Source organism: Pan troglodytes, chromosome 19 (genome assembly GCF_028858775.2).
Source record: "Pan troglodytes isolate AG18354 chromosome 19, NHGRI_mPanTro3-v2.0_pri, whole genome shotgun sequence".
NCBI classification, from domain to species: Eukaryota; Metazoa; Chordata; class Mammalia; order Primates; family Hominidae; genus Pan; species Pan troglodytes.
In genome coordinates, this window is record NC_072417.2 from 50,214,098 (window position 1) to 50,354,270 (window position 140,173).

At 53.1% G+C, this 140,173-nt stretch overlaps 3 protein-coding genes and 1 non-coding gene across 6 annotated transcripts; 2 read left to right on the top strand and 2 right to left on the bottom strand.

The window, feature by feature from the left end:
- The first annotated feature begins 4,786 nt into the window (after window positions 1-4,786).
- Window positions 4,787-90,846, top strand: PEMT (phosphatidylethanolamine N-methyltransferase). Of its 2 annotated transcripts, none has more exons than XM_001159854.7 (7): window positions 4,787-4,982; window positions 19,377-19,484; window positions 74,010-74,125; window positions 83,779-83,924; window positions 86,859-86,970; window positions 90,109-90,183; window positions 90,561-90,846. In XM_001159854.7, exons 1-7 carry the CDS (start codon window positions 4,887-4,889, stop codon window positions 90,616-90,618), a joined length of 711 nt encoding a protein of 236 aa, XP_001159854.1. In that variant the 5' UTR covers window positions 4,787-4,886; the 3' UTR covers window positions 90,619-90,846. The 2 variants fall into 2 exon arrangements, with proteins under 2 accessions (XP_001159854.1, XP_001159710.1); XM_001159710.7 differs by lacking the exon at window positions 4,787-4,982 and adding an exon at window positions 13,947-14,133.
- On the bottom strand, window positions 17,658-17,766 carry LOC112206221 (U6 spliceosomal RNA). The gene has a single exon (XR_002940405.1). It is a non-coding gene; the product is annotated as a U6 spliceosomal RNA (small nuclear RNA).
- Window positions 90,847-100,006: 9,160 nt separating the features above from the next.
- RASD1 (ras related dexamethasone induced 1) lies at window positions 100,007-101,976 on the top strand. 2 transcript variants are annotated; one of them, XM_003315591.7, is made up of 2 exons: window positions 100,007-100,521; window positions 100,807-101,976. In XM_003315591.7, the coding sequence occupies exons 1-2, from the start codon at window positions 100,236-100,238 to the stop codon at window positions 100,887-100,889; spliced, it is 369 nt and encodes a 122-aa protein (XP_003315639.1). In that variant the 5' UTR covers window positions 100,007-100,235; the 3' UTR covers window positions 100,890-101,976. The 2 variants fall into 2 exon arrangements, with proteins under 2 accessions (XP_003315639.1, XP_523573.2); XM_523573.8 differs by having other exon boundaries at window positions 100,008-100,521; window positions 100,733-101,976.
- A 1,258-nt stretch (window positions 101,977-103,234) lies between these two features.
- MED9 (mediator complex subunit 9) lies at window positions 103,235-119,448 on the bottom strand. Its single transcript, XM_001159948.7, has 2 exons — window positions 119,118-119,448; window positions 103,235-105,178 (listed from the first exon to the last, which is right to left on the bottom strand). The coding sequence occupies exons 1-2, from the start codon at window positions 119,342-119,344 to the stop codon at window positions 104,962-104,964; spliced, it is 444 nt and encodes a 147-aa protein (XP_001159948.1). The 5' UTR covers window positions 119,345-119,448; the 3' UTR covers window positions 103,235-104,961.
- Window positions 119,449-140,173: the final 20,725 nt, after the last annotated feature.

The following is a 140,173-nucleotide window of genomic DNA, read 5'->3' on the forward strand; positions in this document are numbered from 1 at the left end:
GATCACCTGAGGTCAGGAGTTCGAGACCAGCCTGGCCAATATAGTGAAACCCTGTCTCTACTAAAAAATAGAAAAATTAGCTGGGTGTGGTGGTGCGCACCTGTAGTCCCAGCTACTCCAGAGGCTGAGGCAGGATAATTGCTGGAACCCGGGAGGCAGAGGTTGCAGTGAGCCGAGATCACGTCACTGCACTCTAGCCTGGGCGACAGAGCAAGACTCCATCTCAAAAAACAAACAAACAAAAAATCTCTGCCCTGGTGAAGTTCCCCTTATAGGGGATAGGGGATGGACAGGGAATGACACTATACAAAATAAATAAGTGCACTAAATACATTTGTTAAATGATATGGCCAATGGAGAGAAATAAAGTTGGGAGAGGCCCATGGCGAGTATGGGGAAGTCAGCATGTTCAACAGGGTGGAGAGGTGGAAATTGAGCAGAACCCAGAGGAGGTGAGGAGGGTACTGGGAGGAAATGCAGGGAAGAGCAACCCAGGCGGAGGACATAGCACATGAAAATGCCCTGTGGTGGGTGTATACCTGGGGTGTTTAGGACCTCTGGAGGCCAGCAGGAAGGCAGGGGTTTGTGCTCTGTGGACACTGTGGACACTGAGGGGCAGTGAGGCCCTGCCAGCACCAACATCCTTGCTGGTGTTTCCCAGGCTGGCCTAGGCTGTAGACAACTGGGTTCAGGTAACTTCACTCCCGTGCCCTCTTCCCAGCAAGTAGTAGGTCCTTGGGGAAGGGGCTTCTTCCAAAGCTCAGGGCAGATGGGAGTGGGGAGGGAACTCGTGATCAGGGCACACATCTCCAGATGACCTCTCCCCTGCCCCAGTTCCCACCCTGGCTACCCTCTTGTTCCTGGAGCCACCAGGGGTAGAATGAGGGCAATCAGGCCTGAGTCTATGAAGTGGGTGCTGGGCATTGCGGCCACAGCCCCTCACCACCTTCCTGGTTTTAAAGCACTCCCAGTGACAATATGGTTTCTGATAACCTGCAGTACCTGCTGTCTGGGGAGCAGCTCTGGCCACCCATCCTGGCCCCTGCCCACCCATCTCCTCCCAGGAACTCTGGCAGGTCCCTGAGCTGTCAGCCAGCTCTCCTGGCCCCCAGTGGTGTCCTAAATCCCAGCAGCATGTCCATGAGTGTGACCTTAACCACCAGATCTCAACTATATAGAAATGAGAGAAACATTTTTTTCTTTCTTTTTTTTTTGGAGACAGGGTCTCACTCTCGTCACTTAGGCTGGAGTACAGTGGCACAATCACAGCTCCCTGAAGTCTCTCTCTTCTGGGCTCAAGTGATCCTGCCGCCTTAGTTTCCCGAGTAGCTGGGAGTACAGGCACGTGCACCACACCCGGCTAATTTTTTTTGGTATTTTTTTTTGTAGAGACGGGGTTTTGCCATGTTGCCCAGGCTTGTCTCGAATTCCTGGGCTCAAGCAATCTGCCTGCCTTGGCCTCCCAGAGTGCTGAGATTACAGGCATGAACCACTGCGCCTGGCCTGGACATTTTCTTAGAACCCACTGTATGCCAGGCAGTTTTGTACGAGTTATTACCTCTAATCCTCACAACAGCCTCACTCAAGAGATATTATACTCAAGAGATATTCTATGATATAAATATTATTATGTTTTATGAACAGAAAATAGATTCAGAGTAGGGAAAGGTTTAGGTTTTACCCAAAGGCACCCAATAAACACATGTTAATTTTAGCACTAAAACCCCATTTTAATGATTGCTGGGAGTTTCTGCAGCCTGATTCAGAATTCAGGAGCCAGGGAGGTGGGGTTAGAGAAAAGAGAGGCCATCAGGAGGTTTGCCCTGGGAGCTGTTCCATGATAAATGGTTTCCTATATCTGAAGAGCTCAATCAAGGGGCAAAGAGAGATAACCCTGAAGGTAGAAAGGAACTTTTGTTTGTTAAAGCTTCAGGAAGGGTGACTTTGGGTTAATGGGTATCATGACTTTGGGTTAATGGACCCCTGTCCATCAGTGGAGCGGGCGACCTCAAGAGGTGGGGAACCTCTCATCACTGGGGGCACGGAAGCAGAACCAACTTTTCCATTTGCCCAAGATGCCACAGAAGGAATGTTTCAGTGAGGGAGGTTGACCTGGATAATTTCTCTACAAGCTCTCAGACTTGGGAACTTTTGAAAGGCTCAGGCAAGTACTTGTGCCCCAAAATATCTTTGGCAGGGTTTTTTATTTTTATTTTTTTAGATGGAATCTCACTCTGTCGCCCAGGCTGGAGTGCAGTGGTGCAATCTCGGCTCACTGCAACCTCCACCTCCCAGGTTCAAGTGATTCTCCTGCCTCAGCCTCCTTAGTAGCTAGGATCACAGGTGTGCACCATCATGCCTGGCTAATTTTTGTATTTTTAGTAGAGACGGGGTTTCACCATGCTGGCCAGGCTGGTCTCGAACTCCTGACCTCGTGATCTTCCCGCCTTGGCCTCCCAAAGTGCTGGGATTCCAGGCGTGAGCCACCATGCCCAGCCTGGCCCAGGCTGGAGTGCAGTGGCGCGATCTCGGCTCACTGCAGCCTCCACCTCCTGGGTTCAAGCAATTCTCCTGACTCAGCCTCCTGAGTAGCTGGGATTACAAGTGCGCACCATCATGCCTGGCTAATTTTTGTATTTTTAGTGGAGACAGGGTTTCACTGTATTGGTCAGGCTGGTCTTGAACTCCTGACCTCATGATCCGCCTGCCTCGGCCTCCCAAAGTGCTGGGATTCCAGGTGTGAGCCAGGCAGGAGGTTTTTATCTGACTTGTTTCAAGCTGCAAGTCTGTCTCCTGGGTGGGGTGTTTACTTTTCACAGAGGAAGGGTGGCCCAGGTTGGGTAGGCTGGAGTAGAGGATCGGACTGCATCAGTTCTGGTGTGACCTCTTACGGTTGCCTTACTTTGTTCTCAGATAAAGCAAACGCACAAAAATTTGTTTTCTGGGCTTAACAAAACAGGAGTGACCAGTTAGGTCAGAAGACTGGAACATCAGTGAAGTGGATGTGTGGTAGGCCGGGGGGAAAGACTTGCTAGAAGCCCTCCCGCTGCGGGGGGCTCCTTCAGAAATGGCTCTGCCTCTAGCAGCTCTGCCTGGACACTGAGCAGGAAAAGCGTCCCGACACTCATTAGTAACAGTGGTAAGTCAGAGAACCAGCCCTGAGCCTGTGTCCCCAGCCCTGCCGGGGGCCAGTGCCTACTGAGCACTTCCCACAGGCCAGTTCCTGGGTGATGAGTTTTACCAACATGTATTTCCCTTTTACTTTTGAGGAAAATGAAGGTGGGCTCAGTCACAGAGCTAGTGCATGCTCCAAAGCCAGTGTCTTTCCTGTCTCCTCAGTTGGCCTGCCCCATCCTAGCGATGTTGTGAAGATTGGGACTACCTCTAAAGCAGCACATAGTGGCTGCTCAGTAAATGCTCAATACTGGTAGGTGCTGTGGGCCAAGGTGGAGAGAAACGGGCCATCTGGAGCAGGAAGCAGCTGACTGCAGAGGTCCTGTCTGGGCCCCCAGCAGTCTGGGTGACTGAGCAAATCTTGGAACCTCTCAGTCTATTTCCCCATATTACATAACACCTGGCTACAAAAGGGCTTTTTTCTTTTTTGAGAGGGAGTCTCGCTCTGTCGCCCAGGCTGGCATGCAATGGCACCATCTCCGCTCACTGCAACCTCCACCTCCTGGGTTCAAGCGATTCTCCTGCCTCAGCCTCCTGAGTAGCTGGGATTACAGGTGCGCGCACCACACCCGGCTATTTTTTGTATTTTTAATAGAGACGGGGTTTCACCGTGTTAGTCACGCTGGTCTCGAACTGCCGACCTCTGGTGATCCGCCCACCTCGGCCTCCCAAAATGCTGGGATTACAGGCATGAGCCACCACACCCGGCCTACAAAAGGGGTTCTTTTGGGACCCGATCATCTAAACTCTTCTCCATTTGACCCCCTCCATCACTACTCCACAGCTCACCGGTCTTTTCTCTGTTCCTTAGGTGCCCGTCCTGTCTCCAGGCCTTTGTACATACCATTCGTCTTGCCTTGTTTGCCCTGCCCTCACACTTGGCACATCTGGCACCTCGCCTGCACATTCTAAGACAGCATCCTTCCGTACCATTTGACCCACCCCGTTTTTTCCACCACAGTACTCATCCATATTATAACCCTTTATTCACATTTTGTCTTTTATCTCAGTCAGGAGGAAGCGAGGGCGGGGGACTCTGTGTTGTTCCCTACCGTACCCTCAGCGCACAGTCTGGTTCAGAAAATACTCGAGAGTGAATGAGAGAATGAATGAAGGAAAAAATGAGTGGAGGAGGGGTCTTTGGCCGCGCTAAAGAGCCTGGGCGCCGCGGGGGCGGGAAGCTCTAGGCAGTGCTCGTCGCGCACCGCCCCCAGAGTAAAGCGAATTTCAGAAGAGGGCGTGGGGCCCTGGGCGTGTGTGACCCGGGCCAAGTCCAAGTCCGCAGGAGGCTGCGCGGGAAGCTGCTTATAGCTACGACCCGCGGCCCCCGGCCTCTAGCCCCACCGCCGCCAGGCAAGGGCAGGGACGCCAGGTCAGTTACAGGCTCGGGTGCGGCAGCCGGCGACCAAAGGCACTGGGCCGGAGGCCGGATCCAAGGGGATACTGCCACGTAGCTGCAGCGGAACCGGCAGGCTCTGCCGCGAAACACACTGGGACTTGTAGTTCTCGGCTCCTCTAGACGCTGCCGCGAGCCCCCAGATAAAGAGGCACTTCGCGGTGACGGGGAACTACATTTCCCAGAAGGCCGGAATATGTTGGGGGTCACCGGGAAAGCGCCCCGACTGGCGGCACTTACCCGGCGCTATAGGTCCGGTTCCGGGGGCGCGTGGCTGCAGCGGGGCCCGCGTGGTCCCTCCTGAGGCGGCCCCCGGATGAAGAGATCTGGGAACCCGGGAGCCGAGGCAACGAACAGCTCGGTGGCAGGGCCTGACTGCTGCGGAGGCCTCGGCAATATTGATTTTAGACAGGTACTGACCGCACCGGACCGCCGCGGAAACTGGGAGAGGGATCTGCAAGGCCCGAGGGGCGTGAAGGCTTGCGGCGCCTCAAACGCTGCGGGGCGGGGCCGCCACTTCCCAGGCAATGGGGGCGTGGCGTGGCGTGGCGGGGGTGGGGGAGCCGCGTGCGGGAGCGCCGGCTGGTGTCTGTGTGTGTGCGTGTGCGCGCGCGTGTAAACCTCAGATTGCGTGTGTCAGAGACGGGGGCGTTCCTGAGCTCGTCTGATTGTGTGCCTGTGTGTGGCCCTGAGATTGTGTGAGTCTCAGAGGTTGTGCGTGTTAGTCTTTGGGATTGTGTCTCACTGAAATTATGTGATGCTCTGAGAGTGTGCCGGAGAGTGAGTGTGAGTGTGTATGACCGAGGCTGTGTGTGACTGAGCGTGGGCGAGGGTGAAGGAGGCCGATTATATGTTTGGGAGTGTGTTGTGTGGCCCCTGCTCCCGTCCATCCCCCAAGGTCAGGAGGCCAGCTTTTGCCCAGAGGCAGGAGAGTGGTGGGGACCCTGCCTGTCTCCCAGCCGGCCCTGAGCAGGCTGCAGACCACCACCCAGCCGTTTCGGGGCCATAATGGGTGCGACCGGCCCCAGAAGCTGGGGGCCTGGCTTGCCTGCTGAGGCTGCCCTCTGCAGAGTCCTAGGCCAGAGAGTGCCTGTCCTGGCATCTCCCCAGGCTCCCAATTCCAATGGATTCCAATTTCCAACCTCTCTTGCATTCTCCCTTCTATCAAAGCTTCCTCTTAGATGCTCCATTTACCTTTTTCATCACCCACTCTTCATGAAGCCTGTAAGGCACATCTCTGCCCCAAACAGCTTCTAATCCAGTTCCTTCGCTCCCTTCATTCCCTACTCACATGTGCATTTATTCACTCACTGATCCAGCCAGTATTGATTCAGGGCCGGCCGAGGGCCTCGTGTCACTCAGAAGTTTAAGGGCACTTCTGTCACTGAGCTTTCATTCTAGGGAGGGAGATTGTAGGCCTGGAAAGCCAGAGAGTTCTCTGAAGGAGCTAACACCAGTTAGTGTTTTGAAGAGTAGCTGATGGGAAGGTGGGATTGAAATCCCAAGAGGGCCTGTTGCCCTATCTGCGAGGGAGGGACCTGGGATCTGAGAGCCGAAAGGTCAGTCAGTGGGGCAAGATTCCCCAGGGGAGGGAGGCAGTTGCGAAGCCCTCCAGGAGGCACAGGAGGAGATGGGCCGCTGGCCCTGAGGGAGCGCAGGACCGTTGGCCAGATGGGTGCTCAGCAGAGGACAGGAAGAAGACTATTACTTTAGTAAACTGTTCATTGAATTACAACATGCAGTCAGATGAGTGATGGGTCCTACCCCTACAGCTCCTGCATTTTCACCAGGTGAACCTGTATCTGTTAATCCTCAGATCAAGATGGGGGGTCATGATCACCTCCAGGGGCTGCCCTCAGAAGCCACCGTGTAGAAGGGTGGGTGGGGGAGCCGTGTAGAAGGGGGGGCAGAATGCAAGGGGGCAGTGTCCCTTTGCAGACCCAGCTAGGGGCCTGCCTCAGGGCCTGCGAGTGGGCAGGGGAGACTAACTGGGTGTGTGAGGGGTGGGCTTCTCTGCTCTTTCTCCTTTCTCCCCAGGGCTGTGCAGCTGGAGAGAGCTGGGGCTGGGGTTCGGGTCAGGGTGACCCTCGTTGACTAACATTCTGCTTTTCTTCTGCTGTCCTTGTTGGTGCAGTTAAGCTTCCTGTTGCCAAGGGATTTTTCTTAAAGAAAGAAAGAAAGAAACATACAACATTACATATTTACTTATGTGGTAGCTCTACTCCCTCCTCAATCAAAATCTCCGGTTTTAAAATATGTCAGTCCCTGGCCTGGGAGAGTTGCAAGGTTTTTGTTCACCCCATGGGCGTCTGAGCTGCAGGATCTCCGGTGCTAGCCCTGTGCTGCTGTGCTGTCCAGTAGAAACATCGTGTGCCACATGCATAATTTAAACCTTTCTAGTAGCCATGTTAAATTAGTGAGAAGAAATGGAAAATAGCAAAGAAATAGAAAAATAATTTTGACAATATATTTTATTGTTATCAAAATATATATCAGACATATTTTGTCCTGTGGCATTCCAAGCTTGTGGCACTGCCTGTGACCAGTGGCTGCCATGTCATACCAAACAGTGCTGCTCTGGGTACCATGCCCTCCACCAGCTCTTTTCTGGGCCTGCTTCAGCAGGTACAGAATCTTGCTTTTGTTTTTTAAAAAAAAAAAATCAGCTGTTGGGGCTGGGCACGGTGGCTCACGCCTGTAATCCCAGCACTTTGGGAGGCCAAAGCGGGTGGATCACCTGAGGTCGGGAGTTTGAGACCAGCCTGACCAACATGGAGAAATCCCGTCTCTACTAAAAATATAAAAAGTTAGCCAGGTGTGGCGGCACATGCCTGTAATCCCAGCTACTCGGGAGGCTGAGGCAGGAGAATCACTTGAATCCGGTAGGTGGAGGTTGCAGTGAGCCGATATCACGCCATTGCACTCCAGCCTGGGCTAGAAGAGTGAAACTCTGTCTCAAAACAAAAACAAACAACCCAAAAAATCAGCCATTGGGCTGAGGAGTTAGGGTGAGGAGTGTGCCCACTGCAGCCTCATTGACTGAGGCCCTTTTGCTCCTTGTTGCCCTCCCTGTTAGGATTCTGGAGCCTTGCTCCTCAGCTGGGCAGCTGCCTGAAGGCAGTGGGGTGGCAGATGAATGAGAGCAGGGTCTGCATCTTGCTGTCCACAGGCAGGGGCACCTCCAGGATTCAGAAGATGACTCCAGTAGGGCCTAGGGGTGTGGGCACCCAGGCTGGCCACAGCACACTGAGGTCCTCAGAGCAAGGGCACATGCCCAGGTCTCAGGTCCCTTTTCCATAGCGAATCACCTGCTCACCAGAGCGGGTGAGTGATGATGTCTCCAGCTTGGTGTTGGTGTCAAGAAGAATGGGGACAGTGAGGGGGTTATGGTGAAGACCAGAATGAGATGAGGGGTGTAGAGAAGCTTTATGAAGTGTCGAGTGCAGCCCACCTGAGGGTGGTCTTCAAGAAGGCAAAGCCCTTGTATTCAGAAGGCTGAGAGACCTGGGGCAGGGGACACAGGTCCCTGTGTGTAATATGGGCACCCGAGTAAGACCCTGGAGGCAAAGCTCCGATGGCCGATGCGGGGTATCTTGACTGCCTTTCAGGGAAAAATGTTTGCCTTTATCCAAAATCGTTTCCAAAAATCTTTTGATTGTATTACTTTAGTTGAAATAAACATTAGGCCGTTATAGTAGATGAGTTACTCTGTGGTGTTTTCAAGGCCATACATTTTGTCTTCAGTAATTTTGGCATCAGCCAAGACAGAGCAGGGTTGAGGCTTTCCGTGGCTGCTCATCAAAACAATGACAGAAACTCTTGGAGCTTGTTTCCCCTGCCTCTGTTGAGATGACACTGTTTTTCCTCATTAAGCTGTAAATATGAATTCCATTGATGTTTTGAATGTTGAACTAGCTCTGGATTCCTGGGGTGATCTCTGGCTGGTCCTAACATATTATCCTTTGTATATATTGCTGGATTTGATTTGCTCTAATTTTTGGGGGGATCTTCTTTCTTTATCTGGTTTCATTTGATTTAATTAATTAATTTATTTTAAGACAGAGTCTCGCTCTGTCGCTCAGGCATGTACTCAGGAATGCAGTGGCGTGATATCAGCTCATTGCAACCTCCGCCTCCCGAGTTCAAGCAATTCCCCCACCTCAGCCTCCCGAGTAGCTGGGATTACAGGTGCACCTACCACCACACCCGGTTTTTGTTTTGTTTTGTTTTGTTTTTTGTATTTTTAGTAGCGACAGGGTTGTTGGCCAGGCTGGTCTCAAACTCCTGACCTTAAGTGATCCACCCACCTTGGCCTCCCAAAATGCTGGGATTACAGGCGGTGAGCCACTGCACCCGGCCTGGTTTTAGTGTTAGGGTAATACAGTGAATTGGGACGTATTGCCTCCCTCTTCCATATTCTGGAAGAGATTGTGTGGAATTGGAATTATTTTTTCCTTAAATGTTAGGCAGAATTCATCCAGGAAACCATCTGGGCTCAAGGCTTTCTTTTTTTAGGTTTTTAAGCCATAAATTCAAATCCTTTAAAAGATAAAGGATTTTGACAGTTGTGTCTTGCAAGGATCGGTTCATTTCATCTAAGTTACTTAATTTGTGTTATTCATAGTATTCCCTTATTATTACTTTAATGTTTGTGAGGTCAGTAGAGAAGTCCCCCCTTTTATTTCCGATATTGATATTTTGTGTCTTTTCTCTTTTTTTCTTGGTCAGGCTGGCTGGAGGTTTCTCAATTTTATTGGGAAAATAAATTTTTCCCAAAGAACCAGCTTTGGGTGTAATTTTTTTTCTCTATTGTTTTCCTGTTTTCAATTTGATTGATTTTTGCTTATCTTTAATTTTTTGTCCTGCCTCCTTTGGGTTTAACTCATTCCTCTTTCTCTAATTTCTTTCTTTCTTTTTTTGAGACGGAGTCTTCCTCTGTTGCCCAGGCTGGAATGCAGTGGTGCAATCTCGGCTCACTGCAACCTCCGTCTCCCGGGTTCAAGCAATTCTCCTGCCTCAGCCTCCCAAGTAGCTAGGATTACAGGCGCCCTCCACCACGCCTGGTTAATTTTTGTATATTTAGTAGAGATGGGGTTTCACCATATTGGCCGGGCTGGTCTTGAACTCCTGACCTCAAGTAATCTGCCTGCTTCAGCCTCCCAAAGTACTGGGATTATAGGCATGAGCTACTGCGCCCAGCCACTCTTTCTCTAATTTCTTAAGGGCAAAGCTTATATTCCTGACCTGGGACTTTTCTTCCTTACTAATAGAAGCCCTGCCTTAGCCGCATCCCACAGGGTTTCATGTGTTCTATTCTCATTTTCATTCAGTTCAAAATGTTTCTAGATTTCCCAAGACTTCCGATTTGGCCCTCGCATGCATTCTTTCCATGATCGCTTTCTGTGACTGATTTCGAGTTTAATTCTGTGGTGGTTTGGGAGCATACTGTGTATGCTTTCTATTCGTTTAAATTTAAGGTTTGTTTGGTGGCCCCAAGTGTGATCTGTTTTGGTGACACCAAAGAGACTGCAGGCTGTTCCCAAGGCTGCCGTGTGCTGTGGTCAGGTCCAGCCACTGGATGGCGCTGCTCAGGTCAGCTGCGTCCTCCCGATTTTCCACCTGCGTTTTTCTTTTCTTTTCTTTTCTTTTCTTTTTTCTTTTCTTTCTTTCTTTCTTCCTTTCTTTCTTTCTTTCTTTCTCATTAGATTTTTTTTTAATGGGTCTCAAAAATCTGTGACAATTTTTTTTTTTTTTTTGAGACGGAGTCTCGCTCTGTCGCCCAGGCTGAAGTGCAGTGGCGCCATCTCTGGTCACTGCAAGCTCCACCTCCCGGGTTCACGCCATTCTCCTGCTTCAGCCTCCCGAGTAGCTGGGACTACAGGCGCCTGCCACCACACGCAGCTAATTTTTTAAATTTTTTAGTAGAGACGGGGTTTCACCGTGTTAGCCAGGATGATCTCGATCTCCTGACTTCGTGATATGCCCGCCTCAGCCTCTCAAAGTGCTGGGATTACAGGCATGACCCACCGCGCCCGGCCCGACAAATTTTTGGTCAAGTTGTTTCCATTCAAAAGTACTGATTTTAAAAACTAATAACTTAAAACTGCCACAGGCAAAAAAGAAAACCAAAGTGGTCCACAAAACATTTTCCTTTCCTTCTAAAGATTTTACGATGCATTGTTATCATTAACCAGTCTTTTACTACTAAATTTAAATGGTCAATTGAAACAAACAGTTCTGAGACGTTCTTCACCACTGACTAAGAGCGGGGTGGCAGGTATTAGGGATAATATTCATTTAGCCTTCTGAGCTTTCTGGGCAGACTTGGTGACCTTGCCAGCTCCAGCAGCCTTCTTGTCCACTGCTTTCTCTCAGTCACTGAGAGGACCATGGAAGGCCCTAACAAGAACTGTGGATTTGTCTTTTCCACCCTTTAGTTCTGTCAGCTTTTGCTTCATACCTCACCTCACTTCTTTTTGTTGTTGTTGTTTGTTTTTGAGATGGATTCTCGCTCTGTCGCCCAGGCTGGAGTGCAGTGGCATGACCTCAGCTCACTGCAACCTCCGCCTCCCAGGTTCATGCGATTCTCCTGCCTCAGCCTCCAGAGTAGCTGGGATTACAGGCGCCTGCCACCATGCCCGGCTAATTTTTGTATGTTTAGTGGAGACGGGGTTTCACCATATCGGCTAGGCTAGTCTTGAACTCCTGACCTCAGGTGATCCACCTGTCTTGGCCTCCCAAAGTGCTGGGATTACAGGCGTGAGCCACCGCGCCTGGCCACTCACCTCAGTTCTTAATCTGAAGAGTGGGCATGCCTCGCAGGGTTGTCACCAGGACTCGATGACACAGTTGTCACAGCCAGCGTCTGTCTAGCCATGCCCCCTGCCAGGCACTGCGCTGAGTGCTTTCCTTGCACTTTCTCATTTAATCCTCCTGGCATCCCATGGCACCTCTACCGTTCCCACCTCACAGGCTAGGAAGCGGTGCTCAGCGAGGGGAGATGGCTGCCCGCCGTGGCACGGGCGTCCTTGTCTCATCAGCACTCTGTTCTGCCTCCTGCAAGTCCCTTGCCAGAGCTTGGCAGCTGGTTCACTTCCGAGTGAAGGTTGGCTGGCTTATTGTTACTATTGTCTTCAAAATACAATGTGTATTTACACAGAGACACAGTAGCACCTAGCAGGTTCTGTCCTGGGCCCTGGAAGGTAAAGGTAAAGAAAAGGAAGATGGCTGGGCTTGGTGGCTCACAGTTGTAGTTTCAGTACTTTGGGAGGAGGCCGAGGTGGGAGAATCACTTGAGCCCAGGAGTTCCAGACCAAACTGGGCAATGTGGTGAGACTCCATGTCTACAAAATAAAAAAAAATTAGCCAGGTTTGGGCCGGGTGCGGTGGCTCATGCATGTAATCCCTCGGCACTTTGGGAGGCTGAGGCAGGCGGATCATGAGGTCAGGAGATCGAGACCATCCTGGCTAACACGGTGAAACCCTGTCTCTACTAAAAATACAAAAAAATAGCTGGGCATGGTGGCGGGCGCCTGTAGTCCCAGCTACTTAGGAGGCTGAGGCAGGAGAATGGCGTGAACCCGGGAGGTGGAGCTTGCAGTGAGCAGAGATTGCGCCACTGTACTCCAGCCTGGGTGACAGAGTGAGACTCCATCTCAAAAAAAAAAAGGAAAGAAAAAAGAAAATGGGGTGAGGCTCACAACCAGCAGAGGAGTGAGAAGAGGCAGCCCAGCGTGGAGGCGAGCAGGGCCTTGAGAAGCACGGTCTTACCCGTGGGCCCCACACCCACCCCTGCTGGAGCACGTGAGCTGTCAGTGCCTTTTGAGTTTGGTGCAGGTCACACTTGTTAATTGAAGAATGAATGACATTTCACCCTCCTGAAAGGAGTTATGGATCTAGGGAACTGGAGCAGCTGCCGGCCATTTCGTTTTACTGTGGAATCTAGAGACCACAGTCGCATTGTGACATTCTAACTTCCACCCCTCCTGCCATGAGATGGTTTTTGCTGCCCAGGGCTTGCCTGACCTCAGATTCCAGCATCGGGGTCTTCCCAGGAGGGTCACTCCAGAGAGTGAATGGTGAGAGAGGGACCTGTATTAGTTGACATTAAGCAGACAGAGTAGAGGGGCCGCCAGCCTCGGCCCTGAGTGGGCCCTGTACCTTTACATCTGTTCTCGCTTCTGTGCAGAAGGTAACCTCAGGTGGCCTGTCTCATCACCCCCATTCCACTCAAGGGAAACCTGGGCTTAGATTGGTCATGGGAGGCTTGCCATGGTCCCTCACGGTGGGTGGTGAAGCTCCCAGCTCAGACAGTGGCTGCCAAAGGCCAGAGTCCTCTGAGCCAGGTGGCCTCTTATGTGGAAAAACAGGGTTAGGGGGCTGGCTTGATATGAAATGGCTTCTCCTCTTCTACCAGAGAATAAACTTTAAAAAAAAATTTTTATTTTATTTTATTTTTTGAGATGAATTTTCACTCTTGTTGCCCAGGCTGGAGTGCAGTGGCGTGATCTCGGCTCACTGCAATCTCCGCTTCCTGGGTTGAAGCGATTCTCCTGCTTCAGCCTCTCCAGTAGCTGGGATTACAGGTGCCTGCCACCACGTCCGGCTATTTTTGTATTTTTAGTAGAGACGGAGTGTCACCATGTTGTCCAGGCTGGTCTCGAACTCCTGACCATCAGGTGATCTGCCTGCTTTGGCCTCCCAAAATGCTGGGATTACAGGCGTGAGCCACTGGGCACGGCCAGAGAATAAACTTCTTCTTTTTTTTTTTTTTTTGAGATGGAGTCTCGCTCTGTCATCCAGGCTGGAGTGCAGTGGCATGATCTCGGCTCACTGCAACCTCTGCCTCCCAGGTTCAAGTGATTCTTCTGCCTCAGCCTCCCCAGTTGCTGGGACTACAGTCGTGCACCACCATGTCCAGCTAATTTTTGTATTTTTAGTAGAAACGGGGTTTCACCATATTGGCCAGGCTGGTCTCTGACTCCTGGCCTTGTGATCCGCCTGCCTAGGCCTCCCAAAGTGCTGGGATTACGGGGGTGAGCCATCGCGCCCGGCCCAGAGAATAAACTTAGAGGAAAAAGACTCTGGCACACTCATCCTTATGTCTTTGTGCCAGGCACAGGGCTCTAACCCAAAGTTGCCCTAAACAAACGTTACCTGAGTCAGCTTATGGTGCCAGGGCATGAGGGTAGCTCTGGGGGCAGTAGGGGCTGCAGCGCTGCAGGCAGATTCTGCAGGGGTGATGGATCCCAGGAGGACCCGTCCCCTCTCCAGCAGCCCCCACCCATTCCCCTGCCCTTTGTTGTGTGTGGCCTGGAATCGATGTGACTTTGCCTGTCCAGGCCTGCTGTTTGTCCATGTGTCACAATGTGACATGTTGACCCACTGCAGATCATTCCCTGACCACAGAGCACTGCTCCCGAGAACGCTGCACCCCTCAATGGAGTAAATTACCATAAAGCCTCTTCCTTACCCATGCTTTGGGGTGTTAACAGCTGAGGCTATTCGTCGGTGACCTGTGGGACTCGAGCTATTCCTGCAGCTCAGCAGACCTCCTGGCCGTGGTGGGTAGCTCCTTTCCTTTAGTCAGATTCCAAGGCCTCTGCAACCTGGAGCCTTGGAGGGGGGGTTCCATTAGAATTACTGGGTAGCAGAAAGCCGGGACCTCTGTTGTATGAAGGAGGTTGGGGCTGGGAGTGGATGGGAGACCGCCCTTTGGTCACAGGTGTGAAGGGGAGGCCATCAAGGGAGACTGACACCCGGAGGCAGAGCCTGGATGTGGGACCCAGGACTCTCCTACTCTGCTCACGTCTGACCTGGATTTTTGGTTCTTTTTTGCCAATCCAGTTTCAGGAGGGAGGTCCACCCTCCTGAGGGGAGTTTTGGAAATGACAGCTATCAGAAAGGGACTATCATGTCTCTGAGTGGGGATCGGGGAGCTGGGAGGGGCTTCCCTCTGCTGCCTAGAATTCCACTCTGAACCATTAGTCATTCTTTCCAGCGAAGCAGGTGCTTCTCCGGGCAACATAAATCCTCCTCAAGGTGACTGAAGTGACCGGATGGACACCACCACCCTCCTGAGACAGGCTGACCTGAGGCCATTGGGACCTGGGCACAGGAGGGAGGGGGGGAGGGGGTGGATACGTTCCAGCTTTGACCAGTTCAGCCCTAATTGGGAGACTCAGGTGGATGTCAGCTGCTGCTGGGTTCCCCCAGTGTTAGTTGCTTAATCTTTCAGTGCCTCAGTTTCCGTCCTTCATCTTGGCTCCCACAGAAGGTGAAAAAAGCATATTTCTTGCTCACTTTCCCAGTTTCCTTGGGTTTCAAGACCCAGAAGCACTCACTTTTATCCTTGTCCTATTTTTATGGGGCTTTCTGTCTGGTAGGGCTGGCCTTGCTCAGGCTGGCTCTGCTCCTCACTGCCTGGGGTCTGGAGGCTTTGCTCTTTTATCTGCAAAGTAGGCTAACAACAAGGCTTTACTTTTAGGGTGGTTGAGAGTATGGCCAGAGATAGGTCTGCGCTCACTGACAGGTCCTGTGTTTTCTTAGATCCCCTAGAGTGAGGGCCTCCTTAGTGGAGCTCAGCTAAGGTGACTAACATTGAGTTGAATTCCTTATGAGAGGCAGCATTTCCCCCAGGGCCCAGTGGGGATGTAGTAGAGAGATCATTTACACTCAGGAAGATGCACCTCTCTTAGCTGTAGAGTTGAAGAGGCGCCAGTGATATGGGAAGTGTTTTTCCTGGCCCTGGAAAATGCCCTCTGTCCCTTCCTGGCCCCAGGCTCAGTGTCCCTAGGCCTTTCCTGCTTTCCCCTTTCCCCTAGCTGAGCGGGGCTCTGCTCTGTGACTCACACTCTGCCCTTTCTCCTCTTTGGCCTGGCTAACAGCATGCTGGTCCATAGGTAAGGGTCCATGGGGAGGGCTCTGGGGGAAGTCCAAAGGCAGGAGGCCACTGAGGTCCTTTGCTGTGCCCTGGGGAGCAACCGGCAAAGCCAGGGTTGGAGGAGGGAGTGGATTAGGTGGTTGTGTAAGAGGCGGAATAACAGATGGGCCACGGGAGGATTGGTAATGGGAATGAGGCAAGGGAGGGGTAGGGTGAGGCCAGGTTTTGGCTGGGGGCTGAATGGGGAATGGGGAGTGGGAGGGATGGGTGAAAACTTGCCGCTGGCCCACTCATAGGGTCTGCTGTGCACATGCAGGGAGATAACTCACTCTTGGTGCACTTTGTAAGTGCCAGGCATGACCAAAGCCACGACTCTTCCCTGAGCCAGCTTTCCACCCTCCCCCCCACCAGGCTGTCAAGGGACAGGGCCTTGGAATTGGATGCGTGGTTTTTGTTTTTGTTTTTTTTTGAGACGGAGTCTTGTTCTGTCACCCAGGCTGGAGTGCAGTGGGACAATCTTGGCTCACTGCAACCTCCGCCTCCCAGGTTCAAGCCATTCTTCTGCCTCAGCCTCCCGAGTAGCTGGGCCTATAGGCGTGCGCCACCATGCCTGGCTAATTTTTGTATTTTTAGTGGAGATGGGGTTTCACCACGTTGGCCAGGCTGGTCTCAAACTCCTGACCCTGTGATCTGCCTGCCTAGCCTCCCAAAGTGCTGGGATTACAGGCCACCATGCCTAGACTGGAGGTGCTTAATAGATGTTATCATCAAGCTGAAGATAAGGCCAGGCCTCAGGTTAAGCCCCAGGTTCTAGAAGCTTTGGGGCTGCATCACAGGCCTTCCCTCCCCTCCCTTCCCCTCCCTTCAGGGCAGGACAGCCTGCTCTGAGCCTGGCCCAGTTGTCCTTCATGAGCGGCCAGTGCCTGCTGGGGAGTGTGGGCCTAGGCTCACAGCCCCAGGCGTTGGGAGGCACCTGCTGGAGCGCCAGGCCTTGTTGGCTGCAGGCGCTGGGCAGGCACTGCGCGGTTCCCAGAGGCTGTGGCCGCAGCTAGGCAAGTGGTGCTTCCCTGGGTTCCTTCTTCCCGCCATTTGCGGAGTGGCTTTTCTTAGTCATTTGTTTACTGATGCCCACACCTGCTGCCGTGGCCACTCTTTCACTCAGCTGTTCTGTCTACAGATTCCAGTAGCAGTGCACCTTTGGTCCTATGTCAGCTCATTCATCCCTCAGGAGGGGCCTGCATTGGAGCATTTTGTTTGTTTGTTTGTTTTGAGATAAAGTGTTGCTCTGTCACCCAGTGGAGTGCAGTGGCGCATCTTGGCTCACTGCAACTCCCACCTCCCGGGTTCAAGTAATTCTCCTGCCTCAGCCTCCTGAGTAGCTGGGATTATAGGCATGCACCACCACGCCCAGCTAATTTTTGTGTTTTTAGTAGAGACGGGGTTTCACTATGTTGGCCAGGCTGGTCTCAAACTCCTGACCTCAGGTGATCCGCCCACCTCGGCCTCTCAAAGTGCTGGGATTATAGGCATGAGCCACCACGCCCGGCCTAGAGCATTTAACATCTGCTTAGCTCTGCCCTTGGCCCTACAGTGAGATGATTGTTTGCACCTCAGGGATGCAGGCTGATCAGGTGGGGAGGCCACACGTGGGAAGGATGGCAGGCCATAGCAGAAGATGGCTTTATACTGATAGACGTCTGAGGGACATCCCATGGTCACACCCTGCAAGTGGCCTGGTAGCAGGCAGAGTTATGTCAGGAGACTGTCGTTTGGGGAAGCAAGGATTGGAGTGGAGGCTGCGCTTGCCCCCCAGGGCTGGCTGACCCTGGGCAGAAGCACCATCTCCTCCCCACCGCTTCCCCAAAATGTGGGAGATCAAAGCGCTCTTTGAAGGAATTTACTGTATTTCCAAATGCAATAGAACAAAACACACCATTATGGGAAAGATCACAGCTCTGATGGACTTTACACTTATTTTTTTTATTTTTTGTTTTTAATTTTTAAAAAAATTTTTTATTATTATACTTTAAGTTCTGGGGTACGTGTGCAGAACGTGGAGGTTTGTTACATAGGTATACATTTGCCATGGTGGTTTGCTGCATCCATCAACCCATCATCTACCTTAGGTATTCCTCCTAATGCTATCCTTCCCCTAGCCCCCCGCCCCCTGACAGGCCTCAGTGTGATGTTCCCCTCCTTGTGTCCAAAAATGTGGAACGCTTCATGAATTTGTGTGTGTCACCCTTGTGCAGGGGCCATACTAATCTTCTCTGTATTGTTCCAATTTTAGTATATGTGCTGCCGAAGCGAGCACAACTTTACACTTATTTTATAATTTAGTATTTTTAAAAAATTTTGAGTTGCATGTGGAGAGACACCATAATATTTTTCAGTGCATTTTAGAAACAGTTTTTTATTTTAATTTATTTTTAAATTAATTAATTGTTTATTTTTTGAGACAGGGTTGCCCAGGCTGGAGTGCAAGTGGCACGATCTCAGCTCACTGCAGCCTCGAACACCTGGGCTCAAGCGATCCTCTTGCCTTGGCCTCCCAAGTAACTGGAACTACGCCCAGCTAGTTTTTACATTTTTGTAGAGACAGGGTCTCACTATGTTGCCCAGACTGGTCTCAAACTCCTGGCCTCAAGTGATTCTCCCACCTTGGCCTCCCAAAGTGAGCCCAGGAGTTCAAGGTTGCAGTGAGCTATGAACACGCCACTGCATTCCAGCCTGGGTGGCAGAGGGAGACTCTGTCTCAAAAAAAAAAAAAAAAAGTAAAATCTGAATATTTGATACTATATTTTATGTTGTTTTCTAGAAATTTCTGTCTAGGTGCTGAATCATGCAGCCTGTTCTTCTACTCAGCCGTGTGTTTCAGAACGTTTCACAGTGCTATGTGTAGACCTAGTGCTTTTTTTTTTTTTTTTTTGAGACAGAGTCTTGCTCTGTTGCCCAGGCTGGAGTGCAGTGGCGCGATCTCTGCTCACTGCAAGCTCTGCCTCCCGGGTTCATGCCATTCTCCTGCCTCAGTCTCCTGAGTAGCTGGGACTACAGGCGCCCGCCACCACGCCCGGCTAATTTTTTGTATTTTTAGTAGAGATGGGGTTTCACCGTGTTAGCCAGGATGGTCTTGATCTCCTGACCTCGTGATCCTCCCGCCTCGGCCTCCCAAAGTGCTGGGATTACAGGCATGAGCCACCGCGCCCGGCCGACCTAGTACTTTTAACTGCTGTAGTTTAGCTGCTGTAGGAATGGGCTATGGGTTTTTTTTTTTTTTTTTTTTCTTCATTTCTTTGGTTGCTGGACACCTAAGTTGTTTGTCATTGTTCCTGACGTTTTCATGCAAGATGATGGCGGGGCGGGGGCAGTGTCCACGTGCCCCCCGTATGCGGGTGGCGTGGCCGGGATGTGGGCACACACTTTTTCAGTTTACCCTGCCCCACTCACACCCTCGTGTGCACTCAAGATTGTCCCCTGTCGAGTGTGGGCGAGGAGAGGCACACCACTATTGTTTTAATTTGCTTTTACCTGATTCCTGGTAGGTTGAGCATCTCTTCACATTTATCTCAGCTGCTTGCGTTTCCTCTGGGGCCTCTGAGAACCCTCATCCAGGAGGGTCTCGGTCACACCAGGGTTGGTGTCACCTCCCTTCAGGGTGCCAGGCACCCCTCTTCAGAGGTGCTGATTTCCTCATCTGGCATCCAGGCACATTTCTGAGGCCGCCCTCCCAGGACATGACACAGCTCATTAGGTTTCAGCTTTTTATCTTCCCTTTTATGAGACTACACTGTAGTAACCTTTGCTGGACTTGGATGTTCCCAGGCCTCCCAGCGTGTTCCCAGAGGGTAACTTTTTCTCCGACTCCTGGGGGCTCACAGGCCCTGCTGTGTCTGGGTGGTGCTGATGATAGCTCTGTCCCTGCAGGCAGACTTCTGCGTTATGACCCGGCTGCTGGGCTACGTGGACCCCCTGGATCCCAGCTTTGTGGCTGCCGTTGTCACCATCACCTTCAATCCGCTCTACTGGAATGTGGTAAGTGATGTGCCTGACACTGTCCAGACGGGAGTATCCCACTGCTCGGTGAGCCCCACATGCAGGGGATTGCGGTGGTTGCTGCTGGCTGGCCAGACAGACAGACAGCTCTGCTCTTCCCTCCCGTGTCTGTCGCTGGCTGGTGTGGAGTACTAGGTGCTTCCTGCCGTCTTGCCTTGGGGATCCAGCAGCCATTGGGCTGCCCAGGCTGGCGTCAGGATGGTCCAGGACTGTAGGGGTGGCCCTCTTACCCTCACAAGAACCTGCAGGAGAACGCTGCCATGGTGGGGCTGCCATTGGTCACATGTGCCTGGCAGTCTGGTGGCCTTCTCATGCATGAAGTGGGTTGCCCAGGAAGTAGGGGCTCTCTTCCCTCTCTGCCATGTCACACAGTAAAGCCACTTGCTTGTGAATCTCCCACCCCTCGTGTGTACCACAAACATGGTTATTTTTCCCACGTGAGGCTTCCTGCAAAACGGCCTGCGCATTCCGGACCTAGGCGAGCTGGGTGGCAGGAGCAAGCTGGCATGAGTTGAAAGGAAGCCACCAGCGTGGCACCAGCTCGTGATGGGTGCCAGGGGATGTTTGGGGTGCCCGGGCACCAGCACCGAGGGGTGGGTGGACTGCGTGGGAAGTGGGCTCTGGGCCCTTTGAGGAAAGTGTGGGAGGGGAGGGCCGTCGGTTCCTTCTGCAGCCTTTCTGAGATGCCCCCCACACCTCCCAGACTGTGGGGTGAAGCTCTTGGGGTTCCTGGCCCGCTCTCCCAAGGCTGTCTCTGGGGGGTGCTTCTGGGCTGCTTCCCGGGGATCCTGCTGGGGGAGTGGGTGGTCCTGGGGCTCAGTGGGGGTTGGGCTTACTGATGCAGAGCCCTGAGCATCCTGTGATCACCCCCGAGGCTAATCTGCAGAGTAAGGCCAAGATCAGCGTCAGCAGCACATTGTTCCAGACAGTTTTCATTTAAGGTGAACCCTTGATCCCAGGGCAGAACAGGACATGGTTTTCATTTAGTTTATGACTTGAGATTTTTCTCCATCTGGTGAGAGAAGTGGGTGGGGGCCAGCCTGCTCATGTCAAAGACAGTGCATTCCAAAGAATGCTCTGTTCCTGCTGTCCTGAACATGCTGGACACACTCCGAGGATGGATGCTCTGGCGGCCCACAAGGGAGGGGCTTCGAGGGGAGGTCCAGAGGTGGGAGTGAGACTGGCGAGCTTGGTGTAGCCAAACACAGGCCTCCCGGACACCCCTTTCTCCTGAGAAGCCTTGGCTGGGCTGGGGAGCACCTGTACTCTCAGCCACACCGTCCCCAGCTGGCCCCAACCTCCTGACATGGGCCTCTGGAGCCAGGGCTGCAGCCACAGTGCCTGGCCATCCTGGCGTTTCCTCCCACTGCCTGGCCTGCATGCTTCCCCTCTCCTTTCACCTTTGCACACACCCAGCATGCCAGAGATATGAGGTGGTGAAGGGTGAGGAGGGTGTTTGGAGGCTGAAAAATGGTCCTGCAAAGACGTCCACATCCTGTGAAGGTCTCTTATATGGCACACACACAAGGATCTTTGCAGACGTGATGAAGTCAAGGAGCTTGAGCTGGGGAGATGGCCCTGAGTTACCCAGGTGGGCCCTAAGTGCCATTGTGTGTGTCCTTTTAACAATGGAGTGGCACAGGGACATTGAAACACAGGAGTGTCTCTTGTCACCATGGAGGCAGAGGCTGGAGTGACCAAGCCACTAGCCAAGGAAGGCCAGGCCCACCAGAAGCTGGAAGAAGCAAAAAATGGAGTCTCCCCCAGAGCCTCTGGTGGAAGCACAGCCCAGTCGGCACCTTGATTTTGGCCCAGTGGTAACTGATTGGGGATTGCTGTTGTTTTCAGCCCCTAAGTTGGTGGTCATTTGTTACAGCAGCCACAGGAAGCGAGGCCAGGGTATTTAAAAAGCCAAAGACCCCTGCTGGAAGACGTTGTGGGCCTAACCCTTGGAGTGTTGGGTGTGCCACGCTCTTTGCTGTCCACAGTCCTTCTCTGAGGGAGATGTTGGGCTCTTACAGCCGGAGGAGGTCCCTGCCCTCTGGCTTCCTGCAGGCCTGACGTTGACCAGCAGTCATTGAGGTACATATGGGTCTCCCAGCACTGGGAGCTTGGCTGGCTGAATGCATAGCGGGTCCTGAGGACGCTTTTATTTATGCACAAGCCCCCTCAGGTCACTTCCCACTAGCCTAGCCAACAGTGTGTTTTTAAAGTGCAGTTCATTGTGAAGGTTCTCAGTGGCTCATGAATGGCAGAGTGGTTAAGATGCAGTAAGATTTGGCCGGGCGCGGTGGCCCACGCCTGTAATCCCAGCACTTTGGGAGGCTGAGCTGGGTGGATCACCTGAGGTCAGGAGTTCGAGACCAGCCTGGCCAACATAGTGAAACCTCATCTCTACTAAAAATACAAATATTTAGCCGGATGTGATGGTGTACGCCTGTAGTCCCAGCTACTCGGGAGGCTGGGGCAGGAGAATCTCTTGAACCCAGGAGGTGGAGGTTGCAGTGAGCCGAGATGGCACCACTGTACTCCAGCCTGGGTAACAGAGTGAGACTCTGTCTTAAAAAAAAAAAAAAAAAAAAAAAGATGCAGTAAGATTTGGAAGACAGCATATGTCTGTGTGTTTGGCATACGGTTTTTTTTTTTTTTTTTTTTTTTTTTTGGTCATAAGCTTTTGATTAGTCTCATTTTGAGAAAGTTTTTCACTGGAACAGTTTGTGGTCATTAGTGGGAGAGGGAGTGAGCTCTTCAAAGTGGTTTCAAAAGGAGAAAAGTTAAGAAACATGTTGCAGTTCCGTGGGCTGCTGCCGGGGAGAGTATCCGGACGGCATCTGGAGTGGGATGACGAGGCCCAGCTCTGTGATGCCAGAAGCCCAGTGGATGGATCAGTTGAGCCAAGGAGTTGGAAACCATCCTGGGGAACATGGCAAAACCCTGCCACTAAAAAAATACAAAAATTAGTCGTGTGTGGTGGTGTGCACCTGTAGTCCCAGCTACTGGGTTGGCTGAGGTAGGAGAATCACTTGAACCCGGGAGGTCAAGGCTGCAGTGAGCTGTGATCACACTACTGCACTCCAGCCTGGGCGACAGAGCAAGACCCTGTCTTAAAAAACAAAAACAAAGACAGGCCAACAGGCGACAACCAGGGAAGCACTTAAATAACTTAATAGTTATCGATGCAGTTGTCCCTGGGTATCCATAGGAGATTGGTTCCAGTTCCCCGTGGATACCAAAATCGGCAGATGCTCAGGTCCCTGATGGGAAACAATGTTGTATTCGAGTATAACGTATGCCCACCCTCCCATATACTTTACATCATCTCTAGATTACTTATCATACCCAAGACAGTGTACATGCTGGGTAGTTACACTGTATTATTTTTTGTGTTATTACTTTTTGTTTTTATTTTTTTCCTGAATTTTCTTTTTTTTGAGACAGCACCTCACTCTGTTTCCCAGGCTGGAGTGCAGTGGCATGATCTTGGCTTACTGCAACCTCTGCCTCTCAGGTTCAAGCGATTCCCCTGCCTCAGCCTCCCAAGTAGCTGGGATTACGGGGGCCTGCCACCAAGCCCAGCTAATTTTTTTGTAGTTTTAGTAGAGATGGGGTTTCACCATCTTGGCCAGGCCTTGTGATCCACCTGACTCGGCCTCCCAAAGTGCTGGGATTATAGGCGTGAGCCACCGCGCCAGGCCTTTTTTTTTTCTTTTTGAGACAGAGTCTTGCTGTGTTGCCCAGGCTGGAGTGCAGTGGCACGATCTCGACTCACTGCAACCTCCACCTCCCAGGTTCAAGTGGTTCTCCTGCCTCAGCCTCCTGAGTAGCTGGGATTACAGGCATGCACCACTGTGCCTGACTAATTTTTGTATTTTTAGTAGAGACAGGGTTTCACCATGTTGGCAAGGCTGGTGTCGAACTCCTGACCTCAGGTGATCTGCCCGCGTTGGCCTCCCAAAGTGCTGGGATTACAGGCATGAGCCACCGCGCCTGGCTCTTGAATATTTTTATCTGCAGTTGCTGCGGAGGGCTGGCTGGTGGTGGCGGGACTCATGCTCAGGTGTTGTGCCCAGTGCATGTCATGCAGTATTTCAATGAATCTTCACAGCAAATGCTGTTAATATCCCCTTTGGAGACTGAAGCTTGAAGAGGTTCATTCATACATTCTTCAAATGTTTATTGAGCATCTACTGTGTGCTGGGCACCATCCCGGCCCCTGGCCCTCACGCAGCAGCTTCAGTGGTGAATGAATGTATAGCACTGCCGGTGACACAGCAGGCAAGGGGAGGGACAGACGGGGGTGGTGGTCAGGGAAGGCCTCTCTGATGGGTGTCCTTTCACCAGAAACCTGATTCTCATGCAGGAGGGCCCTCAGGTGTCTGGGGAAGAGGATTCTGTCAGGAAAACACAAGCGCAAAAGTCCTGGGGCACTCTGAGTGTCCTTTGAGGTTTTAAGGGACAGCTGCCGCTGGAGCCAGGCAGAGGGAGAATGGAGGAGCAGGACGGAGAGGTGGCTGGGGACGGTGGTGCAGGCCTTGCGGGCCATGGGGAGAGACATTCCATGGACTCTGAGCTGGGAGCCATTGCAGAGGTGGCATGATCTGAGTCAGAGTTTCAAGGTCACTGCACCAAGGACAGAGGAGAAGAGGCAAAGGTGGAGCTGAGAGGCCAGCAGGCCCCAGATGGCAGCTTGACCACAGTGGGACTGGCGGAGGTGGGAGCAGTGGTCAGGGAGAGCTGAGAGAGGCGGCTTGGCCAGCCCATGGTTGGGCCTGAGTGACCCATGGGAGGCAAGGCCGTTGGCTGCCCTGGGGCAACCGTGGGAGGAGGGGCTTGTGGAGGAAGAGCTCGGTTTTGTCTGTGTCAGACACGGATGTCCTTGGGCTCCAGACAGTGTGAGAAGGCCAGGCATGGTGGCTCACGCCTGTAATCCCAAGCACTTTGGGAGGCCAAGGCAGGCGGATCGCTTGAGCCCAGGAGTTCGAAACCAGCCCGGGCAACGTGGTGAAATGTCATCTCTGTAAAAATACAAAATTTAGCCAGGTGTGGTGGTGAGCACCGGCTACTGGGAAGGCTGAGGTGGGTGGGTCACTTGAGCTCTGGGGGTCGAGGCTGCCATGAGTTGTGCTCAAGCCACTGAACTCCAGTTTGGGTGGCAGAGTGAGACCCTGTATCAGGAAAAAAAAAAAAAAACCAAAACAAAACAGACTGTGTGTGAGTCTGGACTCCTGGGGAGCTGGGGGCACTGGAGAGGGGCCTTGGCCCCAGGCCCACTGTGTGCCTTTCTGGGCTGTGGCTCTAGGGAGTGTTTTCCCAGAATTGGGCTGGGGTGCTGCCCGCTTCTGCTCATCAGCACCCACTCCGTCCCTTCCCTCTTCCCTCCCAGGCTTCCTAGGTGAGCCACCTGCTCCCACCCCTCCCTCCACCTGGCCAGCAGGCATCTCCTCCACTCTGTTGGAACATTTCTTCCCAAGGCCTCCTCCTGCTCTTCCTTGTTCAGACCATGGGAGGCTTTCCCGGCCTTCTCTTTCTGGGTCTTTGGGGGAGTTCACACTGCGGACCCTCACTCTTCCTGGAGACCGGCCTTCCTGTGCGCCACGATGCTTTTCTGGCTCTCTTCCTGCTGTACTTGTGAATTCTGCTTCCTCCACCTGATGTTCATTTGCTCAGTGAATAGTCACCGAGAACCTGCCATGCACCAGGCACTGTGTGTGTCCTCAGAGAGTGAATGACCTCTGTCCTTCCAGAGCACAGATATGTTTGTAATGAACACTGTGATAAGGGCTCAGGAAACAAAGATCGAGGTGTCACAGAGGGACTGACAGGCTTTTCCCTCTGTCATCTGAGTCTCAGTCTGTGGCCTGGACTCCTCAGGGCTTCAGGACCTTGGGTCCAGGCACTGTGGCCCTACGTGGGAGTCTCCAGTCTCCAAAGGGAGCCCCTGCCAAGACCTCCCCAATGTTCTGTTCTTTCCTTATCGCTCCAGATGCCAGGGCAGTGGTCCAAGGACCAGCATGGACTCCCTCTTCTCACCTGCCCCCGGATCTGTACCCTCGCGGACTCCACCTGGCTTCATGCCATCACCCCCGCCAGATCACCAGCAGCAGCTGCTTGCAGCCAGTCTCCCCACTGCTCTCTAGCCACCCTTGAGGGCCATGCTCAGAGGTCCCCAGGTCTTCCAGGAAGTGGAACTTTTCCCCTGTCCCGGGACACCCTTCTGGCGGGCGTCCTCCCACCTGTAACCTCAGTCATCCCAGGTCTTGGGCCTTCCTGGGTGATCTGGCTTCTCTTGTGCAAGGCTGCCCACAAACCTTTGTTACCGCAGCTTGGAGTGGTCCTTGTCAGGTGTCCCCTCCCTCATGCCTCCCCACCCTGCCCTCTCTGACTCAGGGTTGCTGACTTTTGGGGCCATCCCTGGCACTACAGGTGTCCAGCAATGTCCCCGGCCTCTGCCCACTAGATGTCAGTAGTACCCCAAGCCCAGGCCATCTGAGTGGTTTCCAGACATTGCCTGATGTCCCTTGAGGGGCATGGCTGCCTGGGCGTTCTGAGTACCTACCCCTCAGCACAGCCTGCCATACCTGCTGTCACTGTTTGTCTCTCACTGTCCTCTTCCCAGGAGCATCCTAAGAGAGTTGAAGCGGAGCCTGCTCTGCTTCTGTGTCCCCAATCCTGGCATGTGCAGTGCTCCGGGTGGCAGCTGCTGCCTGACCTTCTGTGTCAAGGAGGGTAGGGCACCTGTTGTAGCTCAGTGCCTATGCCCAGCACCATGCCTGGCAGAAATGGATGTCCAGGCAGTGTTTATTGGCTTTGTGAGCGTGGATTGCCCATTGACTGGTTTTCTGCAGTGGCACCTGGTGGACAAGGTGAGGCTCCATTGTGCCAGGTTCTATGCACACCCCGACTTTGTGAAATAAAGCACTGCATGGAGGTAAAGAGCAGCAGTCATTTGTAGCAGGCTCAGCGATTCCTGGCATCCCAGTGAAGATAAGATAGGCAGCCTGTGCCACTCCAGCTCCCGGAGCCCCCCTGCTTGCCCTGCCCTGCCATGCCCTGTGTTGTCCCGAGGGAGCCAGCATGGGAGGCACAGCAGCTGCCTTGAGCAGTTATTTACAAGAGCAAAGTGTGCACATGCTTTGGTATTTTAACTTTATTGAAGACCAGTTGCATGTAACCAACATCAAAGCTGCTGGAGACATAGCAAGTTGGAACCCTACTTCCAACCTAGAAGGATTTCTCGGCAGAGTTGCCTGTGTCTGACTTCCCTTCCTCACTGGGACCCCGTAAAACTGAAGGGGAGCTGTAAGGAATCCTGCCAAGACGGCAGATGCACACGGGGTCACGCCGGTTTCCTCCAGCCTTGGGAGGGTGCTTCCTGGTGCCTTTGTTTGTCCCCTTCCAAGCCCTGGGTGGCCACCCTGCTTTCTGCTCTCCCTGGGTGCCTGGCTCTCATGTGCAGGTCTTTGCTTGGGGACACCCAAGTCCATCCTCAAGGTCAGTGTGCAGCTCCTCCCCTCTGAGGCCCCTCTCTCCCACAGTGCACCCTGCCCAAGACCTCTCGCTCCATTGGGCCGGGGGCGGCTCCTGCACATGTGCTCCAGGGAGGAAAGGCATTTGACAGGTCAGCTGCAGACAGGCGTTCTGACACTCACTGTCAACCAGACCAAAGCCTCAGCCCTTGGCCCTGCAGAGGATACCTATAGAGGGGCAGCAGGCCTTATGTCTGTATCAGGACGCTGACCTGTCCCTCTGGCCGGGGACTTTCCTGCTTTTAGCCTGAGAGTCTCTTTCCCTGGAACCCAAGTCAGTCCTGGGCAGAACAGGACAGTTGGCCACTGTAGTCTGGAGAGTTGTTTGGGAAGAGGCAGCTTTTCCTTTCTGGGAAGTGAGAGTCCACTTGCTGCGCTGGGCCGCTGGCTGGGCCTGGGATTTCCTGGGCCTGGATGTTTGACCTGCTGGCTGGTACTGGCAGCAGCTGCACCCCAGCGTGGCCAGACGGTAGGTGGCGCTGTGGGCAAGGTGAGGTGTGCTTCTCCTGGCTCCTGGGAGGAGGAAGAGGAGGAGGAGGAGAAGGAAGAAAAGGTGTGGGTGCTCCTGCCTCACCTCAGTCACCTCCTCACCTGCAGCTCCCTCACCTGCCTACCACCCTTAGTGTGAGTTTGCTGCTGCTGCTGCTGCCTCAGTTTCCATTTTCAGATCCCCAGCCAGTGGTCTATGGCTCGTTTCTGAGTGCCCCAAGGGATCCCTCCAGGTGCCGGGAAAGCCGACCTTGTAGGTGCTATGGGATCAGCCCAGGCCCTGTACCCTTGTCATTCACATCCCCTTCCTGGGCATCGGTTTCTCCATTTGTAAAGTGAGGACGCTCAGCTGGGGCCCCATCTAGCTCTGAAATGCTGCAATCCCCGCGCTTTACCAAGTCCTGGCTCTGGGGCAGCTCTGTGCCGGGACGGGACCCTGCCCTCCTGGGCTGGCACTGGATTAACAAGGTCAGATTGGACATTAGATGTTACATAGAAAAATCAGCATTTGGTTAATAAGAAAGCTCACAACTTATTAACCAAGGAGTTACGGAGAGAGCATAACCAGGTAATGCGTGGGGAGACAGGGTCGTGGGGGCTGGAGGAGGTGATGGTGGGCCATAGGCAGGGCAGCACTTGGCCCACGTGGGCTTTTTGGAGGAGTCGTAGGGGCAGGGTGGGCAGGAGTTGAGGCCAAGGAAAGGGATATGAGTGTAGACAGAAGGTGGACTACAGGTGGGCCTGGGGCTTGTGAGGGAGGACCCCAAGTGCATACCTGTAATCTGGACTGTCTGCTCAAGGATGGTGGCATGTGTGTGTGTGTGTATGTGTGTGAGTGTGTGCATGTGTGTGAGTGTGTGTGTGTGTCAGAAGTTAGGATGGGGGCATGAGCCAAACTGTCTGAGACCCTTGCTTCCATCTGGCTCAGAAATCTGGCTCCCAGGGCATGGCCGCATATCCAATGGGCTCCAAGCCAGTGTTTCTGGACCAGAAAGCGTCGTCCTCTGCCAGGGCCTCTTGCACTTGCGGGAAAGCTGAGCTGAGCTGGGCTTACTGGCGGAGCCTGTGGCACAAGAAGGGTTTTTCTTTGAGCAGAGCCAACTGGCTCATCAGGCCTGACTGAGACCTTGGCTCTAGGAGCACAGGGCTCTTGTCTCTTCAGACCAGTGTCACCTAAGATACTGTGGCCCTCCTAGCTCTCCCCCGCTCCTGTCTGGGCTGTGCTCACAGCTGGACTCCTGCAGAACGAATGGCAGGTCTAGCTTCAGCTCCATGGCTGGGGACAGTCAGTGCCTTGTCCCCAGTGCCCACGCTCACTCCCCTGGCCCCTTGATGTTGGGTCTCAAGTGCAAGCCGTTCCACGGCACATGAGTGTGGGATCTTTCAGAGCCAGGCAGTGGACGTGGGCTTTTAGCTGGCAACAGCCCTGCTGCCCCTGGGGCACTGCCTGCCTCTGAATGGCAGCTGAGCTGGGCAGCAGCATTGCTCTGTGTGCTGCTGGCACTGGCCTGGTGGGGAGCCTCTGCTCTCAGGCTAGGGCTAACTTTAGAATTGTGGTGCCCGAGCAACGTGGTGACAAAGTGTACAACAAGGTGTCTCGAACTGGGTCAGCTCACAGCCTGTGCCAGGATGGCTGGGAGTGACATGGACAGGAACAAAAGGGAGGGGAGAGGGAGCGCACTCCCACCTGGAGCCTGGCAGGCAGGATCCCCACTGAGCCGATCTCTTCCGCTGAGCCGGCCCATCCCTCCCTGTAGGTTCCTCATACTCCAGAGATGGCTGGGTGGGACCCAAGCGTGTCTTCCCTGGATGATTTATTTTTGGTTCTGGCATTTACAGCATGATGAAGGCTATTGGACACCGCTAGTGTGAGCAGAATCACCCTAACCGAAAGGCAGCGTGCGGCCCTGGGCAGTAGGGTTTGGTGTAGACATCTCTCGGGATCCCTCCCACACTGAGGAAAGGAGGCTGGGGGACCCAGGCTGCCTTAGTTACTTTCCCTTTTCTTAGGCATTCCCAGTAGGTTGGGCCTCCTACTTCCACATTTCTGTGGACCCGGCCGGTGGCCTTCAGGCTAAGCATGGCTGGTGAGGTTCGTTCGCGACCTGCCCCCTGCGCCCAGTTGGGTGCATCTCCTGAAACTTATCTCCCAGAGCTTGGGCCACCTGAGCCACCACTGTTCTGCAGACACGTTCTTCTCCGTACTTCAGTGCCTTTGCACTTTCTGCTTCCTCCCCCTCGCCAGCTTTCCTGCCTTCACCTGGCTGCCTTGGCTCTTCCAGCCTGGCTTCCCTGAGCCCTGGCTCTGTGCAGACATGGCTGGGCCCTCCTCCCTGTGCCTTCCTGAACCCTGCGGCAGTGCTGAGCCCTAGCCCCGGGAACTGAGGTTGAAAGTGTGTGTTTTGCCTCCTGCCTAGACTGAGAGCTCTTGGAAACTAGGGGTGGGGTCTGAGGCACCTGTGGATGTCCCGGGCCTGGCCTGGTGCTGTGAGGCATGGATGGTGAAGAGTGCCCTCTTTCCTGGAGGAGGAACCCTGAGGCGTCCCCAGGAAGCCATGCAACCAGGCACACTCACCCCCAACTCTACTGGGATCACGCACAACCCGCTTGGCTGTTCCCCACTTTCTCATGCCTTCTTTCTCTCCCTGTAAAACTCCCTGCCAGGCCCCAGGCCTGCACTGTCAGGAACTGAGATGCAGCCCAGCGGGGCTGTGTTATTTGCTTTACCCCATTCCTGGGTCTTCTTTGGAGGCTGAATGAAATTCCATGGACAATTTCCAAGGCATGAGTTTTTGTGTCATTTCACTGCTAACCTACTTGGTGACCCAAAACAAAACCCTTCCCTTGAGTCTGGAGGAGCAGCCTCTGCCCCACTTTGCTCAGAAGTGCAACAAGGCCTTCAGGAGGGAATGGGTGTAAAAGGGTTTGGGCTCCAAGGAGAAGCGGGAGCTGCCTGGCTGCTCCATCTCCAGAAGAGCTCTTGCATGAGTGGAAACACCCAGGCCTGCCTCTTTCAGCCACTGCTCCCAGCTTTAGGCCAAGCACTTTCACTTAGCCCCAGAAACTCTTGCCTAGAAAATTCTCATGGCCTCTAGGGATACATCTTGGAGAGTACTTCTGTAGCTGGCGGCCCCTTTCTCTCCAGAAGTGCGGAGTCAGCCTGGGAGGGACAGCTTGAGACTCAGGAGCTGATGGATGTGCTCATTTGTGGCCAATGCCACAGGGCCACACAGTGGCAGCTGGTGTTGGGCTCTCCAGTGTCACGGATGCTGCTGCCAGGGTTCATCAGTTGCCCTAGAGGCAGCCCTGTTCCTGCCACCTGTCCTGACTCCCCGCCCTCCCCATTCCCTGCCAGGCGTGGCACAGTGAGACTTAGGTGGGCTCAGATAGGAGACGGTAAGTGCTAGGCTGCCCACTGGGCCTCCCGGTTCAGAAGATGCTGGGCTGAGAACACTGAGCTTCTGTTCCAGGGGAGTTTCCCTTGTTTGTGTTACTGCTGGACCTTGAGATGATTCCATCATTTTATTCAAAAAAGGGGACACTGGCCTGATGCAGAGGTGTGGTCTCTCTCCTGCAGGTGTTGGTGGCTGGTGAGCCTGGGCTGGCTGTGGGGACCCTTCGCTTACAGGCAAGGTGTGCCCTGGGCAGTGGGCAGAGATCTCAAGAGAAGCTGAAATGGGGGCAGAGCAGCCTGACTCAAAGGTCCTGGGGGAAGGGGGATGGAGAATCTGGTTGCCTGATGGGAAGTAGCCAATTAGGAGGGTCCTGAGGATGGACGCAGAGGGTGGGAGGTGGAGCCTGCAAAGATTCCCCAGCCACAGTTTTCAAAACCAGCTGTTGTCTCGCAAGGCACTGGCAGGCAGGCGCAGGGCTCTGCAGGTGTGCAAGAGGTTCCAGGCAGCTGCTGGGCTCACCCTCCTGGGAAGACATTTGTCCCACCATCCCATGCTGAAAATGACCCAAGGCAGGGACCCCACCCGGTGTGTGCAGTGCAGGGGTGTGTGTTCCTGGAGGCCTTTCTCCCAAGGCCCTCCCTGGCCAGGGCACCCCTACCAGGCTGAGTCCCACCTGTCCAGCTGATGTCACAGCCTCTTGCTTGAATTGGCATGGGCAGTGGGTGTGAGCCCCTCTGGTGAGGACAGCGTTGGCAGCTGCTAGGCACTGTCCCCCTTGGGCAGCTGTGGGAGCAGAGGGAAGAGAGACTGGGGGTACCCGCCTTCCCAGATGGAGCGGGCTGCTCATGGGACTTAGCTGGAGTTTCCAAGGAGACTGAGGTTTGGGGGTTTCTGTGAGCTGGCCGGATGTTGCTGAAGTGCCTCTGCCCTCTCTGGCCTCTGTGCCCTTATCATGTGTAATTCTGTTCTGCACCGCCCTGCTGTGTAAACTTGGCAAGTTCTGGTCCCCTCTCCTGCTTGTAGTTTCCTGGGCTAAAATCAAAGGAGGTAAATTATCTCCCAAGGTCCTTTCCATTCTGAATCCTCTGTTAATCCAAGGGAGATGGGGAAGAGGGCTTGGAAACAGCTGGATTCGGGGATGAAGATTCCACTGGGGGCAGAGGGGAGGCAGCCCCCCACCCAAGCCCCATACTCCATCTCCATTCCTCACTCCCTGCCAGGAGTGGAATGTGGGCAGGTAAGAGTCCCGGAGGGGTAAGAGCCATTGGTGGGAAGCAACTGTGGGACCAGTGCCGCCACCACTGCCCAAGGACCTGGTGTTCGATGCCGCATCCTCCGGGTGGCGTCTGTGGCTCTTCTCCTTCCCCCTGACCCACCCATGCCTCCACCCTGGGGCTGGTGGGATTGCTCTCAAAACCACCTTAGCCAAGAGGGCTCCTTCCCGAGACTCAGGAGGAAGAACATAGGGGACAGCCAGGCCTAAAGGGGCTGGGCAGGGGCTCTAGAGAATTAAAGCTGCCGAGGCCACAGCCCCGCCCTGTGAGGGCCTCACAAGCCCTGTGCAGGCCGAGTGCTAGAGACTCCCCGCTTCCAGGAGCCAGTGCCCTCCTGGGGAGGCGGGCAGACTGTGCCCCACTCCTGGGTGAGGTGGGTGGGGCTGTGCTGGAGCTGGCTGCCCTAGTGGCCTCAGACCTGGCCATGTGCATTCTTAGAAAGGCATTTGGTCTTTCCTCTAAGATGAGCATAGCGTCCCTTCCTCAGGGTTGGCTGAGGAGCTTGGTGTGGGCAGCCGGGCTCCAGGCACACAGCGGCCCCAGTACACCTGTCGCTTTGCCTGCCACCCGCTTACGGTAGCAGCATGGTTGTAATAAAGCAATAAAGCCAGCGTGGATGGGCAATGTTGCTGTTGCTATTAATGATCTTTGCTCATGAAATTTTTAGTCACCTTTCTGGCCTTCCTCTATCTCAGGCCAAAACTGCCCCTTCTTCCTAAGGGGCACCCTGTGCTTCTTGCTGCAGAATCCTGGGGCTTCCCCCTTCGCATTTCCGTGGAACTCAGAGATGGCACCTCCCTGCGAGGTGGGGCTGAGAGGGGGCCCCTGCGGATGCGGTTATTGGAAGGGCTGAGGGGTCAGAGGCCAGGTTTGGCCCCACCAACGGCTGGCACCAATAACAACACCCATGTAGACCAGGTGTCTGCCCAGAAGCCCCATGTACCTGAGGTCAGGAAGCCTCCCTGGGAGGTGGAGGTGCTGTTAAGGAGCAGCTGGTGGGAACCCCCAACGTGCTTCTCTCCGAGGGCCTCAGGGGCTCTTAGTCTGCCGGCTCCTCAGGCTGGGGCTTCCTGCACCCCTAGCGCCCACCCTCCAACTCTCCCCTGCTGCTGAGACAGATCTTGGAGCCTCGGCCAGGCTGTCCTAGTTACAAGGTAAGTGTCCAAGGCAGGCGTCAGAGTCACCAGCAGCCACTTGAGGCCTCCTTCCCTTTGAATTGAGAGGCATGGAAAAGGGAGCGTCTGCGAGGAAAGGATGGCTGCATGCAGGTTCCTTGTCAGGTGGGTGGGGACGTGGGACATGCCTGACATCAGAGAAGCCACATGGGGCAGGGGGATGGGGAAACGGCCTCCTCTGGGCAGGGGTCTGGTGGGACCTGGGGGCATTTCTCTCTCTTTTTTTTCTTGAGACAGACTCTTGCTCTGTCACCCAGGCTGGAGTGCAGTGGTGCGATCTCCACTCACTGCAAGCTCTGCCTCCCAGGTTCAAGAAATTCTCCCACCTCAGCCTCCCAAGTAGCTGGGACTACCGGTGTGTGCCACCATGCCCGGCTAATTTTTGCAATTTTAGTAGAGACAAGGTTTCACCATGTTGGCCAGGCTGGTCTCAAACTCCTGATCTCAAGTGATCTGCCTGTCTCAGCCTCCCAAAGTGCTGGGATTACAGGTGAGCCACCGTGCCCGGCCAGGGGCAATTGTCTGCTCGAAGGCACATGTTCCCCAACAGCCTTTGAGCATGGGATCAAGGGATTGCAGCTGTCTTGAGGGGCGGGACAGCCCGTGGCGAGGGACAGTACCCTCCCCATCAGGAGCTCAGTGCTAACCGTGCCTCCACTGTGACTGTCACGGTGGTCAGCCTCATAGTCATCATCAACACTCCTGCCACTGTCGTGGCTGCCGCTGCAGTGAGCTCAGTGCCTGAGACACAACACATGGATCCAGCGGATCCGATCTGCCTTAAGGGGCAGCACTGGTGTTACAGAAGCAGCAGCTGAAGGCCCGAGAAGTCACTTGACTTGTCAGGGCCTCGGCCGTGTGTGCAGAGCTGGTCCCGCCCTGTGCTTCATGCCCCCTATGTCTCTCACTGCCTGGTACACGGATGCATCATGGCAGGAAAGTGGAAAAACAGCCCCAAGCTGCAGCACGGCCGACTCCAATGGGCCGGAACGCCAGCCTCGCTAGCAGGAAGAGGCCCTCCAAGCGCCTCTCGTGGATCCGGCCCAGATCCGGTCCTGAGGCCCCTCCCACCGGAGCCTGGGGTGCCCTCACATGCCCTGCGCCAACTTCGCAACAGCCCAGCTTCCCGGCTGCTGTGTGCCCTGCCTGTGTCAATATTATGACTGGACTTCCTGTGGGTCAGGCCGCACGTGGGGCGTCCGCGTGAGGTAGCCACGTGGAAGTCGTACCCCCATGTCCTTGAGCCCACTGGAGTCTGTCCCCCTTGCCATCCTCGGGAGCCCGGTGCGGTTGTGCCCCCCTCATCTCTCTGGGCCTCTCAGCACACAGGTCTGTCCTGCCTTTGATAGCAAGACGGACCTGGGCAAGGTTCCTGGCTTCTCCGAGCCTTGGTATTCTCATCTGTGACCCAGGCACAGCTGCCTGGCTGACTGTTGCAAGGGCCGGGATGGTGCCTGGAGTGGGTGGTGCCTGGAGCCAGCTCAGCGTCAGTGACCCTCGTCTGTTCCCTCTTCCCACCTCCAGCCTTACCGTCCGCTTCCCCCTCGGGCAGCCACCCCAGGGCATCTGTTGTGGAACTGCTCTGTGGGTTTTGTCCTTGATACCTTTCCAGGCTTCTTCAGGTTGGGCTCAGGCAGGGACTCAGGGGGACTTAGCTTCCAGCTTGCAGCCTCACCGCTTGGGTTCCGGCTGTGGCTGGCCATTCACTGTGCTAAGCTTCGTGCCTTGGCGTTCTTAACCGTGAAAGAGGGTTACCTGTAGGTTCCACCTCCTGGGTCGTGTGAGGATGTGACACACTCCGTGTGCAGCACAGGGAGCCAGGCAGAGTTGAAGCCTGATAAATGTGAGCTGGGAGTGGCTGTTGTCCTCTGGGCCCTGCCCCACGGTGCCCAGTAAATGTTTGATGACTGTGGTGTGCCCATCATGTGAGACTCCCTGGAACCTGAGGCAAATAGGATTTGAGTGTGGGGTCTGGAGGAAGGGAGGAGAGAGGGGAGAGGAAGGTGCGGCCGGGGTCCTTGCTATCTTCAGTCACACTACACACATTGCTGACTCCTAGACATGTGTCAGGCCAGGCCCAGGGTTCAGGGATCCCAGGGCCCAGGGGATGGTTGGTTAAAGGCAGTCTTGGGAGCGGGAAGGACAAGCGGAAGCTCAGGCAGCGTGTAGGTGAGGGTGGGGTGAGGTGGAGGTGGGGAGGAGTGTCGAGGGGAGGCTGGACACCCTGCCCCTGTGGCTAGGGCAGCAGGGAGCCTGTGTAGACATGCAGCTGGTGTGGACACGAAGGGTGGCTTGGTTGGGACCTGTCACCCGGTCACCATGCTGCTCCTTGGCTAGGCAGGGCTATTCCTCAAGGGCCAGTTTGGTTAAAAGGTGATGATGTCTGCACAGATGTGGCTCCAAATTCCACCATCCCCAGGGGCCCGCGCCCCCATTCCCAGTTCTCTAACCCCTCCCCGGGGCCAGTGTGGTGAAGACAGCACAGTTTCTGGGCCCCAGGCAGCCCCTGTTGCTCCTTAGCTATGTGGCTTTGGATAGGTTACCTGCCTACCCTTTTTTGGATAGGTACCTCTGTCTCCTTTTCCGATAACCTCTGCCACAGCCTCTGCTGTGGCATTTGGTGATGAAATGAGACCATGTGTGCCAAGAGCTGGTCCAGGACCTGGCCCCGGCTGGCGAGTGGTGAGGATGGGGCGGCCCCTTGGTGTCTGCTCCTGCCTCCCAGGCAGGCAGCTCGGCCTGGCCCAGGGCACATTTCTCCTGCACCCAGGCATGTTCTTGCCTCTGGTGTCCCCGAGGCTGGGGCCTACAGCCTTTCCGTCATACTTGGCACACTGGAGGCCTCCCTGTCTGCCTTCACCCGATGCCTGCCTTGACCATGTGATGGTCAAGGAGTGCACAGTGTACAGCACATGGGGTGCTGTGCAAAGGACATGCCCCAGCCAGGTCACCGGGGATCTTTCTGGCCAGGTCAGGCCGTGGCTTCGCTGTGACTGTCTTGGAGACTGGGTCTTGGCGGGCCTGGTGGAGGCCTTAGGTGGGGTAGAGTAGCCAGTAGGCCTCAGAGGCTTTGTCCACCTCTGACTTCCCAGCACTCAGGTGGGGCCCACTCAGGCCAGGAAGAGCACCGGGCCACTCGCAGCCATGCAGCGGGGCTCCAGCCCCAGTCACACCACTGATTGGCCTGGGGTTGCCGTTTCACTGCTCTGAACCATAGGTTCCCCACTCAGAAACTGGGAGGGGGTGGGGCTGCATGGTGGGCCTTTTCTGCCCCCACACTTCTGTTGCCATCCTGTTCTCGGTCTCCCCTCTGTGCCTAGGGTTTCCTGGGAATCCTGGCCCAGACTCACTGATAACCACAAATGCCCACCCAATCCAGAGGCCACAATTCCTCCACCCCTACTTGGACGTCCCTTACCAGCCAGAACTGGCCTTCATCTGGCCCCACCAGCCTTTGGCACCTCTGAGGATTCACAGGCCCGTTTCAAGGAGCTCAGTGCTGGACTGCCTCTGACCCCTGTCCCTCTCCACAGGTGCCCAGGCTCTGGCTGGCCCCCTTCACAGCGGGTTCCCTTCCCCGACAGGCCTCTGAGGGGCAGGCACCCACTTTAAACAGGCTGCCTGGCTTCCAGTCCTGTTCTGCCTGCCTCGAGCAGGTCAGTTAGCCTCTGTGAGCCTCAGTTTCCTCTTCTGTGAAATGGGTACAGTGGTGTTGATCTCATTGGCAAGGCTTGCATGGGAAGTCCTAACGTAGTGTTCCTTCAGACCCCACTGCCTCCAGCCCTCCCCAGGGTCCCCTTTTCTGAAGTCCTATGTCTTGGAGCCAGGCATGGAGAAGGGGCTGGGACCAGACTCGCCGGCATACTTGCTAGCTGTGCAGCCCCGGCGGGTCATACCGGGCCTCTGGGACTCAGTTTCCTTGTCTGTAAAAATGGGGAGCGTAAGAAGCTGCGACGGGGTGAAGTGAGCAGAGACGAGGTCTGATTTGGATTTTGTGAAGGTTTCTGCAACCATGGCAGGGATGCAGAGAGAACAGGGTTGGGATGGGATGCATTTTGGAAATGGTGAAGGACTTGCTGATGGAAACCTTTCCAATCAGACTTGCTAAGAATTCTTTCGTGCTTCTCTTAGGACCCTGGTTGGGTGGGCTGACCTTGGAGTGGTGCTTCCAGCTAGGTGGTGGGGGCAGGCTCTGGGAGGGGTGTCGGCTGGAAGGGACCTTGTTATAGTGTACATGGAGCACCTGAGGCCTAGAAGGGCTCAGAAATCACTACAAACCCGTTGTCAAGCCAGGCTCCGGTCCACTCTGCTGCCCTTTCTTTTTGTTGTTTTTTTTTTTTCGTGAGACTGGTTCTCACTCTGCCTGGGCAGGAGTGCAGTAGCGCCATCTCTGCTCACTGCAACCTCTGCCTCCTGGGCTCAGGCGATCCTCCCATTTCAGCCCAAGTAGCTGGGAATACAGCCACACGTCACCATGCCTGGCTAATTTTTTTTGTTTTTTGTTTTTTTTTTGAGATAGAGTTTCACTCTTGTTGCCCAGGTTGGAGTACAATGGCACGATCTCAGCTCACTGCAACCCCTGCCTCCCAGGTTCAAGCAATTCTCCTGCCTCAGCCTCCCAAGTAGCTGGGATTACAGGCGTGTGCCACCACACCCAGCTAATTTTTTGTATTTGTAGTAGAGACAGTGTTTCACCATGTTGGCCAGGCTGGTTTCGAACTCTTGACCTCAGGTGTTCCACCTGCCTCAGCCTCCCAAAGCCCTGGGATTGCAGGCATGAGCCACCACGCCCAGCCCTAATTTTTTAATTTGTGCGTGTGTGTGTGTGTTTGTATGTGTGTGGAGACGGGAGTCTCGCCATGTTGCCCAGGCTGGTCTCAAACTCCTGGGCTCCAGCGATTCTGCCGCCTCACCCTCCCAAAGTGCTGGGACTGTAAGCATGCGCTCCTGTGCTCAGCCTCCACTGCCCTTTCTTTCCGTGCCTCCAGCTGGCTCCTCTGACTGTCCTGCAGCAGGAAGCTACTGCAGGTGCCAAGCTCTTGGGGTTCTGGTGTTTAGCCCAGCCAGCCAAGCATGGTTCTGTCCCTAGCTAGTCCCTGGCCCTCCCTGGCCATTCGCTTAGAGATGCCATTTCCTCCTAGTAAACCCTGGGGAGGGTGAGGCTGGCTTGAAGCTCAGCTTGGCAGCCATGGGCTCCAGGAGCCAGTATTTTCCCTCGGGAACACCTGACAGTCCCGGACGCCTGGCTCTACATGGAACTGGGAGAGTGGCCTGTCATTGTCACCAGCCCCTGCAATGTCCCCCTCTACTCCTTGGTGCTGGCTTGGGCCCACCCCATTTCAGTCCTGCTGAGCTTTGCCTTGGTTCTTTATTCATTCAGCAAACATCTCCTGGGCATTTGCCCCAATGGAAAGTACTGTTCTGGGCGCTGTGGGCTTTTGGCCATGAGCAGGAAGTTGACTCCGGAGGCTGCAGGGACCTGCTTAGGCATCCTCATTACCGCCTGGGTCCCAGAGCGAGCCAGGAGCCTCTGAGGCAGCAGGGGCTTCTCAACCACATACCTGGCTCTCCTCCTCCAAGACTTTCTGCGTGCACCAGCATCTTCCATTTTGTGTTTCCTGTCTGTTTACCATGTGTAATTTTGTCAGCATGTCACGTCCCTTTCATAATGAAGCAAGGGACAAAGAAACAAGGGCCAGTGGAGCCCAGTACAGGGTGGCCAGAGGTGTCGGCTCTATGTAGGTCTGCTGCTCTGGTGTGTCCCTGAGTGAGGGTCAGGCTGGGGAGGTGGCGGCAAGAATCAGCGAGGCAGGAAAGACTAACAGGCTGCCCAGAGGCCGGGAGCCGGTGCATGGGTGGTAGTGGTTGGGGGCATTGCTGAGTGCAGAGGCTCCGGGGGAAAAGCCAGGGGTTAAGGGATGCCAGGCGGGCATCTGACCTGGGACTGAATCCTCTGGCAGGAACCTAGAAACAGCTCAGCAAGGTGAGGGAGATTTGAGGCATCAGAGGCAAGTTATGTCCTCTTAGAGCCCCTGCGGATCTGCCAAGACTGAGGGCTTCTCTGTCTCTTTTCTGCATCCTGTGCTTGGCTGAAGATGAGAACCTTGCTTTCCCACTGAGAGGCAGTGGGCCGCAGCACTGCGGGAGCCACGGCATCTGCAGATGCATTTGATTTCCCCATTAATAGCAAAGCTCCCACTCCAAGGATCTTCCAGCAGACAAAGGGCATTTTAACCTTCCTCTCAGTCCCAGTTGCTTGGAGTGGCTCATGTGGCCTCTCTGAAGGAGGGAGGAGGCTTCAGACAGCCCCATGCATGTTCAGAGGCAACAGAAATTTGCAGGAAGGGCCAGGCGCAGCGGCTCACACCTGTAATCCCAGCACTTTGGGAGGCTGAGGCAGGTGGATCATCTGAGGTCAGGAGTTTGAGACCAGCCTGGCCAACATGGTGAAACCCCCTCTCTACTAAAAATACAAAAAACAGCCAGGTGTGGTGGCACGTGCCTGTAATCCCAGCTACTCGGGAGGCTGAGGCAGGGGAACCTCTTGAACCCAGGAAGCGGGAGTTGCAGTGAGCCAAGATCATCCCATTTCATTCTGGCTTGGGCGACAGAGCGAGACTCCGTCTAAAAAAAAAAAAGTGAGAGAGAGAGAGCAAGAAGGAAGGCTCTCATGCAGAAGGCTCCGGCCTTGGCTGAGCATCCAGTTTGCTGGGTACCTGGGCCAGGCCCTTCTCTCTTGGGCAATGAGACTCCCAATGACGGCTGCCTCGCAGGGCTGCTCTGAGAGTCAGAAGACCTGTTCCTGAGTTTTAGGGATGCTCAGTTGAGCAGGACCTGGCCCTGTTCTCTGGAGCTCATGGTCTGGGGGATACCCCCTCACCTGCCTCTGGACTCTCTGGTGTCCATCCAGCCGCTTCAGTGCGACGTGTGACTGCTGCGTGTGCCCTTCCCCAGGAGTGGCTGTGTTCTGCTCATCATGGAGGCCTGGTGCCCAGCACAGTATGCAGCACTTCAAGGCCTCAGAGCATGTTTCCTTAAAGCCACATCATCTGTGAAAGGAGCGGAGCATTCAAGCCTGCTGGCTCTTCCCAGGCAGAAGGAGACCTGGAGGAGAAGCCCAGGGACCCACGCATCCCCCTCCTTCTGTGGGAGCCACTCTGCCTGCCCCACCCAGATGCCATATTCAGAGGATGGGAGGCAGAAAAACACAGGTGGCTTCCACCCCAGAGGGCGAGCATTTGCTTCTGTGTGATCGGAGGGCAGCACAGGGGCTGGCTGGGCCCTGGGATCATCGTGACAGGCTTTAGTGGTCTGGGTGGATGGGCCGTGGTCAGAGCCGATGTGACCAAATTGGCTTTCAGGGGAGCCCAGGCCACCTTCTGAGTGGAACCCAAGCACCAGCATAGGTCCTGGAGGGGCCAAAGGAAAGGGGAGGTTCAGACTCACTCAGGTGTGAATGCTGCCCCTGCCCAGGCAGGGACATGGCACCCCCACCCTCTTCTGTGATGCAGGCCTAGAGGTGGCAGTTCTGGAAAGTTCCTCCTCGCCTTGCAGGGGAAACTGTTGAGGTGGAGGGCACTTGTCCAGGGCAGCACACTGTGACAGGTGGGAGCCGAGGCTCGGGAGGTGGGCCGGGCTGAGCCGTGACAGGTGCTGGTGAGCATCTCCTCCGCTTCCCCGTGCTCTGGCTGTAGCAGAAAGTGTCCCACTGCTGTCTCCAGGCAGCTCTGGCTCTTCCCTAATTCGGCCCCATCCCTCCGTGTCGCCCTTCTTCTTGGGGGTGGGTACAGTGCTCTGCAGAGCTCCATGGCTTCCCAGCTGGGTGACATGGACAAGCCACGTCCTCACTCTGGGCTCCAGTTTCCTCCTCTGTTAAATGGGCATAGTGGGAGTACCTGCTTGTAGGATCATCATGAGAATCCAGTGAGTTGGTCCCTCTGCAGGGTTTAGAGCTGTGCCCATTAGTGCTCATGCATGTGTGTGTGGTCACTCTGGTGCCCATCCGCATCCCCAGTGGAGGCCGTGCATGGCCTTGAATGAGTAGCTATGTGCTCCCTTTCACTTCTGTGCTGTGGGACCTTTAAAAAAATCTGCTGGCCGGGCACGATGGCTCATGCCTGTAATCCTAGCACTTTGGGAGGCCGAGGTGGGTGGATCACCTGAAGTCAGGAGTTTGAGATCAGCCTGACCAACATGGTGAAACCCTGTCTCTACTAAAAATACAAAAATTAGCCAGGAGTGGTGGCGGGCACCTGTAATCCCAGCTACTCGGGAGGCTGAGGCAGGAGAACTGCTTGAAGCCGGGAGGCAGAGGTTGTAGTGAGCCAAGATCCTGTCACTACACTCCAGCCTGGGAGACAGAGCGAGACACTCTGTCTCAAAAAATTAAAAATAAAAATAATAAAAATTTTAAAAATCTGCTGAATTCACTCTGGCCGTCACTGATGAAACCTTGCAGGGAAGCGGCTCCGTTGCCTCAGCCTGTGCCGCTCGCAGCTCACGTTTGCTGGCTTAAAAGCAGCCAGAGTAGGGAGGCAAGCTGCCCACGCTGTTGGCCGCGCACTCTGCCTTCCGAACACGTTCCTGTACTGCTTGCCCTGCACGGAGGGCCACGTTCATGCCTTTGGGGCCACGACAGCTCTCTCTAGAGTAGGACATGGGAGGGGGGCTGTGAACATCTGGGGCAGCATCTTCTCTTCATGGATTGTCAGGAACTGCACCCTTGTTTACCGAGGGACAGAGGCCAGCCTCCCACAGCCTTGTGGCTGAGGGGAGGGGGCCGGGTCTCTAACGCTGTCTTCTTTGTACTGAAAACCAAACACCTTCTCTGCACAAGGTATGTCTGTGAGAGAAACAGACAAGAGGACAGAACGGAGCAGGTGCTGAAAGGGTTGCTGTTGGCTGCAGGATCCTGGCTACCAGGCCCCGAGCCTGGCCTCTGCTGGCCTTCACAGCCAGTTCCTGCTCACGGGCCAGGTCTCAGGTCCAGTGCCTCCTCCCGCAGAAGCCTCCAGACCCTCCTGCCCAGAGGAGCCCCCACCCCACCCCTGGCTGGGTGTGCTCTGGGTGGGAGGGCTGTGACTGCCGGGCAGCGGGGAGGGAGGGCGAGTGGTTCCCCCAAGTGCGGCTCCTCTCCTGTCATGGCAGGGACATGGCAGCTTTCAGGACAGGCAGAGGACATAGTAGGGAACTGAGGAGAGTTGTCCAGAGAAGTTTCTAGATTTGGCTCAGCTTTCCACGTAGGGTACAGAGCTGGAAGGGACCGTCTGGCCACATCTGACTGCCAAGTGCTGCCGGGGAGAACCTGCTGAAGGTGCTGGACGTGGCTCTCCTGTGAGGAGGCCACGCGTGGGAGCTGAACTGAGCAGGGGGTGCTGGGTCAGGTTAGTGCTGGCCATTGGGTGGACACGGGCCCATCGTGGGCTTGCGAGCCACTGTGGGCTTAAAAAGTGCAGAGTTGGGGGGATCCAGAGTGAGGGGCTGGAGCACAATTTCATGTGAGGGGTCATTCTGGGACAGTGGCACCACAAGCAGACCCGGGTGGCCACTGGTAAGGGCCTGTGTGTGTGGTTGCCTACGCTCTTTCCATCTCTTGTCGGCTTCTCACAGCCTCCACAGAAGACACGGATAGTTAGTTACAGGGAGGACACGGAAAGTCCGAAGTGTGCAGGCGCCCTGCATCCCCGCAGCCAAGTTCTGGGCGGACACTGCCCTGAGCCAGGACGGTGATGTGGGACACCTTCCCCACCCAGCTGCCAGATCACCCCTCCTGGAGGGTGGGGTGGGGCCCTGACACCTTGTTCTTTGTCCCTGCCCCAAACTTTGGGGCCTGAATAGAGGAAGGCAGTGACATTAACTTCTTCCTGGCCATGGATACAGGTCCCTGAGGACACCGTGTGTGGGGACAGCAAAGCCTTCCTAATCCCCCAGCCGGCCAGGCACCTTCACACCTAAATGGAAACCTGCATGCTGGTTTCCATGAAGAAAAGGTTGCGATTGGGGTTTCTGGGAGGCCAGTGAGGGGTTGGGACTCTACAGAGGAGAGTGGACTCACGGGGCGCTGGGCCGCCCTCCAGCCAAGGCTCCTGGCCTGGGGGAAAGGGGGCAAGGGATGAGGGATGCAGGGAGCAGTGTGTTCAGAAAAGGTTGTTCCCTGAGCACAGATTTGACACCTCTTCACTGTCAGCGCTGAGACACGCCCCTGCCCTGGGGAGCTCAGAAAGTCAGGTGCGGGATCCAGTGGCCTAATTTTAGATCTTGGGTCTCCATGTCAAAACGACAGCAGAGTGATTAAAAAAGAAAATGACAGCATGGCCTTGCCCCCTTGTTAATTATGGATCAAGCACATTTCCATGAGAGGGGCATCTCCACGCAGGGCCACCGTGGCCGCATTTCTGCAGCCTGCGGGTCTCCGTGGCACCCACACCCCCCAACCGGGAATGGGGGTGGACTCCCCACCGCCCTGATGGGGCTTGGGTGCGCCGCGGGTGAGGAGCAGCGTCTCACCCACAGAGGTGTCTCCTCACGGGGATCAGTACCGGGTCAGGGATGGGAGGGACGGTGGTGGCCGTTTCAGGCAAGGCCCTTATTAGACATGAGAATCCCAAATGGCAGATGAAATACCCATTTACCCAGGACCCTCGGGAGGAACCCATTTTGCATCAGAGAATTCTCCAGTATTCAGTGAAACTTTTTTTTTTTTTTGAGTCAGAGTCTCCCTCTGTCGCCCAGGCTGGAGTGCAGTGGTGAGATCTCGGCTCACTGCCACCTCCGCCTCCTGGGTTCAAGCAATTCTCCTGCCTCAGCCTCCCTAGTAGCTGGGATTACAGGTATGCGCTACCATGCCCGGCTAATTTTTGTATTTTTTGTAGAGACAACCTCCACCTCCCAGGTTCAAGTGATTCTCCTGCCTCAGCCTACCAAATAGCTGGGATTACAGGCACGCACCACCGTGCCTGACTAATTTTTGTATTTTTAGTAGAGACGGGGTTTTGCCATGTTGGACAGGCTGGTCTCGAACCCCTGACCTAGGTGATCTGCCCGCCTTGGCCTCCCAAAGTGCTAGGATTACAGGCATGAGCCACTGCGCCCAGCCTTTAGTGGAACTTTAAATGCCTGAAGTTTTTTTGTATCGTCTTTTTAAAAAATTAACCGTCCGTCTCAGTCTCAGGTAGGTTCCCTGCCCTCCTCCATCCAACCGTGTCATGGTGACGAGGGGTCGCTGGCCAGCAGCTCACCAGAGCTGGGACACACGGCCCTCATGCCCTGCACTGGTGGCTGAGGGTGCTACACTTTTTCAGGACTCTCCTTGTTCAGTGTTTCTGGCCCCTCTTTCCAGTGTCACATTGCTGCTTATGGTGCCTGGTGCCTGTCCCGTGCCCCTCCTGTTTTGCTGCTGCTTATCTGCTGTTTGGGGCGTCCTGTGACAGGCCAGTTGGAATCCTACGTAGAGTGAAAGCATCTCAGCCCCAGACAGGCCCGACCACTCCCACGCCAGCTTGTCTTCTCATCGGGGACTGGGCTGGGCTGCTGTGGAGGCCTGCAAGCCCGCGCCAGCTTCTCCACCCTGCTGGGCCTCAGAGGCGCCTGTCAGCTCCAGTTCACCACCGTGTGTGGCCCTCTGCCCCTTGCCTCTGGGACAGGTTTAGTCTGCAGTTATTATGTTCAAAATTTTAAAATTTTAAGCAGTTAACACTGATGCGTGATGAAAATTCCAACAGCACAAAAAGGCAGATAGTGACAATGTGCCCCTTGAATCCCTTTCCCCTGAACCCCTTTCCGGTGTCTTGGGTCCCTTCCTGAGATGTTCTCTGCAGCCTTCTGCATGGCGTTCAACATCATTTCCTTCATCAACAGTCGAGGATTACGGTCCCATAATAACAACAGTAATTAACGTTTATTAGCATTTCCCAGGTGCTGACCTTTGCACCCGTTCTCCCACTGATGGTCATTTGGTTTATTTCCAACTTTTCCTACTATGCACAGTGCTAAATTAAACCACCTGATACCACCAATCTGCACACGTGGGCAGGTACATGCAAGATCTGCAGCAGGGTCTGGAATAACGTCCTTTAGTTACAACGTTGATGATAAAAAGTTGATTCCCTTCTGCGGCCACTGTCTGCATGGAGTTTGTGTGCTCTCACGACTCCGTGGGCTTTCTCTGTACTCTGCTTTCTTTCACATCTCCGAGATGTGCACATTCAGTGAACTGGACATCTAAGTGGTCCCAGTCTGACCAGGTGTGGGTGCGAGTGTGTCCTGTGATGGAACGGCGTCCTGTCCAGGCTTTGTGCCCTGGGAGAGGCTCTAGCCACCTGCGACCTTGAACTAGAATAAGCGGGCTGGAAAATGAATGAATACAAGTAATTGTCAACTAAAAACTGTTGAAGTCTACAACAATCACACAAATGCACGACAATAAATGATGGGATCCGAATGCAGCCTGAGCCCGACACTTCTGTTCTTGTTTGGTTTTGAACTGTGTGGTGGTAGGAGGTGCTGTGGCATACCCTCGATAGCTGCGGGGAGTGGGGGGAAGGGGGGTCCTGAAGCAGACCGTTCAGGTGTGGCTTGTGCACACACCCCTTGACCCCCAAGTGCCACAGGGGACCCCAAATTCCATCCCAGCTGTGCATCTGCAAAGCTCAAATGGACTCTTGTTTCAAATTCGACCTGATCGGTGGCACAGAAAAGCTGTGAAGATCGTCCCCAGAGAAACCGAGCGGCAGCAGGCCCTGGAACAGGCAGAGATTGTGCTGTTCTGTCCTGTCCCTCCCTTTGGGTGACAGAGAACCACGAACATCTGTGTCCTCAGAGGGTCACGGGACACGTTCCAGAGGGGGGTGGTGGGGAGCACAGTGAGCACAGAACATGGTATTTTCAATCCAGGCTGTACCGGCGAGGAGAGAGAGTCCCTGTGCCCAGCCCTGCTGATCCCCCCCGCTGTCAGGGAGGAACTGTTTTCAGGGACAGTCTCACCACCCTGTGAAGAAGGATCCATTTCCGTCAGCACCCTGCCTTTCATGCTCCTCCCTGCTGTTGAGCAGCGTGTGCTCCCTCCCTGCGCCCACGCTGCCCACCCCCTGTTGGCATGGCCTCTGGAAGCTGCGGACTTGCAGGGACTGAGTGTGTGTGCAGGTACAGAGTGGCCCAGACGAGGACGTGCCTCCCGTCTGCTGGGCTGAAAAGCTGTGGCAGCCCCAGACCCGCCTGAAAAGCACTGCTTTTGCCCAAGAGGATGGACAGATTGTCACAGCTATGGTTATCATAAGTGGCCTGTGGCTTTGTGAGGTATTAGCCTCAGGGAGCTGAGTGGAGACACACAGGCCTGCCCTGTGCTGTTTTTGCAACTTTCCTGAAAATCTAAAAGTGTTCTAAAATAAAAGGTAAAAAATGCCACGGTTGGCTGGGCACAGTGGCCCATGCCTGTAATCCCAGCATTTTGTGAGGCTGAGTGAGGCAGGTGGATTGCTTGGGCGCAGGAGTTTGGAAGCAGCCTGGGCAACATAGCAAGACCCCATCTCTACAAAAAAATATAAAAGTCACACCTGTGATCCCAGCACTTTGGGAGGCTGAGGCGGGTGGATCACGAGGTCAGGAGTTTGAGACCAGTCTGGCCAATATGGTGAAACCCCATCTCTACTAAAAATACAAAAATTAGCCAGGTGTGGTGGCATGTGCCTGTAGTCCCAGCTACTCAGGAGGCTGAGGCAGAAGAATCACTTGAACCCGGGAGGCGGAGGTTGCAGTGAGCCAAGATTGTGCCACTGCACTCCAGCCTGGGCGACAGAGTGAGACTCCGTCTCAAAAATAAATAAATAAATAAATAAAAATTTTGTTAAAAAGGGCATGGTGGCACTTGCCTGTAGTCCCAGCTATTTGGGAGTCTGAGGTGGGAGGATCATCTGAGCCCAGGGAGGTCAAGGCTGCAGTGAGCTGTGATTGTGCCACTGTACTCCAATCTGGGTGACCTTGTCTCAAAAAAAAAAAAAAATTCCATGGCTGCTTGTCACTGCAGAGGGTTGGTCTCACAGCCTGGTCAGGGTCCTGCTGAGGAGATGTGGCCTGGTCACTGTGCCTTCTGGACACACACCACATAGTGTGGACACTTGCCACCCTCCACACACTGCCCAGACAGGCTCTACCTCCTGTCCTTCAAGACCTGTACTCGGCCGGACGCGGCGGCTAACGCCTGTAATCCCAGCACTTTGGGAGGCCGAGGCGGGCGGATCACCTGAGGTCAGGAGTTCAAGACCAGCCTCAACATGGAGAAACCCCATCTCTACTAAAAATACAAAATTAGCCAGGCGTGGTGGTGCATGCCTGTAATCCCAGCTACTCGGGAGGCTGAGGCAGGAGAATTGCTTGAACCTGGGAGGCAGAGGTTGCAGTGAGCCGAGATCGTGCCATTGCACTCCAGCCTGGGCAACAAGAGCGAAACTGTATCTCAAAAAAAAAAAAAAAAAAAAAAAAAAGACCTGTGCTCACCGTGAAGCCGTCACAGACTCTGGTATGAATTTAGCCACAGACTTGATGTTCTGACGCCTCGAGGAGCTTCTGGGTCCCTCAAGGGCCCAGGTGACATGATCTCCAGTGCAGCCTAGAGCTTTGGAATCCCTCTTCCTCCCCCAGACCCCTGGTCTCCAGAAGACCCCTAGGAGCCCAGGGACCATTCTACAATGGCATGTTGTATACACACTGTCCCTCCCCACTGGATGGTCAGCCCTCAGGGGCAGCACGGCTTGGCCCAGCCTACCCAGCCCAGGGCATTCAAGCTTTGGCCTCACCTAGAGCCAGGCTGGACGCCAGCAGGGCTGTGTGCAGCTTGGCCAGCTTTGGAGCTCCCATCTGTGGACTGCCGCCATGACAATAGCTACTCAAAGTGTTCTTGAGGACCAAAGGAAGTCATTCCTTCCCCTCGAGGGAGGCTGGAACCTAATGGGTATCCCGGGAAGTAGGGGGAGGTTCGGATAGAACATCCCGCTGCTGTGCGTGCAGGAGAGTGGCTGCCGTCAGATTTCTTTGGGGTGGCCTGCGCACTGGCTCTGATTTTATGACGTTCTCTGTGTTTTCCAATTTTCTTCTTGCTCTTTAGCTCCTTCCTTCTGGCTTCTCCATCTTCACATTTCCCACAGAATTCAGTTGTGATTTAGATTTTCCATGCCCCTCACTAGCGTGTTCTGGCTCCTGTCATGCAGACACCTTACACTTAAATACCAAGTCCGAGATAAACCTGCTTTCAGTTCACGGGCGCTTGGAGGTCCTGGGAGTTCTGTCCTTGAGCATGAGGAAGGAGATGCACAGGGTAGGGCCCTGTGGCTGTGCCCCAGACAGGAGGAGGAGGACAAGGAGGACGAGGAGGATGAGGAGGAGGAGGAGGAGGAGGAAGAGGAGGGAGGCTTTCCAGACACACAGGCAGGGCTGGGGGAGCCATGCAGGAGATAAGCCAGGCTGAACTTGGGACTTTTGCACACAATGCTTCTCTGCCTGGAAGGCCCTTCTTTCTGTGTTCTGTGTGGTGTCTGCTTTTCATCCTGCATGCCACAGTGTGAAGGTCACCTCCCTGACTGCCCTCGCTCCAGGTTATTCTCTCTCCCAGCACCCTGTTCTTTGGCGAGCGCATCTCTGGCATCATCACACAGAGTCCATGCGGCACAGACAGGAGGCCCCCTTGGGCAGAGGCCCTGAACGCCTCGCCTGCTTGCCCTAGTGCCCCAGGGCCTGGCACTTGGCAGCCCTCCATAGCTACCTGAAGAACAGATCTGTGTGTGGAGAGGGGTCGGGAGCTCTGCACTTTGGGAGGACTATGGCTGGCATTTGCTTGCAGTTGGGGCTGGTTTGCAAATATTTCTCTCTGCCTCAGCAGGTGAGAAATAGTACCTCGGAGCTCCTTGCCTGTTCAATTATTTCCAATTGAATTAATTATCCTGCAGTAACAGCGGAGCTGCTAATAGGGAACATTGGGTGCCCCCCAGGAGGAGCATGTGGCTTGAGAGCACGCCTAGAGCTGGAGACCAGTGGGCAGCCCAGCTCTTCGGGGGCGCAGGCCCCCTGGAGCTCTTCTGCAGATGGGCAGCTTCATCCTGCAGTCACCAGTGCATGCAGAGGTCCAGCCACGGCCACCTCTTTCTTTTCTGTCCTTTAAATGGAGAGGGTCAGCACGTAGCAAATGAACCAACTTTGCTTTGACTGCAGCTGTGAAGATAATGAGGCAGCCTTGGTTGTCATCTAAACTCAGCAATGGTCGAGAGCTAATTGGGATTTCCTGGCCTGCTTCCAAATTGCAAGCCCTGTTGGGCTACTAATGCCCCATCTTGTCCCAGCCTCTCTTTGGCCATAGGCTAGGCCAGCCCCAGGGTGGACAGGGAGGCTCCCCAGGGTCGGACGAAGGCAGGCACCTGTGAGCAGAGGCCTGGGGGCTGGATGGGTGGCAGGTGGCCAAGCCACTCTTCCTAGCCCAGCTGATGCCATCCCGTTATCTTGTAATTTTCTTCCCGGGGCCTTATCAGCCTTATTAGCAAATGTCAGAAACAATGAGAGTCACTTAAACCTGATCATGCCCACTGCACCCCCCACCAGCCTGGCACCAGTTTGAACCAAGCCTGCTTCTGAAAATGTGGTGGAGAAAGCCCTGCTGCTCCTGGGAGGGGCTCAGGCCATTTGATTCTGCCTGGTGGGTTCAGGGCTGCCTGGCTAGCCACCAAGACACGGGAGAGCAAAGCCCGGCCAAACCCAGGGGCAGTGGTGTCCAGCAGGCATCGGGACACGCCGTGGCCCACACATGCCCTTCTCCACAGGTGCCATCATCTCCTTTCTTCTCCCGTTAGTGATGGCTTCATTGGCCTCAGGTGACACCGCCTTCTAGCCCAGGCTACTGGATCCAGCCAGAGCGTCTGTGCATCGCCCCAGGGAGGTGTGGGGAGGCTCGGCCCCACCTGGCAAGTTTATAGGCTGCTTGAGGACATAAGATGGGTACAGAAGAGGCTTCAGGGCTCAGCAGATGCTGTGCTGGGAGTGAGCCCAGGCAAGGTGGCCCAGGGACAGAAGATGGAAGGAGATCAGTCGTGGCCTCCTTCCAGAAGGAAAGAGATTTTAGCAGGAAGAGACAGGCAAGGAAAGGAATTGGTTTTTCAGGCAGAGGGGTTCTTTTTTAAATTGACAAATTTTAAGCATACAGAAAAGTAGAGAGGACGAACCTCCAAACATCAGCACTTAGATTCCAGTACATCCTGCCTTGGTAGCTGACGTCACGAACGCCGTGACCTGTCCCTCTGCACTCCATCATAGCATCTCTAAAACGGAGGACATTTCCTACCTCAGCACAACTTCATTATCACAAAAGAGAACATTTTGAGCAAAAGTTTGGAAGCAGGCAAAAGTAGGGTTTGTTCTGGAATGGAATGAATGAATGAGTCATGGGCTGGACCCGGCCCCGCAGAAAGAGCAGAGGAGGCCGTCTCTGGTGTAAGAGTTGAAGCCAAGACTCAGCATGCAGGACAAGGAGCCCAGCCTGGTGGCATGGGCTGTGGCTTCTCCAGTGGGCCCATGGGAATGGCCCTGGGGCTGGGACTTGTGGGGACGGCGGCCACAAGAGGAGGATCTTCAGCATGGCCTGACAGCACCTGTAATGTAGGCAGGCAATGGGCTCCTCCAGGTGGCAGGAACAGTGTGAGGAGCATGCAACATGCTGGAGACCACGGGGCATGTGCCCTCCGGGCGCACCCTGGACAGACCTGGGTGAGAGGTGGGCTGGGACGCCAGTACAGTGAGGGGCTTCAAGGTGTGTTTGTCCTTTGTCCTATACAGGTGACCTGCATGGGCGGGTGAGGTCCATCAGAATGCTCTAGAACAGGACAACTGAGGTCCCGGCTGCCCCGTTCAACACGCCATGATTCCTAGACTGCCCTGAGAGGTCAGGTTTTAAATAGGGTGTGGCCCGGCAAGGACCCTGAGGGATGTGAGGCCAGACAGCTCCTTGGTGGCCGCCTGCACGGGAAGCTGAGTGGCCCTTTGGAACAGGAAGTGCCTTGTCCAAGTTAACCTGGGCCTGGGCCCACCTTGGACTCCCTCTGGAGAGAACGGCTGGCCTGTTCGCCTCCTTTCTCCTTCCTTCCAAAATAACATGTCCAGGTCCCTTGGTAAGAATGCTGCAGCTGGGGTCAGTCTCCAAACTGGAGTTTGGTGGCTAAAATGCCCGCCTTTCTGCCCCCAATTTCACACATGGATGATGGTCCTGGTTCAGCAGGGAAGATTCTCTTGGACCCGTGTCTGCTGGTTGGGAAGTGGAGAAAGCCGTCCTGTTCTGCCTCCATTTTGAAATGTCTTTTCTGTTCGGAGGACTAAAGGAAGCCAGAGCTGGTTCAGATGTTCATGAGCACCTGTGCCAGCCCCTGCCCGTCACACTTGAGGACACCAAGGCTGTGGTCTGTGCAGTGAATCGGGGCAGTGGGGGGACTTCATGGTTAGAAACACAAGCTGGAAGCTGGATGCGGTGGCTCACGCCTGTAATCCCTGCACTTTGGGATGCCTGAGGTCAGGAGTTCAAGACCAGCCTGGCCAACATGGTGAAACCCTGTCTCTACTACAAATACAAAAATTAGCTGGGCGTGGTGGTGGGCACCTGTAATCCCAGCTACTCGGGAGGCTGAGGCAGGAGAATCGCTTGAACCCGGGAGGTGGAGGTTGCAGTGAGCCGAGATCACACCATTGCACTACAGCCTGGGCGACAAGAGCAAAACTCCATCTAAAAAAAAAAAAAGAAAAGAAAAAGAAACACAAGCTGGGCTTCCTGCTTCCCAGCTGTGTGGCTTTGGGCCAGTTACTCACTGTCTGGGTGCCTCCATGTTCTTGTTTCCTTATATAAAATAAAGTTCTTTCCTCGTGGATTGTCAGGAGGATTCTGTAATAATCCACAGGACGTGTTCTGCATGCACTAGGTGCTCAACTTTCCTGACCCCCGTCCAGTGCCCCCCTCACCGACCACATCTGCCCTCTAAGCTGCCAGTCCTATAGGAGGCATTAAGACGTCTAGCAAGGCTGTGTTCTCAGATGCCTTGAAATGGGACCTCAGCCTTGGAGTTCTCTCCTCCCACATGGAGGCAAGTCACTGACAGTCATCTAGCAAATTGTATGCATGGTCAAGCTCAGAGGTTCTATTTTGGGTCAAAAAAGGCATGAGCTGGCTGGGCGCCGTGGCTCACGCTCGTAATCCCAACACTTTGGGAGGCTGAGGCAAGCAGGTCACCTGAGGTCAGCAGTTCAAGACCAGCCTGGCCAACATGGTGAAACCCTGTCCCTGCTGAAAATACAAAAATTAGCTGGATGTGATAGTGCATGCCTATAATCCCAGCTACTCAGGAGGCTGAGGCAGGAGAATCACTTGAACCTGGGAGGCGAAGTTTGCAGTGAGCCGAAATCGTGCCCCTGCCCTCCACCTGGGGTAACAAGAGCAAAACTCCATCTTAAAAAAAAAAAAGCACAAGCTGGATTTTGCCCTTTGTCGTGAGAGCATTTCATGCCTTCATGAAAGTCACTGCAGCTGTGCTTCAGGCAGAGGGCCCGGGATCCAGGTGGCGTGTGCTGCCTTCCGTGGCCCCTTCAAAGGGCAGCCACCTTCCCAGTGCCGCAGGAGCTCCTGGTCTGGGGCCACATGCTTGGAAGGGCCACTGAATGTGGTGAAGGGCTGGGTCCTGGTACTGAGACTGTTGAGACTTCTGCAGGATTCACTGCCGTATGCCTGAGGAAGGCGGACGAGGGAAAGGACAGTGTGGAGTGCTCAGCAGAGTCCCCATGGTCGCACTTGGGAAGAACGCCCTGGCAGTGGACGGTCAGTGATCACATGCACATGCGAGGCCCTCAGGACTCTGTAGGACACGACGTGGCTTCTCCACAGTCCTGGAGATCGGAAGCAGATGCAGAATGTGGCCAAGTGGCCCGGGCCAGGGCCTGAGTCTGCATTCTGACATGCTTCCCCGGTGGTGCTGCTGGTCTGGGAACCACACTGGGTTTAAGTAACTGATGCGAGGAGGCCATGCTCTGGGGGAAGGCAGCTGGAGAGGAGAAGAATGATGTCCCCATGCCCCTTCCAGCCTCAGAGTCCTCTAGACCCGGCAGTGTGCAGGAACGGCAGCTTCACTGCCCATCCCCTGGGGTACTCCCTGCAGCCTTGGGCCCTGCTCCTGCAACGGTGGCCGAACGGTGCAAAGGAGGGGGCGGCCCGGTCCCTGCAGGCTGCCCTTAGCCTGGGTTTGCTCATCTGTGAGATGGGATCACATGTATAATCCTGGCTGCTTCACAGAGCCCAGGCGAGGATTTCATGGACTTGTGCATGTGGAAAAGCCCTGAAACTGAAAGATTCTAGAAACACCAGGATTGTGGTCACTGTCATTACTGGAGGGCATAACCCATTCCCCTGTTTTTCCTCCATGAAAGACAATCCCACCAAAACACAAAGGCCCTGCCCTCAATCTGTTTGTGTCCTTGGCATGGTTCAGCCTGCTCTCCCCATGGCCTGAGAGGAAAGCGTTAGCCAGGAGGGTAGTTGGAGGTGGCGGGAGGTAATCCCGGGAGCCGGTGGTGAGCTGAGGATATGGAGAAGGCTCATCTGGGGTGACCTGAGCAAGCACCCTCTATCCCAAGCCAGTCCCCAGAGGCCACGTAAGCCCCTGTTTCTGGATTAACTGAGCGGGAGCTCAATCAGGCAAACCAGGTTGCTTGGCACGGTGTTTGCCTTAAAGAAGAACAAGGTGGGCCAGGCGTAGTGGCTCGCGCCTGTAATCCCAGCTCTTTGGGAGGCTGAGGCGGGTAGATCACCTGAGGTCAGGAGTTTGAGACCAGCCTGGCCAACATGGTGAAATCCCGTCTCTACTAAAAATACAAAAATTAGCTGGGTGTGGTGGCGAGCACCTGTAATCCCAGCTACTTGGGAGGCTGAGGCAGGAGAATTGCTTGAACCTGGTAGGTGGAGGTTTCAGTGAGCAGAGATCATGCTGCTGCACTCCAGCCTGAGCAACAGAGCAAGACTGCATCTCAAAAAAAGAAAAAGAAAAAAGAAAAAAGAGGAAGGTGGGCTGTGCCCTTCTGGCTCAGGCACTGATATTCAGGGGCCAGCACCAGGCAGATGAGCCCTGGGTGTTGGGCTCACATGTCTGTGGCCTGTCATTTTAGCCTTGGGGCCAGGGGTAGCAGCCGTTTCTCTCTGGGCAAGGGGCTCATGAGGAAACGTTTCTGCCTTGGCAGCCCAGGCCACAGCTGTGCTGGCTGCAGACACCCTGGGCAGGTCCCGGTCGCTGAGGAGCCTTCTTGGGCAGGTTGCTTCATCTCTGAAGCTCAGAATCCTTTCCTGGAGCACAGATATCAAAATATTTATCCCCAGAAGCCTCAACAAACCTGTGCTCACTGCTGCTTTAGGCCCTGCAGCAGTCCCAGGTCTGGGCAGATGTTTCAAGTTCAGTGTGTGGGCTCTGGCTCGCTGGAGCTGGGCCCAGGGAACTGGCGCCTTGGGATGAGGCCCGCCATGTCCGAGCCTGCCCACGCCCCACTGCTGCTGCGGCCGGTGGTCTTGGGGCTGCCTGCCAGCCTTCTCTCCTGGGAGCTAAGTGGAGACAGGTGCTGCGGGCCACGGTCCACGATGCTCCCTGCTTCCTGTTTGGTGGGCAGCCTGGGTTTTAGGAATGTGTAGAGCTGGAGGAGCTGAAAGAGCTGGGGCTCGGGATCAGGTGGTTCAGCTGACTCGGGAAACTTTGAGGCGCCACCACACCTGCCCGTGCGTGAGGGAGACATCTTCCTTGCAGGGCTCTGGGAGGATGGGGTGCTTCTGTAATGCCCAGTCTTGGGCCTGGCGCCTACGTCATATGGGTGCTCTATATAGCAGCAGGCGGAGCACAATTCTGCTAACGTCAGCAACAATCCTGTCGGTTGGAATAAACATGCAGATGCATCTGTGACCCCAGAATCCCAGTGGTGGCTCTGTCCCCATCTCAGCCGAGCACTCAGCGGCCAGGGTGCCTGGACTCAGCACGGGGCTGGCACTGAAACTGGCAGTCACTGCTGTCAGTGCCCACAGAAAGCAAGATGAGAATAGACAAATACCAGGCAGTGGAGACACTCCCTGCCCACTGCAGATTTATAATCAGCGAACATTTACTGAGTACCTGTTGTATGCCTTGAGGTGCTCACAGGGGAGCACTCGGGAGCCCATTCACTCGCCGGTGATGAGTGGGCACTGTGCCAGGTGCTGTCCAAGGTGGGGGAGCGAGGGGGTCACTGCAGGAGAGGGTGAGAAGGAGGCTGCATGCTGCACGACCCTCTGAACCCTGAGCCTGCCTGGAGAAGTGGGCTGTGCTGCGGGGACCCTGTTGGAGAGGGGCAGCATGGGGAGGGGCGGAGCCTGCCTGGGGCCTCTCATCCTGCAGCTGCCTGGAAGTTGGGCTCCTTCTGACAGTGTCATCAAGTAGACGCGGGTTCTGGGGGTCTGGCTGGTGGAGACCAGCTGGTGCTCCTGACTCACTGGCTCCTCTCCTTGCACAGTGGCTGCTGCCACCTGCCTAGGGAGTCTTCCTGGGGCTCAGTTCCCCTGACCCCCTGGGACATAATGCCAGAACTCATGCTGGCTGGCCACCCTCCCTCACGTGTGCTGTGCTCAGCCCGAAGTTGGTGCTTTCACCTGTGTGCTCTGGGCAAAGCAGGCGCAGAGGAGGCACTGGGATAGAGCGCAGAGTCCACCTGGGGCAGCCCCCTCCTCGTCCCGGCCATTGCCCCATGTTGGGGGTCTTCTGTCGGGGGAGGGAGGGTTGGAGCTGGGATTGGAAGGCTCCTCTGAGGCTCTTCTTCCTTCCTCCATGAGCCCTCCAGGCCCCACCCTCCATCCTGCGCCCCTGCCCCATCCCCACCCACGGCCAGGGCTGGCTGCTGCCCATTTTGGCCCCTTCCCTTGGGGCATTGCTTCCAGGTTCAACTCAGATTCTGTCTTTTCCAGAAGGTGTCTCTGTCCTTCCATGCCCCCAGCCTTTGTTCCTTGTCCTCCCCTGTCCCTGCACTCCTGGGGTGGGCCCTCCTGCTCCCGAGCCTCCTGCCTGGAGGCTGTGAGCTCCCTGCCACCTGCGTGGTCAGTCTTTCCTGCACCAGCCTCCCAGGACCCCTCCTGCCCACGCTCCTGAGAGATTCAGGCGCCAGTGCATGGGTGGGGCACAGGGGCTGCGGCAGACAGAGGGTGGTGATACAGGGGTGGAGTCCCACAGGCCGGATGCCTTGACATTTCTCAGCTGCAGGGCTGTGCCCAGGGCTCTGTGCCCCTGAATGAGGGCAATGGTTCCCCTGCACAGTGACCTTGTGAGCTGATTCAGGCCCCATGATCGTGATTAGCTGACAGCACATTGGCCCTCAGAGAAATGAAAATACACAGTTACACAGTAGCAAAATCCCACGAGCAGTCCCTCAGCTGGGGCAGGGACACACGGACTGTGGCATGTCCACACCAAAGAATCCTGCGTAGCCACAAAAAGGAGCAAGCTGGGGATACATGTGACACCCTGGGCGTGTCGCAGAGGCATCATACCAAGTGCAGGATGCCACAGCCTGCGCGATTCCATTTCTGTGACACTTGAGGAGGGAAACGGGATGGAACACAGGACAGGAGTGTCTGGGGTGGGACAGGGAAGGGCCCAGCTCTGGGTTGGAGCCTGGAGCTGGCTGGAAGTGCTGTGTCCTGATGTGGTGGTGGTATGCATTTGTCAAGACTCATAGACCTGGTTGGGGCACAGTGGCTTACAGCTGTAACCCCAACATTTTGGGAGGCCAAGGCAGGAGGATTGCTTAAGACCAACAGTTGGAGACCAGCCTGGGCAACATAGCGAGACCCCATCTTTACTAAAATCAAACAACAACAACAAAACTCATAGACCTGTGCATTAAAAAGGGTACATTTTACTTTATGTGTTACCTTCATAAATCTGACCTAAAAATGATTTTTAAAGTCCCCCCTTCTAAAATATACTAATCTTTAAGAAACAAAAACAAAACAAAAAGCTGGCTGACAGTGGGTGCTACTACTAGCACATGGGCGTTGATGATGGTGATAATGTCTCTCGCCCATAAAAGGCCAGCTTGGAAACCTGAGCCCCAGCTGCTTATCGGCCTGTGTAGCCAGACAACCATTCTGCCACTCGCCAAATATTTTCAAATTTCCTTTCCGAGGTAGGCTGAAGTCCAGGTAAATATTGACCCAAGAAGGCGGATCACGCTTTGTGCTATATTTGGTTAATAGTTGGAGTCACTCCTAAGCTACTTTTTCAGTTGCTTTGTACAGGTGGGTTTGTTTTATGTAAAAAGAAAAGACACTTTAAAAAGCTGCGCATAAATCAGACATCATAAATGCAGTAGAAAGCCTCCCTATTTAAATGACTCAGCGAATCTTCTGATGAAACAACTGCCTCTTCCCCTTTAATGTATTTGTTAATTTTTTTTTTCTTTTTTTGGAGACAGAGTCTTGTTCTGCCACCCAGGCTGGAATGCAATGGTGTAATCCAAGCTCACTGCAGCCTCAAATTCCTGGGCTCAAGTGATCCTCCTGCCTCAGCCTCTCAAGTAGCTGGGACTACAGGCATGTGCCACCATGCCCAGAGAATTTTTCAATTGTTTGTAGAGATAGGGTCTCAATTTGTTGCCCAGCCTGAGGCAAATTTTTAAATATATATTTTATTTAAGTGAGAGCTGTGACAGCAATGACACAATACTGCCTCTGTCCTGGCCTGAGGCTCTCTTTGCCACTGGTGGCCATCGTCTTTGGAGAAGCCGCTCAGCGTGTATTGATGGAGTGACCTCCCTGCCTCCCTGTCCAGCTGGGCTCAGGTACCCAGCTCTTTAGCACCCTCCCTCTACCATCGTGGGGCCTGCAGGTCACTGAGGGCTGGGAGGGCTGGGACCCAGGCCCCTGACTGGCCCCCTGTTGCAGCGTTGGAGAGACCACCTCAGACAGCAAGGACGGGCGTGCCATGGGTCCCGGCAGCAGCTGTCCCTTCCTGAGGAGGGCGTTTGCCAGCTGACCACTCCCTGGTGATTTCTGCCCTGATCTTCCGTGGAGGTGGCAGGTTGGACGTGAGGATGAGGTCCCACCCAAGTCACAACTGTGTGACTGTCTTCCAAGTCAACAAACATCCTCCTGGAAGGCTGAGTGGCGGGAAGGAAAGACACCTGCCTTCTACGCCATGCTGGGCCCTGCAGCAGGCACTGTCCATGTCTCAAATCTCCCTCCCCGGGATATCCAGGCACAGGTCATACTGCTGGAAGGCTTGTCTGTCTCTCCCAGTCTCAGGGCCAGAGCTTCCAGGAGCAAAGAGTGGTCCGGGCCTTTCCTTCTCTTTCTCCCACTCTATCTTATCTCTCCTCCTGCTTTCTCCCAGAAGACAAGTATCAGGGATGGAAGAGGTGGCCACGTGCAGAGCATGACTAATCGGCAGCTGAGTGGCACACACACAGGGGATCTCACCTGAGGCCTGGGCCAGCGTGGGGAAGGCCCCTGCAGGCTGCTGGGCACGGGGATGGCTCAGGGTCCTGGGCTGGGCTGGGCTAGGCTTGGGGGAGCCCGGTGTGTTGGGCTGGAGCTGGCCTCTGCTGTCGCTGGACCACAGTCACCCATGGAGGGCAGGGGTTGGGAACCTGCAGGGACAGCATCTGCCCTCTGGCCGGTGGGGGGTTCTTAGTAGCAGGGCAAGGGGAAGGCAAAGGGGGCCAGGCCCAGGAGCAGGTGGGGCCTCCTCACAGGAGCAGGGCAGGATTCGAGGAGCTCTGGGCTCCCACCTCCGAGCTGGACTCTGAGCATGCTGGCTCCCTCCTTCTTTCCAGGGCAGCAGCAGCCCCACATTCAGGACAGAGCCATCTGTGTAAGCAGGGCTCAGAGACCCTCAGACAGACAGGGAAAAGGAGCAAAATGTATTGTCATCGTCCAGCCTGAAATCTCCACTGGGACCCGTCAGTGGAGCACGTAGCAGACACCCTGTCCCTCCTGTGCCCCCTGGCCTGTAAGGGCAGCTGAGGCCGTCTTACCTGCTGAGGGAGACCCCGCACTCCCTGACTTCCCGGGCTGGGTGCTGGCACTGGTGAAGGGTTTCGGGCTGTGAGCCTCTTGCCTTCCACTCAGACTGGGCCAGACCCAACAGCACCATGAACCAGAGCTGCCCTGAGTAGGGGCTGACACTGCCAGGCAAGCCTCGTCCTGCTCCCGGCCATACCAGGTCCCACGGGGCCAATGGACCATTTCAGTGGATGCAGGGAGCACAGAGCATGAGTCGCACCTGGTGGACGGGCAGGTGTAGCAGGCCCTCATGAGAGGAACACCATTGACTTTCCCACTGGGTGAGGAAGGGACAGCTCTGTACCATTTCCCTCTGCTCAAACCCACAGGAGCCAGCCAGGGCATGGACACTCCCATGAGGTCACCTTTGCTGGTCTGTTCCTTGCGGGGCTGCTGAGTTCTTGATAGAGGTAACAAGCAACCCTGGGGCTCCCGTGTGCAGGAGGAAGGTTGGGGACTGCCTGGTTGTGCTTCGGACCCGGAGGCAGACAGAGGAGGCCTTTGAACTTGGCCTGAGCTTGTTGGGTGAAGCCAAGGACAGAGGCTGGGGTCTGAGTGAGGGGAGATGGTCCCGTGAAGTCAGATTGGCACAGATTCCCCCATCAGAGTTGGGAGGCCCCAGAATGTTCAGGAACAGCATGTGGCAGGGGTCATAACTGAAGCCAGACCTGAGTTACAATCCATTTACTCACTGTGTGTCCTTGGCAAGTCCTGCAAGGGAGGCACACTATCGGACATCCCCCGTGGGGCTGGCATGCAGATTGAATAGGATACATGGCTGCACTCACCCCAGCGCCTGGTGTGCAGCAAGCCCTGTGCCAGTGTCGGCTGACGTCACTGTGCTGTGGGTGTCATCAGAGCCTGCATGCCACAGTCAGTGCAGTGGCACAGGGCCTGCATGCCACAGTTAAGGAGATTGTAGGCCCTTGGGGAGACAGTGGCAGAATAAGGGAGTCGTTGCCAGACACTGGACCAAGGCCCTCACAGAACCCAAGGGAGGGCAGGGGCATCCCCTGCTCACCGATGGGGACTCTCACCCTTAGGGAAGTTGGGGACCTGCCTGAGCTCACACAGCTGGGAAACAGTGAAGCCTGGATTTGCCTTCTAACTTTTTATTTTCAAAAATATGCAACATACACTAAACTAGAACCGTTTAATGACCCCTGCACCACCGTACCCAATGCCCAGCTTCAAGAATTCTCTCATAATATGTCATTCTTGTTCCATCTGTCTTCTGCCCCCTCTCCGCCTCTTCCCCTTCACTCCTGTCTGCTTCCTTTCACTAGAGTGTTTTAAAGCAAATCCAGACATCAAATTTCATCAGTAAATATCTCACATACATATGAAATGCAGAATGTATCTCTAACAAGTAAGGACTTTTTTTTTTTTTCTTGAGACAGAATCTCAGTCTGTCGCCCAGGCTGGAGTGCAGTGGCGCGATCTCAGCTCACTGTAACCTCGTCTCCTGGGTTCAAGCCATTCTCCTGCCTCAGCCTCCTGAGTAGCTAGGATTACAGGCACATGCCACCATGCTTGGCCAATTTTTGTATTTTTAGTAGAGACGGGGTTTCGCCACGTTGGCCAGGATGGTCTTGATCTCCCAACCTCGTGATCCACCCGCCTCGGCCTCCCAAAGTGCTGGAATTACAGATGTGAGCCACTATGCCTGGCCATAAGTAAGGACTTTTAATAATATAATACATTAAACATTCAGCAAAATTAATAATTTCATTTTAAAATAGCCTTACAGGCCAGACGTGGTGGTTCAGCCTGTAATCCCAGCACTTTGAGAAGCCAAGGCTAGTGAATCACCTGAGGTCAGAAGTTTGAGACCAGCCTGGCCAACATGGTGAAACCCCTCTCTACTAAAAATACAAAAATTAGCCAGGCATAGGGGCGCACACCTGTAATCGCAGCTACTCTGGAGGCTGAGGCAGGAGAATTGCTTGAATCCGGGAGGCAGAGGTTGTAGTGAGCTGAGACTGTGCCATACACTCCAGCCTGGGTGACAGAGCGAGACTCCATCTCAAAAAATAAAATAAAATAAAATAAAATAGCCTTATAGAGGAATAACCAACTTACAACAAAGTGCACCTATATGAAGCATACAATTTGAGTTGTCTTTTTTAGAGATGGGGTCTTGCTCTGTCGCCCAGGCTGGAGTGCATTCGTGCTGCAGCGTTGAACTCCTGGGCTCAAGTGATCCTCCCACCTCAGCTTCCAGAGTAGCTGGGACTACAGGCATGTGCCACTGCACTGGCTAATGTTTTTATTTTTGTAGAGATGGGGGTCTCACCATCTGGCCCAATCTTGTCTCAAACTCCTGGGTTCAAGTAATCCTCCTGCCTTGGCCTCCCAAAGTCCCAGAGTGCTGGGATTACAGGCGAGAGCTGCTGTGCCCTGCCTACAATTTGAGTTTTGATGTGTTTCTACAGCCAGGAGGCACGTACTCAGGTTAAGACTGTGAACATATCCATTCCCACCTTTGAGATCCCCCCAGCCCCTCTTGCCCTTTCTAACCCAGGCTGCTGCTGATCTGCTTTCTGTCACTGGACATTAGTTTGCATTTTCAGGAATTTTATGAAAATGGAATCATACAGTATACCCTATGTTTGTCTGGCTTCTTTCACTCAGCATAGTTATTTTGTGGGTGATGGATGCTCTTGCATGGACTGGTAGTTCCTTTTTAGTGCTGAGTAGTATTCCATTGTATCCATTCACTGTAGTTTGTTTACTTATTCACTGGTTGATGGACATTTGGATTGTCTCCAGGTTTTGACTATTACAAGTAAAGCTACTGTAAACATCCATGTTCAAGTCTGCCTGGATAGCTGCTTTCATCTTTCTTAAGTAAATACTAGGAGTGGAATGGCTGGGTCATGTGGTGGTAGGTGTGTGCATAACACTTCAAGAGACTGCCAAACTGGGCTGGATGCAGTGGCTCATGTCTGTAATCCCTTGCGAGGCCGAGGTGAGTGGATCACCTGAGGTCAGGAGTTCAAGACCAGCCTAGCCAACATGTTGAAACCCCTATCTCTACTAAAAATACAAAAATTAGCCGGGTGTCGTGGCATGCACCTGTAATCCCAGCTACTTGGGAGGCTGAGGCAGGAGAATTGCTAGAACTTGGGAGACGGAGGTTGCAGTGAGCCGAGATCGCACCACTGCACTCCAGCCTGGGCAACAGAGCAAGACTCTGTCTCAAAAAAAAAAAAAGAGAGACACTGCCGAACTGCCTTCAGAAGTGATTGTGCCATTCTGCATTCTAGCAAGGAGTGAGCATTCTAATTGCTCTGCTTCTCTCCAACCCTCTTTACTTTTAGCCATTTTGTAAGAATTCTTTATGTATTCTAGATTCAATCCTTTATCAGATAAATAATTTACAAATATGTTCACCCATTCTGTGGGTTGTCTTTGTATTTTCATGATAGAATCATTTGAAGTATAAAAGTCTAAATATTTGATAAAGCCAGTTTATTTTTCTTTCATTGCTTGTGCTTTTGGTGTTGCATCTGAGAAACCATTGCTAAATCCAGGGTCATGAAGATTTATACCTATGTTTTCTTCTAAGAGTTTTATAGTTTTAGCTCTTACATTTAGGTCTTTGATCCCTTTCGAGTTAGTTTTTGTATATGATGTGAGGCTGAGAGTCCACCTTCATTCTTTTGCATGTGAATATCCTGTTGTCCTTGTGCTATTTGTTGAAAAGGCTATTCTTTCCACATTCATTTGTTTTGGCAGCCTTGTTGGAAATCACTTGCCATGTATGTGGAAGTTTATTTCTGGGCTCTGTATGCTATTCCATTGGTCTATGTCTATCCCTATGTCAGTGCCACACTGTCTTGATTACTGTTGCATTGTGGTAAGTTTGAAATCAGGAAGTGAGTCCTCCAACTTTGGTTTTTTGTTTTTTTGTGTTTTTTTGAGACAGAGCCTCACTCTGTCACCCAGGCTGGAGTGCGATAGCACGATCTCGGCTCACTGCAACCTCTGCCTCCCGAGTTCAAGCGATTCTCCTGCCTCAGCCTTACGAGTAGCTGGGATTACGTATGCCCACCACCACTCCCAGCTAATTTTCGTATTTTCAGTAGAGACAGGTTTTGCCATGTTGGCCAGGCTGGTCTTGAACTCCTGATCTCAGGTGATATGCCCGCCTTGGCCTCCCAAAGTGCTGGGATTATAGGCATGAGCCACTGAGCCTGGCCTTTTTGTTTTTTGTTTTTTGTCTTTTTTTTAAAAAAAGATTGTTTTGGATATTTTGTGACCCTTAAATATCCATATGGATGTTAGAATCAGCTTGTCAGTTTTACAAAGAAGCCAGCTGAGATTCTGATTGTGACTGCATTGAATCTCTAGATCAGTTTGGAGAGTATTGCCATCTTATCCAGTCTGTAATCCATGAACATGGGATGTCTGTCCATTTATTTAGATCTTTTGTTTCTTTGAACATGTTTCATTTTCAGAGAGTAAGTTTTGTACTTTTGTTATATTTATTCTTAAGTATTTTACTCCTTTAATTGCTATAGTAAATGGAATTGTTTTTTTGATTCCTGCTTTCAGACTTTTTATTGCAAATGTGTAGAGATACAATCGTATCTTGTGGCCTTGCTAAACTCATTTATTAGCTTGAATTTTTTTTAGTGGATTCCTTAGGATTTTTAATGTATGAGATTATGTCATCTGTGGATAGAGTTAGTTTTACATATTTCTTTTCAATCTGAATGCCTTTATTTCATTTTCTTGTCCAATTGCCCTGGCTAAAACCTCTAGTACAAAGTTGAATTGCAGTGGTAAGAGTGAACGTCCTTTCATTGTCTTGTTGCTGAGTTTAGGGGGAAGGCATCCAGTCTTTCACCATTAAGTATGATGTTAGCTTTGGGTTTTTCTGCCCATTGAAAAAAATTGAGTTTTTTGTTTTCTTATTATCAAGTTCTAAGAGTTCTGTATATATTTTTGATATAAGTCCCTCAAGAAGTATGTGCTTTGCCGATATTTTCTGCCAGTCTATGGCTGATCCTTTCATTCTATCAAGAATGTCTTTTGAAGAGAAGAAGCTTTAAAAGTTTGGTGAATTTCAAGTTATCACGTTTTCTTTTATGAATCATGCTTTTCATATTGTGCCTAAGAAATCATCATATAATCCAAGATCATAAAGATTCTCTCTAGTCTATTTTCTTCTAAAAGTTTTAGAAGGCTTTATATATTTAGATTGATATATTTATATATAGATTTAGGTTTATATTTCTATTTATAGTGCATCTTGAATTCATTTTTATATTTTTTCTGAGTTATGGATTGAAGTTCTTTTTTTTTTTTTTTTTTTTTGCATATGATAGCCAATTGTTCAGTGGCATCTGTGGAAAGGCTGTCCTTTCTCCACTGAATTGCCTTAGCACTTTGTCAGACATCTCAAAATCTGGTTGTGTTAGTTCCACTTTGTCCTTTTATTTCAGAGTTGTCTTGAGTATTCTAAGTTTTTTGTATTTTCATATCCATCTATTTGTGGTTTCCATCTGATTTTTGACATAGATGATTATTGTTGTCTGTGAATAAAGACAAATCCTACTGAGACAGACTGAGACCATGTCTCATTAAAAAGAAAAAAAAACCATTTCAGAATAATGCATTAGTGTCCTAGCAACCTCAGCATGTCCGCCTTTAGCCAGCTGGGGACCCTTCAAGTGTTTCTTAGTGTTCTTCTGGCGTTTCCACCTCGTCTTTCATAGCTTTCAGTCTCAGGTTCAACATCTTCTGTTCCCAGAGTGGACTGGAATCGGACTTTTAACCAAGGAGCTCTGGTTATTTTTAGTGGAAAATGATATTTGGAGACCACAGTTTGAATGCTAGGGTGCTCACTGTTCCAGGCCTCTCTAGGAAAAATGATTTTTTTTTTTTTTTTTTTTTTTTTTTTGAGACGGAGTCTCACTCTGTCGCCCAGGCTGGAATGCAGTGGCACCATCTCGGCTCACTGCAACCTCTGCCTCCTAGGTTCAAGCAATTCTCCTGCCTCAGCCTCCCGAGTAGCTGGGATTGCAGGCACCTGCCGTTACGCCCGGCCAATTTTTTGTAATGGAAAAATGAATTTTTTAGAAATAGAAATAAATCATGAATTCATACCAATATTTCTACTTCAGAAGTTTTTGTTCAACCTTTCAATTTCATTTTTGTACCACTTTTCTCTTATAGGAAGCTTGGATCCTAAATACAGTAACATAATTAATGTGTATATAGTCAAAATAATAATAATATCTGTATTATTAAATATTTTATCACCAACAATAGATTTACTCGATGCAGTCTAGAATCTTTCTGGTTCTTTTGTCCTCAGGCTGTGCGGCAGGAGGGAGGATTAGTCAAAATACTGTATTTCAAAATCACTTGAAACTTCTTATCTGTGTTTTTACCAGGTTTATTGATTGAGTTTTTGGATTTCTAGTAGTTCCTTTGTTCTCTCTTTTTTTTTTTTTTTTTTTTTTTTGGAGACGGAGTCTCTCTGTCACCCAGGCTGGAGTGCAATGGTGCCATCTCAGCTCACTGCAACCTCCACCTCTGGGGTTCAAGGGATTCTCCCACCTCAGCTTCCCAAGTAGCTGGGATTAAAGGCACCCGCCATCATGCCCGGCTAATTTTTGTATTTTCGTAGAGATGGGGTTTCACCATGTTGGTCAAGCTGGTCTTGAACTCCTGACCTCAGGTGATCCGCCCACCTCGGCCACCTAAAGTGCTGGGATTACAGGTGTGAGCCACTGTGCCTGCCCTGTTCTTACTCTTAATTATGCAAAACATTTACATGGTTCCATAGTCAACAAAGGACATTTGTAAATGTCTGGCATGTCTCCTCCCTCACCTGTAGGTAATAATTTTGATCAGTTTTGGGTTTGTCCTTCCCCTGTTTCTTTTTGAAAATGTAAGCAAGTCTGTGTGTGTATCTTCCCCCAGCCCCTCTTCATGTCCTTATACAACAGGATGGGTGCACCTTCTGCACTTGCTTTTTTACTTAATGAATATATCCTGGAGCTTACACCATAGCAATAGATAGAAATCTTCCTCCTTTCTACAAGGAGCCCTTCTCCAGGGTGGGGCTGTAGCGCAGTTCATTCAGCCCCTCCCCCTGCCAGTGGACACTGGGGTGGGTTCCATCTTTATACGATGCTATAGGTAGTGCTGGAGCTAGAATTTGAACTCAGAGCCCATGTTCCTATTGCTCTTTCTCCTGTGCTCTGCGGGCCGTCATAATGGAGGAGGCGGGGAGCAAAGCGGAGTGAAGAGGTTGAGCATGAGCACTGAGGCTGGGGGAGGCGAGTGTCCCCCGCTGTGCCATGGCCCCTCGGGTGTGAAGCTGGGTCATGTTGCTTTGCTGGGGCCTTGGATGCAGGTTGTCTGGAAGTGGGCAGCTGGTGCTGGGACCTGCTCTCTGGCACTAGTGTGCTCACTGCAGGGCGAGAGCTTGGGTGCACCTTGGACAGGGATTGATTCACTGGACTAGCTGGTGGAGTGGGCAGGTCTGTTGATCTGTTGGAGACAATGACTGTTGGAGCCCTCGAGCAGGCTGTGTCACGTGGAAGGGCAGTTGAGCCATGTGCTGTGGGACGCTTTGGATGCTGCCCTGAGCTGCCACTGGTCCTATGTCCTGGAGAGGCCCTGGCCCAGGTTCAGCAGCACTGGCCAGATTGGGGCAGATCTGAAAGGAGCCAGGGCTGTGCACACCTGGCAGGACAGGTGGAACTGGGTGTTGGGAAGGGCAGGTGTGATCCAGGTCACCGGGCCGGCTGGGCCTAGCGTGTGCAGAGCAGAGGGGGCTGACACGGTGCGACCTCGGAGAGCTGCCTGTTCATATATGCACTTGCTTGCTGGCCCAGGGCCTGCCTAGCTGGCAGTGACTGGGTCCTGTGCTGGGCTCTGCTGAGCTCCCACAAACACACCCCATCCACTATGAGCCCTGGTGAGAAGGGAGAGGGGTCCAGGCCCCGCTGGGATGCGCGGTGTGGACAGCACTTGGCGTGCACATGAGGCCTATGTGACGGTATCACAGTGACCTTGATCTGGGGCTGGGGAGGAAACGCCTCGATGGGCTGTCCTCATGCTGCTGGGCCTGGGCCATCGGGGCCGGCCTAGGGGATGCCCAGTAGCCTTGGCAGCCTCAGCCATCCTTGTCAACTCCAGTGGGACTGGGGGATCCTGAATCCCGCCTCCTGATGCCAGTGGAGCCCTGAGTTTCTGTTCAGAAGGCCAATGGAGGGCTGGGCTCCACCGCCTCTGAGGTCCCTGACCTCTCATAGGTTCTGGGGGGCCAGGGTGGGATGAGGGAGAGACAGGAGTCATGGGCAGACTCCCTGCTGCCCCAGGGACGTCTCACTCAGACATTTGTATGTCACCTACAGGTACCCTGGGGGTCTTAGGGCCCCTCCTCTCTTCATGGAGCCCAGCTAGTGGCCCCCTCCCTTCCTGGCTCCCTGCAAGGCGAGGGAAAGAGGAGAGGAGAGAAGGCCTCGGAGCGCTGATGTATCCATCATTCCACACAGACCCGTGCTTGTTGAGTGCCTCCTCGGGTGGTAGCCCCACGTGGGATTCAGCATAGTGCAGGCAGAGGTGGACACAGTGTGAACTGTTAGGCCACAGCCACATCTTGCCGGAGCCGCAAGGCAGGAGTTCAGGAGTGAGAAGGCACTGGCTGCGGCTCCTGGGGCTGGAAAGGGGGCCAGTCAGGCAGGCAGAGGGGTGGGTCCAGCTGTAGAAGCGAGATGGGGGCGGTTCGGGAGGCAAAAGCAGGAAGGCAGAGGAAGCTTGGAGCTCATGAGCCCCTCTGTGCTGGCGCACGGCCCACGTCCTCTAAACAAAAGGGATGGGCTCCTTCAGTGGTTCCGTGGGCCCTTGGCAAAGCTCGTGGAAACACCAGCTCCTCCCCAGCATTCATTACCAATGCGAAGCACTAGCCCTTTGCTTGGGGCATTCTAGACCCCCAGGTGCCTAGGCTGGGAGCCCTGGGCCAGGTGGTGGGGGGGTCCTGGCTGTGGAATCCAGATGGGACCTACCACTGCAGCTGGGTATTAGGCAGATTTAGCCAGGGAAGGACAAGGTGAGAGAGGAGGAGCTTCTGAGAGTCCATCAAGGGCTGGCCGCAGAGGGGAGAGGCCTGGCAGCCGGCGAGCCCAGTGTGGCACAGGTCTGTCTGCCTGTCCCCCCCCAGGGGACACTGCTTCACAACAGACTTTCTTCATCAGCTTTGCCGGGGCCTGTCAGGCCAATAGCTTGGACTTAGCCTCTTGACTCTCACCCTTTTGCCCATTCCAAAACAAAACAAACAGCAGCACCGCCATGCGCCCATGTGCCTGGTGTAGACATCGCTCCAGGCATTTCATGGGCAGGAATTCGCTTAATCCGCACAGCAGCTCTGTGACGCAGTCGAGAGTATTATTAGCTCCATTTTACAGATCAGGAAACAAGCAGAGAGAAAGGAAATAACCTGCCCAAGCTCCAAGCTGCAAGTAGAGGAGCCAGTGTTTGAGCCCAGAACCTGGCGCTGGGAGCCACGAGCTGCCCTGCTGGGCACTGGGGTGGACACTTGCCCATCAGTCCTTCAGTGAGTGTGAAGGAGCCGTGTCTCACTTCAAAGAGGGATTTAAAAACTCTACCCTCGCCGGGCACAGTGGCTCACTCCTGTAATCCCAGCACTTTGAGAGGCCGAGGCGGGCGGATCACCTGAGGTCGGGAGTTTGAGACCAGCCTAACCAACATGGAGAAATCCCGTCTCTACTAAAAATACAAATTAGCCGGGCATGGTGGCGCATGCGTGTAATCCCAGCTACTCGGGAGGCTGAGGCAGGAGAATCGCCTGAACCCAGGAGGCGGAGGTTGTGGTGAGCCAAGATTGCGCCATTGCACTCCAGGCTGGGCAACAAGAGCGAAACTCCGTCTAAAAACAAAAATAAAAAACTCGACTTTCTGCGGCCTCACTTCAAGGACGCGTAGGAAATTTGAGAGACCAATAGGAAGTCTCTAGGAAAGGGTCTTGTTCCCAGAAGGGTGTCGTGCTTCTTGGGCCCTTACTGCATAGCTGGGCTGGTGTAGGCCTTGTGGGGTGGGAGGCTGTGTTCATTGCCAAGATTTGAGAAGCCTTGGCTTTTATGTGAAAAACACTGAGTGTTTAATTGTTGATCCAAATATTTTAAACATGCTATGAGTTTGACCAGAACACATCTTGGGCTGCCAGTTACAACCTCTGAGTCCAAGGACACCAAGAATAGCACCCTGGAAAGGGCAGGGAAGAAGCATGGGTCCTGGCGTGGAGACAGAGGCCGGAGCTGCCACCTCAGGCCAGACGGGCACCACGGGCATGTGCATGGGCAGAGGCTGTTCCCATCTGAGTGGGACCCAGAAGGAAATCAGACACAGTCCCTGCTCTGAGCCACGGATAGGGGGAGAGACGGGCGCTCTCACATGTCCTGGGCCACATGCCAGGGCTGGGAGCCTTTCATCCCTCACCTGCTCTACCCCTCCTACCATGCTGGCTCGGGGATCGGGGTGGGGGGTACTGTCCGTCCTGTTTTTCGTACTTTGCAGCTGACTCAGTTTAGGTAGCGGGCAGCTGAGTGATTTGCCTATGAAGTGCTGTCGGCTTTTGGCGAATGTCAAGGCCAGGATGGTGTCCCTGGGTCTCGACCCCATTCCTGTTTTCCTCCCACTCCACTTGCCTTGGGCCTGTCTCTTCTGCCCTAGGGTAGAGGCTGTGGGTGAGATTTGCAAAAAAAGAAAAGGAGCCGGCATTTGGGGAGGAGACCTGTGTGTTCCAGAGCTCAGCTGGGGACTCCTTGCCAGGGTGTGGGAGAGGCTGGGCTACTGAATGGAGCAAACACACACCCAGGGCCTGGTTGCATTAGGGTTCCAGGTCAACAGCACAGACTGTTTTAGGATTAAAAGCAGTCCCATGGGACAGCTTGCACCAAAACATTGTTTGTTTGTTGTTTGATACAGAGTTTCGCTCTGTCACCCAGGCTGGAGTGCAGTGGCACGATCTCAGCTCACTGCAACCTCTGCCTCCCGGGTTCAAGCGGTTCCCCTGCCTCAGCCTCCTGAGTAGCTGGGACTACAGGTGCACACCACTGTGCCCAGCTAAATTTTTGTATTTTTAATAGAGATGAGGTTTCACCATGTTGGCCTGGCTGGTCTCGAACTCCTGACCTCATGATCCTCCCACCTCGGCCTCCCAAAGTGCTGGGATTACAGACGTGAGCCACTGTGCCTGGCCAGGTTGTTGTTTATCTGAAGCTTACATTTACCTGGAGGGTCCTGGCAGTGCCGGGGAGAGGAAATTTGAGCCAGGGTCACGGAGTGTTGGGCAAATGAATCCCCACTCTAGGATTCTGGAAATCTAGAAGACAGGCAAAAACCAGGAGCAGTGAGAGCAGAGTGCTGGGCCACACCGCTGCCCACTAAGGGCTCACATGCATGGCCCTGGGAGGCGACTGCGTCCGGCACCCGCTCATTGTTGGATGAAACGAGCAGCTGGGCTCCCAGTGAGGACATGGTGGTGCTGCCAGGCAGGGAAGGAAGTTCTGGGAGTCCTGCTGGCTGCTGGTTTATCGATTGCCTCGGAATAACAGCCCCATCGAATACCAGTTTGCTGGGAGGCAAGGCGTGGTTTCCTCTTTTTCTTTCCCACATGGGTTAGTCTTGCTTGATGCTTTTCTGTTGTCGTTAGATTGTTCTGAAAGCTCATTTAGCATCAGCCCTTTCCGAGGCTAAGGGACAGATGTGGCCTAGGTCTGTTGGGGTAGGGGGGCTGTATGGGAGGCTGAGGATGGCAGAGAGAGCCCTTGAAGGAAAGGTTTTTGTTGTTTTTGTTTTTGTTTTTTGAGATGGACTCTTGCTCTGTTGCCAGGCTGGAGTGCAGTGGCGCGATCTCGGCTCACTGCAACCTCCACCTCCTAGGTTCAAGCAATTCTTCTGCCTCGGCCTCCCGAGTAGCTGAACTACAGATGCACACCACCACTCCCGGCTAATTTTTGTATTTTTAATAGAGACAGGGTTTCACCGTGTTAGCCAGGATGGTCTGGATCTCTTGACCTCATGATCCACCTGCCTCGGCCTCCCAAAGTGCTGGGATTACAGGCGTGAGCCACCACGCCCAGCTGGAAAGGTATTTCTTTATCATTAGGGAAATGCAGACCAAAGCCACCTGACACCCACTAGGATGGCTACAGAATTTTTTTTCTTTTCTTTTCTTTGTTTTTGAGACAGGGTCTTGCTCTGTCTTCAGGCTGGGGTACAGTGGTGTGCCATCTTGGCTCACTGCATCCTCAACCTTCTAGGCTCAGGCAATCTTCTGGCTAATTTAATTTATTTTTTTATTTTTTTATTTTTTTGGAGAGACAGGGTCTCACTATGTCTCCCAGGCTGGTCTTGAGCTCCTGAGCTCAAGCAATTCTCCCACCTCAGCCTCCCGAAGTGCTGGGATTAGAGGTGTAAGCCACCACGCCCAGTGTACCCCACCCCTGAAGGCTATAATTTTTGAAAAGGGAAAATAACTGGTGTTGGGGAGGATGTGGAGAAACTAGAATCTTCATGCATTGCTGGTGGGGCTGGAAAATGGGGCAGCCACTGTGGCAAACAGTTTCACAGCTCTTCAATAAATAGATTTACCATGTGACCCAGCAATTCCACTCCTAGGTGTATACCTGAGAGCACTGAAAACACACATCCACAAAACACTTGGGCACGATTGTTCCTAGCAAGCGCCCGAATGTTGCTTGGCTTTGGCCTTGGTCACCGTGGACAGTGCTGCTAACGCAACCGAAGTGTCCATCAGCTGCTGAACCGGTGGACAAAATCTTTATACACTGGAGTCGTATTCAGCTGTAAGAGGGAATGAAGTGCATTTACGCACTGTGGCACAGACGAACCTTGAGAACGTTACATAAAGTCAAAGCAGCCAGACACAAAAGACCATGTAGTGTGTGATTCAGTTTATATGAAACGTCCAGAATAGGTGAATCCATAGCAACAGAAAGCGATGAGTGGTTGCCAGGGGCCGGCAGATGGGGGATGGGGAGGACGGGGTTTCTACTTGGGGTGAAGAAATGTTCTGGACTTAGACCGTGGTGATGGTTGCATAGCTAAAAACTACTTTGAATTTTATCTCAGAATTGGAACAAAACAAAACAAAGCAGGCTGTGGTCCTGGGCCCCCGCGGTGCTCTCTGCAGGCTGCTTCTCTTCTGCCCCCACCCCACCCCACACATTCCCATCCAGGTCACCGCAGCCCCCTCCTCACCCCTGCAGTGCTTATTCCTTCCGCCTTTTGAGCTTCCCACAGAGTCAGCAGTGGCCACCTGCTGAGACCTGGACTAGGGCCTGCTTACCTTCTGGGAGAATTGGCTGCAGTGCCAACAGCTGGTTGAGGGGAAGGCCCGGGAGCTACCTCCTTCACCTCTCCTTCCTGTAAACTTTGGTGTGCCCCGCCCCCCCCCCCCCCCAATCTGCTGCCCCCTAGCCTGCCACTGCCAAGGAGCTCTGAGGACAGGGGCCAGAGGACTCACTAGGGAGCTACCTTCTGGGAGTCAGTGGCCTTGAGGAAATCATTGCTAATCACTCTCCTGCCGCAACTGCTGGGAAAGGCAGGTCCACTTGGGAAGTGGAGCAGGCAGCAGTCATCGCTGGGGCTGGGGTGGAGGTAGGTGGCTGGGAGCAGGCCTCTGAGGCTCTTCCTGTGCACACACAGGCGCGTACTCTGGGCCCACAGGCAACTTGCTCACGTACCTAGAGCCCAGCCCCTGACCCCAGGCTGCATGCTTGTCTTTTTGCATCCTCCTTGCCCCCTCCCCTCCTCTCCGTTCCTTCCTCAGTGTGCTGGGCCAGGCCCGGGCGATAACCAGCTCAGGACTGTGGAAACAGCAGGCAGGCAGGAAGAGCTCCCTTCTCTCCACCATTGGTGGCCAGATGTTGAGATTCCAGATGTGATTAGTTTGAAAAAAAACAAAGTAAAAGGATTCTGAGGCTAAAAGTCACTGTTTGAAAGTCTGTGCCTTGAGAAGAGCACTTGGGCAGAGGGAGGAGGGTGAGGGGTTTTCTTTGCTTTGCTTTGCGCCTGTGATGGACACTTTGTGAGGCCCCCAGCGGAAATTTGGGCCTGTGCTCTGAAGGCCGCGTGCTCCTGCAGCCATGGGCTCCTCTGGCAGTTCTGCTGGGGCCCTTTTAGAGTCTGTGGGATGCACTCAGCAGCTCTCAGGTAGGGCCTGAGGTCAGACCCCATGTGTCTCCCCAGGGACAGATCTTCTCCGCCAGACGTCTCTTTCTGCCTCTTGGTGGGTTCATGGCTGTGTCTGGTTGAAGAGTTGTTTCCAGAAGGACCTTGTTGTCCGTCCAGATGAACTGAGCAAGTGTGAAAATCCCTGTGGAACTTGCTCTAGGGCAGATAATGTGCAGCTGGGGTGCATGTGGTTGTTGCTCCCGTGTAATTCTTCTTCTTTGGAAATGGGGGCTTTGGAGCCTGAGAAGCAGAGAGAGGCATGCGCTCCCCACCCCCACCCTGGAGTCTCCCCAGGAAACATCTCGTTCTTGTTCTCTGCCCACGGTTTAGGTTGCACGATGGGAACACAAGACCCGCAAGCTGAGCAGGGCCTTCGGATCCCCCTACCTGGCCTGCTACTCCCTAAGCGTCACCATCCTGCTCCTGAACTTCCTGCGCTCGCACTGGTAAGCACAGCTCTCTCACTGGGGAGCCACAACCCCTGGGCTAGCGGGAGGGCCGCTACTGGTGGTACCTCATCCCTCACCACGCGGGAGCCTTGTGTCTGAGCACTCAGGGGTTAGCTCTCAGAGCCACCTGCCACAGCAAGCCACCCTACCCCTCCCAGCCGTTTAGACTCTGGCCAGCAGAGGAGCCCCAGTGACCTCAGGAATGGGGGTATGTGAATGGGGGACAAGGGACAATGCCTGGGTGGTCCCAAGGTCACATCCCAGCCTCTGCCACGTAGCCAAGGCTGTTTCAGGAGTCTCCTCCAGGAAGCGTCCAGTCAGAAGGTGGATGCTGGCTCGGGAGCCCTCAGGGGTCAGGCCTGACCATCTCTCCAGGTTAGGTTTGAATCAGCGTCAGAAAGCTTCTTTGAGGCCGGGCATGGTGGCTCACACCTGTAATCCTAGCACTTTGGGAGGCCGAGGCGGGTGGATCACCTGAGGTTAGGAGTTCGAGACCACCCTGGCCAACATGATGAAACTCCGTCTCTACTAAAAATACAAAAATTAGCCGGGCATGGTGGTGCGTGTGCCTGTAATCCCAGCTACTTGGGAGGCTGAGGCAGGAGAATTGCTTGAACCCAGGAGGCGGAGGTTGCAGTGAGCCGAGATTGCACCAGTGCACTCCAGCCTGGGGCAACAGAGCGAGACTCCGTCTCACTTTTTTTTTTTTTAAAAAGAAAGCTTCTTTGCCCATCTCTGGACTTGGAACAGGCACCTTCCTGCTATCAAATGATAAGGTCAGAGAAGAAGAACTGGAACTAGATGATGAGGCACAGCCCACTGCACTTGGGAGCGAATTTCTCTGCCCAGACACCAGGCTAGACAAGGGCCACCTGCGTGGAATGTGATGGCTGCAGGCGACCTGGGGATGCAGGCTGTGCAGGGCAGCTGCCCCATCTCTGGGCCCCGGTCTCACCTCCCACAGTACCCTGAGAATCATTGCGCACGGCAGCTCATGGACTAAACATGGACCACGTGGTTCTCCAAAAAATGAGACACTAGCTGCACCAGAGAATCCCCATTTTTGACTTGTCGAGACAGACCAGAAGCTCTGTGTGTGCTTGGCCACACCCCACGTGGAGCGCTCACTGGGGCCAAGGCACAGCTGCCCCCTTTGGATGGGGTGCATGTAGCCTGGCTCTCCCCATTGCCCGTGGCCCCATCTCCGTCGGACCAGCCTGGCCTGCAGGCACTGGGTGCACACAGGAAGGGGCCTGTGAATGCTCCATGCCAGCACGTGCGGAGCCGGGGCAGGCCTTGCTGGTGGTCAGGCCCCTCACACACTCACCGAGGGTGGCCTAGGCCTTCCCCCTCCGTGGCCAGGCACCCTTGCTGCCTTCCCGTCATTGTCATGGCCTTGGCCACAGGAATGTGGGTGAGCAGCGTGGTCAGGGTCCTACTGAGGTCAGCCTTCTGCACTGGACCCCTGGCTCCTGGCCTTTGCTTCTTGGCCCTTTGGGCCAGGGCTGCCTGCTTTCTCTAGGCCTGGGTGGCTATCCCACGGTCTTGGTCCTCAGAGGGGTGGGTCCCCTGGCACCTGCCCTGGGTTGAATGATGTGAAGAGGCTTCCCCAGAGAGGGCTTTTCACCCCTCAGAGGGCAAGGGGTTTGGCCCATGGCACCGCCTCGGGGCCTGTGCGTCTGCACAACCTGCATGCTCACAATCTTCTAGGCTCTCTGGCCCCAGGGAGCATTTTCACATTTATAGTCTCTGGGTAGAGAAGAGTCTGACTGTGCAGATGGAGGAAGTGAGGCTTGGAAAGAAGCAATGGTTGCCCAAGGTTTTACAGCTCATGAAGCGCTGACCAGCATTGGAGAACAGGCAGCTTCCAGCTCAGCAGTGGCTTAGGGAGAAAAGATTCCATCCATTTAGGCCAGAGGAACCTGGCAGGCACCGGCACCACCCAGGCTGGGTTATGGGAGCATCAGGGGACGGGAGATGGGCCTCTTTCCTACCCATGCTGCCTCTTGGGCCACCGGCAGAGTGTCCCTCCTTACCCAGGATGGGGCCCTGGCTGCATTGGCAGGACAGTCAGGGGTCTGTGCCCTCCAGCCCCCAGGCATCCACACTCCCCAGCGGCCAGGAGGGAGGGGGCTGGTGCTGGCCAACTGAACGCTCGGAGCTTGGAGTCCCCCCACAGGAACAGCGAGGCTGAAGACAGGTGGAGGGCTGCAGAGGGTTGAGACTCAGCCCAGGGCTGGCACGCTGAGCTGTTCCACCACTCCTGCTCCCTAGAGCATGCTGGGACCACCATCAGGGCTGGCACAAAGCAGGAGAAGTGAGCTGCAGCCCACAGCACACACAGATCCAGGGGCAGCTAGACCAGGCCAGGTGACTGCCCGGAAACACCGGCCAGCACCACAAGGCAGCTGCCTTGATGGAGCCCCTCCTGCCAGCCCTGCCCCGGGAGCTGCTCTGAGTCTCTGCTGAGTTCTGATTTCCTGCGCAATCTCATCTTGCACTAGAAACCCCGGAGGCTTCCTTGAGTCCTCCCCATCACCTCCCTGCTGGTCCAGCAGCACAGCCTGTGATCTGCCTGACCCTGGAGGTCCGTCCCCGTCATCCACCCCTTTTCAAGGCAGAGAGTAGAGGGCCCTGGAAGGGGTCATCCTTCCTCCTCCAGGCCCCAGCCTAGTGCTGTGTGTACCTAGGAGACCAGGGGGACAGGCCCACCCACAGCCCAGCTCCAGCCGTAGACAGCAGCAAAGCACTGTCTGGTTTGTTCTTGGATCCCGGGGCCTGGGAGTCCTCCTGGGGTAGCTGGAGGAAGTCAGCTTCTTACAGATGGTGGCTCCCAGCTTTCCCTCCTCTCATATCAGTGTTGGCCTCACCTGGCATCTGCCCAGCCAGCAGGGCCATGACTTTTGGTTGAACTGGCCACCCCTGGATTTTGGGGAGGAGAGAAAGGATGTCCTGGGCTGCTTTTCTCCTCTCACCTTTTGCGTTCAAAGGCAGAGGTGTGCCCTGGTCCTCACTCTCTCCCCCACTGTTCTTCCCCTCCAGGCCCCTGCCTGCACCCTGTCCTGCCATGTCCCTGGTGACCCATCCTTCCCGCCCACACCTGCCAGTGTGAGGCACACAGGTGGCAGGTGCTGGAGCTGGACCGGGCTCTTGGGCCAGGCTCTGACAGGACCCTCAGGACCAGCTCCTGCACCCCCCACACCCCCACACCCTTTCCCATGCGTGCATCACTTCAATGGCTGTCTAGAGGTGGGTATTCTTTTTTGTGCAGTAAAATAGACATAACATAAAATGTTATGAACCATTTTAAGCTTTACAATTCAGTGACATTTCGCAGCTTCCCGATGTTGTGCAGCCCTTCCTCCTGACTAGTTTCGGAGCTTTTTCCTCACCCTATACGCCTGGAGCAGTCATCTCCCGCCCCCCAGTCCCTGGCAGCACTCGTCTGCTTTCTGTCCCCATGAGTGTGCCTGTTCTGGACCTTTGGGGTGTGACATCGTTCTCCATGGGAGATGGCAAGCTTTGTGGGGTCCAGGCTGTGCTCAAAAGCCTCTGCGCCCAGCAGGAGTCGGTTGGTGGGCAGAGAACACAGGCACGTGCTTGAGCCAAGCCTGGGTCATGGATGGGATGTCCGAGAGGCCACCAGCAGCTGACCTGCCAGTGGGTCCCAGGGGAGAGTAGGTCACCGTGTTAGCAGGTCTGCACCAGCAGTGCATCCAGAGGTGGTCAGGGAAGGCCCGGGGCAGGATGAGACACTGTTATCTGGAAGCAGATGTGCTCCATCCAGTCCCGAAGGGGCCATTAGCACAGACCTGTTTGCTCTGGCTGTGGAGTGTGAATGGGGAGGAAGGCTGATGGGCTCCGGGGCACTTGTTGAAGTCCCTTGCCTGAGCTGCCCCCTGCACAGCTGAACTTGGCCAGCTTTGGCTGGACCGCTACCCTCTGATGAGCCACAAGGCTGGTCTCGAGAAAGCCCATGGGGGCAGGCGAGGCGTGGATGGCCAGGCAGGGCTCGAATGGGCTTCACAGGACTGGGCTGCAGCCCTTCCTCCCTCCTGGCTGTAGCCCTTCCTCCCTCCTGGCTGTGGGAGGAGACAGCCGAGTTTGTTAGGGCATCAGCGAGCTCCTGGTGTCATTCACCAGTCACGGGATGGAACTGTGTTCCAGCGCACAGCGGAATTGCCTGGAGTCTCCCAGGGCTCCCTCTGGGTCTTCTGAGGGGAGAGGCTCCTGTGTGCTCTGGTGTGGCCGGCACAGCCAGGCTGAGAAGCTGCATCCTGGCCTCGGAGTGTGGCTGTCGATCAGGAATCTTCCTCGACCTGGAGGTGCTCCCAGGCTGGGCTAGGAGGCACCTGGAGGGGCAGGGTGGTCTCTGGAAGGTGGTCTGGGTGGGTGGGGTGCAGGCGGAGCCCTGGCTGAAGAAGCGTTATGACCAAGGCCTGGAGGAGTGAGCCGGCTCTTCAGATGGCTGGGCAGGGCCCATGAGTCCCAGGAGAGGGCGGCCCCCACTCACAGGCTGGGCAGCAGGGGCAGGGCAGGTGGGGACGCACCTCAGCGCTCTATATACTAGAGGCCATGGGGCAGGTGCAACCCTGTGGGACACCAGACTCACCCCAGAGCCCCTCTCCCCTAGGGAAGTCTGTTTTCAAAAACTCCCTGATGATTCTGAGGCCAGGCCTTTGGGGACTATGGCCCTGGAGGAGGCTGGCACAGGTGGCCCTCTGTCCTGGTGACTACATGTCCTGGTCACTGCTGCATCCCACCCAGTGCCTGGCCGGACCTGCTCAAGGATGTGGTCAGGACAGGCCGGGGGTTGAGCGGCTGCATGAAGGAGGGAGGGCATGGAGCCGATGGGACAGTTTGCTTCCGATGGAGCAATGGAGGGCTGGGCGTGTGCAGCGTTCCATGGCAGAAAAAAGCGACTCCTGCTGTCTTGGCAGAACAGGCCAGAATTTTTAAAGAGTCTGTGGACTGGGAAGCCAAGTGTATTAGTTTCCTTCTGCTGTGTAACAAATTCCCACACACTTAGGGCTTAAACCACACAAACTTACTATGTGACAGTTTCTGTGTCCAGGAGGCTGGATGCGGGGGCGGGGTCTTTGCTCAGGGACTCCCCAGGCTGGAATCAAGGTGCCTGCTGGGTGTGAGCTCACCCGAGGCGTGGTCCTCCACTCTTTCGGGTTGCTGGCAGGACGCGGGTCCTTGAGGCCCAGCTCCTGGTGGCCTCCCCGCAGCACAGCAGGCAGCTCTGTGGCTTTGGCTTTTGGTCTCTCTGGCTTCTAGACCCTTTTGGGAAGGCCTACCCAGGGTCACCTCCCTTTTGATTAACTCAAGGCCAGCTGATTAGGACCTGAATTCTATTTGTGAAATCCCTTCACCAGAGTGATTCCCTCGCAGCAGGTGCCTGGGGTAGCCATTGGGCGCGGTCCATGAGGGCAGCTGGAGAGTAAGGGGTGGGGGGGCACTTAGGACAGGGAACCTGGCATAGGCTTTCCTGGGCACAAGGGCCCCCAGCTGCTGGGAAGGAAGGAGGGAGAGGGGCTGCAGTTCAGCAAGAGTGGGTCCAGGCCCTGGTAGACCAGGCTGGTCTGGCACCTGAGGGGCTGTGGCTGGGAAGGAGGGAAGAGGCACCCTCCCCATCCCCAAAGCACACACCGCCAGGAAGTCTGGAAGGAGAGTGGGTGTCAGCCTGGGATTCCCAGGTGCTAGGGGTGCTGGGATACTGCTGCCTGTTGTCCTTGGCCTGCCCGTGAGGCTTGAGCCTATCCCACTGTTTACAGGTCGTGAGGAGGCAGGAGAGCCATCCTGCCCCTCCTGCTTTCTACCATCTGCTTCCCTGTTTGTAAAACAAGACAGACTCTCTCTCAGCTATTGATGGGTTTTGGAAACACTTTGGAAAGGTGACGTGTTATTCAAATGCTCACAATTAGTGCAGCGTCAAAGCCCGAAATTCAAGCCCTTTGATGGTTTCGGGGGTTGCATAGATGAACATTTTTTGTTTTAGTAGTTACATGCTTATTTTAATATGTCTTGGAAAAGAAATGAGCCCATCAGACGACTCATTTCATGGCTAGCGTCGTGTAGCTGAGATGGAGTGGAAAGAGCGAGTCACTCCAAGCCTGGGGTGAAGGATGTGGAGTACATGGCACTCAGGCCACACATGGATGTGGACGACGTTGCGGAGACACCCCAGGATGATCAAAGTCAGGGAAGTGTTTCTGGTCGGCTGCAGATAGAAACGGGACAGGCCTGTCCCAGGTGGGGCCGTGTGCCTGTGGCCTGGTGTGTGGCCCAGAACTGCTGGCTGGGGACAGGGTGGGGACACTGAGGGCAGTGATGCCCCCTCCCCACCTCCACCCCAGGGTTTCCGGGATTTTATGGGAGCAGAGTGCAGACAGCCTCAAATCACATTAATGACTGAAGGTTCAATCCAGGTCTTAAAAATAGAACCCAAGGCAAATGAATGAGTCTCCGTTCCCCACCCCTAGTGCGGAATACTTCCAAGGGAAATTGCGTCCTATATTACCTCATTCTGTTAGGGAGCTTGTGGTCACAGAGCTACTCATCCATCCACTAATTTTCCCTGTGGAATGGACGGACTGTGCTTTCCTGGCTTAATGGAGGAGCTAGAACACTGTCGATTGCCTAATTCGGGCCATGAGATTCCAGTAAACCTGGAATCTAGAATCAGAGTGTATTTGACTGGGTAAGGGGCCACTTGGTGAGAACGCCAGGGCGGAGCTCAGCCCAGTTCCTCTGCCGACTCTGAGCAAATGACCCACAGAGCATTGTGCCAGGAGCCAGCCCAGGCTGTCATCTCAGAGAAAGGAAAGGAAAGGCCCCAGGACTGGGGCCGTAGGCGGAGGAGCAGCTGGGGGACTGAGGGTCAGGTCTGGGGCAAATCTGGGGCCTCTCCCACCTGCTCCCTGGCCCCGGATCTGCCCTTCATCAGGAATCTGCTTCCAAGCAGATCTGATTTGCCTACTGAGCCATGCCCCCAGGGAAGCTGGGCCCTGAACGAGCTGGGCTTTTGGGCCACACCAGAGGGAGGAAGTTCCCTTTCATCTGCTGCCTGCTTGTGTGATGCAGATGAATTCTGGCAGAGGAACCCTGAGCATGGGGTATGGACCCAGGCCCTGGCTCGGGTCTCCGCAGGAGGGGGTAAGAGCGACAGAGTCTCCCTCCAGAGTGACCCTCCAGCGTCCTCGGGCCTGGCCTCTGCGCCCACCCCCTATTGCAGCACCTGGATGGGTCTCCCTGGTTCTGCATTTTCCACAGCAGGCAGAGTGCATTCCAAACCCTGCCGGGCCGAGGCCTGCACCTTCCCTGCTCCATGCCCTGCCCCAGACTCTAAGGCACACCTCCCTGCTATTTCCTCTTTCTGGAATGCTCTCCCCTGTTCGCCCCTCCCAACCCCTGTCTGTTTTCTGGTCCCCACTGCAGTGGCAGCCAAGGAGCCAGATGCTTGCAGGGGAGCCATGCTCCTGAGCAGGGCCGGCACCCTTCCTTTCCCTCCCACTCCACCATCTGCAGGCAGGAGAGTGGAGGGTGCCAGGCAGGGGAGAAGGTGTGCCTGGATCGTGGCACCACACTGGGTGTGCATGTGGCCACCTGATTCCATGGCAGCCCGTGACCCTGAGCCAATCCCAGAGGCTTGGCCTGGAGCTGTGGGGTGACCCTGAGCCCGGGCAGCAGCAGAATCAGGGCAGGGCACTGGTGGGTGGAGAGCTGGGGGTATGGGCAGCATGACCGGCAGTGGGTTTGCCCTGACACCCGAATGCCGCTGTTTAACAGGTCGGTGTGCCCGCCTCTGCCACCGGGTCCTGGTGGCTTTGTCCACAGGCCCTTCTCCCTTTCTCCCTGGCTCCTTCTCTGCTCTTGGGGATGAGAGGAGAAGGAAGGAGCGGCTACTGCTTCTCTCCAGTCGATGAATATGCACTAAACATCCATTCTGTGGCCTGGGCCAAGTGCTGGGGGGATACGCAGGGAAGGAGGAGCAACTTCTGTTCCCCAAGAGCTCCCAGTCAAGCTGGAGGAAGGAGTTCCAGGGAGGCATAAAGACATGTCTGTATGTCCTTAGCTCAGCATAAGGAGTTTCACAACAATCTGAATTCACCAATGAATGGAACGAGCGGATGAAGATGGGGGCTTCAATCTGCTTGAAAGAGCCTAGCAAACAAAGATACTTCATGGTGGATGGATGGATGGTTGTGTGGGCAGATAGAGGATACATTGATGGATGGAAGGATGGATAGCTGGACAGATGGATGGATGTGTGGGTGCATAGAGGATAGATGGATGGAGGAAGGATGGGTGGTGGGGTGGATGGTAAGCTGGCCCTGCTGGGAGATGCCGTCTACAGACTGGGTGTGAAAGGCGCTGCCCTGCGTGAGGTAGCAGATCTCCATGTCTCTTCTGTGTTGTGATTATTGTGAGCATGGGAAGTGCACATTTGGTCACACATGTCCGTGCTCCCACACACAGCCTTTCCTGTGAGTGTGCCTCTCATCTAGCACCCAGGGCCCCCTTCCCACCAGCGCCTGCTCCCCTGTGATGAGGCCTGGGTACATCAGCACATGCCTAGCCCCTGTGCCCTCCCTGCACCAGCCCCTCAGTTCTCTGGAGCCAACTGGAGAACCTGAGCCTCTAGACCCACTGCTATCATAGTCACCCCCTTTTGGTCACGCCACTGCCTTTTTTTTTTTTTTTTCTTTTTTCTTTTGATACTAAGTCTCGCTCTATTGCCCAGGCTGGAGTGCAGTGGTGTGCAAACTCCGCCTCCTGGGTTCAAGCGATTCTTGTGCCCCAGCCTCTCAAGTAGCTGGGATTCCAGGTGCCCACCACCACACCCAGCTAATTTTTGTATTTTGGGTAGAGACAGGGTTTCACCATGTTGGCCAGGCTGGTCTTGAACTCCTGACCTCAGGTGACCTGCCCACCTCGGCCTCCCAAAGTGCTGGGATTGCAGGCGTGAGCCACCACGCCTGGACCCCACTACCTTTTTACAAGGCCTTCAGTGGTTTGGCCCCAAAGGGAGTCTAGTGGGGGAATTCAGGTGTGGAGGAGGACATTAAGGGCCCCCAAAGTGCCTTTAGATGCAAGTCAAGCCACCCAGGATGTGGCCAGACCCACAGGGGCTGTGGAAGCGCGATCCCTAGCACAGAGCACGCCCCAGGCCTCGGGGCACTGAGTCTGTTGGGGAATGGGACACCTGGGCCTGCCCTGCAACCTGGCACCTGCGTCTTTCCTGAGCCTCACTTTCCTCCATAGTATGAGTTGCTCATTGGACAGGATGAGAGTTTGCAAGCTGGTGGCCTTCGGGCTGAATCCAGCCTGCTCACATGCAGGGTCTAAAGTGGTTTTCATGAATTGTCTATTTCTAAAAATTAGGATATTTCACATACGAGTCAGGATTTCTGGCTTCTCTTGAAAAAATTTAAAAATCTGACAGGCCTGGGCCCCTCCCTGCTACTGTCACCCACCTCCCAGGTGGACCGGACCCCACCTGCTGCCTGCCTGGCCTGGCAGCCCTGGGCTGGCTACTCTCTAAGGGTCCCTGGGGAGAGGGCGAGAAGATGAGGTCGGCCTCCTCCCGGGCTGTGACATCCTCCCTGGCCATGATGTCCTCCCTCTCCATCCCCTGCCCACAGCTTCATGCAGGCCATGCTGAGCCAGCCCAGGATGGAGAGCCTGGACACCCCCGCGGCCTACAGCCTGGGCCTCACGCTCCTGGGACTGGGCGTCGTGCTCGTGCTCTCCAGCTTCTTTGCACTGGGGTTCACTGGAACTTTCCTAGGTAAGACCCTGAGGGCTGGGGTGACCCTGAGCAGGCCCGCTGGAGCCCCAGGGAGGTGCAGGGCCAGGTGGCTGCTGCCCTGCTATCCGTGACATCGGTGGGAGTGCTAGGGGCCCCCTCCATCGGGGCGTCTTCGCTCCTCCAGGCCTGGCTTGTCTGTGGTTAGAACAGGAGGCTGGGCTCCAACAGCTCCTCTTACCCCAGCGTGCTGAGCGGCAGCCTCCTGGGGAGTGAAGGCAGCTCCTGCTGCTTCTCTCCACCTAATGAAGATGCACTCAATGCCCGTTCTGCGGCCCGGGCTGGGTGCAGGACTCCTTGAGTCCAGCTCCAGCACCAGCTCCCCCTTGCAGAAGACTCTCAGGCCTTGTTGCACAGAAGCCTGAGGTGGTGGTGAGTCAGCCACCTCTCTGGCAGCTCCCGGCACGCGTGGCTCTCAGGCCAGGCAGGATTGTGGTTTGTGCCGTGTTTGGCCGCAGGCAGGGCTGGTGTAGGTCTGGGGAGGGGTGAGGGGTGGAGGCACCTTATCCCTTCTCCATTTCCCTCTGCCTGTGGCTGAGGTGCTTTCAGGCTGTGAGCCCAGTGCTGGCCTGGCTAGATGCCCACCAATGACCCTGATGATGGCAGCAACTTCCAGCTCCTTGGAATCTGGGAAAGAAAAGCAGCCATGGGAAAGGCAGTAGGGGTCGGGGTGGGAGGGGAGATGGGGGCAGGGGTGGGGGACAAGAGGGGGCCTTCAGAACCTGGAAGGAGAGAAGGAGGCAGTCCCTGTCCAAGGGGAGCCCCTCCCAGTGAGCAGGGAGTTGGTCCAGCTGGCCGCATTGCCCGCTCTCCGTCATGGGTGGGAAGGCCCACGTCTTCCTCCCCATCAGCCCTGGCCAGTGCAGGAGCTTGGAAGTCACTCGGCTTCAGTGGCCTCAGTAGCCTCCTGGGACCAACGGTGTCCTGAGGAGCTCCCGGGCCTGCCTGCCATCCCCATCCTCAGATGCCGGCTACAGCTCCTTGGGCCCAGCCCCCAGGGCACCGTGGGCTGTCACAGGGCACTCCAAGTTCTCAAGGAGCTTGTGCCTGCCAGTAGGGTTCCCCCCAAGGGAGGAAGTGGCATCTGTGGGTGCAGCATTCTGGATCGCCCATGGCCAGGCCTCTCTGGGACTGTGGGGGGCACCCACAGGCAGTTCAGTGCTTCCTGCTCAGGCAGACGCTGTAGGGAGTTTGGTCCAGGAAGGGGGATGGCAGCCAGGAGCGTCTGGATCTGCCAGGTGGGGGCAGGTGCGGGCAGGTAGGAAAGAGAAAAAAGCCTTGGTGCAAGGAGAGGGATGTTGAGGGCAGAGTAGCGGGCAGCTGGAGGTGGGGGGCAGCTGGACTGGCCGCACAGGTGCTGTCGGTTGGGACAGGGCAGGAGGATGAGCCAAGGCCTTGAAGGCCATCCAAGGGGCTGAGGCTCCATCCCCAGAGAGGTGGGAGCCATAGAGGGGGTCCCAGCAAGGAAGAGGTTGGACCGATGGAGCCAGGATCAGAGGTGGGGCTCAGGAGGAGCTGTGGAGGGGCCCTTCCAGGATGTGAGGGCGGCGAGGGCCACATGGGAAGGGGGACTCCGGGCTGTGCAATCAGGTCCTGTGGGAGACCAGCGGCGGGGGCCCTCCAGTGGCCAGTGCTCAGGTGGATCTGGACAGGGAGGGCTGCAGAGGCAGCGTAAGGAGAGCCAGGATGGTGGGTGGAGCCCCTCAGCAGTGGAAGAACAAGCTGGGGGTCCTGGACAGTCAGAGGGAGGGAAGGAGCCTGCAAACACCAGTGGCCACAGCCTCCTGGCGGCCCTGCCAGCAGACATGGCCTAGAAACACCGAGGACCAGCAGCGCGGTATGTAGGCAAAGGTGGTCACTTCCTGCTGTGACTTAGCTCGAATTGGGTTTCTGTGCCATCTACGCACACCCTGCTGCCCCACTTCCTGCTTCCTGGGAAGAAAGAACTTTCCAGTGGTCCTGGGCCCTGCCCCGTGTCCCCAGATGGTGATGAAGCTCCTGGACCCATGCTGCCCATTGTCGGGCAGCTGCCCTACTTTCCACCTTGGATGAAGCTCCATTGTCCTCTGGGAGGAGAGACAAATGAGGGGTTTCTGGGGACAGAAGGCTGGGAGGAACGAAGCCACACCCTTTATGGAGCGGTTACTCTGTGTCCAGTGGGACTGTCCTCTGTGGGCCTGGGACAGACACTGTGACTGTGACCCCGGCCACTCCCTTATGGCTCAGAGCAGCTCTGCCGGGGGACGCCTTGTGGCTGTGCGGCTGACGGGTGCATGGCTGGCCTGTCTGGAACAGGCTGTTCAATAGTCACCCTCTCTCCACTGGGTCTAGCTCCTCTGGGCAGCTGAGTGAGAAAACAATACCAGGGCTGACCTCCCAGAGCAACGGGAGGTGCCAGAGCCACACAGCCTGGGGTGTGGAGCAGAGCAGCCCTTAGCAACCAGCTGAGGCCCCTAGAGGGAGAGGAACTCACCAGAGCGAGGAAGAGTGGGAGGTAGGACAGGAAGAGGAAGGGTCTGCATAAAGAGGCGCCATGAGCAGAGGGCGAAGGGCCTGAGGAGGAAAGGCGCTCTCTGTACAGAGAGCAGGGAAAGGCATCGCAGGGGAGGGAACAGCGTGTGCAGAGCCGGGAAGAAGAGGAAGGCCAGCGTGGCTGGGTCAGAGTGCTCGAGAAGAGGAGCAGTGAGGCAGGGGCGGTGCTCAGCACCTCAGTCCTTAGGCCCCACGCCCTCTGCTGTCTGCGCGCCTGTTGGGTCCCTCTGACTCTGCCCATTGTTGAACTCTCTGAAGTCTCCTGGAGGGCGGGGCCCTGTCTCACCTGCAGGTCTCGCCACAGCCCGCTCTGGGGCCTCCCTCAGTGATGGTGTGGCCGGGGCTGATGAATAGCCGAGGGACCCTGCCTTGCCTCATCCACAGGTGATTACTTCGGGATCCTCAAGGAGGCGAGAGTGACCGTGTTCCCCTTCAACATCCTGGACAACCCCATGTACTGGGGAAGCACAGCCAACTACCTGGGCTGGGCCATCATGTGAGTACCAGGCTTGCCACCCCTCTGCCCTGCTGGCCACCTCCCGGAGAGGAGCTGGTGCAGCTCAGGACGCGGGGGCCAGGGCCCCTGGAGAGAGAGAAAGGAAGAACGTGTCATTTGTGAGGGCCTAGGCACCCTGGTTCTCCCCTTCTCAGAAGCGTCTTATCTATGGTAACAGAAACAACATCCCAGAACAGGGTGGTCAGCTTCTCCAAGAGGGCTGGAGTGTGGAGGCTCAAAGGCTGCAGGCAGGTCACAGCTGCTCAGCCCTGGTCCTGCCACACAAAACAGCTGCAGACGCAGGAAAATGGATGCGCGTCTTTGGCGCCAGCACAGCTCCACTTACAGACACTGAAGCCTAAATTTCAGATCCTTTTCACGTGTCATGAAACATTCTTTTGATCCTTTTGCTTTTAACCGTTTAAAAATGTAACAGGCGTTCTTGGCCCCTAGGCCGTAGTTTGCGGACCCTTGTGCGGGGACATCAGGGCTGGGACCACCCGAGCCATCTTCCCCGCAGGAGGGGTTGGCCAGAGCCGCCAGGGCCCAGCTCACCCGCAGCTGACAGAACTCCCTGTGCCCCAATAGCCTCTGCCCATGTGGCAGATACCCCTTCCCACAGAGGGGGCCCCGTGCCATAAGGGAAGCCTAGAACTGCTGTCGGCCTCAGCCAGGTACGGGTACTGACAAGGTATGGAGATGTGCTCCCCCGGGGGGTCAGAGGACCTGCGGTCAAGGATGGCACAGCGGGAGCTGCCCTCGGCTTCATACCCAGCCCCCACCCCAGCAGTTCTAGTTTAGCCATTTTCTTCCATAGAAGGTTTTTTGGCAGACAGTGTTCCACTGCTTTTGTTTAACACTTGAAAACCACTGGCCTAGAATTTACAGGTTCTCCACAAGACCTGAGGATCCCAAAGGAGTGAATCGTAAACAGTGAATGTCAAGCACAAGATGTTGCCTCCTGGCTCCCACCTTCAGCAGCTGGGACCGTAGCAGCTGGGGTTGGAGACAGCAGAAGCTAGAAGGGGGGCTGTGGGTCTGGCTGGGACCCCCCCTACCCCCACCCCACGTCCAGGCCAGGCAGTCCCCAGGGACACGTCCTACCTGCCTTCTAGCCTGGTCCCTCTGCCTGCTAAGGCCCAGACTATGTGCCCCCAGGCTCACCGGCCATGGAGCACCCCCACTGGGGCCACAGGATGAGCCCAAACTCAAAACAATCCCCCCCACCCAGGTCGTCCCTGCAGGCTTAGGGTTCCCAACACACCTGGCCCCCCCCCCCCTCTGTGTGCACAAACACATGCACGTATGCACTCACACACTGTTCCCTCGCCTAGAACTCTCCCACTTATGCCCCTTGTCAGTCCTTCCAAACCCAACGTGAAGTGTTCCCTCCTGCACGAATCCCTCCCTAACCCCCCAACCTTCGGTGCCTCCCCAGTGGCTTAGTGTCCCCAGCAGTGTCTTGTGCCCTGGAGTGAGAGTCACCCTTGGGCTCGGGGCAGCCAGGCCAGGGCTCTGGGGGACGCATAAGCCGCCTCCAGAGGACATCAGCCATGCAGTGTGCTGAGAGATGGCATCAATGGTCCAGGAGCTCATTAGAGATGAGCCATTACCTGGCCAGACGCTGACACAGCAGGGACCCCCACAGGCCTCCCACGGCCCATCTGTCTCTCACCTGCCAGGGCCCCGGAGATGGGCCTTCCAGGTGTCTGAGCTCCCCGGCATGTAGGACCCCAGCAGGCCGTGTGGCAGTGAGCCCGATGCCAGGGGACAGATGGCAGAGGTGGTGGCCTGGCTGTGAGGGACAGGTGGGCCTCCTGCTTCGTGTTGTGCAATCAGGGGCTCCTGTCCCCCTCGGCGCCCACAGTGGGGTCGCTGCTGGTTGCCAGCCCTGGGGTTGGAGCCTGGGCTTGGATCTTTGCTGTCCTTACGTCTGCCCTGCCTTCTGCAGCTCCCAGACAGGCAGACCAGTGTGAGGTCCAGGGGTGGAAGGCAGTGGGCAGGGCAGAGGGTCCCCACAGGGGCCACAGGTGTCCTCCAGCCCTCACCTTGATCCAGCCCTGCCTGGGGTTCTTGTGATAGTTTGGCTGGGGAGGGGGCAGCTTGGCACAGGGGCAGCCAAGGAGGGCACAGCCCCTGGCCCAGGCCTGCCCATGAGCCCTCTGTGCCCGCCAGGCAGCTCCTTTCCTCTCTCTCCTTCCTCTCTTCCTCCCTCCCTCCCTCCTCCCCGGCAGCAGCCCAGCGCCTGCGGGAGCTGTGGGATCAGAGGTAACTATAGAAATAGATTGGGGGACAGCTTGACGGCAGCTATTTCTGGAAACCCAAAGCAGCTGCGCCCGGGCTCCTTGGTGCCGTCACTGACGAGCTGCCGCTGCTTACTGGTGTGGCGGGGTCAGGAGCTGGTCACCAGCAGAGAGCCCCTGGCGATGCTCCATCCAGCCTTGGGCCTGCTGCATGCTCTGCCTGGGGCCTCCCGTCCTCTGGGCTGGGGTGACCAGGGGGCTCCTGGGCGTGGGGCCGCTGTCCCACCACCTGGGAGAGCCCAAGCTGGGCTGGGTGTTGAGGGCTGGGCGGGGCGGCAGCTCCTAAGCCCCCTTCCCCACAGCCAGATCCTCCCAGGGCGTGGCCATGGGGCTGCACCTGTGGCCAGGGGCTGGGGACTCAGGGTGGACCAAACTGGCTTTGGGGGACCCTGGACCCATTTCTAGAAAACAGCCTTTGTTCCTCAGAGCATGGTTTCTGGGAGACAGGGGAGCACTTTGCCCCAGAATCTCCTCCTGTGAGGGAATGAACAGCCCTAGCCACTGGGACTCTTCTGCCTGGGGCTGCGTTCCCAGCTCTGGGCTGGCGGCTGGAGACCCAGAAAGAGTGAGCAGGCCCCACCCTGAGGGAACCCAGCCAGGCCGGACAGGCAGACAATGATGATAAATGGATCAGGACCGAGAACATGGGGACCCTGGTCCTGGCACAAAAGCCAGACTCAGAAAGGGGCAGTGCTGCCTGGGCTCGGTCGGCCCAAGTGGCCCAGCGTCGGCCGGAGGGCCTGGGTCACGGCAGGAAGGGCCAGCCTGGGCAGGTGGGCCGTGGCCCTGAGAGACCCTGGCTCCAGCCAGGCCTGACCTGCCTCTGTCCTTTCAGGCACGCCAGCCCCACGGGCCTGCTCCTGACGGTGCTGGTGGCCCTCACCTACATAGTGGCCCTCCTATACGAAGAGTGAGTAGGGGCTGCGGCGGGTGGGGGCGTGGCTGCCCGACTGGCCCTGTCTCTCCCTCTAGAACCTTTCCTTGTGGCCAGGGCAGGCTCAGGACAGGCTGCCGTCAGCCAGGCCCACTCCAGGGCTCCCAGGTCAGAGCGGCCATGGTAGCTTACAGTGCGGCCTGCAGGACCCAGCAGGCAGCCGCCCCTCTCCTCTCCCCCCTCCCGCCTGCGCTCTGAAGGCTCCAAGTCAGTGTTGCCCCAGCGGCTCTGGGGGATGAAGGGGATCCCGGTCCCATCTGGACACCCTCAAGCTGATGGACGCAGAGCTCTGGTGCGGGCAGTGGGTCACCCCCAGGACCTGCTGACCGAAGCCTCTCCCCGCTGCCCGGCAGGCCCTTCACCGCTGAGATCTACCGGCAGAAAGCCTCCGGGTCCCACAAGAGGAGCTGATTGAGCTGCAACAGCTTTGCTGAAGGCCTGGCCAGCCTCCTGGCCTGCCCCAAGTGGCAGGCCCTGCGCAGGGCGAGAATGGTGCCTGCTGCTCAGGGCTCGCCCCCGGCGTGGGCTGCTCCAGTGCCTTGGAACCTGCTGCCTTGGGGACCCTGGACGTGCCGACATATGGCCATTGAGCTCCAACCCACACATTCCCATTCACCAATAAAGGCACCCTGACCCCAACATCTGCTCCAGCCTCTGTCTGTCTGTGTGGGGACGGAGCAGGCCTGGGGCACGAATATCAGGTCCAATAGCTCCCAGGCAAGGCTGGCTCCAGCCTTTCTGTCTTGAAATCTCAGAGCTGAGGGGTGGGCACCTCTCTCCAGGCCTCCCAATAAGGTACTTAGGAGGCGTCAGGGGCTCACCTGGCCATGGCCATGGTTTCATCTCCAGGAGACTTGGTGTCTTGTGTCACCTGCTCCCACCCCTGCCCCAGCACACCCAAGACAGCCCCTCTGCTGCCTCTTCCCTTGGAGGATCCAGCCCCGTGTCCGTCAGCATGAGGGTGGAGAGGTGTGGGCATGTTGTCCTTGGCCACCCCAGTCTAGCTGGGCAGATGACACTGTCATTCCTAAATGAATGGCCTTGTGCTGACCAGCAGCTGGACACACGCTGGGCACCCTATGTGTCTGTATGGGGGTGAGGGGTGGGCCCTGCAAGGGTAAGCCTCATCTGGGGGAGGCAGGGCACAGTGACCAGGAGTGTAGGCTCAGCCATTGCCACTGGGACTCCCAAGGTGGACAGAGGGGACACCCTCCCCCTCTCCTCCTGGCATCCATGCCGCCACTTCCTGTTTTCATCCCAGTTCTGCTGCTGGTGGCAGGGTCACCCCTCAGCCCCCAGGACTCCAGGCCCCCTGACTGGGGCAGGTCGAGGACTTCTATGCGTGGTGGGCTTTGGGGTGATTCTCCCGGGGGTGCTAGAGGCCCTCAGCCCTTCAGCTTTGGTCAACATTATCCCTCAGGGTCTCTCTGTGAGCCCCGAAGGCCAGTCAGGGGCTCCCGGAGGCCGTGTGGGGATCAGGGTTCTGCAGGGAGAGGCCTCCACCTGTTCCAGCCCCTCTCTTCCACCTGTGACCTCAGGCAGATCACCGCCCTCCTCCAGCTCCAGGGGTCCTCAGTCAAGCTCAGAGACAGTGGCCGAGGGCCGGCTTTCCCTTGACCTCCCGTTACTTTCGCTCAGGGCTGCAAAGCCACGGCCTGAATGGACATTTACAAAGTGCCCTCAATCCAGGATCTTCGTGCTCACACCGCCAAGATGGGCTCCCGGGCCGCATTCCTGAGCCTTCCAGGCAAGCCTGGCCCTCTCCTTGGAGGGCTGGAGGCGGGTGCAAGGAGACTCACCCCCCAGCACAGGAGTCCCCAGGCCAGAGCTGTCAGAAGCCACAGGGCTTCCGAGGAGTGAACCTGACCCTTTAATCACACGGCCTCTTGTCCCACTTCCTTGGCCCCCAGGGCACACGGTGGAGGCAGGGCTGCCAGCCCTGAACTCCTCTTGCCCCAGCCCCAGCCCCAGCCCCCTCGCCCCTGGCCCTGGGCAGGTTCCCCAACTTCCCACTCTGCATATGGAGGTAGAGTGGATGATGGTGCCAGGGTTGCTGGGCAAGGCTGACCCTCACCTGTGTCTTCACTATCCCAGGTGCCCAGTTGACCGGGCCCCGCAGCCCAGGCAGGTGGCCTTCAGGGTCTGGGCCACAGAGCCCCTCCATCCCTCAGCTGTGCTGGCTCCTTCTCTCTCTGGGCCTCCTTCCCTGTCTCCCCAGCCAGGATGCTCGGCCTGGGATCCGGGCCATGGGTGGGAGGTGCCAGAAAGTCTCAGCCTGAGCACTGCTCATGTTCCTGGGCAGTTCTCTGCTCCCCACCTCCACTCCCCATCAGTCCCAGCCCCCACTGGGGGGCTTTATTTTTAGGTACCACTTACTCAGCACCCAGCTGTGTGTGCAGCCGGAGGAAGCCTGGTTCCCTGGCAACCAGCCTGGCTCAGTCCAGTGGGCCCCTCCCCTCAGGGCTCCCACCTCCTGCCCACTCCCCACTCACCCCTGCGCTTCACCCTCACACCCCCCCCCCTGCCAAATGCAAATGGGGTCAGGACACCCCCTCAACCCCCTGTTGTCCTCAGAAGGAAGTCTTGGACCATTAACCCTGGGGCCCAGGACTTATTCTCTCCCCAGAGCCTGTCCCACCGCGGCCTCCTTCCCTCCATCTGGGCTCCTGCGATGTCTTCAGGTCTCAGGTCACCTCCGCTTATTCCTGCGTCTACTCTCGCCATTCCCTCCACCTGGACACCCCATCCATCTATCCGTCCATCCATCTGTCCGTCCATCCGTCCATCCATCCATCCAACAATACTGAGTTAGTCCTTCTATGACACGGGCAGGGGACTCACTCAGCTATGAGCATGGTTTTCATGCCCTGCCCTCAGGGGCACGCCACCCCTTGGGACAAGCCACTGCAGGATGGGGACAGGGCGGGATGTTTTCATCTCATCGCTGCCATGATCGATCTGCGTCCTCAGGCTCTGCGGAATCATTCTTGCTGGTGAGGTGAGTTTTGAAGTCAGATCTGGGTGTGAGCAGGTGTCAGGAGGTGAGGCAGTGGGGTGGGTGAGGAGCCTTCCCGCCCAAGGGAACAGCATGTGCCACGGCTGTGGTGGGCCGACCCAGGAGAGGGTCCAGGGCTCCCGAGTGTCCCTTGCAACAGGCAGGCCTGGTGAGGGACTCAGGTTCCAAGAAACAAATGAAGCATGGGAGGAAAGTGACAGGTTCCCCTTGGCTGCAGGGTGGAAACAGGGTCTCCTACTGTGAGGAGGCCCCCAGGGTGGGGAGGCCCCTACAGAGTTGTTCTGGGCAGTGGTGATGGTGCTAGGCCCTGGACAGAGGCATGAGGTGGGAAGAGGGAACGTGAGAGATGTGTAAGGGGGAGAATGTCCAGGATTTGGGGATGAATGGGGAACAAAAGGGTAGCCCCCATGGTGGGCGGGTCCAGGGGAGCTGGAGAGATCCTGAGTCCCTCTGCAACAGGCAGGTGGCTGCCGGGTGCCGTGAGAGGGCTGGGCTGGAACCAGTACCTGTTCATCAGGGGGCGAGATCCACGCTTCTCAACCTGGAGCACACAGTCCTGCCACCTGGCCCATTTTATGGTTTCATTTCTATTATAATTTTAACATCTTTACTGAGATATAATTCACAAGCCATACATACAATTCACAAGCCATACACACAATTCTGTGAGTTTTTGTTTATCCACAGAGTTGTGCAAGCATCACCACAATCATGAAAACATTTTCGTCACTCCCCAGAGAGACCCCTGTACCCCGGAGCTGTCACCCCCGACTCCTCTCCAGCATTAATTGCCACGAAGCCGCTCTCTGTCTCTATGGATTTGCCTCTCCCGGACACTTCCTATAAATGGAATCATGGTATTTGTCCATTGGTGTCCGGCTTCTCTCACTCGGCACTGTGTTTTTGAGGTTCAGCTGCGTAGTGCCATGCCTCAGCACTCTTCATTTTTACTGCTGAACAGTGTTCCACTGTGTGGATGGAGACGCTGTGTTTATCCATCAGGCAATGGACACTTGGGTTGCTCTCACCTTCGGGCTGTTGTGAAGAATGCTGCTGTAAACACTTGTGGACAGTTTTTGTGTAGACACGTTTTCATTGCTTTTGGGCAAATACCTAGGTGTGGAATTGTTAGGTCATATGGTAACTCACACGTTGGACCCACTGAGGAACTTCTAGCCTGTTTTTCACAGCACGTGCATCTTCTTACATGCCCACCTTGATGATATTTTTTTTTTAATTTTTATTTATTTATATTTGAGACGGAGTTTTGCTCTTGTTGCCCAGGCTGGAGTGCAGTGGCACAATCTCAGCTCACTGCAACCTCCACCTCCCAGCTTCAAGTGATTCTCTTGCCTCAGGCTCCTGAGTAGCTGGGATTACAGGTGTCTGCCACCACGCCTGGCTAATATTTTGTATTTTTAGTAGAGATGGGATTTCACCATGTTGGCCAGGCTGCTCTCGAACTCCTGACCTCAGGTGATCTGACCGCCTCGGCCTCCCAAAGTGCTGGGATTATAGGCGTGAGCCACCGCGCCCAGCCCCGATCATTTTTTTAATTGTCAGTGTACTCTGGACCCCCTGGATGGCCACCTCTCATGCAGTCCTGCCATTTGGGATTGGCTGGACTGTTTCCTCGGGGAGAAATGGTGCATTTCCATAGGTGGGGGGCCACTTATGACGCAGCAGTTCCACCCTGGGTCTCCCCACAGACACAAGTGCCTGGGAGCACCAACTAACACCCATCCCCACTGCATCCTGTCTCCTGAAACCCCCAGCACTCGCCAGCGGGACAGTGGACACACACGTCGTGGCTTAGTCACGCAATGGTCTCCCCTGCAGCAAGGAAAGGAATGAGTGGCCGGTACCCGTGGAAGGATGTCGTGGACCTACGATGCATTGAAACCAGACACAAAAGGCAAAACGGATCTACGGTGGTAGAAGCCAGTGTAGTCGGCAGGGGCTTAGCCAGGTGAGGGCGCGAGGGAGCTTTTCAGAACTGGAGGTGTCCTGTGCTTGGATGTGGTGCTGCCACAGGTGTGCACAGAGGGGAACCTTCAAGCTGTAAACTTTCCATCTGTGCACCCTACTATAGCCAAGTCATATCAAGTTGGACCATATAAAGTTGCCAATACTGCATGTGACCATTTCTAACTTAGAAAAGCAGTATTATTCAGCCGGGCGCGGTGGTTCAGGCCTGTAATCCCAGTACTTTGGGAGGCCGAGGCGGGCAGACCACGAGGTCAAGAGATCGAGACCATCCTGGTCAACATGTGAAACCCCATCTCTACTAAAAATACAAAAAACTAGCCGGGTGCGGTGGTGGGCGCCTGTAGTCCCAGCTACTCAGGAGGCTGAGGCAGGAGAATCGCTTGAACCCGGGAGGCAGAGGTTGCAGTGAGCCGAGGTCATGCCACTGCACTCCAGCCTGGCAACAGAGCGAGACTCCATCTCAACAAAAAAAAAAAAAAAAAGAAAAAAGAAAAAAAGAAAAGCAGTATTGTTCTGTGATTCAAACTAGTATCCTAAAAACTTAAGAGAAAATGGAGCAGTGTGAATAGTATGAACCAGAAAATGATCAGTGACAACCATCACACAGGAAATTTTGAAAGGGCCACATGGCAGTGTGACCTGTTTTCGCTAGGGTGGTCAAGTGGGCCTCTCTGAGGAGGTGGCATTTGAGCCAAGACCCAACTTCAAGAAGAAGCAGGAGGGAGGAAGAGCCTCCGGGCATCGGGAGTGGCAATGCAAAGGTCCTGAGGTAAAATATAAAAATTAGCCAGGCATGGTGGCATGCACCAGCACTCCCGGCTACTCTGGAGGCTGAGGCAGGAGAATCGCTTGAACCCAGGAGGCGGAGGTTGCTTGAACCCAGGAGGCGGAGGTTGTAGTGAGCCAAGATCACACCACTGCACTCCAGCCTGGGTGACAGAGCGAGACCGAGGAAAGGCATGGTGTGGCGCTGGGCCAGATGGACACTGCACACACCGACCCTGCGGCCCCTCATGTGTAAAATGGCCATCATAGTCATGACTGCCTTGTGTATAAAGCAGGTGCTCAGGCAGTGCCTCCCTCATCACCCATGGAGCTCCTCAAGGTTTTCTCTTTGCTTTCTAGAATCCAGAATCTGTCTCAGGGCTTGAGGGGCATGAGAGGCGTCCGGTCTGACCATATCCAGTGCCTCCGTCCTGCTCCTGCTTGCACAGGTGCTCACTCCCTCCGCCAGCACCTCTGCACACACGGCCTTTGAGGACATACTGCTGATGGATGGGCTGAGCCGGGCAGCAAAGCTCCGTGCATCCTGACCCTTGGTTCCTGGGGCAGAGCCGGGAGCCTTGGGCTGAACTGGCTTCTGCTGGAAGGGTCTGCTCTGTCGGGTACAGAGCTCATCACTGATGAGGAATCTACCAGAGTTAAAATCTCAGCTTGATGAGGGGAGCCTGTCAGAGGGAACGCAAAGACAGCTCTATTTGCCCCTTTCCTCCTCTTCAGGAGGTGGCGTACCAGGGCCACACAGGATAGAAGCGTGCCTCAGGGCCTCCTCTGCGCAAGGCGCTGGTAGAGATGGGCTCTGGCCGCACAGGCCAGCACGGCAATGCCCAGGCCCGAGGGTGCTCTGGGTTCCTGTCACCTGAAGTGGCCACTTCTGGCCTTTGTGTGGACTCTGTCTCAGGACACCACAACAGGCAAAGCTCTGATGGGGTGCCCAGCATTCTCCTCTGGCCCAGCTCTCAAGAACCTTCTAATTGCTCTTTGCCCTCAGATGAGGCTGTGTGGCTGGCATTTCCTGCCTGGGGCTGGTGGGGGTGGGTGGGTCCACCTGCCCACCCCCAGATCACCCCCGACATTGTCAAATATTTTAAACAGTTCCCCTCCCCTCTAAGCAGGAAAATTGCTGCACTGCAGGTAAATACTATTTACAGACAGGCTCATAGCCTCATATACGCTGTTTGTTGTCTCATGCCCCAAACACACAGAAAACAGAATTATTTATTGCATACAGCATGGGACTGTGATCAACCTGGACATCAAATGCCGCGATGGCTGACAGGGCCCAGGCGGCGGGAGTGCTGGGAAGCCCAGTACACATGCTCCCTCTCTGTGGGACTCCGGGATCCACGGGGCGGATGGTTCTGTGAGTTGCGAGTTGTTCCTGTTTGTCTTCCAGCCCCCAGTCCTCCCCGGCCACTCTGATTAGCCAGCCTAGGGTAGGGCCTGGTATAAAGTCACACAGGCAAACCCCAGAAGAAGGAAAAAGGGCACCTGCATGAACAAAGAGCTGGGTGGCAGAGGCTGCACCGGGGTAAGACTTCCTTCATGCAGTTGGGAGTCCGGCCATGTGGGGACATCAGGAGATGCCACCCCACAGAATTGGTGTCTAGGCTGTCCTGGGTGTGGCCGAGAGAGGCCCTGATCCCAGTGCTTCTTTCATTCTGGTCCTTTCTGAAATGGTTTGGATTTTTAAAAAACCATGAGCATTTATTACTTTTGTAATAAAAGGAAAGAGATGCCCTTTTAAAAGAAAAGACAAGGGCGGAAACAAGGAAGTTGGCTTGCTGCTTGAGGAGTAAAGTCCCAGGGGCCACCTCCTTGACAGGAGGCGCTCTGGGGCATTCAGAATGGGAATGGCAGGTGGGCCTGGGTCTTTACAACCCAGCATCCGTAGGGCAGACGGCCATGCACAGATGGTACCAGGAATCACTGTGGCTGAGGACACAGGCTAGATCAGTGCCTGCCAGTGTCATGTTCCTGATTTAAGGGGCCAGCCTGGACACTGACCAGGGGAGAGCTGGGCTGTGATCCTTGACCCTCGGGCCCTCCACTCATATCAAATGGACCCTCTTGGGACTAGAGCCCCAGGAGGCAATGGCTGTTTGGGGTCCACCTTCACTATAGCCCTGGCCATCAGTCATCCCAAGTTAGAGCCCGGCTGCCCATGCAGTGCCGCTGTGGGAGGCACAGGAAGGCGGTGCTCAGTCTGAAGGTGGTTCAGGTCCGTACCTTAACTGGGCCCCCCCATGTACCCTCAACTGGCTCCTTTATGCAGCGAACACCCTGCACCACTGCAGCCCTATATCCAGGGCTGGGGCTCAGTTCCTTCTCCCCTTCTCCCAGACTCTGGCAGACATACCTCAGATGGGGGCAGGAACCAAGAATGGCAGGGCTCCAGCCCCAGCTAGCCTGTCGGATAACTGCTGCATAAGTGACACCAGGAATCAGAGCCAGGCCAGGGCCACTGATGAGCCCTTGGATGCTCACCGTGTGATGCGTGCATTTGAAATATCTGACAGTAAGAGTGAGGCCTGGGAGAGATGCAGGGACTCTGAGGATGGGGGCCAAGCTGGGCTGAGAAACAAGTTAGTGGTGTCCTGCAGCAGCCCCTACAGCAAGTGCCAGCGTGGGAGGGAGGTGGGTAGGCATGGGGTGGGTGGTATGGCACTCACAGCACTGCCTGCAGACCACCACCACCTGACAGCTGGGCCGGTGGTGCCAGCTAATGGCTCCCTAGTTTTCTCGTAAGTCAGACGTGGCCAAAGCAAAACACTGAGCACACAGGTTGCCTTGAGGAGCAGTGACTGCTTCAAGAGCTCAGGGCTGAGGAGCTGGCTCCAGATAGCCTGTTGCCAATGTTCAGCAACATCACCCCACTCCTGGTTACTGATCGACCTGGTGTGCTCTTGAGAGTACCCCCACCAGGCCCCATGGGTCAATACTACTGTTATTGTTGCTATTGTTATTACCAGGCCCCGCCCTCCTAAAGCATTTGCATATTTTCATCCTTAATCACAGAACCAGAATCAGTATCTTCCAGAAGAGAAAACTGAGGCCCAGGAGAAAGCAAGAGGCTGTGCTGTGCTCCCAGGGCCTTCCTGGGCTCGCTGTGGCTTTGATCTCCAGGTCTCTCAGCTAGACAATGAGAACGTCGGCCCACGCGCGGCACAGTAAAAGCCCAAAATGCTATGATGGACGGGGTGGGCCGCTGGCTGCAGAGCTCTCCATGCCACAGAGCATCTCTGGCTGGGAGAAAGGAGCAGGCTGAGGCCTGCAGCAGAGCGCGGGGTTGGGGACCGCTCCTGTTGGGCCCCAGCCCGGCGCCCTGAGACCCCTGCTCCATCCCTGTCGCTCCCCACCCGCCTGCTCCTAGCCTCTGTTCTAGCTCTGCCCGCGGCGGCCACAGCCTCCCCGAGCCGCCGGCCGGGCCCTCTGCTGCCCTCTGGCGGCCCGAGCGCGCGGTGCCGAGCTCCGCGCCTGAGGCCCTGAAACCCCGCGTCCGCCCGGCGGTCGCCTCCCGGGAACAAGAGCCCGGCTGGGGACCGGAGCGGAAGGGGGCTGGGGCTGGGGCTGTGCTCTGAGGACTGCAATATACGGTCCGCGCAAGCACCCAGCAAACGCTGCTGCGCTTACTAGGTTACTTACTAGATTCCTATTCTCTGGGGAAACTGAGAACCAAAGAAAATAAGTGTACGCGCGCGGGAGGTGCAGGAATGGGGGTCCTTGCCCGAAGTCGCAGAGGGACAGGGGCACCGCCGGGACCAGAACCCCGACGCCCCTGCGGCCGCCGAGCCCGCGGCAGTGGAAAAGCGGAGTCCGAGCGCCTCCAGCCTCAGCCCGACCCTGGACTGCTCCCCCCAGCCCCCGCGCCCAGAGAGCAGGAGCCCGGCAGCGGGTGACGATGTCGCGGGGACTGGGAGCCGGTGCGGGGGAGGCGGGCCCCGCGGGGCGTGACGCACCGAGCTGGGAGGGCCCGGGCGGGGCAGCCGAGCAGGCTGCATATAAGGGCGGCGGCCGGGCGCCAAAGCCAGAGCAAGCGGCCTGTGCCCAGATCCTGGGAGAACCCCAGCCGAGCCCAGCCTAGCCCGAGCCCAGCCCGAGCGGAGCCGGAGCCCCAAGCCCGAGCCGCGCCCAGCCCGAGCAGAGCCCTCCAGCCGCTCACCCCGCGTGCCACCCCAGCGCCCCTCAGCCGCTCTCTGCCCTTCTCTCGGCCCCGCGCCCGCCCTCGCGGCCCCTCTGCCCAATGAAACTGGCCGCGATGATCAAGAAGATGTGCCCGAGCGACTCGGAGCTGAGTATCCCGGCCAAGAACTGCTATCGCATGGTCATCCTCGGCTCGTCCAAGGTGGGCAAGACGGCCATCGTGTCGCGCTTCCTCACCGGCCGCTTCGAGGACGCCTACACGCCTACCATCGAGGACTTCCACCGCAAGTTCTACTCCATCCGCGGCGAGGTCTACCAGCTCGACATCCTCGACACGTCCGGCAACCACCCGTTCCCCGCCATGCGGCGCCTCTCCATCCTCACAGGTGAGCCGGGGGCCGGGCAGGTGCGGGAGGGAAGGGCGGGGAACCCTCGGCCAGGGCGCCCCGCGAGCGCCGGTCCGGCTGCCGCGCGCCGAGTAGTGCGCTTCGCGCTTAGAGAGGCTAGCGCGCCCCGCGCGGCCTCAAAGTCAGCCCGACTTGTCCCCTGGGCGGCCACCCTCACCTTCTCCTTTTCTGCTCTCTGTGCCCCCTCTAGGAGACGTTTTCATCCTGGTGTTCAGTCTGGACAACCGCGACTCCTTCGAGGAGGTGCAGCGGCTCAGGCAGCAGATCCTCGACACCAAGTCTTGCCTCAAGAACAAAACCAAGGAGAACGTGGACGTGCCCCTGGTCATCTGCGGCAACAAGGGTGACCGCGACTTCTACCGCGAGGTGGACCAGCGCGAGATCGAGCAGCTGGTGGGCGACGACCCCCAGCGCTGCGCCTACTTCGAGATCTCGGCCAAGAAGAACAGCAGCCTGGACCAGATGTTCCGCGCGCTCTTCGCCATGGCAAAGCTGCCCAGCGAGATGAGCCCAGACCTGCACCGCAAGGTCTCGGTGCAGTACTGCGACGTGCTGCACAAGAAGGCGCTGCGGAACAAGAAGCTGCTGCGGGCCGGCAGCGGCGGCGGCGGCGGCGACCCGGGCGACGCCTTTGGCATCGTGGCACCCTTCGCGCGCCGGCCCAGCGTACACAGCGACCTCATGTACATCCGCGAGAAGGCCAGCGCCGGCAGCCAGGCCAAGGACAAGGAGCGCTGCGTCATCAGCTAGGAGCCCCGCCGCGCTGCCGACACAACCTAAGGAGGACCTTTTTGTTTAAAAGTCAAATCCAACGGCCCGGTGCGCCCCGGGCCGTGAGCGCGCGGACTGGCGTCTCCCCTCCCGGCGATCCGCCCCCAGCACTGGGGAGGCGCCACTGAACCGAGAAGGGACGGTCATCTGCTCCGGAAGGAAAGAGAACGGGCCAAGACTGGGACTATTCCACACCCCCGGTCCCCCATTGAGGCCCGCTACCCCCATAACTTTGGGAGCGAGGGCCCAGCCGAGGGTGGATTTATCTTCTCAAAGACCTAAGAGTGAGCGCGGGGTGGGGGAGGGATGTGAAGTTATCCAGCCTCTGCTAGGCTTCAAGAAACCGTCCTGCCCGCTTGAGGGTCAGGACCCACGGGGCATTATCTTGTCTGTGATTCCGGGTTGCTGTGACAGCCGGTAGAGCCTCTGCCCTCCCGAAACTAAGCGGGGGGGCGTGGGTCAAATCATAGCCAAGTGACTTGTTTACATGTGAGTGAAACTGCACAAAGGAACACAAAACTTGCACTTTAACGGTAGTTCCGGTGTCAACATGGACACGAACAAAACCTTACCCAGGTGTTTATACTGTGTGTGTGTGAGGTCTTTAAAGTTATTGCTTTATTTGGTTTTTTAATATACAATAAAATAATTTAAAATGGAAAACCGGTTTGTTTTTTTTTTTTGCTTTTAGAGATGGCTGGAGTGGGGAAGGGTGGGGAGAAGGAAAGGGCTGGGCTTTGACTTAGGTGGAACTAGAACTTAACCTTCCCCAGAACTGGAAAATAACTCTGGCCTTCTGAAGGCAGCTTCAGCTGCCAGAAAAGCCCCAGATGCCTGGGGCATCTATGCAGGGGATTGTTCCCTAGAAAACCGGGAAGAATATAAAGGATTTCAGGGTCCCCCCCGGAGATGAACTCTTTCTAGCCATCCACCCGCTTAATTTTCTTTGGGTTAGATGACAAAAGGCCTCATTTTCTGAGAGAATGTTCTGAATTCTTCAGCGTAAAAACCACTGGAACTGTGCCTAACCATTTTGTCACCAGACTCAGTGTGGGCCCAGGCAAACTTTCGGACTGTTGGAGGCATCAGTCAGGCCCTGGGGAAAGAGCCTGAGACCCCATCTGGAAACAGGACCATCCTGGCGCCCCCCCACCACCTGCTCACTCCAGGGTGCCACCCTGTCTGGAAACAGCTAACTCCTCAGCCTCTGCTCCCCTCTAGCTCCAGGAAGTGCTCCTGGCCAGGTGTAGAGCCCCATCCCCCCTCAGCCTTGCTGTCTCCGTCTCATGGCTAAGGCACCCCGGAACACCAATCTCTCTGCCACTAGTACTGCAAACCTGTTGGTGGGTGACACCTGCCAAGCCTCTAATTCTTCACCCCAGGAAGAGAGAACACCCTCGGCATGGGCTCGCTGTGGGGATTAAGTGTGATGTTTGAAAAGTACTTAGCATAAATGCCGGCCACCCAGTAATCCAAGTAATTGGTGGCTTTCAGAGGACGCTCAGCCCTGTGAGAGACACTCAAAATTGTCCTAGAAGGATTTCAACCCTGCTCTGGTGAGGGCGGCTCCCCACAGGACTGAACCTCCTCGAGTCACCAAAAGGCACCCCCCACCTCCCCCCTCCAAAAATAAACGGCAACTAAGGACAGCCCAAGGACAGCCCAGGGGCCCCTGACAGGCAGGGGCAGGGATGACCCGCCAGGCAAACTGCCCTTGAGGCCAGCCGGGAGAGGAGTTCCTGTTCCACACTGGTTCAGCGGGTGTGTGTGCTGGGGCTGTGTGTGCTGGGGCGGGTGTGTGTGCTGGGGTGGAGGGAGTGAGGAGCAGAGGTGTGGTTGTGTCTGAAGAGACTGAGAGAAACATTTTCCTCTCAACTGAGAGCCATCCCACTATGAATTTCTCAGTACAAAAAGCATGATGTCCTGAGACAGCAGAGCATAAGTCCTTTTAATTATGTGTTTGAAAAGTGTCACAAGTCAAAAAAGGAACACAAGGCAGGCTCCGGCTCCCTCCACCCCCGTGAGGAGCCCTTGTCCATTTCAGCCTTGCACTCAGAAAGACCCCCGGGGGCTTGTAGTTCCACGTGCTTCATGTTTCGTGGTATCTGTCAGAGCCTTGAAACAGGCCCACCCACTACTGTGAAATTTCAAGGAAATAACTGATTCAGTTAAGTAACAGTCCCAAGGTAGACCTGGTCTCACAGGTGACCGCCCGCTTAAATCCAGAGCCTTCTTTTCCGTCCAAAGCCACTGAAATTTGATCTCCTCCTTCACACATTCCCAGGTCCCCAGTATGCCACCCACCTTCTGACAGGTGGCTACAGGTCTACACTAATGGAAGCTCTGCTAAAAACATCTCCACCCAACCCTCCTGCCAACGAGGTCAGCTGGCAGGCATCTGCTAAGCCCCTAAACTGGTCAGCGCAGGTTATGCGCCCATTCCGAGACCCAAACAATACTCCAGGACTTCGCACCTCCTCCTCGAGAGGCAACGGAGAGAACTGCTCTTACTTCAATCTGACAGTCAAGGGAGAGCACACAAATAAAACGTCCCATCTGGAAGAAATCAGGGAAGCTGGGGAAATGAGGGCTGTTCATCAACTTTTAAGAGCTCAAACTTGGCTGTGTAACTTTCAGACCTAGCTCATGGTTGGGGACCACCTGAACTGGCCCCCAGGGTTGCCTCTCTCTCAACACAAGGTGCATACTGAACCCTTCTGCAGTGTAGTACACGTTGCTGCCGCAAGTGCGAAGGCCACGAGGGAAAGACCTTTTAACCAGAGCAATGGGAATCTGAAATGCCAGAAGGGGGAAGGTCGGTTCGCCTGAAGACCTCTTCTAGCCTGCGTGGAAAGGACGGCCCCTTGTCAACCCTGGGGAAGCACTGCAGATGTGAAGCGGTTTGGCCACTCTTGGGCACTGACTGAGGGTGACGAACGAGGAAGGGAGCAAGAGCTGAAGGCGAGGAGAGCGCTAGGAGGCAGGGAACCTGGAGCCAGGGGCTGCCTGGCAGGGCTCTAGGCTGAAGCCCCCAAAGCGTAGTTCCCTTCACTGGCTCAAACATAAAAGGAACCAAACTGTTTGGGGAAAAAGGCCACCCTCTGGCCTTTCAAAACATTCTCTCACAATTCTATGCCATATGAGTGCAGGCTTAATTCGTCCAGTGAATTCTATGCAAATGTTTCAAGAAGCTGCTGTTAACAGGAACAATGTGTACCTGGTACACACTGATCCTATGGGGGTGGGAGGAGAGAGAGGGAAGGAAGCAAAGAGGAGCCGCCTCCCTTCCTACTGTGCTCTTCAGATCTGTCAGTGGGGCCGGGCGCAGCAGATGGCCCCCTCCCCAGAGGCAGGGGAGAGTCCTCCACCCCCTCTGCAGCCTCCAGGAGCATTCTGACTTCCACCAGCAGGCACTCCAGTTATTATGCATCTAGACATATGGATCTACACGAGGAAGCCCCGGCGCAGCCAAGCTCTGCGCTGGCTCCCGCACAGGCGAAGCGCGCGCAGCAGCACAGGGGCCCCGCCCCTGCAGCTTGACGTGCTGAGCTGGGGTCCACAGGAACCACGCCCCAAGGAGCGTTTGGGGATGGTAGTGGGGAGACAGGCCATTGGCTTCCCCCTCTTTCTAAGGAAGTCAGCCTCACTCTACTCCTTGGGGATTTCGAACATGCAGAGGCTCTTGTACTTTTGCAGAAGCTCATTCTTGGTCCTGACTTGCTCCCGGAGGCTCTGCAGCTGCTGCTGCTGCTGTTCGGGGCTCAGGTGGATGCCGGGCATGGTGCTGATGAGCTTGCGCATCTCCTGGAACTTGCTTTTGAGGGCATTCAGGTCCTGGTGGACCTCCGGGCTATCCTTGTCCATGCTGTGGGGGAAGAAGAACAGCTGTTAGCATTCACAGCTTGATACACGTCTTGGCGTTCCTGCCCTGCACCCCCTAGAGCTGGCTGTCATTCCTGCCATAGCTTTTAGAACACTTCGTTTTATGTGTCTATCCCCTGACTAGGCTGTCCACCCCCAGAGGGCAGGGACGGGTTCTTTTTTAGGCAGCTGGCACACAGCTCCCAGGCCTAGCACACTTGCAGATCACACACAGACACTCTTGATCTTCTGTCAAGTCAACTGTCACTCTGAGGTCAAAGACCATGTCTGCCTGGTCACAGGTGTCTCCCTACCCCCGGCCCAGTGTGTAGGTCACTACAGGCACTCAAGAAATGTCCGTGGAAAGAATGAATGCTTGGCAAATAAGCTCATGAACATGTTGGTTCAATGAACAAACCAATACCAATATCAGGTGACAAATGCCAAACAAAACTTGTTGAAATACGACATTTTGTCTAACTGGAGCCATTTCTAGGCCAATCAGGAGGCTTTATCAGTTAGCAAGAGCTAATTTTAGCTGAGGTTTTGATGCTGGCTTGAACCTGTTAACATAAAGACTAATTTCCACAGAGCTGTTCATAAATGTTAGATTAGTTAAAATGGAACGGATTTAAATGTCTCAGCAGACACAGGCTCTCTTCTACCATGGTCATGGACAGTCCTTGTCTTTGAGTCAAGTTCACTTTCAAGGCAGACCGTTCGCTCCATCTCACAGCTATTAGCTGCACAGAGGTCCTACTCAATGAAAAACGAGGCAAGAACAATCTCACTTAAGATAAAAAAAAAACAGCCTGGCAGTTGCTCCTGTACATTTTTTGTTTGTTTGAGACAGGGTCTGACTCTGTCGCCCAGACTGGACGGCAGTGGTGCGATCTCAGCTCACTGCAACCTCCACCTCCCGGGTCCCGGTTCAAGCAATTCTCCTGCCTCAGCCTTCTGAGTAGCTGGGATTACAGGCGCATGCCAACACGCCCGGATAATTTTTGTATTTTTAGTAGAGACAGGGTTTCACCATGTTGGCCAGGCTGGTCTTGAACTCCTGACCTCAGGTGATCCACCTGCCTCGGCCTCCCAAAGTGCTGGGATTACAGGCATGAGCCACCACACCCAGCTTCCTATACATTTTTTAAAAGTTAGTAAGTGGATGAGCTTTTGAAAACAAGTGGTTGAGACCAAAACTAAAAGGCAATTCAGTAAGCTGTTCTGAAAGTAAGCCACTGAGGCATAAGAGGGAAAAACTGTCAATGATCGTTAATTTTTTCAAATAAATGTTCATCCGTAGTGGGAAATTTCAACCCAGATGGTGCTAATTCATGTTTACTATTCATCATTTCTCTGCTTACGCAGGCAGAATATCCATCTTTCCTGGCGATCCATCAGTTACGTCTCACACCTTGCAAATCAGATGGCCACCATGGCCAGCTCAGTATTTACCAACAGCTCTAAACTCAGAGGGAGGGTATGGAGAATCAATCACTTCTTCCAGGAAATGAGAGGCTAGGAAATGATGCCCTCAACTGAGAGACACCATTAACAGTATACCTTATCACAGATTCTAGAGAGGATGAACTGGTATTCACGAGAACTAAAAATCCTTTGGAAGGAAGCAAATAGGGAACGTCTTTTATTTTAATTCTTTGAAGTCTCAGCTCTGATCCACAAATGTGGACAGAAACCATCTGCACTTCTGAAATCCTTCTACTCGGATGGCATGCGTGTTAACATACTGTTACAAATTTAAGTCCCAAGGAAGTTTTAAAATTAAAATATAGTTTTTAAAAAAACCGACTCACATCACATGAGTCTCAAAGGACATGGTAAAACAAACAAAAAAGTACTTAAAATAGAAATGTGGATGACAGATAATCCCATTCTTGAAGCAAACATAACCTGGCCCAAAAGAAAATTTAGTTCTGAAAGTTGAAAGTGGGTCATGTTTAAGATACTCATCTCTGAAAACCCCCAAATAGCAAGGGTTGCCTGTTCTTTGGTGAACTTTCAGGAAAGGAGACAGTCTTCAGATAATAAAAAAGGAGCTGTAAGACATGCCGCCTGGAGGGCAGCTGAGCCAAAAGGGGCCATGCAGCCCACAGGGAGGCCCCTCTGCAAGCCCAACTGCCCTACTTGGTGGAGGTAAATAGCACGAACTCCTGGAGTGAAGAGAACATGCTATTCAGAAGTGGGCACCTGCTAAGCCAGGATGACTGTGAAATATTCAAGCCAAAAGAAAAGGGACAGGACCAAATACCGAGTGAATAAAAGCAGAAAGCTCTAAGTGGGCCTGCCTTTGTGTTCAAGGTTAGTCATCGGCCAACTATAGAAGGAATGAAAAAAGCCACTAGGTCAAGGATGATGAACATCGTACAAACAAGGCAAGGTCAGAGCACTTTGGTCCCAACTACTGTGGTACTGTGGTTTCTTTTTTTCTTTTTTTTTTTTTGAGACAGAGTTTTACTCTTGTTGCCCAGGCTGGAGTGCAATGGTGCGATCTTGGCTCACTGCAACCTCCGCCTCCCGGGTTCAAGTGATTCTCCTGCCTCGGCCTCCTGAGTAGCTGGGATTGCAGGCATGCGCTACCACGCCCGGCTAATTTTGTATTTTTAGTAGAGATGGTGTTTCTCCATGTTGGCCAGGCTGGTCTCGAACTCCCGACCTCAGGTGATCCGCCCACCTCAACCTCCCGAAGTGCTGGGATTACAGGCGTAAGCCACTGCACCCAGCCCCCTACTATGGTTTTTTTAAAGAGTGGACAAAAATACTACCGCCAGGGGTGATCCTCTGAGCATCCTTCCCACGTCTGACAGACAGTTGTATCTGTGTCACCAGACTCAAAGGCAAACATCACAGGGTTTTAGGCAGGTGTCTGAGAATCATGCCCTGATTTTCTTTGTTCTTCTTTTTAGCATGGATGCTTTAGTACAGATGCAAACTGGCCAATAACTCTGCTAGAACCACTGACACAGACTTCCTCCCAAATCTGACAGTCATTTCTTTTGACCTTTTGGTGGCATCTGACTCAGTTTCCCATTTCTTCTTCCTCACAACTTCCATGCACTGTGCCTCACACTCCACTCTGTCCCAGCTGCCTTGCCCTCAGACCAGCCCTTACCAGTCCACTCCTCTGCCCACAGGCTCTCTTCGCACCGTACTAACTCCAGTGGCTTTCATTTTTCTAAGATCACTTTTTAAAAAAATGACAGTAATAGGTACTTGAGGGAAAAAATTCAAAAATTAGACAACCAAGGCTTAGAAAAGGGAAATCTCATTAACCCCTTGTTCCAGAGATAACCTCTGCTAACATGTGGTGTCCACTGTTTCAGATGGCTTTGAAATGTACAACAGCATACAAAACACACAAACTTTTCTTATTTGTTCTGACAGAAATGTGACCATCCATAGTTCTCATTCTTGCTTTTTCTACTTAACAAGGCACCTCAGATGTCCTTCCATGTTAACACATATACAATTAGACAGCGAAATTACCCTGGCTATTCATGGGTGGTTGTACTGTACTAGAATGACAGTGAACATCTTGTACTTATACCCTTATGTACTTGTGTGTCCGGAATTGGTGGGTTCTTGGTCTCACTGACTTCAAGAATGAAGCCGCGGACCCTCGCAGTGAGTGTTACAGCTCTTAAGGTGGCGCGTCTGAAGTCTGTCCCTTCTGATGTTCAGATGTGTTCGGAGTTTCTTCCTTCTGGTGGGTTCGTGGTCTCGCTGGCTCAGGAGGGAAGCTGCAGATCTTCGCGGTGAGTGTTACAGCTCATAAAAGCAGCGTGGACCCAAAGAGTGAGCAGTGGCAAGATTTATTGCAAAGAGTGAAAGAACAAAGCTTCCACAGCGTGGAAGGGGACCCAAGCGGGTTGCCACTGCTGGCTCCGGCAGCCTGCTTTTATTCTCTTATCTGGCCCCACCCACATCCTGCTGATTGGTAGAGCCGAGTGGCCTGTTTTGTCAGGGCGCTGATTGGTGCATTTGCAATCCCTGAGCTAGATACAAAAGTTCTCCATGTCCCCATCAGATTAGTTAGATACAGAGTTTGGACACACAGGTTCTCCAAGGCCCCACCAGCGCGGCTAGATACAGAGTGTCGATTGGTGCCTTCACAAACCTTGAGCTAAACACAGGGTGCTGATTGGTGTGTTTACAAAACTTGAGCTAGATACAGAGTGCCGATTGGTGTATTTACAATCCCTGAGCTAGACATAAAGGTTCTCCACGTCCCCACCAGAGCAGCTAGATACAGAGTGTAGATTGGTGTACTCACAAACCTTGAGCTAAACACAGGGTGCTGACTGGTGTATTTACAATCCCTGAGCTAGACATAAAGACTCTCCACGTCCCCACCAGACTCAGGAGCCCCGCTGGCTTCACCTAGTGGATCCCGCACCGGGGCTGCAGGTGGAGCTGCCTGCCAGTCCTGCGCGTACGCTCGCTTTCCTCAGCCCTTGGGTGGTTGATGGGACTGGGCGCCCTGGAGCAGGGGGTGGTGCTCGTCAGGGAGGCTGGGGCCGCACAGGAGCCCATGGAGTGGGTGGGAGGCTCAGGCATGGCAGGCTGCAGGTCCCGAGCCCTGCCGCGCGGGAAGGCAGCTAAGGCCCGGCGAGAAATCGAGCATAGCGCCGGTGGGCTGGCACTGCTGGGGGACCCAGTACACCCTCCGCAGCTGCTGGCCCGGGTGCTAAGTCCCTCATTGCCCGGGGCCAGCAGAGCTGGCCGGCTGCTCCGAGTGCGGGGCTCGCCAAGCCCACGCCCAGCCGGAACTCCAGCTGGCCCGCAAGCGCCGCACGCAGTCCTGGTTCCCGCTCACGCCTCTCCCTCCACACCTCCCTGCAAGCTGAGAGAGTGGGCTCCAGCCTTGGCCAGCCCAGAAAGGGGCTCCCACAGTGCAGTGGTGGGCTGAAGGGCTCCTCAAGTGCTGCCAAAGTGGGAGCCCAGGCAGAGGAGGTGCCGAGAGCAAGTGAGGGCTCTGAGGACTGCCAGCACGCTGTCATCTCTCACTTGTGCAAGTATTTTGGTAAGATCATTTTCTAAAAGTAGGGATTCTGGGTCAAAGGTTATATATATTTAAATTTTTGACAGATATTACCAAAATGCCCTCCAAAAAAAAACTGTACTGATGTAGATTATCTGTAGCCACGGAGGACACACTTCTCCCTCCCGCCCTGGATGATACTGGCTACTACTTACCTATCAACTGTGTTTCTCTGCTCCAGTTCTGCCAAGACCTATGAGGCCTTCCGGAGAGGGAGGCCTTGAACTCACACCCTTGCTTTCATCTGCTAACAGCATTACATGTAAAAAATATTCTTTTTAGCAAAGAGTGACAAAAGGTGCTGCTGCTAAACAGAGTATGAAAATCACTGCACTACAAAATGCCCAGAACGTGTTCATCCACTCCCGAACCCTCGACACGGGGACCACCTCCCCAGTCAGCCTTCCTTCCTGTACTTGAGTTTCCTCCCTCCACAGTTACCAAGTCGTTCCTGCCTGGAGTCTGGCAGATGGCAAATATCCAGCATAGACTTGCTGTCAGCAGGGGACGGGGGGAGGGTGCAGTCCCACCTACACACTCTACTGGCCGTGCTAGGACCCCCAGGCTTGCACCTGTGTGCCCCCTTCTCCCAGCCACCATCCTGCCAGCTCCATCTCCTCTAGACCAGCCACCTCCCATTGCCACTGCCTTCCTGTGGACCCAGGTCCTCCCCTCTTCTAAAACACTTCTGCCCCACCTACCTTTAGAAACCCAAGTCTGAGCAGGTCACTATGCTGCTTAAAAATCCCAGATGGCGGCTGGTGGCTCACGCCTGTAATCCCAGCACTTTGGGAGGCTGAAGTGAGCAGATCACTTGAGGCCAGCCCCGTCTCTACTAAAAATACAAAAAAAAAAAAAATTTTTTTTGTATTTTTACAAAGGCGTGGTGGCGTGTGCCTGTAGACAGAGACGAAACCCTGTCTCTACTAAAAATACAATTTTTTTTTTGTTTTGTTTTTTACAAAGGCATGGTGGCGTGTGCCTGTAGTCCCAGCTACTTGGGAGGCTGAGGCACGGAAATCAAGTGATTCAAGTGAACCTGGGAGCCAGAGGTTGCAGTGAGCCAAGACACGCCACTGTACTCCAGCCTGGGCGACAGAGTGAGACTCCATTTCAAAAATAAAAAATAAAATAAAATAATTCCAGATGGCCTCCTACCCACAGACAACACCTTTCAGGCAAATTCAAACTGTGAAGAAGACCCCCCCCAGTGCCACCACAAGTGCTTCCAGCCTTCCTAGGCAAAGCTTCCCACCCTTCCCAGGACCCACGTAAATGCTTGCCTGGCATTTCTCACACCCACTAAGGAAGTGCTGACTCGTGAAGGCCTGCCTTCGTGGGGCTTGCCTTCTGCTGGGGCCCACCTTCTGGTTATAAGTCATACTGAGTGGATGGAAATGACATGGCAGAGGAGTGAAGAGGCTTTTAGGCAGACTGGAAACACCTCATCTGAGCAGTCTATGAACACCCCCTATCTGTGGCTGCTCATCCTGCTCCCTGGGGTGTGGCTGAGGGAGAAGAAAGTGAACGGCAGAGGCCTGCAGTAAGTGCGTGCAGACTATCCCCGGGACGCCAGTGTGGGCACTTAGCGGGGGCTGCTTCCTGCACAACCCGGGAACGGGTCTCAGCTGGCATGGAAGGCCAGGGCAGATTAAAATAGATACTTGAGTGGGAAGAAGACAGTCAATAACACCCTGTTCCCACAAAAGAGGTCTGGCTGGGGCTCTGAGGTCTTGCTGACCTGCTGAAGCGGCCAGGCCAAGCTGGAGGGGCCAGACAGCGTGCTCATCACTTGAGCCCCATCTGTGGTGGCAAGGACGGCTCCCCTCTACCTACCTAGCAGCCTTAGACCTTGTAAAGAATTAAAACATTGAACTTAAAAAATGTTTTTAAAGTACCCAAAGTCAACAGATTACTCTTACAAAGTGAGCCAAAACCATCACGCAAGGCAGCAACAACTCTAATTCAGAAGGCCTAGGCTGAGCTACTTCATTCCAAACTCAGATTCAATTTGTTAAGTTTGAAGGAAAAAATAATAATTTTCCCCAATCTAACAGACCCCATTTCATTACTCCTTTATGATGCATTTTTAAAATGTAGCATCTATATATATCAAGAAAGTCTCAAAGTTGGGATTTATAATATTTCTTATAGGCATGAAAATGGGATTTCTTTTCTCTTTCCTCATTCTTTTTTTTTTTGAGATGGAGTCTCGCTCTGTCGCCAGGCTGGAGTGCAATGGTGCGATCGTGGCTCACTGCAACCTCCGCCTCCCGGGTTCAAGCGATTCTCCTGCCTCAGCCTCCCTAGTAGCTGGGATTACAGGCGTGCACCACCACATCCAGCTAATTTTTGTATTTTTAGTAGAGACGGGGTTTCACCGTGTTGGCCAGGATGGTCTCGATCTCCTGACCTCGTGATCCACCCGCCTCAGCCTCCCAAAGTGCTGGGATTACAGGTGTGAGCCACCGTGCCCAGCCTCCCTTTCCTCGTTCTTTAAAAATAACATAAATGTGTAGTTTAATTTTTCATTCAACTGCGGGAAAGACACTAGAAGAGATGAAAGTGCTATGGGTTCCAACTCCAAGCAGGGCTGTCCCAGCCAGAGCACTCCCAGAACCAGGTGGGTCCCTGGGGGTACAGGAGAGGCTCTGGTTCACAGGGCTCTGTGCAGCATTTCTGTGGGCACTTCTAGTGGAGGGGCTGGAGGGTCTGCCAGCCTGGAGGACTCCGCCCACCCAACAGCACCTGCAGCAAGAGGACCCTCTGTGGGCTTTGTGTTGGGTTATTCAGGCAGACAATCTGAAAATGGTCTGCAGAGATCCCTGAGTAAAGGCCTAAGTTTGGGCTCAATTTGAGAAGAACGGAGAACAAAGAAAAATTAGCCAAATAACATTCACAAGATAAAATAAGCATAAAGGCAAAGAGACTAATTAAATGCTGATTATAATACTCAAAAGCGAGGCTCAACGACCTGGCCAATGAGTAGTATCAACAGGCTTGGAAGTAAAGAAGCAGATTAAAGACGAAATGTTCCACTAACAAAAGCATCATGATCTAGCATCAGGCAGGCTGCTAGAAAACTCCACGGGAAAGGAAGGGCCAGGGAAATACTGACAAGAAAGAGGAAGGGTGAAAAATTAACCTTAAAAGATAATTAAATGTACCATGAAGATTTAAGAACTAAAATAGTTTGGTGCTGGAGAAGGAGAGAATGTCCATAAGTAGATCAGAAAACATGTGGGAATTCAGTGCATGGTAAAGGTGGCACTGCAAGCAGGGAAAATAACAAATATTCAAAAACAGCAGTGGGAAGATGTGGCTAACCGAGGCCCCCTTATTCTTCCCACCAAAATAAATTCCAGGAGCCTCAAAGAATTACAAGTAAAAAATGGAACCATGAAAGTTCTAGAAAAAAGAGATCAATACCTATAATTTTAGAGTGGGAAAGCCTTTCTAAGTAGGACCAAAACTCAGAAGCCATAAGGGAAAGGCTTAACAAATCTGACTACATGAAATTATATGCATCTGAATGAAAAACAAATAGAAAAACCATGACTATGAACAAAGTCAAAAGAAAAGCAACAACCTGGAGGAAGTATTTACAGTACATCTGACACACATTATTTCCTTTCTGTACATAAAAAAATCTAACAGAGAAATGGGCAGTTTATAGGGAAAAATAAAAGTGACATATAAAATCACCTATGAAGGGATGCTTTACCTAACTTAATGAAAGATCAATATATCATTTCTGACCTATGAGATTTGCGAAAGTTAAAAGTTTAATGGTGATGGCAGGTGATGGGGAAAGACACAAAAACTGTTGGTGGAAGCATAGATCAGGGCATTCTTTCTGAATTTGCTCATAGTGACCCAAACAGTAGATTCACATATCCCATTGCTAGAAATTTACCCCCACAGAGACTACCAAGAGTTCACCAAGATAGCATGGGCAAAGATGCTTGCTGCAGTGCTGATTCCAACAGCAAAATGCAGAAACAATGACGGTGTCCTTGAGCAAGAAACTGTTTACATAAACGACAGCACGTTCATAAAGTGGAATATTACACAGCTTTGCAAGGGAGCTGGGAGGAGTGAAGGGAGAGGCCCTGTTTCCATTTCATATCCATGGGTACTTGTAGAATCCGTCTACAACTTTAATTTTTGTTTAATGCTTTCTGGGTGGCAGATTTATAGGCCATTTTAGGTTAACTGAAGCAGTCTAGTCTACAAGGACTGAATTTTGGAAAAGAGTTAGCTAAAAAGACGTAGTGCTCTAAATTTAGCATAACTATCACTATAAAAAATGTTTGTACCCTATGCTCCAGCAATTCTACTGCTGGGATTTATCTGATCATAAACTTACTCCTACACAAAGATGCTAACCCCAGCACTGCGCTGGTAATAGCAAGAATAAGAAAAACACCTAGAAGACCATCAACAGAAAACCAGTGCCATCAGTTATGCTGCATCCACAAGATGCAATTTTCTGCAGCTGCCTTAATGAGGTAGATCTTTATGTGCAGTATGGAAAGGTGGCCAAAAGAGACTAATCAGTGAAAAAAGTCAAGTACAACGTGATCTCAATTTGTATAAATTTTTGAAATGACATTCATATGTAATCCCCAGAAGGAACTTAAGAAACTATTAACAGCAGTTACTACAGGTGAGGGGACTTGGGGGAAGGAACACATTTTCCATTTTACGTTTCTCTGTACTTCTAAACTTGCAGTTGTTACTTTTATTAAATAATTTTCCAAAAACTCTGAATTCTTTATGAGAATAAGAAAGGCTAAATTCACTACTTCAGATTTTACCTCCTTACTCACCCCTGTGCAAGAAGTAAACAAAGAATAAAAGGATCATTGGGGAAGTTATAGGAAAGGAAGGGACCCAGGGCCAGAGAGCGTCACCCGGGTGGACCGGACATGGTCCCAGCCCTCATCTCCACCCGCCAGGACTGTGTCTTGACTGGCTTCCAGCCTGACGGTTTCACTAGCTCCCCATCCCTCAGAAGACACCTGCACTCTGTTTCCTGGCTCTTCCCTCCTCCCCAGCCACCTCTTCCTGCCTTGGATGTATGCTCAACACCACCAAGCTAGAAGCTGACTCCCATGAGTAGATGCTATTTCTTGGCTTCGTGTCCTTACATGTTTTTCCTATACCAACATTCCTCCTGCCTCCCTTTCCTAATTGAAGACTCATTGTTGGCATCACTCTTACCAAGCCTTCTGACTCCCCCAGGCTTCACGAGGTCTCCTCTCCCTTCCTCCTCTGCCCTTATTCCTCCCTCATTTGCCTATAAACTCAAAGACACGCCTATACTGAAGGTTTGCAGGTTGGATCCTAGCCTCTTCTCATGTTTACAGCTGCAGAACCACTCCATTCCTTTGTGGCTACTGTTTCCTCCACGTGGCTTTTTCTGCTCTTCTGTCTTGTCTTTCTCTTTTTTCCTCTCTCTCTGTCTCCTCTCTTTCTTTCTTTCTTTCTTCTTTGAGACAGAGTCTATGTCACCCAGGCTGAAGTGTAGCAGTGCGATCATGGCTCACCGTAGCCTCAGCTCCCTGGGTTCAAGCTATCCTCCCATCTCAGCCTGCCCAAGTGCTGGGCTTGCAGACAGACATGAGGCACCGCGCCTGACCCGTGTCTTTCTTACCAGGGGGTTTCTTCCTATGCTTAGTGACCTTGGCCATCCACTCATATATTTAAGAATAAAACACTAAAAGGCTTAGTGGAAGCTCTGCAAATGAGTGATGCTTGTTCATTTTCTCAGAATTAATTGACTAGGCTTTTTTTTTTTTTTTTTTCCAATGTCTTTTCTCTTAATTGGTCACGCACCATAGAGAGGGCACTTCCACTCTCTTTGGCTGCCAATCTAGAAGCCAGGTGGGGGAAGGCTCGGGTGGTGTCTCTCTTCAGACTGTGAACTTTCTCTTAATCCCTCTTTTCAGTATGGCTCCCCCTACCTACCCCTGCAGTGTGCCTGGTGTCCCACAGTCAAGGTACTCTCTGGCTTATTCCTTCCTAAGAATAAATCTCGGGAGAGTAACCTTTTAACCATCTGCCAAGTTGGAAGAAGGGTAGTCACCCGGCCGCTTGGAGGGGATGGGAGGTGGGACAGGACTGTGGGGACCTGCTTCTTAAACAGACTTCCAAGTAATCTTCCTGTTCTTAGACCCACCTTCACCCCTATTTCCAGGGGGTCCTTGCACTAGAGTTCCTGAGATCTGGGGATAGGCCATGGTTAACAAACCAGGTGCTTAGGAGTTGGTAGATGAATTAGCCCTGGTCATCCACTTTGTGGCAATCATCTCCTGTCCTATTCTTTTTGGCTTTATGCTTTTTATTTTTGACACAGGGTCTCATTCTGTCACCCATGCTAGAATGCAGTGGCATGATCTGGGTTCAAGTGTTCCTCCCACTTCAGCCTCCCAAGTAGCCAGGACTGCAGGCACACACCACCATGCCTGGCTAATTTTTTTTGTATTTTTTGTAGGGACGGGGTTTTGCCATGTTGCCCAGGCTGGTCTTGAACTCCCAGGCTCAAGCGACCGGCTCGTCTCAGCCTCCTAAAGTGTTGGGATTACAGGCATGAACCACCATGTCTGAAGGTTTTATGCTTTTTTTTTTTTTTTAAACTCCCTTCTCTGTCCTTTTAGATGGAACAGAGACAAGCACATGTGATCAACCCACTATGTTTCACAGGTACACTCCTGAGTACATCTCCCAACAATCCTATGACATAAGCATTCCCATTTCACAAGAGAAAAACAGGCTCAGAGAAGCTAAGCTACTTGCCAAGGTCACCCAGTCAGCACATTATAGAGCTATTACATAATCTGAACCTCTCTTTTGAGGTCCACTATGGACATATTAGAGATAAGAAGATTATGGCCTAGAAAGGTTAGGCATTTATATCAAGATTAGAAGGCAAGAAAATGTCAGTACACAGATTTGAACACAGGGCTGTCTAACTTCAAAGCCTGTTCTCTCTAGTATAACTTACTACTACATCTTTTAAGGCCAACCCAACCCAGCTGCTCTACCAGGGCTCAAGAATATACTCTTGGGGAGTTCAAGAGCTGTCCTTGTGAATGTGTACATTTTGTGTTTTCATTTTTCCACATTTTTCTTAAAACCAGTAAACTAGGGTTAATCAGAATAAACCCTTTATAATCCAGCACTGCCCTAGCATTACAGGGGCTCCATATGTATTTCTGTCTGTGATCATTATCACAGGCTCACGAAAACTGAATAGGCTGCCTTATCCTATAAGCATTACTTTTTTTTTGAGGCAGAGTCTTGCTCTTGTTGCCCAGGCTGGAGTGCAATGGCATGATCTCGGCTCACTGCAACCTCCACCTCCCGGGTTCAAGTGATTCTCCTGCCTCAGCCTCCTGAGTAGCTGGGATTACAGGCAGCCGCCACCACACCCGGCTAATTTTTGTGTTTTTAGTAGAGATGGGGTTTTTGCCATGTCGACGAGGCTGGTCTCAAACTCTGACCTCGTGATCCGCCCGCCTTGGCCTCCCAAAGTGCTGGGATTACAGGCATGAGACACCACGCCTGGCCCCTATAAACAGTATTTAAACACCAAGTGAAGCCAAATGAAGCTAGGGTCTAATGTGAGAACAAAGCCTTTGTAGTTATTTGAAAAGTGGCAGAAGAGCATCAGGTCATCCCACAGCAAGTGAATCTAGTTTGCTTAAACTCAAAAGTGGGTGGGCCACTAACAGTCAAGACCTTCACGTTGTAACAATTCCATTTCAGTAAAACAGTGAAGAGCACATTCATGTTCACCTGAATGTTACTGGAATCGTAATTTTCTTAATTTGTTTTGGTCTTTAATGGTTGAGTAAGAGTTACAAGCCTAGGAGTTTACACCTAGTATCACGTGGATATACAGTGAAGTAACATAATGAAAATAATTTACAGCCTGGGCAACATGGTGAAACTCCATCTCTACAAAAAATACAAAAATTCGCTGGGTGCCGTGGCTCATGCCTGTGGTTCCGGTTACTTGGGAGGATGAGGTGGGAGGATGGCTTGAGGCCAGGAGGTTGAGGCTGCAGTGAGCCGAGATCACGCCACTGTACTCCAGTCTGGGTGACAGAGCGAGACCCTCTCTCAAAAAAAATAATAATTTAGGCAAACATAAGGATCAGTGAGACTTTTGTGTTTTTGTTTTTGGTTTTTCCTCTACAGAGTCACTTTGAAAACTCAGGCTACCCTGAAGGCTGGCCAAAAGGATGACAACAATTATTTCCTTTGGTACTGTTAGAACAAAGTCAGTACAAGTGGGTCTAATCATCTGAGGCAACTTCTGTGTTTCTGCTTAGTCTAATGTTTCCCATCGCCACCGCTCCCGTCTCAATCTTTTTGAATTGTGGGTTATTCCCAATCATGTCTTTTTTTCCTTCTATCTGGTGAAATCTTTGGGGGTGAAAAGTTGGCCCCTTTTACTGCGTCCATCCCGTAGCACTTGGCACAGGGAAGATGACGCTTATCTGTTGAGTTTGCTGAACTAAGGAACTAAAGTGAGTATTACCAACATTACAGGTGAGAAAACTGAGGCTTAAAGAGATTTAATTTGCTCAAGATCGCTAGGATGAACATTTGAGCCGCTGGACAAGAGTCTGCATTTAGTCTCTAAGCTGGCTTCATTCTTAAGGATATCGCACCTCTCCAGGCTCAAATCGTTTGCTTAACTCATGGAATGTCTCTGTGGTCTTGGGAAAGGCCTCTTCCCGCTCTGGGTCTGAGTTTCCCCATCTGTGAAACGGGGGCGTGCCCCAGAGCGCCAAGGCCTCTTGCAGCTCTGAAACGGCTGAGAGGAGAAGCTGGAGGGAGTATGGGGCCTGGTCCTCTCCTAGGTTCTTACCATTTGATGATGTTGTGAACCAAAGGTAAAAAGGAGTAGTTCTCTTCCTCCCTCGCGCGGGCAGGTGACTGAGGCCGTGGCGCCGGCGACTGCTGCGGTTGAGGCGCAGGGACCGGCGGCGGCTGAGGAGGCAGCGGCAGCGGCTTGGTGTCAGGCAGCGGCTGGTCGGACGTTGGCGGCAATACATCCTCTGCCTGTCGCCCGGCTGCCACCCCAGCAGAGGCCATGGCTCCGGGGATAGGTTAGCCAGAGGTCGGGTCGCCAAAAGCGTCGCGCACTCTACACGTCACCACCGCGCGCCCTGCAGGGGCGGGGTGTGGAGGAAGGCTCTGAGCGTGCGCACTGGGCAGTCGGCGGGAAAAGGCGCGGAGGCGGGGGTGGGGAGGCTGTTGCTAGGCAACGGGCCGTGGGTGGGTCTGGGGTGCCTGGATTTGGATTGTGAGTCAAGATTGCTAAATTATTAAATAGTGAGAAACAGGGGTTTATTTCAGAAATAACAATCTTTTTTTTTTTTTTGAGACGGAATTTCGCTCTTGTTGCCCAGGCTGGAGTGCAGTGGCGCGATCTCGGCTTACCGCAACCTCCGCCTCCCGGGTTCAAGCGATTCTCCTGCCTCAGCCTCCCTAGTAGCTGGGATTACAGGCATGCACCACCACGCCCGGCTAATTTTATATTTTTAGTAGAGACGGGGTTTCTCCATGTTGATCAGGCTGGTCTCGAACTCCCCACCTCAGGTGATCCGCCCGTCTCGGCCTCCCAAAGTGCTGGGATTACAGGCGTGAGCCACTGCACCCGGCCAGAAATAACAATCTTCTTATTCCTATTCACACGATGAAGAGGGCCCCAAAGCCACAAACACAGGAAGCCTTGAGATTAGTAAGGCGAAGCCTTGAGATTAGTAAGGCGCAGCCTGGCCCAGTGCACCCAAGTCTGGAGAGGAGCCACTGGACCTGTGGGAGGCGTAGACAGCACTTACCTGCTGGGTGAGGCACCAAACCCGGCCCAGCCCACAGTGCAAGACATCGAGACCTCGAGTTTAGCCCTAAGGACGCAGAGGCAAAGGGATTGCGGTCCCTTCAATGCTGCATGGTTGCTTAGAAAGAGTCTAATAATTCAACTCAACACACATTTAGTATGCACCTGCTGGATGGCCACCTGTATGTGTGGTTGCAGGCAGCTGTCCTTGCTTTCAATACAAGGTAAAGGGGATTGGTGCCAGGAATAAATATCATATCCTGGAAGAACGACAAGGTCAGGTACTCTCCATACCTTCGGGCCAGTTCCCCAAGCCCCTAGGTCCCAGTTTCCTCACCCCTAAAATCATATTTAGTTCAGAGTCATGGCACAGCCTAAACTGCATTCTAACTTCACATGCATGGCTGACCCCAAAAGGTCTTGTTGGCATGAGGACTCCCTAGGATCATAGGCCAAAGATGGGTTTATGGTTATGCTTCTCAAAACAAGTTTGATATGAGGGCTGTGTAGTAATTTTCCGGGCAATGGGGACACCCACCCCAAGCTTAGCTAGTGAGTAGAAGACATGAGTGGGGAAAGCTGTCAACTGGTGAGCCCATTCTGCTGTAATCCACCATCATGGGCAGTACAGAGAGGCGAGGAGGTCCACATCCACATAGCATGATGAACAGGAGCCTTAAGAGCAAGGTGGCCAGGGAAAGGATCAATGCTGATATTTTCAGGCACATTGGGAGGGCTGTGCGGAGGCAGATCCTTGGGGAGTAGGACCATAGACGGAAGTGCTGTTGGAGGGTGCGCTGTACAGGTTCTGTAGTAAAGGGCCTCAGCACAGCTCTCTGCAGCAAGAGCTGCCCACGGTGCCCCAGAGAGAGAGCAAAGGGAGGGAGTGGGTTGCGGAGTTTTCTTCCTTCTAACCATTGACCTCTCCAACTAAGGGAAAGTTCAAGAGTTCTGGTTGAGCATGGAGGAGAAAAAGGCCAGATGTGCTTGAAGAGACTGTATACCCTTGGAGTCATCTGGGGAAAGATGATACAGTAATAGTAATAATAATAGTAATTACCACAACTACCATGGAGTAAAAGTAGATACAGGGAACAGAGTTACAGTCACTGTCTCAATCCACAAACAGAGGTCTAGAAGATGGATGTCAGGATCCCCATTTTCTAGATGAGAAAACCAAGACTTACAATGGTTAAGATCCCAGCCTAAGGGTCAACGCAGTTGCTGACGCCAAGTCTATGATCTTAACCAACACTAAAGAGACTTCGGATCCCTACCAGTTCTGTAACTTTATGATTCAAAATGTTAAAGTGGGTTTGAATTCAGAATTCAAAAACCAATCCAATATTCATCAATAATATCCCCATGGCAATCACACGTCATCTTTGCCCTCCCAGCGTGTTTTATAACTTAATTATGAGCCACAACTATATCATTGTCAGAAAAATGAGGATGCTTCTTAAAAGAAAAAACACTTGAGGTATAAATAGATATGGCTAAAGAAAACAGGTTGAAAACCTAGGAAGCATGAACCAGTATGGTGCATTGACAGTTTGCCCTAAAAATAGTTAATATAATTAGTGGCAAAGAGTAAAGCTGACTTCATAATGTTGCAAGCGGATGTCAGAAAAATACTGCCTGTGCTGGTTTCATTAAAGCTGAAATTGCCACAACAAATGTGTGTCTGTTTATAACCTGCTCTGTTAAAAGTCAGGAAAGACAGATGCTCCATTGATATGTAAGGACAATGTATTGTGGTGAAGGAAACTTCACCCCACCACAAGGGAAGCTCTAAGGTCATTGCTTTCTTAGGTGGATTTATGCCGTTTCTCACGGGGCCTTGTCCAGTTAGTGGTTACAAGGTCAGGCTTTGGAGGCAGCCGCCTGACTTCAGCCTCAACTCAGCCTCCTTGGAGCTTCGTGACTGGGCAATTGCTTAATCTCACTTCGTGCAGCCATGCCACCTCGCAAGACTGAATGGGCCATTACTTGTAAAGCACTTAGAGTAAGTATCTGTGCGCAGTAAATAGTAATTCTTCTTGCTATTCAGATTTAGGACTTCTTACTTCACCAATTAACAAAACCCAGACAGACAGCAGCTAAGAAGAATGATCCACATCACTGCCCTTTGATAAAAATGTAAGCCAAACATGCAAGCCGCAGAGGCGGTGTTCAGTTTTCTAGCAGCCATATTAAAAAATAAGAAAACAGGTCAGGTGTCATGGCTTATGTCTGTAATCTCAGCACTTTGGGATGCCAAGGCGGGTGGATCACTTGAGGTTAGCCTAGCCAACATAGTGAAACCCCGTCTCTACTAAAAATACAAAAATTAGTTGGGCATGGTGGCACACACCTGTAGTCCCAGCTACTTGGGAGGCTGAGGCAGGAGAATTGCTTGAAGCTGGGAAGCAGAGGTTGCAGTGAGCCAAGATCACACCACTGCACTCCAGCCTGGGCGATACAGCGAGACTCTGTCTCAAAAAAAAAAAAGAGAGAAAACATAGGTGAAGCCAATTTTAATGATACATTTTATTTAACCCAATATATCCAAAATATTATAATTTCAACAAGTAATCAATATTAAAATTATTAATAGGATATTTTACTGTTTTTCCTACTGTCTTTGAAACCGGGTGTTTTACACTCACCGTACATCTCAATTCCAGCAGTCACATATCACTGCTCAGCATCCAAATGTGGCCAGCAACTACAGAACTGGATGGTGCAGAGAAATGGATTCATATCAACATAGACAACACTCACATCATAATGGTGGAAATGGAGGAAAAAGCGAGTTCTACAATGGATATAGAGTATATTACCACTTATGCAAATGTTGAAGCATGAAAAATAACATTCTCTATTGTCCATAAATATGACATCTATGTAAATGTATTTGAAAAAGGAACTGGGGGATACACCTCACGTGGATGGGACAGGGGACGAAGCGAGGACTGGGAATATAACAGGCACAGCAACTTTCTACGTGGTGTTTTATCTCTTGTATATGAGATAACTTGAAGCAAATAGGATAAATATGAACAACGGCCAAATAGAGGGGTGGGTGCAAGGGGGTTTGGCACATAGACTCCGTGCTCTGCTCCTCTCTGGCTCTATGACGCTGGGCAAGTTATTTAACCTCCCTGAGCCTGGGTCTCCTCATCTGCAAAATGGAATCATACAGTACCTACCTAATGGGGCTGCTGAAACCGTTACAAGAGGGAATGCATGTCAAGAGCTTCAAACAGTGCCTGGCACATAGTAAGCATCTATGTGTTAGCTACTACTGCTACTTAATTTTTTTTTTTTTCAAAAACCCCGGAGTAATTATTCCTTATGCAATAAACTGCTACTACAAGAACACATACAAAAACCAGACTGCACCCAGAACTGAACTTTCAGATGCTCAAAGTGGACCCGTATCGCACATATCTATGAATATTCTTGTGATACAAGAATTCTGCTACGTAAAGTCCAAAAATAGTCATGTCTCCGTCAGACAAACACCATAAACACCATGGGTCTTGTTAAACTGATCATGTCATCATATGATAGAGGGCTTTTTCATCAAAGCTATATTCTTACTTATGATTCATCCTTTTCTTTTCATAACCTGGAGCCTCAGGCAGGTGGAAAAAGCTACACAATACTTTGATTTTTGTGAGTTTAAAAAAAAAAAGGCAGCAATCATTGTTCTGGCCAAATGTAGTGCAATGTATACCAGGAATCAGCTCACTGAAGCCACGATTCATTGCATAAACCTCAGACAAAAGCCCTTTGCTTAGGTCCACCCTGCGGATTGTCTTTCTTCTCTCTCTGAGCTCCACTTGAATCTCCTTTTTATTCTTTTCAGCCGTCCTCTCCTTACTCTGAGATACTCCATTACGTTCATTTTCTCAACTCATTTCTGTTAGTGGTTTCATTTCTCAGAATCATTTGTTTTGGGGGCATTTCAGCATACAAATCCAACTGTATTTTTTTCAGACTGAGAGAATGTTCTCCTTGAGTCCTTTCTTTTAGTCCTTCTGTTTGTGATCTTTCACCAGATCTTCACCAGCTGCCCTTAAATTACCAAACAGCTTTTGATATAATACAAATGACAGGCAATCCATTCCAGGAACTAGCTTTTATCAAAAATGGTTCATTATTGTTCTGAAGCCATATTTTTTCCAATCTCTTTACTAAGTAATTTTCATCCAAATTATTTGTTAGCCAATTTCTTTTTCTGTTTACCAGCTGCTCCCCAAAAGCCTCAATCTTAACCCCTTCTGTTAATCCTTTTTTTAAAAAAATGCCCTTCTTCTCATGGTCATCTTTTTGTTTTTGTCACTCTTCCCCCCAGCTTTTTTTTTTTTTTTTTTTTTTGAGACAGAGTTTCACTCTTGTTGCCCAGGCTAGAGTGCAATGGCACAGTCTCGGCTCACTGCAACCTCCACCTCCTGAGTTCAAGCGATTCTCCTGCCTCAGCCTCCCAAATAGTTGGGATTACAAGCACCCGACACAATGCCCAGCTAATTTTTTTGTATTTTTAGTAGAGATGGGGTTTCACCATGTTGGCCAGGCTGGTCTCAAACTCCTGACCTCAGGTGATCCACCCACCTCGGCCTCCCAAAGTGCTGGGATTATAGGCGTGAGCCACTGCACCTGGCCCGACTTTTCCCCTTTTCTAGAAGTTGTTTTGGGTTTCACTTTACCAGATTTATTGTACATCTTTTGACTCTTAACTCCAGTTTCAAAATTGTAAATAAAAAATTAGCCAGGCAGGAGAGTCGCTTGAACCCAGGTAGCAGAGGCTGCAATGAGCTGAGATTGTGCCACTGCACTCCACCCTGGGTGACAGAGTGGGACTCCATCTCTGGCTAAAAAAATTAGCCAGGCATGGTGTTGCTTGTAGTCCCCAGCTATTTGAGGGACCAAGGCAGGAGGATTGCTTGAGCCCAGGAGTTGGAGGCTGCAGTGAGCTATGATGGCACCACTTCATTCCAGCCTGGGCAACAGAGCGAGACGCTGACTCAAACAACAACAACAACAACAAAAAGATTATGCAACTGGAATGCCAAAGAGGCTGGGATCTTTGCTGCCTCAAAGTGTGGTGTGGCTTGCAAGGTCCCAGCCTGATAGTCACAGGGAGCACAGAGAGTATTACGGTTGTTTATTGACAAACCTTGTGCTGGGCATTTTGTGTAGATTTGCCTCCTTCTTATGAAACTCTGAAATATCCATTACCCTACCTGCCAGAGGGGGAAACTGACTCACGTTGAGCCTGTCTCTTGAAGGCTCACAACTCGGCTCTTTCTGAACCCTGAGCTGCCGAGTTCTTAGATACAGCTCACTCATCTTGTCACCTACAGGGACCTGACTGCCCTCCTTCCTGCTGGCTCTCTCCGTGTGGGACGGAGCACGCCAGGGGCTGGAGGGCTGAAGGAAGAGTGCAGCCAGCCAGGAGGGTTGGATGGCAGCTCTGCTACCTCCCAGTAGTGTTGGCTAATGCAGGTGCTAGCCTGGAAGGGTGAGCCGTGGCATCAGTGTGCGGGCGATGCAGAGTGAACCCTCCCCGATCCCTCCTCCTTTCCCTTCTTTAAGTGGGTCAGGTGGAGGACGCAGCGGTTGTAATCTATGACACTGCTGTCCTCAGTCACTTCTCCCTCCCACCCAACCATCTCCCTCATCTGCAGATCAGGAATCCTCACACTGGGGATTTTGCTGCTTTCATGGGGAGGCTGCAAGTGAAATGATGTAGACAAAGGGCTCTGTAAATAAACCAGTTAGAATTTGGGGACCTGGTATGGGAAGCCCTGTGGCCGCCTAATACCTGGTAGAATGAATCTAGGGGTCACATACTCACTTCTGGCTCCAACAAACGGTGTGGTCCCTCACCTAAGAGCTGCGAGGAAATACCCCTGGCCATCCACACGCCAGGTGTGGGCACCGGCTTCATGCCCAGGTCTTGCAGGATCTGATAGACAGAGGGGAGGAAGGGGTGCTCCAGGCCAGCCCACACTAGAACAAACTGAGCTTCAGAATGAAGGGGACCCTGGTGATGGTTTCATTCATTTTTCAGGTGAGGATGCAGAGGCCCAGGGAGGCCAAATGACTCACTCACAGTCATGCAGCTGGTGGTGGGAGAAGGGAGAGATCATTTGCATATTTTCCCCCTCCAACTCTCATGTTGAAATGTGACCCCCAGTGTTGAAGATGGGGCCTGGTGGGAAGTGTTTGGGTCATGGGGTGGATCCCTCATGAGTGGCTTGGTGCCCTCCTCACAGCAATGAGTGAGTTCTTGCTCAATTACTTCACATGGGAGCTGGCCGTTAGAATCGGAGAACTCTCTCATGTGGTGCACCCACTCTCCCTTCACCATCTGCCACAAGCAGAAGCTTCTTTTTTTTTGAGAGAGAGTCTCGCCCTGTTGCCCAGGCTGAAATACAATGGCACAATCTCGGCTTACTGCAAACTCCGCCTCCTGGGTTCAAATAATTCTTGTGCCTCAGCCTCCCGAGTAGTTGGGACTATAGGTGTGTGCCACCATGCTCGGCTAATTTTTGTATTTTTGGTAGAGGCGGGATTTCACTATGTTGGCCAGGCTGGTCTTGGACCCCTGACCTCAAGTGATCCGCCTGCTTCGTCCTCCTAAAGTGCTGGGATTACAGGCATGAACCACCATGCCTGGCCAGAGTGGAAGTTTCTTGAGGCCTCACCAGAAGCAGATGCTGATGCCATACTTCCTGTACAGCCTGCAGAACCATAAGCCAAATAAACCTCTTTTCCTATAAATTACCCAGCCTCAGGTGTTCCTTTATAGCAACACACAATGGACTCATACAAGGTGGGATGTGGAAATAGGAACAAGTACATGACCTTGACCTCAGGAAGAAATCAGGAACCAAAAGGGACAGATGGCTTTCAGGATAATGTTTCTAGCCTGTGTTCTACCTCCCCAGTGTCTCAATTGGTTTTAAATCTGCAGTTGGCCGGGCACAATGGCTCACGCCTGTAATCCCAGCACTTTGGGAGGCTGAGGCGGGTGGATCACTTGGGGTCAGGAGTTCAAGACCAGCCTGGCCAACATGGCGAAACCCCATCTTTAATAAAAATACAAAAATTAGCTGGGTGTGGGGCCGTGTGCCTGTAATCCCAGCTACTCGGGGGGCTGAGATAGGAGAATTGCTTGAACCCAGGAGGCAGAGTTTGCAGTGAGTCGAGAATGCGCCACTTCACTCCAGACTGGGAGACAGAGCGAGACTCCATCTCAAAAAAAAAAAAAAAAAAGAAAGAAAGAAAGAAAAGAAAAAAATCTGCAGCAAATGCCTATCACTGTGGTTTTTCATGTTTTGGAAAAATCCAGGGCTGGCAGTCATGAGAGGGCTCAAACCCAGCTCCAAGCAGGAGCTAATGAGCATGCGGGGCTGTCCAGCCTCTGGTGAGCCATTGCTGGCTTACATATGTCTTGATTTTTCCGGTGGCCTTGGTGACAGCTGGCAAGGGACACTGCTTATGTAATGGCCTTGCCAGAGATTGCTTTAACTGCAGGGAGAGAAAAAGTGTGGGAAGAGCCATCCCCAAGCTAGGAAACAGAGGAGCTTCCTGCAAGGAAAGTTCAGGGGTATCTATTAAAAACTTCTTGGCAGACAAGCTTATGACCCTATAGTGACCACCAAGCCTCTAACTAGATGTCACCCTAGAAGCCAGGTGAGAGAAAAGCCAGCTGTGGGGCAAGTGCTCCAAGTTGGCCCCAGGTCTGCTTGTTAGAGTCAAGCTAGTTGGTATGGTTTGAAAGTTTGGGTCCCCCAAAAGTTCATATGTTGAAATCTTAATCCCCAATGTGATGGTATTAGGAGGTGAGGCCTTTAGGAGGTGATTAGGTCACAAGGGTGGCACCCTCATGAATGGGATTAGTGCCCTTATCAAAGAGGCCCAAGGGAGCTCGTTGCCCCTTCTGCCATGTGAGAACAGAGTGAGGAGACATCACATGTGAATCGGGAGGCAGGCCCCCACCAGACACCACAAAATGTGTTGGCACCTTGAGCTTGGACTTCCCAGCATCTAGAACTGTGAGCAATAAATTTCTGCTATTTATAAGCCACCCAGTTTATGGTATTTTGTTATAGCAGCCAGAATGGACTAAGATACTAGTTTCCTAGGTGGAAGTTGGCTTTTCTTGTAGTGTGAATCAGTGGAGATGGACTAAATATGCAGAGTTACACTGGGCAACAGTGAGAAGAGGCCACAAGCCAGGCATGATAATCAGCCACAGGGCAGCTTCTCATTGTTCCATCTTGGGCTGCAGAGAGCACTGGCCTGAATTGTGTCCCCTAAGGGACAGATCAGAGAACAGGCTCACATCTGCCAACAGCCAGCTCCGTGACCTTGGGTGAGTAATTCAACCACCTCGTACTTGAGTATCTCAGCAATAAAACGGGAGTTATGCCCCTCCCATCTCAGTGCTGTCCGGGGGATGGGAGGGTGCATATGTGCAGTATCAGGCCAGGTCTGGTGCTCCTGAGACACCCAGGAAACAGAGTTAAGGGAGCAATTCCCGCTCACTTCCTCAGGCTGCTTTCTGTTCTTTCTTCTTATGTTTGTTGTTCACACATCTTGAGAGTTGTTCATGTGCATGGTTCCCAATTAGCCAGCAGTGCAGAAAAGAAAATCAGAGATAAGTTAGGGTAAACAGAAGTCATGTTGTTGCATCTTTCTTTTTTTTCTGCACTTTTTGCATTTCAGCTCTCATTTGGTGTCGTATGCAACCTGACTCACAAGCTCATCATTGGTGTTAATACTACCTTAGTGGTGAAAGATTAGGATACTAATAAATATTTATGGAACCCCTGCTCCATGTGAGGCCATGTTATTAGGTGCTGTGAGGATACGAAAGGTATAAGAAATGGTGTTTGGCTCAGGAAGCTTTTTAATCTTGTGGGTAAAATGAAATGTTGCATGAGTGACAAGGCTCACTGGTGTTAGCCAAGGATTAATTTCCCAGCTGAGACACCTGTTCACCCTCCATCCATTCAGCCACAAGCAGATGCCACTGAGTCTGGTCTGAATGATGCGGGCCACGTCAAGGAATCCAGCCAGCTCAGCCTCCTGCAGAAGAGGCGTAAGAAAGAGCAAATGTGGAAGAAAAGCAGCTCTCAAAACAGCCTTAGTCGGGGGATTGGAAAGGAAACAATTGCAGGATTATTGTCTGAGGAAAACAGAGATCACACCAGATGGCAGGATGCAGGGGGAACAGATCCCAGGATTGGCACAGCTCAATTTAGGGAGCTAAAACCACACAGATGACAAAACAAAATCCTCCAAAAGCTCAAGTTTAGATCCAAATGGGTTCAACCCCCCATGACAAAACCTCTAAAAAGTTAATCAAATCCAGAGAGAATGCATATAAGTGAAGGAAATTATTTCATAAGGATAAATAAATCTATGAGAAGAACTAATAAAACTAGAGAGAGGGGTGCATCCTTCAAGGTCCTATTCCCTGCCTCCTGAACGTCTTTTCTGGAAACTCGGCTTACAAAGTCTCTCCCTTTCCAGAACCCTCCATGTGTCTGAAGCTGCATCTGGCCCTTTAGTCTGCCAACAACGTGGCCATCCATCCTTCATCCTAATGGCCGGCATTCTGCCATTATTCCCAAAGAATCAGCCATGCGTGGTGCTGATAACACCTAGCTGCTGCTGCTGGAGATCTTGTAGTGGGGAGGGGCAGCTGGAAGACAGGGATTTAAATGGTCTGTAGTGCCATGGGAACATTTCTGGCAAAAAAAGAAAAAAAACCACTTTGTAGTCAAATATCATCCATTCCCTACTCATGCCCTACCCAGCTTCCATTCCAGCCCTGGGAGATGAAATGTCACTGGGTGGAACTAGTCATGATCATCACGTTCTCCTTGGCCAGTGACTGGTCTACAGGTGGCCATGAGACTCAATTTTGGCCATTAATATTCATTTATTTACTTCTAATTTTTTAATTTTAATTTTTTTTTTTTGAGACAGAGTCTCACTCCGTTGCCCAGGCTGGAGGACAGTGGCGCACTCTTAGCTCACTGCAACCTCTGCCTCCCAGGTTCAAGCAATTCTCCTGCTTCAGCCTCCCAAGTAGCTGGGATTACAGGCATGCACCACCACACCTGGCTAATTTTTGTATTTTTAGTGGAGACTGGGTTTCACCATGTTGGCCAGGCTGATCTGGAACTCCTGGCCTCAAGCCATCCACCCACCTCAGCCTCCCAAAGTGCTGAGATTACAGGCATGAGTCACTGCACCCAGCCTATCTTCTCCTACATTTTAAATGTATATGTGTGTTTTGAAGATAAACTTGAGTTCATTTTGTTTTGTAATCTGCTTTTTTTCTCCTAACAGTTTGCTGTGAATGGCTTCCCATGTAAGCTAATATTTATTTACAACATGATTATCAATAAAACAATGCATTAAAAACTAAGCCAAAGGAAAAAACCCAGCAAATTCCTATAAAAGGGCAATAATAGGTTGGGATTTGGCAGAATTTCAAGAATCATAGAGATGGCAGGTAGCTTTTGGGGACCATTTTTATTGAAGTGAAGCAATTTTTACTTCCTCTGGGATTCATATTTGTTGAGCTGTCCTGGAATCTCAAGACATCCCTGGAATTTTTTAAAGGGAGAATTCTTTATTATTAATAAATAATTACTTCATTAATATTTATTAATATCCTATTGTTCCTTCCTGCCAAAAGAAATGGTATTAGATCTTAAAAGTTAAATGTACCTACATATACGACCATGCATACAAACGTGCTCTCTATCAGCACTGTTGCTGGGTGAGAACACCAAGGGTGGCAAACCAAGGAGCAGGTTCCATTGCTGCTGGTGGGTGGGGAAGGTGCCTGCATAGAAGGAAGGCACCAGCCCTTGACAATCTTGCCTTCTGGCCACCCAGTCTGATGACTGACATTTTGAATGAGTATTGAACAGACCAATCTTTGCCTTCATACTCTTTTCTCTACCGTTGCTTCATCAAAGTCTAAACAACAACTGGTAGGCAATGCAGTATTTACCTCAAGAAGACACAGGGAGGGGATATAGCCCTCCTGATTACATGTGTATAGCCCTCTCCTGATTACATGTGTGTTTACTTTCCTGGATGGGCACCATTATGAAGCCCCTGTTGGCAAGCAGCAAAGCGCAAGTCACCCATCATAGGCTCGGCAGGTCCCTGAAGACTTGAGAAGGACCTTAATGGGTGTCTCGTCACACCCTCATCATCATATAAAACAGAAATGTAAGTACAGTTCCCACCAGATGAGTTTACAGTCCAAACACAGGACCACACATGAGAAAGGGAAGATTAGAAATTATACCCAAGGACAGAGTTGGGTTTTAGTTTCTGGAATTAAAAAGCAAGTCATCAGAATTCCCAAATCATTCTCCAAGAAGTTTGTTACCAGGGTTACCAGATAAAACTCTAAGTTTTGAAGTGTGAAAATCAGGTCTAGCTGGCAAACCAAGGGTGAGAGGAAGAGAGAGAGAGACAGAGAGACAGAGAGAGATTTATTATGGGCAAGGGAGAACTGGTTTCACGTTGTAGCCCTGACCACTAAGAAAGAAGGTTGGCAGGACGCTAACTTTTGGAGGTAACATCTATTCCCGTGCACTTGAGAATACCGTTCTAATTCATTTAGGTGTTAACTGAAAAACTACTAGTTTCAAGTGGAGCCCAGAGCAAGAACACAGCCTACAGTAAAACTAGACTGCGATGGAAGCAACTGTTACCACTCTGGTTATAGAACCCTGATCTGAGAGTTTTAGAGACAGCGTGGCAGACAAGGATGCTGTGTGGATATCTGGAAAGTGCAAATAGGAGAGTTGCGACAGAGCCCAAAGACAGGAGGACCAGCATGTCTAGCAGATAACTACTTCTGATGTTTTACTGGACCCAGGTAGAGACTAAGCACCTGGCCATGGGGCGTTAAGTGACTCTGTGGCCAAAGATGACCTTCATGAGCTGGGTATTAAGTTCAGGTGAGTGTAGAACAGTTAATCAAATATTTGGGAAATGGTACATTTGGGTTTGGGACTGCCCCATGGTGGGCAGACAGACCAATCTCAAAGCAACTCAGAAAGCTTCAGTAAATTCATGAATAGGTGACCCAGAAACCGATGTCGTACAGCTCCGTTGCACCAATACCTCTCCCCTAACACACATCTATGGCCTCATGGTAGGGACAGGGAGCTCTTTATGACCAGCTGGGCTAGTTCACAGCTGTGCACTCTGTTGATGCTGGCTGAAAATGGGCTGCTGCTCACTACAGCCCCATTCAGCAGTGGCCTGGAAGGACAGTGGTCAAGGGAAGTCCTTCTGGCGGGTACAGTTGGGAGCACTAAGCCTGGCTATCATCTCACTCTGGAGGGCGTGTCCTGAGATGTGGATAGGCATGGATTCCGGAGCAGTGGCATCTGGCTTGCCTGGCTGATAGGGGCCTTGAGTGTAGGGGTCCCAGATTTAGCAAATAAAATTATAGGACACCCAGTTAAATTTTCCAATAAACAAATGATTTTTTAGTATAAATATGTCCCAAATAGTGTATGAGACACACTTATACTTAAAAAAAATTATTGCTTATCTGAAATTCAGATTTTACTAGTGTCCCAGGTTTTATCTGGCAAACCTACTTGAGGGAGCGACTGGCTGTCCAGTATTTTACCTGCCGAACTCCTTTATGAACCCACCTGAGGGAGTAACCCTGGAAGGCCACAGACAAGGAACTCTGGGGAAGAGGCATGGAGCTGGATCTGTGGAGTGGGTACACATGTGTGGATCTTCGTGTCTTACATAATGCCCCGCAGAATGTCTTCTGCAGGGAGGCATGGAGCAGCAAGCAGACAGGACGGCTTGTCCTGTGGATGCAGCCGGACTCTCACCTCCACCTCCTCAGAGATGACAGTGGCCCGTGATTAGAATGATCATCCTGATAAGTAGGGATGCTATGCTTGGGCTCAACAGTATGGGATCCATCTCACCCACGCCAGTTCAGCTGCAGCCACTGATGAATGCATATATGCCCAGTCTGTGGCAATCTATGGAATAGGAGAAATTTATGCTATGTGGTGTGTGTTTGTTTGTTTGTTTGTTTGTTTGTTTGTTTGTTTGTTTTGAGATAGAGCCTCACTCTGTTGCCCAGGCTGGAGTGCAGTGGCTCAATCTGGGCTCACTGCAACCTCCGCCTCCCAGGTTCAAGCGATTCTCCTGCCTCAGCCTCCCCAGTAGCTGGGATTACAGGCACACACCACCACACCCGGCTAATTTTTGCATTTTTAGTAGAGACGGGGCTTCCCCCTGATGGCCAGGATGGTGTCAAACTCCTGACCTCAGGTGATCTGCCCCTCTTCGGCCTTCCAAAGGGCTGGGATTACAAGCATGAGCCACCGCACCCAATCACTATGAGTTTTTTTAACCACAATAAATTTTTTTTAAAAAAGGTGATACAGCTTCTTCCACCGGGCTCTCTTGGAACCCGGTGAACACTCTCTCTTGGAGCCTGGCAGCCATGCTGTAAGGAGGCCCAGACTAACTTTCGCAGGAAACCACGTGGAGAGGCCCCAGTTGTGGGTTCCAGCCAACCGCCCAGCTGAGGTCCCAGGCGCCACACGTGTGAGTCGAGGCCAGAGCAAGTCACCCCTGGCTGCCAAGGCTCCCCAGCTGGGCCCCAGCCATGGTGGGGCTGACAGACCAATCCCTTGTGCCTGTCTCCCTGCCAGACCCACAGAGCCCAGGAGCATCATAAAAGGATCATTTGACACAACTCAGTTTTGTGGTGGTTTGTTGCCAGCAATAATGGCTGGAGCAGGTGTCTTAGAAATCATTCCTCCCCAAGATGGTTCTTCCCTAATTCTGTACAGGGTTTCCCGAAAGGGAATCTTAAGGGCAGCAGGAGCAGGTAACGGAAGACCCGCCTCATTCCCTCCTGTTCTTTACAGTCACACAGAGGTCGGCTTCTGAGTACAGGTCCTGGGGCACGTTCCTCTGTGTTGCTCCTCCACAGTGCAAGAGGCCATCTGGGGCTGAGGGTGTCCCTGGGGTGGTTACTGATAGCCTTGCACTTCCCTTTGACAACACGGACTTTGGCTTGGGGCATTTAGAGTTGCCTCGGTGGGAAGGACAGCGCCAGCACACCTCTGCGGTTATTGTGGTCCTGAGTGGGTCTAGCTGGTCTCAGCATTTCTTCACAGTCCACTTTCCAAGGGGGTGAGGAGGCTCTTGCAGCGTTCCTTATTTGGAGGGAGGTGGTGCAGGAGAAAGGGGGAGAGGCCTGGAAGCTGCTGAGGGACAACACAACAGACATCCAGATGCCAGAAAGCACAGGTGCCAAAGCCAGGTGTCACTCACTCACTCATTCTTCAGGGGATGCTTCCCATGCTCCTGCGGGCCCTGCCAGGCTGAGAAAGGCGAGCATCTCAGCACTCAAGACAAACACATTAGAACCAGAGAGTGTCCAGGTGTCTATGAGGGACATTTCATCACTTTATCATTTTTTTCTGTACCGTTTTTTTATTTTAGGAGTTGGAGTCTCACTCTGTGGCCCAGGCTGGAGAGCAGTGTTGCAATCATATTTCATGGCAGCCTCGAACTTCTGAGCTCCAGTTATCCTCCCACCCTAGCCTCTCAAGTAGCTGGGATTACAGGCACGTGCCACCACACCTGGCTCTATGGCCTTTTAAAATTGGTTATTTTCAGTAAGTATTTCTTTCTTTTTTTTTTTTTTTTCCCGGAGTCTCACTCTGTTGCCCAGGCTGGACTGCAGTGGCGCGATCTCGGCTCACTGCAAGCTCCGCCTCCTGGGTTCATGCCATTCTCCTGCCTCAGCCTCCCGAGTAGCTGGGACTACAGGCGCCTGCCACCACGCCTGGATAATTTTTTTTGTATTTTTTAGTAGGGACGGGGTTTCACCGTGTTAGCTAGGATGGTCTCGATCTCCTGACTTCATGATCTGCCTGCCTTGGCCTCCCAAAGTGCTGGGATTACAGATGTGAGCCACCGCGCCCAGCCTATTTTCAGTAAGTATTTCTGAAAATTTTTCTGAAGTCTGATTTTCTGATGCGTTTTTAATTGATTCTTTTGAATTTTCTAGATAAGTCAATCACATCACCAACAACTGATGGGCTTGTCTCTTGCTTTTTAATCTTAATAACACTTACTTCTTTTCTTTGTTCTATTTGATTGGTAGGACTTACTGAATAAAAGTGAGTGATAGCTTCATAGCTCTTGTTTTGTTCTGGACTCAGTGGGAATGTGGTGAATGCTTTACTATTAAATTTTATATTTGCTATTGGTTTTTGATAAAAACTAGAGGTTAAGGAAATTTCCATCTATTTTTAGTAATTAACTTGTTCATGATTTTCCTAATGAACTTAATTCACTGATCAAAGTTCAATTTCTGTTCAATAGAACAGTCTTTAATAAATGACCAAAATTTCATCTGGGTAAAGAATGGTTTGCCTATGAACAAAGTTCTCCATGAGATTGGACTGTGTCTGGTGAGTTTGAGGATCAGGTAGAGGCTCCTCGGGGAAACCCTGCGAGGGGCATCACCTCTGCTTGCTCCACGTAAAATCCTATCACATAACCCTTTGAATGTCGGTCTCTTCATTAGTCAAAGGAAGAAGCTGGGTTAGGTTTCTGGCTAAAAGACCCTATGGCTGTGTTTCTCCAAGGCTTTAAAAAGGACAGTAAATGAGAGGGTAATAAATGTTCAAATTCAAAAATAGTTATTCGGTGGTAGAATTATAAGTGCTGTTTATTTATTTATTTATTTATTTTTAGGCAAGTTGAGTGAAGCAGTGGAAGTGGAGAAGGAACAAAGAGATCTGTAACTGCTTGTGATCAATTAGTTGTAAATGCTACAGCGTTTAAAAATAAATAAATAAACAGCACTTATTGGAGATGTCTTCAATGGTGATGATGATCATGGTGATGATGGTGATGATGGTGATGGTGATAGTGATGATGGTGATGGTGGTGATGTGGCGATGGTGATAATGATGGTGGTGATGGTGATGATGGTGATGGTGATGATGGTGATGGTGGTGATGTGGCGATGGTGATAGTGATGATGGTGATGGTGGTGATGTGGTGATGGTGATGGTGATAGTGATGATGGTGATGGTGATAGTGATGATGGTGATGGTGGTGATGTGGTGATGGTGATGGTGATGGTGATAGTGATGATGGTGATGGTGATGGTGATAGTGATGATGGTGATGGTGATGGTGATAGTGATGATGGTGATGGTGGTGATGTGGTGATGGTGATGGTGATGGTGATAGTGATGATGGTGATGGTGATAGTGATGATGGTGATGGTGGTGATGTGGTGATGGTGATGGTGATGGTGATAGTGATGATGGTGATGGTGATGGTGATAGTGATGATGGTGATGGTGATGGTGATAGTGATGATGGTGATGGTGGTGATGTGGTGATGGTGATGGTGATGGTGATAGTGATGATGGTGATGGTGATGGTGATAGTGATGATGGTGATGGTGGTGATGTGGTGATGGTGATGATGGTGATGACAGTGATGCTGGTGATGGTGATGATGGTGATGGTGGTGATGGTGATGATGGTGATGGTGGTGATGGTGATGGCGATGGCAGTGATGGTGATGGTGATGATGATGGTGGTGATGATGGTGATGGTGATGATGGTGATGGTGGTGATGGTGATGATGATGATGGTGATAGTGGTGATGGTAGTGGTGGTGATGGTGGTGATGGTGATGATGGTGATGGTGGTGATGGTAATGATGGTGATGATGGTGATGGTGATGGTGATGGTGGTGATGGTGGTGATGGTGATGGTGATGATGGTGATGGTGGTGATGGTGGTGATGGTAATGGTGATGATTGTGATGGTGGTGATGGTGATGATGGTGATGGCAATGGCAGTGATGGTGATGGTGGTGATGGTCATGATGGTGATGATGGTGATGGTGGTGATGGTGGTGATGGTGATGGTGGTGATGGTGATGATGATGATGGTGATGGTGGTGATGGTAGTGGTGGTGATGGTGGTGATGGTGATGATGGTGATGGTGGTGATGGTGATGATGGTGATGATGGTGATGGTGGTGATGGTGATGGTGATAGTGATGATGGTGATGGTGATGGTGATGATGGTGATGGCGGTGATGGTGATGGTGGTAATGGTGATGATGGTGATGGTGATGGTAATGGTGGTGATGGTGATGGTGATGGTGGTGATGGTGATGGTGATGATGGTGGTGATGGTGATGATGGTGATGATGGTGATGGTGGTGATGGTGATGATGGTGATGGTGATGATGATGGTGGTGATGCTGATGGTGGTGATGGTGGTGATGGTGATGATGGTGATGGTGGTGATGGTGATGATGGTGATGGTGATGGCAGTGATGGTGATGGTGATGATGGTGATGGTGGTGATGGTGATGATGGTGATGGTGATGGCGGTGATGGTGATGGTGATGATGGTGATGGTGGTGATGGTGGTGATGGTGATGGTGGTGATGGTGATGATGGTGATGGTGATGATGGTGGTGATGGTAATGATGGTGATGGTGATGGTGGTAATGGTGATGATGGTGGTGATGGCGATGGTCATGATGGTGATGGTGGTGATGGTGATGATGGTGGTGATGGCGATGGTCATGATGGTGATGGTGGTGGCCGCAATGATGACAGTCACACAACAGCCAACAATACTGAGTGATGCCTTCTGCCTGGCATATTCCCAAAGCCAGACATGAATTCACTGTTCAGTCCTCATTGCTCATTTCCAGCCTCATTGATAACTCCATAATTTATGGAAGAGGGAAGAGAGGCACAGCATGATTGGACCATGCACATAGCTATGTAAATGGTGGTACTGCCAGGGATAAAAGGCCACCAAAGCCGGGCTGTGACTCCTGACACCACCTCTCCTCCTACTGAGAGACAGCCTCATGGAGAGGGGATAGGTTCGGTTGCTGGAGCATCCCAGGCCTCCAGAGGGTGATGAAGGGGAGGGAAGAAAGTCTGGGCAAAATGGCAGGCCGGCAAAGCTCCCCTTCTTGGGACAGAGTGCTCCCACACCTTAGACACCCTCACTTCATTCTTTTTTTAAATTTTAAAACATTTTTATTATAAAAGTAATACAAATAAAAATAAACATTGAGAAAAGACAAAGTCATCCATTTACTGCCTCCCATCCCACTGTAACCACAGTTAGTAATTTGATTTACTTTGTCATCTTGTTATCAAATGCTTGATGTGTTATTTCAGCCATGATTACACCCACTCATACACTTTTGCATCTTGCAAATTTTACTTAATGTAAAATTCTCATGTTTTTAATAGTATTCATTATTAATTTTATTTATTTTTTTTTTTCTGAGACCAAGTCTTGTTCTGTCCCCAGGCTGGAGTGCAGTGACGTGATCTCCGCTCACTGCAACCTCTGCCTCCAGGGTTCAAGTGATTCTCCTGCCTCAGCCTCCCTAGTAGCTGGGACTACAGGTGCACATCACCATGCCCAGCTAATTTTTGTGTTTTTAGTAGAGATGGGGTTTCATCATGTTAGCCAGATGGTCTCAATCTCTTGACCTTGTGGTCTGCTCACCTTGGCCTCCCAAAGTGCTGGGATTACAGGCATGAGCCACCATGCTTGGCCCTAATTTTTAATAAGTACATTATGTATCGTTTGTATATACCTGTTTATCGACTATTTCCTAGACCCAGGGATGGCAAACTATGGCAACACATTTGTAAATAAAGTTTTACTGGAACAAAGCCGTGCCCATGTTGTTTATGTATTGTGTGTGGCTGATTTTATGCTTCATACAGCAGTGTTGACAAGTTATGACAGAGACAGTAGGTTTCAAAACCTAAAATAGGGCTGGGCGTGGTGGCTCATGCCTGTAATCCCAGCACTTTGGGAGGCCAAGGCAGGCGGATCACAAGGTCAGGAGTTCGAGACCAGCCTGCCAATATGGTGAAACCCTGTTTCTACAAATACAAAAATTAGCCTCGCATGGTGGCAGGTGCCTGTAGTCCCAGCTACTCGGGAGGCTGAGGCAGGAGAATCGCTTGAACCCAGGAGGTGGAGTTTGCAGTGAGCCGAGATCATGCCACTGCATTCCAGCCTGGGCAACAGAGCGAGACTCTGTCTCCAAAAAGAAAAAAGAAAACACTTAAAATATTTACTTTCTGGCCCTTTATAGAAAAAGTTTGCCAATATTTACCCCAAACTTTTAAGTGGTTTATAATTTGGGCTACTAAAAGTAACGTCACTCGCAACATCTTTGTGCATATAATTTTTCATACCTTGTACAATTTGAGAGACATTAACAAAAGTGGAATAACTGGGTCTAATTAATGAAGACATTTTAAAAACTGATACTGTCCCACACTATCTCTCTTGTAATATTCAAGCTATGATATAATAAGGATGGTGGTAATAAGAATGAAAAGGAAGGCCCAGAACTCTTGTGGGTAGCATGTCTCCTATCCCTGTTACTCAGGACATGTAAGTTTACACTCTGGATGAACATATTTTGAGTTTTGATTTAAAGTTAACCAAAAAAGAGAAATAACAGTCATTGCAACAGGAGGACCAATTGAAAGAAATCTTTTACCTTCTACTGGGTAGGAAAAAGCAGAAGTAGGTGACAAGGTATGTATAAAATGCCATTCCAAGGTAGCTGCAGTGGCCAAAAGGCACTGGGAGAGTTGAGTAAGAGAAAGAGATGGCAGTCTCAACAATGAGCTAGCAGTGGGAGCAATAAACAGAGGCAACTATGAGTGCTATAAGTGTGGGATGACAAAAGCAGCACACAGGTTCCACCCATCTGAACACATCCTAGGCGTAAACCTGTATGCAACTGTAATTAAACTGTCTCTAGATAAGAAAGTTGTAAAGAAACCACCCTGTATTTTTTAAGAAAGAAAAAGTCTTCTACCTAGAGAGGTTTTTTTTTTTTTTTTTTCTGGAGTCTCGCTCTGTCACCCACACTGGAGTGCAGTGGCGTGATCTTGGCTCACTGCAACCTCCACCTCCGGGGTTCAAAGTGATTCTCCTGCCTCAGCCTCCTG

Excerpts from the sequence above, each read along its gene's own strand:
- PEMT (XM_001159854.7), top strand. The coding sequence starts at position 4,887 with ATGAAGAGATCTGGGAACCCGGGAGCCGAGGCAACGAACAGCTCGGTG. Across the intron at positions 74,126-83,778 it reads AACTTCCTGCGCTCGCACTG|CTTCATGCAGGCCATGCTGA; the intron begins GTAAGCACAGCT and ends CCCTGCCCACAG. Across the intron at positions 86,971-90,108 it reads TACCTGGGCTGGGCCATCAT|GCACGCCAGCCCCACGGGCC; the intron begins GTGAGTACCAGG and ends CTGTCCTTTCAG.
- RASD1 (XM_523573.8), top strand. The coding sequence starts at position 100,236 with ATGAAACTGGCCGCGATGATCAAGAAGATGTGCCCGAGCGACTCGGAG. Across the intron at positions 100,522-100,732 it reads GCGCCTCTCCATCCTCACAG|GAGACGTTTTCATCCTGGTG; the intron begins GTGAGCCGGGGG and ends TGCCCCCTCTAG.
- MED9 (XM_001159948.7), bottom strand. The coding sequence starts at position 119,344 with ATGGCCTCTGCTGGGGTGGCAGCCGGGCGACAGGCAGAGGATGTATTG. Across the intron at positions 105,179-119,117 it reads GTTCACAACATCATCAAATG|CATGGACAAGGATAGCCCGG; the intron begins GTAAGAACCTAG and ends CTTCCCCCACAG.